This window comes from Cryptomeria japonica, chromosome 5 (assembly GCF_030272615.1).
Source record: "Cryptomeria japonica chromosome 5, Sugi_1.0, whole genome shotgun sequence".
Classification (NCBI taxonomy): domain Eukaryota; kingdom Viridiplantae; phylum Streptophyta; class Pinopsida; order Cupressales; family Cupressaceae; genus Cryptomeria; species Cryptomeria japonica.
In genome coordinates this window covers 663,250,613-663,394,791 of record NC_081409.1, presented here as the reverse complement: position 1 = coordinate 663,394,791, position 144,179 = coordinate 663,250,613, and positions in this window count along the sequence as shown.

Sequence of the window (144,179 nt, the reverse complement as noted above, 5' to 3'; positions counted from 1 at the left end):
AGCGAGCGGTAGATGAACCAGGTGTAAGCTTCTGGGAACCGGTTGCAAAACAACCAAGTACAAGCAACAATGCTCCTACACCAGTAGATGCTATGGTAGATGAAGATGAATATGAGGATGAAGAGGAAAAGAAAGAGGAATCAACTAAGATCATTCCTAGGTATGTAAAGTTGCATCATGATCCAAAGCAAATCATAGGGGATAAGGATGCAAGAATACTTACAAGAAGAAAGGTCAGAGAAAATTCTTGCATGATTTCTGAATTTGAGCCCAAAACATTTAAAGAGGCACACAAAGATGAAGATTGGATTAAGGCTATGGAAGAAGAACTTGACTAGATAGAAAATAATGGTACATGGTCTTTGGTTCCCAAACCTGAGCACAAAAATGTTATTGGCACCAAATGGGTTTTTAGAAACAAGTTGAATGAAGATGGCATAGTGGCAAGAAACAAAGAAAGATTGGTATGTAAGGGATTTGCTCAAGAAGAAGGAGAATACTATGAAGAAACCTTTTCTCCAATAGCTAGATTAGAAGGAGTTCAAATGCTACTTGCATATGTAGCCTTCAAGGGATTCAAAGTGTATCAAATGGATGTAAAATCTACATTCCTGAATGGAATACTTGAAGAAGAAGTGTATATAGAGCAACCAGATGGGTTTTCCCTATCAGAAGATAGTGATATGGTGTGTAGGATATATAAAGCCTTGTATGGATTGAAGCAAGCACCTAGAGCATGGTATGAACATTTACACTCCCATCTTGTGAAGATTGGATTTGAAAGAACAAGTGAAGATAGATATATCTATTTGAAGTTAGAAGGAGATCAGATTCTGATCTGTGAAGTGTTTGTTGATGACATAATTTTTGGTGGAGATGATAAGATGAGCCATACATTTGCAGATGAAATGAAGATGGAATTTGAGATGTCACTAATCGGAGAGATCAAGTTCTTCATTGGACTACATATTAAACAAATGAAAGATGTATCTTTATCACTCAGTCCAAGTATGTCAAAGAGGTTTTGAAGACCTTTGGCATGGAAGACAACAAACTGGTTGGTACATCGATGATGACTAGTTGTAAATTGTCTAAAGAAGATGATTCAGTTTTGGTGAAGGAGAAGGAATACCGGTCAATGATTGGCAAATTGCACTATGTAGTACACAGTAGACTGGGCATTGCACATGCGGTGGGCATTGCTGCATGTTTTTAGAAAAGTCCAAGAGAATCCCATTTTCTAGCAGTCAAGTAGATTCTTAGATATCTGAAGGGAACTATAGATTATGGTTTGTGGTATCCATACAATAATGATTTCAATCTCAAAGTGTTTACCGATGCCAATTGGGATGGTAATGTGGATGATCGAAAGAGCACAATTGGTGGTGCATTCTTTCTTGGTGGTAGAATAGTTTCATGGACGAGCAAGAAGCAGAGTTGTATCTCTCAGTCCACAATAGAAGCAGAATATGTAGCAACATTTATGAACTGTACTCAGACAATTTGGATGAAGCATGTATTAAGTGGTTTCAAATTCCCTGTATCTGAACCAGTGAGTATCTTTTGTGATAACACAAGTGCCATTAATATCTCCAAGAATTTGGTATTGCATGCTAGAACCAAGCACTTCGAGCTCAAGTAACATTTCTTGATGGAGAAAGTTCAGAACAAAGAGGTTGTATTGGAACATGTTTCCAGTAAGGAGCAGTTAGCAGATATATTCACCAAGCCTCTACTGAAGGCTACATTTACATATTTAAGAGGTGAACTAGGGGTGCTACCCCTTCAAGAGGTGAACTAAAGGTATGTGGTCCACATCAGTCAGGTATTGCATTATCAAATATTTTTCAGGATTGATGTGTTGAAGGATGCTACTCCTCAGGGGTAGCAGCATAGAAGCTTGTGCCTCCACTTTGGCATTGTTGTCAAAGGGGGAGAAGATGTGAAGCAGAAAAGATATCTGCAGTATTGAAGACATATAATATGGAAGAAGATGAAGAGATATCTTTGTGTATTGCCATTAATGCGAAAGGGGGAGATTGTTGGCATATGTGTAGAGTTTGATGACATGATGATAGTGTATGTTGTCATTGATGTCAATATGCTGAAGTGTGAACCGGTATGATGAAGTCTGAACCGGTATAAGTGAACTGGTATGATGAAGTGTGAACCGATATGTTGAAGTAAGTAAACTGGCAAGTGAATCAGTATATGAAACTGGCAAGTGAATCAGTATATGCAAAGTTTGTATCGGGGTTTCACTTGATATGACTATAGGCTGGTAGTCTCAGCTTCAGGGTTTCTGGTTGATGCATTCCAAGTCTGTGTGATTCGACCGACGACATCCTGTGATGAGTTAGCATTGAAATGAATCTTAGATCGCATTTCCATGTTATCCTTGTGCACGTGAAGGATTTCCTTGAGGATCCTGCATGAAGAGATTGATTCTATCTACCTCAGGATTGTGCAAAATCTTAGTAAACAATGGAGAGCGCGTGATGGGTTATCAGCTTCTAGAAGTGGTGAAGAACGAACAATGCAGAACATCTTGATATTTGTTCAAGATTTTTTTTGATAACTCAATGATGAACCACTAGTACCAAACCGGTACTAAGAGGGGGGGGTGAATCAGTACAAACACAAATACAGTCCAAAACCAGTTTGACAACAAACGCTCCAAATGACTGGCAAACAGGAATACCTATTCAACACAGACTGCAACCAGTAAAGCCAAGAGTGTCTAAAACAGGCATTGATGGGTTGAACACTTAGCTTTTCATTTAACTCAAAACAACACTACCATTTCGCCCTCATGCATGAACAGGTAAAATATCCTCTAATCGTCACAATAGTTAGTTCAGTATGCTTTATAGACAGGCATAAAACACATAACCATCATATGCTCAACAGGTAATAACAAAGCATCACAAGATAAAAGCATCACACATGACACACATATTTTTCACGTGGAAACCCAACTGGGAAAAACCACAGTGGGGATGAATACGCACAAGCTGCTTTTGAACTCTTTTGAAGTCTGCTCTGTTAGGAGCCTTGTCCGGTTAAAGACATTACAATAGGTTCTGCTAGGAACCGATCTTGTTAGGGATCACCCGGTTAAGGGATGGCTATAATACCCGATTAAGGGTTAAACCTAGCTAGGGTTACCTTGTTAGAGGATTTGTAGAACTCAATAGCTAAAGGATCTCCCAAGCTCTGTAGCTTCTCAGAACTCATTAACCTCGAGTTACCTGGTTAAGGGATTTGAATCAAGCCTGTTAAGACCACCCTATTAGGGGATTTTGCATCAAACCAGTTAAGGCTACCTTGTTAGGGGATTTCACAACTGTTGAAGTGGTTAGAGATCAACAGGAATTACAGTGATCTGATAACAACACACAATGCTAATGCAGATTCGTTTAGGCTCCTCTTCTCCTTCTGCACATTCACTTTGCAGGTATCTCTTCTCTCCTTTGGTCTAGCAAGAATCACATATCACTTCCCTTGGATACACATTCACAACTTTTGCCAATAACCTTAGAAAGAAACACAACATTGACCTTATAGGAAACAGACAGGTCGGTAGAAAAAACCCTAAACCCTAAACCTGTTAGGTTAAGCAATTCAAGTGGTTCAATCCTGACCGTTGAATCATACTACATTAAATGCAATAGTCTTGAATCGATCTCAAGACATTCTCCATCATCCATTTTCCACCGATTTCATGGCGGCTGATAACCCATCATGCGTTATCACTGTTTGACAGACTTCACACATTCCCGAGGTAGATAAGAATGGTCTTCTTCATGCAAGATCCTTCACATGCATAGAGATTATGTGGAAACACAATCTAACCTCCATTATACTGCTAACTCATCACATGAAGATCACCGATTGAGTCACACAGACTTGAGGTGCTCCAACCGGAAATCCTGAAGTGTAAACTACCTACCAACCGATAGTAACACAATGCTTCCATGTGTCGGTTCCCATAACTGCATGTCGGTTCATCTTGAAAAAGTATGCCACTTCACTTTGGCATATAAACCGTTTCATACATATGTCAGCTCCTCTCTCTTTTCACCTATCACATGTGCCGATTCACACCATGTCTCATATTGACATCAATGACAACATACAATATCATTATGTCTTCATGTCGGTTCACATAATGCCAACAATCTCCCCCTTTGGCATTGATGGCAATATACAAAGATATCTTCTCTGCTTCACATCTTCTCCCCATTTGTTGCAGATATCTTTTCGCTTCACTCCTTCTCCCCCTTTGACAACAATGCCAAAGTGGAGGTACAAGCATCTCTGTTCCATCATGCTGCTCCCCCTAAGGAGTAGCATCCTTCAACACATCAATCAACAAAAAATTACCTTGCAATACCTGACTGATGTGGAAGAATTACTTTTAGTTCACCTCTTGAAGGGGTAGTACCCCTAATTTACCTCTTAAATGCACAAATGTAGTCTTTGGGAGAGGCTTGGTGAATATGTCTGCTAACTGCTCCTTACTGGACACATGCTCCAGTGCAATCTCTTTATTTTGAACCTTTTCCCTCAAGAAATGATACTTAAGCTCAAAATGCTTGGTTCTAGAATGTAAAACCGGATTCTTAGATATATTGTTAGGACTTGTGTTATCACAGAATATACTTACCGGTTTAGATACAGTGATTTTGAAGCCTTCCAGTACATACTTCATCCAAATTGTCTAGGTGCAATTCATGAAAGCTGCAATATACTCCACTTCCACTGTAGACTGAGAGATACAACTCTGCTTTTTACTCATCCATGAGACCAGTCTACCATCGGTTGTGCTCTTTTGGTCATCCACATTACCTACCCAATCAACATCTATGAACACTTTTAGATTGAAATCATTGTTATATGGGTACCACAATCCATAGTCAACTATTCCCTTCAGATACCTAAGAATCTGCTTGACTGCAATCAAGTGGGATTCTCTTGGGACTCTTCTAGAACCTTGCTGTAATGCCAACTGCATGTGCAATATCCGGTCTGCTATGCACTACATAATGCAACTTACCAATCATTAATCGGTATTCCTTCTCATCAACCAGTGCGGAATCATCCTCTTTTGTCAATTTGCAACTGGTCACCATCGATGTACCAACCGGTTTGCTATCTTCCATGCCAAAGGTCTTCAGTACCTCTTTGACATATTTGGACTGAGCGATAAAGATTCCATCTTCCATCTGCTGGATCTGTAGTCCAATGAAGAACTTAATCTCCCCTATGAGTGACATCTCAAACTCTTTCTTCATCTCATCAACAAACTCATGACTCATCTTGTCATCTCCTCCAAAGATAATGTCATCAACAAAAACCTCAAATATCAGGATTTGATCTCCTTCAGACTTCAAGTAGATATTGCTATCTTCACTTGTTCTCTCAAATCCAATCTTCATAAGATGGGAATGTAGGCGCTCATACCATGCCCTAGGTGCTTGCTTTAGACCATATAATGCTTTATGTAGCCTGCACACCTTATCACTGTCTTCAGATAGGGAAAACTCATCTAGTTGCTCTATTTATACCTCCTCTTCAAGTACACCATTTAGGAATGCAGATTTTACATCCATTTGATATACTTTGAACCTTTTAAAAGCTGCATATGCAAGAAGCATACAAACTCCTTCCAATCTAGCTACAAGAGCAAAGGTTTCTCCGTAGTCTTCTCCTTCTTGAGCATATCCTTTGCATACCAATCTGGCTTTATTCCTAATCACTGTGCCATCCTCATTCAACTTGTTTCTGAACACCCATTTGGTGCCAATGACATTTTTATGCTCAGGTCTGGGTACCAAGGACCATGTACCATTTTTCTCTATCTGATCAAGTTCTTCTTCCATTGCCTTGATCTAGTCTTCATCTTTATGAGCCTCTTTGAATGATTTAGGCTCAAATTCAGAGATCATACATGAGTTTTCTCTGATCTTTCTTCTTGTAAGGCTTCCTGCATCCTTATCACCTATAATCTACTTAGGATCATGATTCAACTTGACATACTAAGGAATGGTCTTAACTGGTTCTTCTTGATTTTCTTCTTCATCCTCATCTTCATCAGTATCAGCATTCATCGGTTTAAGGACACTATTACTGGTACTTGGTTGGCTAACAGCCGGTTCCAGAAGGTTGCAACCAGTTCATTTACAGCTTGCTTACTGTTGGTTTCCATAGTTTTCTTAGAGGATTCATCAACTCTTACATTGATACTTTCCATAATTCTCTGAGTCATATTGTTGTAGCACTTGAAAGCTTTACTCTTGGTGGAATATCCTAGAAATATTCCCTCATCACATTTAGCTTCAAATTTGCCCTAATATTCACTCCTCTTGATGTAACATGTTATTACTGTTTAAAAAATGGGTTTTCCTTTCCCATAAGTCGACTAAATTTTAAAATTTTGAATTAGACTTGTTGTCAGTTACTTCAGCTCTGTGTTAGGTCTTAGGGGTTTTAGGTTTTTAATTTCAAATTCTCCAATATTTTCGCAAAGTATTGAAAGCCCCAGTTTCTAATTCCTCGTTACTTTATCCACTTAAGTAATGGGTCTCAGGTTCGTAAGAAGTGTCCCCCCTTGTCATTTGCCTAGGCAGTCTTGTGAATTAATCGTAAATTTTATGCCTTATACTTATTTTCCTCCTAATGTTGTCGGACCCATTAAGTTGTGCGCATCTTTTAGGAAAATCTATGGTTTTCGCTATTTCGCTAGGCAAAGTTGCACATGGTTTAAGACCCTCAAAATGGCGAAAAGGAAATGCATTCAAAATAGCGAAAAGGGTCTCACTTAAAAGATGGTCATCTCAGATTTCATCCAATGGCTGGTGCTGTTTCGCAGCCTAAACTTGCGAGTAAAATACCTTTTGCGAAATGGCAAAAAGGTGGTGGGGCCCAACATGTGAAGAATTTTCTAAAGGGTTTCCTTAAAGGATGGTCATCTTCAATTTGATTTGATGGTTCGTGCTGTTTGACAAAATAAAAAAGCTCGATAGTTATCCTCTGCGAAATGGCGAAATGATGTGGCACTCCAAGCAGATAGTCCAGCTGGTCTAAAAGGCGAGTAAGATGATTGCACGTGGCAGAAACCACAATAGTTAGCAAGGCAGGTCCGAGAGTTAAAAGAAGGTGGGTCCCAGAAGTGAGTCATGCCGCGGGATAAAAGGTGTTCTTATAGATATAGGTGGCAAAAATGAGGAGGAACCTAATGTTTTTCTCTCAGCAAATGAAAGACTGACATGTCAGCTTGAAAAATGACTAGATGCCAGGTGTTTGGGGTTGAGTCAGAGGGCCCACATTTGCCAGAGTCAGTTCAGAGTGTAAAGACTGATCAAGTTTCATTTGATCAGACAGCCTGTGTGAATTCGCAAAGGTAAGGTGCTCACGCTTTATGCTTTGCGAAATGGTGAAAAGGTTTTTCGTTTCCAAAGGAAAATAAAACATGAAGCTAAAGGAAGATCAACTTCGTCTTGATCTAACGGCTGGTGTTATTTCGTGCTTGTAAGATGTTTAAAGGATATGCTTCGTGAAATGGCAAAAGTAAAAGAGATTCATCCAGATGTCAGGATAGACAGTGATGTGTATATGGACACTTGTTTTTAGAAGAGATTGAAGGCACCAAGGTGTAACTGGTGGTTATAAAAGAAATATAACACGTGGCTAACTCTGAATTAAACTTAAAGAGTTTCCCAAGGCAAATGGTTGAGTGCCATGTGGTATCTAGTAACCATTGGAAGAGTGGGGTAAGTGAGCCAGTATAAAGGTCTCACTTAAAGGATGGTAATCTTCGATTTGATCTGACGGTTCACATTGTTTCGCAGCCTAAAGTTGAATGCAGATTAAGCTTTGTGAAATAGCGAAGAACTGTTAGCTGTCAGGTTGAGGAGTGGTTAGTGAAAAGGCTGATTGTCCAAGTGAAAGTTAAAGGCCGAGCAGTTTGAGTCCCATCTAACACCTGGCATAGTTTCACAAAGGAAAAATGCTCATGGGATAAAGCCCGCGAAATGGCAAAATGAAATAAGGCCTCATGAAAAGGTAAAAGTGCTAAGCTAGTGTAAAGATTGATCAAGTCTCATTTGATCGGACGGCTGGCGTAATTTCATGTTGCTAAGAAGTTATGCCTTGTGAAATAGTGAAAAGAAAATACACAAGCGTTGTGACCCGTTGGAGCGAAAATTTTGAATTCTTTCATGAATTCAATTCTGAAGGGATGGCCAAAGCATGTGGAATCAATGTCGCAGTTAAGAGCCCAACTGCCATATATGATCTTGTATCAATTAAACTGAGGTATCATTCTAAAGAGTATTTGCAAAGAAGCAGTTGCAGAGCAGATTTCTTTGGTTGCAGAGCTAATTCCTTCGAGTAAAAGCAGGTTTTTCTATACTCTTGTTCGGCCATCATTTTAACTGTGTGTGTTTTAAATTGAGGTTTTGATTTGTCATAGAACAATTAAGTGTGATTGTTAGATTGCTTGCTTAGTTTTTAAAAGATGGCACCTAAGAGGGAATTCTCAGGAAAGGTCAATTACCAAGAGAGGGCCATTTGTGATGATTTCCTTAAATAGTTGACGTTGTCAACTAATGTGGCTTCCAAAATGAAAGAATTGGTGCCAAGAGCTCCTCGCCTGAAAATAGGAGAATGATTATATGATAAGGGTAATTGGTTAAGAGACCCTCAAATAGGGATGTCTGGGTTGGGATTATTCAAGGTTGGATTTGGCATGAGAAACTCTTTAGCCCCTCAGAACAGTATCTGGGAGTTGGACGTTGGAAAGTTGGTGGTCCCTGGGGTTTTCTTTGATGTGGATCTTTTGACCCAGATTGCACATAATTATGACCCAGTTACAAGAAGTGTTAAGGATATCAGCGGGAAGACCCTCATTGAAATTAATGATGAGGAATTCAGGAATGCCTTTGGGTTAAGTGAATACACTAATTTTCTGGAGCCTATTAATTTTAAATCATTAGCTCAAGTGTATAGTTTGCAAAGGAACCACCTTAGGAATGGGCCTCTCAAAGAATTCTTTGTGAAGATAGGCGGGTTGACAGTTGTAGGACCTAACACTGAAGATCCTTTCTCTCTAAATTTGTTTACCCTTAGGGCTAAAGGATTATATTGGTCACTTTGCCAAATCTTAGGGGAGGATGCTGAAGCAAGTATGCCTACTCACTACATGCTGATGGTTGCTCAGATTTTGAATCCTTCTGTGGCAATAACCTTTGATTATGCTTCTTTTATCACTGATGCTATCCATAATGGATTGATAGGGATAAAGAATGGGAAAGTAGATAGGCCTTTTGGGTGGTATTCCCTTCTTATGCATTTGTTTTTATTCAAGGGTGGTGATTATTTTGCAAGTGGGATGGATCTTGTGAAAGAGAAGGATGGAGAAAAGATGCCACTGCAATTATGGAGCACAACTCTATCATGGGACATAGAAGATGCAAGTTTTCTAAGGTTTGATAAATGTTTTGCATCAAAAATTAGGACCCTTATCTATTCAGAGAATCCAAGAGTTCCCAAGTTGCTTTTGGAATTCATTAGGCCACAAGAGTTTGTAGAGAACATAAAAATTGTCCACAATTGGGGTGATATCTACCTATACCCTTTTTCCACAGTTTTTAGAATATATGGTTTCACAGGTACCCCATTTTTGTTACCTTATCAGGTCCATCTTAAAGTGGGAATTGCAAAGATTCTTAGGTAGATTGGTGTTGTGCAGGAAGCAAAATTGATAGGCAGAGGTAAGAGGACAATTTTCCTTACAATTACTATGGCACACCAATTTGTGATAACGCAAGGAGGTTGGAAATGTTTTGAAGATTTCCTTCAGCCATATCATTTGTCAACTGTAGTCTCCCGATGTGCTGACCCCGAAGACTTCTTCAATGGTATGTTTAGGAAGAGGGCAATATGCAAAGCTAAACCCCATCAATTTCAGTTTCCTGAAGACCTCATTAGAAATGAGTTTGATTTGGATGAACAAGAGTTGAGAAAAGAAAAGTGGGTGGCTTATAAAAAAGCCTTTGACTTGGTGCATTAATTGATTTGAGCTATGACCCTTTGTCTAGTTTTCACCCCTTTGCAGAGAAGATGAAGTTTTTGATTCTTAGTTTTGAGGAGGTGATGCAAACATTAAAAGAAAAGAGGGAGGTTGTAATCAAGAATAACCTTGAGAAAGCAAGATTGATTTTGAGTAGGTCTGCATCTACTAGAACAATCCCTCCTGGTGATTATATGTTGCATAAGAAATCTAATTACAGTGTGCTTATGCCTACTACAGGGGAGCCCTCTACCTCTAAAGGAAAGAGAAAGATACATGATGTCATTGACATCCCTGATAGCCCAAAGAAACAAAGAGTGGGAAAAGAGGTACAATCTGAAGAACCTTTGTACTCTCCATCTCAATCTCCTATCCATATAGAAGATGAATAGGCAGGAGCTGAGCAATTGTTGCAGTTAGGCAGTCTAGGAGAAATTGCCTACACATATGATGAAGTAGAGGAGGGAATGCCAGAAGAGCCCCTAGTTGCTGAAATGAATATCACTATCAATGAATTCAAAGGCCAAGAATGGGATCTTGAGATCAAATAAGCCAGTGAAGATTTCTCGGCCGATGACAAATTTATCACATCAGAAGTATTCATGCAATTTGTATGGAAGCAGAGCATTGACAAATACAATGCAAGGTGTGAGAAAAGGAAAGGTGAGTAGCCTCATAAAGATCTAGTTATAGTTGAGGAGGAAATAAAGCAAGAAATGGTGAAAGAATTTAAGACCATCACTCCTCAGCAAGGAAGAGACATGGTGGCTCAGGCTGGGGTACTCATTCTCCCCAAATGGGACATAGCAGATGCTTTAGTCCTAGAAGTAGTAAGAAAGAAGACAAAACCTATGGAGGGAGTCACTTTCAGTAAAGACAATGCTACATTAGTCATGTGGTCTCTAAAAAGAGATGAAAATAAGAAGAAGAAGGACACCTCAGGGTCAAGTTACCTTGGAGGAATGATGGTGAGGAGAGTGCAGACTACTGGGGTAGTGGAAGCTGCTAGCACTGTATTAGAAACTACAAAATTTAGTGTTGCAGTAGTGGAAAGGGAGGCTAAGGAAAAGGCATATCTCTAGGTTAAGCTGGGGACAATTTTAAAAGCCTACACTAGTGCCCAAGAAGAGGCAAGGAACAGAGATAGCATCATTGCTAAATTGCAGAAGCAGCTAGTAGGACAATATCATCAAGGTGAATCTTCAACACTGATGATCTCCTCTTCTCCTTCCAGACCTCCACCCACTAGCCCTATCCTTGAGTTCCCACCATCTCTAGCACCTTCCAGCTCCCAAATGATTGAGATTAATCCCCAAGAATTAGAGAATTTAAAACAGGCTCAAGCCCTGTATGCAAAGAAGTATGAGGAAAGAGTAAAGGCTACTGTTACAAGTTTTGTAGACATGGTGAATGCCTCACTGTTATACAATAATGTAGGTAAAATTTTGGATTTATGGAATGAGCTCAAGGGAGATAAGGCCATTTTGACACCTATTTTTGACAAGTGGAGGCCTAGAGAGCAGGATTTAGAGTTTATTTGTGCATCTTATGATGAAGCAAGGGCCAATCCTATCATCAAATCCACTTGTGGCATCACCAAAGAGTTAGTAAAATTAGCAGAAGGGGTGGATAATGCTGATAGGAAAATTAACTTGTGCAAAAAGGAGTATGTTGATCAGGTTTTTGAGTTGCTCCCAGGAGTTTTTGTTAGCCCAGATCAACTGAAGGACAAACAAGAGTGGCTCAAGGAGTTAGAGGCCAAAATATTAGCCAGAATTAAAGGAATTATTGATTTAGATGATGCTTCCTTCTTTGTTGTGAAAATTCAGGAGATAGAGAAAATTAAATCACATTATGGTTTTCTCAATCAGATGTCAACAAGATCAGAAACTCCTGGAAAAGGTTGACCAAGGCCAAGACTAAAGTGATTAATTTCACGTGGCCAGCTGATGATGTGTATGATGAGTGGACAAAAAAATATGCCACCCATGATCTAGAACAGTTAGAGAGCGCCCCTGAAAAGGTAGAAGAAGTTGTAACCGAACAGCCTGTTGAAGAAGCCGCAGAGGCCGAAAAGGACTTGTAACTGTTTTTGTAAAAGGCTTTGTAACTTTTTTTTGAAAAGAAATGATTGTAACAAACTCTCCTAGGAAATTCCAAAGCTTGGTGCATCCATATTGTTATAAATGGATACTAGGACTAGAGAGAAGGGGATCGCAAAAGAATTGTAAGAAAACGCTGCAAAAATTCATATCTGAGCTTTTCTAAGTGTAATGGAGAAAATTCCAAAGTTTTTATAATACTTTCTTGAAGAAAATATTAATATACAGACCATCAGCTTTGAGTAAAACTTTTTGTCATCTTGAAATGTGTTTGCAATTTGTTTACTATATTCATTCTAAATAATCTAGGGTTATTTTGTTTGAATGGGGTTGCAAGGCAATTTTCAGTAGTTGTGTTCGCTAGCTTTTCCCTTCAGGAGGGAAATTAAAGATGCGGGGATCATTCCTACCAGTAAATTCTTCGTAGGGTACTTTGAATCTTGATGATCATAGTTTAATTTGATATGCATAAATTCTTGTAAGTGTAAAGCACGTATAAGGATTAACAAAAGCCGAGTCAATGGGATGTGTAAAGATATTTTGTTTGGGGAGTATTGTCTGAATTTAGATGACTTTGTGACCTTGGATAAGGCACTGGTATTGATTGAAGTTGTCTATTACATGTTTTGTAGGTCACAATATTGAATATGAGTATAATTTTCATTCCTTTATTTCAGTTAGTTTCAAGGTGATTAGATCCACTTGTTTTCTGGACTGGTTTGCCATGGATTTATTTTCTTTGAAGGTGTGAATTTAGTTCACAAAGGTAAACCTGCCTGGACTCTTAATAAGTCTGAAGTGTAGAAGGTTAGATCAAAACCTTGTCATATGTTGTCCTAAGAATTTCCTTACCTTTGATATCTCTTCTGCACAGAGTTCAATCATTTTATTTTAAGGATGTTGAAGTGAAGAAGATTTTGAAGACAACATAACATTTGCTACCAAATACCTTAAAGTAGCTAACCACAGGTGTCTTACCGGTCCAATACTCATAAGGAGTTTTGTCCTTACCCTTTTTGATGAGTACCTGGTTCATAGTGTAGACTGTAGTGCTCACTGCTTCTCTCCAAAAGGTGTGAGCTACCTTTCCTTGAATCAACATGGTTCTAGCTGCTTCAACCATAGTCTGGTTATTCCTCTCTGCTAGGCCATTCTACTGTGGATTCCAGGGGGCAGACAACTGTCTCTTGATGCCAAATTCTTCACAATACTTGTTGAATTCACTGGAAGTGAATTCCCCTCCTTGATCAGTTCCAAGACACTTGATCCTTTTACCGCTTTCCTTCTCCACTAATGCTCTGAAAGCTTTGAATTTCCCTAAGGCTTCAAACTTGTCTTTCAAGAATGTGACCCACACCATTCTTGAGCAATCATCAATGAGGATCATGAAGTACCTATCACCCTGCACACTCCTAGTTTTCATAGGACCACACAAATTAGTATGTACAAGATCAAGCAAGTTGTCAGCAGTGAAATATTTACCTTTAAAAGTTGAGGAAGACATTTTCCCCAATTGACACTCTCTACACAAGTTATTATCTGGTTTGTTTCACACTGACAACCCTCTAACTGCCTTGATCTTACTAGCCTTTACAATATTATCAAAGTTTACATGATAGAGTCTCCTATGCCATATCCAACTATCATCAAGCTTAGCCATAAGACAGGTACTTACATTTGCATTCAATTGAAATAGGTTACTTTTGGTCTGCATTCCAGTGGCCACCAATTTACCATCTTTTCCTTTGATTCTGCAAACTCCATTCTTGAATTGCAAAGTGAGGCCACTGTCATATAGTTGGGAAATACTTAGAAGGTTGTGTCTGAGACCATCAACCTAGTACACATTGTCAGCACTGCTCTTTCCATTCAGAGAGATGGACCCTTTGCCTTTGACCATGCATGGTGCATCATTGCCAAAGCGAACCACACCACCATCATACACCTCCAAGCATAGAAACTTGCTTCGGTCACCAGTCATATGGTGAGAACAACCACTGTCAATGATCCACTCATTTGAATTATCAAACCGGAAGACAAGAGCCTTCTTGTCTGCCACATCTTCCTTTACAGCAACAAACACAATGTCTTCATTCTCTTCATCTTCTGATTCCTCATCTGTGACACCTTCATCAACTGCGACAAAATAGTTTCTTTGGTTTCCTCCTTTGAATTTCTTGAACCTTTCTGGTTTATCCTTGTTGTCGCTATTAGGATAGTTCATAGCAATATGTCCTATCTGATTATAGGAAAAACATTTCAAAGGTAGCTTACCTTTGTATTTACCAGTTCCTTTTGAAAATTTCCTGGCAAGAAGATCTTCAAATTCCATAAGAAACTCTTCATCATTCATTTCTCTACTCTGATTAGGTTCCCCACTAGTGCTAGCCTCTTTTCCTTTTCTGGATGGTATAGCAGAGGCTTTAAATGCTGATTCTATCTTTTGAACACTGCCATCAAAACTATTCAGCTCATAGGCTGTCAACTTGGATATGATGGAATCCAAGGACACATTAGACTTGTCTATTGATCTCAGCTCTTGAATAGCAGCGACCCTTATTGCATAGACCAACAATAGGGATCTCAGGACTTTACTTACCACAGTGGAATCTTCTATTTTTCCACTTGCACTCTTGATTTCTCCAACAACCATTTTGATTCTTATTCCATACTGTTGAATGGTCTCTCCTTCAACCATCCGCATGTCTTCAAACTTGCCTCTCAGGTTTTCTTCCTTAGGCTGTTTTACATGCTCATCACCACCATAGATATTTTCAAGAGCATCCCATACCTCTTTGGGATTTGCCTTGTCCTGAACATCAATAAACTCAATGTCAGATAGACTATTGATGAGGGCTTCCATGACTTGCCCATTTTCTTGTATCTCTCTCTTTTGGTCATCGGTGAGAGTACCAGTAGGAACAACATATACATTTTCAACATAACTCTAGTGTTGAACACCCATGATTTTGATGAATATCTTCATCCTGTCTTTCCATATACCAAAATTTTCCCTGTTAAACTTTGGACCTTCCCTCTTCATCATTTGAATAGGATCTTTTCCTCAAGCAGTTAAGCTTTCAACATAGAGGACCTGGAGCACTCTGATACCAATTGATAACTCAATGATGAACCACTAGTACCAAACCAGTACTGAGAGGGGGGGGGGGTGAATCAGTACAAACACAAATATAGTCCAAAACCGGTTTGACAGCAAATACTCCAAACGATTAGCAAACAAGAATACCTATTAAACACAGACTATAACCGGTAAAGCCAAGAGTGTCTAAAATAGGCATTGACCGGTTGAACACTTAGCTTTTCATTTAACTCAAAACAACACTACCATTTTGCCCTCATGCATGAACAAGTAAGCTATCCTCTGATCGTCACAATAGTTAGTTTAGTATGCTTTATAGACAGGCATAAAACACAGAACCATCATATGCTCAGCAGGTAATAACAAAGCATCACAAGCTAAAAGCATCACACATGACACACATATTTTTCATGTGGAAACCCAACTGGGAAAAACTGTTGGGAAAAATGGTGTCTCAACCTTGCATTTATGTGAGGTTACTATTTATAGTAAGTTTTCATTTGAGCACGAAATGGTGCGAAACTCTCCCTGAAGCTTCTGGTTGGCTAGATAAGCATTCTGGTAAAGTTGCGTCGCAAGGTCACAGCTAGTTTTGAAGATATTAAAGTTTTCGTCTTGGAGGGGTGCAATAAAATGTTTAAACTTAAATTTGGGGACTTTAGAGGCTCCAAAACGCCTTGAAAAGTGGCCTTAACTGGTGAAGCGGGTTACGAGGTGATAGAGCACTTCGCGAGCTTTCCGGCGCTTCAAACGGTTCGTCAATCGGACACCCGGTTCTCAAGTTATGGCCTCCGGAAGTTTGTACTCCTGAAATAGGAAAAATAATTTGTATCGGATACATAAATGAGCTGTTAAAGGGAGCGACACGTGTTGATGTGTGCTTTAACATGTCATAGAAGGGAGATAAGGTCGGCTACACCTTATTGGGTGGTTTTAGCCTATGGTTTTGTAATACCGTTTGACGGTTTCTTGTATTGTATCTCCTATTTATGAGGTGTGTGAGATAGAGGTTGTGTGTAAAAAGTCCTATGGCTATTGAGTTGCCTCTGAATCTCTGATTAGTGATACTCCTGCGAAGAGCTTGCTCTGCGAGTATTTTGTAATCTGTTTTTGATTGCTGAATAAAATATTGAGCTGCTTTTGGAGGGTGGGGTTTTTCTCCCGAAAGGGTTTTCCGCACGTAAATCATTGTGTTGTGGTATGAATGCTATTATATCTATTTCTATTTTCTATAACTGTTGTAATGATCTGAAAAAGTTTTGCATTACCCTCCTCTCAAGGTTAGTGTAGGAAGTTGTTTCCGCTACTTAACTTCCTTACAAAAACCACAGTGGGGATGAATACCCACAAGCTACTTTTGAACTCTTTTAAAGTCTGCTCTATTAGGAGCCTTGTCCGGTTAAAGACATTACAATAGGTTCTGCTAGGAACCAATCCTATTAGGGATCACCTAGTTAAGGGATGGCTATAATACCCGGTTAGGGTTACCTTATTAGAGGATTTCTAGAACTCAATAGCTAAAAGATCTCCCGAGCTCTATAGCTTCTCAGAACTCATTAACCTCGAGTTACCCAATTAAGGGATTTGAATCAAGCCTGTTAAGACCACCCTGTTAGGGGATTTTGCATCAAGCCAGTTAAGGCTACCCTATTAGGAGATTTCAGAACTGTTGAAGTGGTTAGAGATCAACAAGAATTACAATGATTTGATAACACCACTCAATGCTAATGCAGATCCGTTTAGACTCCTCTTCTCCTTCTGCACATTCACTTTGCAGGTATCTCTTCTCTCCTTTGGTCTGGCAAGAATCACGTATCACTTCCCTTGGATACACATTCACAACTTTTGCCAACAACCTTAGAAAGAAACACAACATTGACCTTATAGGAAACAGACAAGTCGGTAGCAAAAACCCTAAACCCTAAACTTGTTAGATTAAGCAATTCAAGCGGTTCAATCCTGACTGTTGAATCATACTGCATTAAATGCAACAATCTTGAATTGATCTCAAGACATTCTCCATAGTCCATTTTCCACCGATTTCATGGTGGCTGATAACCCATCACGTGTTATCACCATTTGATAGACTTCGCACATTCCTGAGGTAGATAGGAATGGTCTTCTGCATGCAAGATCCTTCATGCGCACATAGCTTACGTGGCAACATGATCTATCCTCCATTATACTGCTAACTCATCACACGAAGATCACCGATTGAGTCACATAGACTTGAGGTGCTCCAACCGGAAATCCTGAAGTGTAAACTACCTACCAACTAGTAGTAACACAATGCTTCCATGTGCCGGTTCCCATAACTGCATGCCGATTCATCTTGAAAAAATATGCCACTTCACTTTGGCATATAAACCGGTTCATACATATGCCAGTTCCTCTCTCTTTTCACCTATCACATATGCCGGTTCACACCATGTCTCATATTGACATCAATGACAACATACAATATCATTATGTCTTCATGTTGGTTCACATAATGCCAACAGTTTTATCCCATGTAATGTGATTAAATGGTTAGGATTGGACTGATTGTATTGATAACCTAGATCCTTAGGGTTTTAGGTTTTGGCCACTGACCTAATTGTTATCTATAAGGTCAATGATGTTTTTCATTTGAAGTTGTTGGCAAATGATTGTATGTGAGGTGATTCTTTCCAGACCGGAGAAGTGAGTAGAGACATGTAGAGTGTGGCTACAGATGTAAAGGAACTGAAGTGGATCTGCCTTGGCATTGAGTGTTGTTATCAGATCAATATATTACCTGTTGACTTCTAACCATTTCTGCAGTTGGAAAATCCCTTTACTGGGTATCTTTAACAAGCATTTTGTAAATCCTTTAACAAGGTGACTCAAAATCATTGAGTTCTTCAAATCCTCTTGCGAGGTAACCTTTAACAGGGTTTTAACCTCTAACTGGGTATTTAGCCATCCCTTAACTGGGTGATCCCTAGTAGGATTAGTTCCTAGCAAAACTTGTTGTAAAGTCTTTAACTAGACTAGGCTCCTAACAGAGCGGACTTCAAAAGAGTTCAAGAACAACTTGTGGGTATTCATCCCCACTGTGGTTTTTCCCAGTTGGGTTTCAATGTGAAACATCAGTGTGTTATGTGTGATGCTTTTTCATGTGATGATTTAGTGTTTTATGTTAAGTGGTAAAGCATGTTGATCTAATGGTCATTGTATTTTGATGTATTACCTGCTTAAGCATATGGATGAAGTTGAAATGAGATATGTTGGCATTTTTGATGTTTGTGTTGTGATTGTCATTGATGGACACACACTTGCATTAAGATCCTCTTTATATGTGTGAGTTAGAGCATAACTGGTATTTGTTCCAACTGATATGCTGTATTATAGTCTTTAGACTATTGATTTTTTGTAGAAAGTGTTTCCTGGTTTGAAGCGGCATGTAAACCCCAAGCGGTTCGTGGATACCAAGTGGTATGAGGGATTAAAGTGGCATAACACATTGTTACCAGTCTTCATTTTTGACAAACCAACAACCGATATTTTGTATGAACCGGTAATACTCTATGATGAGTTACCAACTGGCATTTTGTGATGAGCTACCATCCACCAATTATTTAATGGTGCCGACTCTCTGGCGGAGCTTTTTTTGTCATGTTACCAGATATGTCCAGATGCATTGAACCTAGGAAATTGTAGTATAATCCTATTGGACCGACATGAAATCAGTTTCCTTTATAAGGACATCATGTCTAGGGTTCTAAGGTTGTTGTTGTTATTGTTGTTGAGCTTGATGTTGTTGCTAGGGTTCAAGGTAACTGAGGAGTTAGAGAGAGTGTGAATGTGTAGAAGACTGAAGTAATGCTGTAATGCATTAACATTGAGTTATCAAGGATCTAACCAAGCAATCTGTGCTATTTGCTAGATCACTCACTTGTTGATTACTCAGATCTTCAACAAGTCTGTAGCCCTTAATCGGGTAGGCCCAAAAGACTCTTGTAAATCCTCTAACAAGGTGGTTCACATCTGTGTATCTAAAATCCTCTAGCAGGGTAGTCTTTAATCGGACTTATCTCCTAATAGAGATTGAGATTCCTAACAGGATCTATTCTGGTAAAGAACATTGTAAGACCTTAACCGGTCTGACCTTAACTAGTTTGGTTTCTATTCTGCAGATAGTTACTTGTGAGTTCCATCTCACCGTGGTTTTTTCCCATTTGGGTTTCCATGTCAAAATCTCTTGTGTTATGGTGTTTGTGCTTCTGTGGGTGAATGCATTATTAGCTATTTGGTTTGCATGTTTGTTAATCAGTTTGTTTGCTAAATTGTTTTGCGGGTTTACTGTCAGTCTTGCAAAGTGTTTAAGTGCAAAGATTTTTGGCATACTAATTCACCCCGCCATCTTAGTATTCATCAATTGGTATCAGAGCCTACCTTTCTATAAGTTTAACCACTTGGAAAGAGATATGGGGGAATACACCTTGAGGGAACTTACTCAATGACTCACTCAATCTGAGCAAGCCTATGATGATCTTATGGTGAAATACAAGGCATCTCAAGAAAAAAGGAGAGAACATGCAGAAAAGCTGATGGAGCTATCTGAAAATAGTTCTGCAGATGAAGCTGACATGGAAGCCCTAATTGTAGAAGTAAATAAGTTGAATGAATCAAACTCCAACCTGAGAAAGGAGTTGGAAGGACTGACTATCCAAATGTGTCAAGAGATTGAGAGCCAGAGGAAAGCTGAAGATCTGGTGAAAGAAAGAGATCATGAGATCTCCAAGATGAAACAAGAGATCAGTGCCCTAATTGCTCAACTCCATGCTAGCAAAGTGGAAAAGGACAACATGCAAGGTGAACTGAACAGTGCCATCTCTGAGAATGAAAACCTGATGGAAGCAAATGCTGCTATTTCTAAAGAACTCTCTGAGTCAAAGGAAATACTTGCTAAGTTCAACAAGAGTACTGTCAAGCTTGAGAAAAAGCTTGAATCTACCAAACCGGTCAAGAATACAAATGGACTTGGTTATTTCGGTCATGAGGAAGGTGAGACCTCTCGTACAAATGTTGGAGCATCAAAGAAACAACTGACATCAAAGAATAAAGTTAAGCAAAAGTTTAAACCTGTTTGCTTTAATTTTATTAAAGAAGGCCATACTACAAATGTGTGTAGGAGTAAGGCTTACAACAATTTTCCTTATTTCCTAAATGATAAGCCTAGATCCTATAGATTCAATGGTAACTATTATGCATGTAGCAAGTATGGGCATAGACAATTTGAATGTAGGTCTGTCATGAATGACACTAGAAGATATCCTCAGAGGACCCAAGGAGTTGGTCCTCAACCTTTTGTGAATCGGAATCACAACTGGTTTAATGTCTTCAATCATCAGCCAAGAAGTGGTGGCTATCAAGCAGCAACTGGATGGAGAGGAAATTATTAGATTTGTCATGATCATGGTCACACTACTGCAACATGCAAAAGGAAGAATGGAAACATGAACAATGGACCTTGGAGAGCACCTGGATTGGTCTGCTATCACTGCAACAAATCGGCTCACATTGCCAGATTCTGTAGATCAAGAAAGAACATATCTGATGATATACCGGTCACTCCAAAAGGAAATATCGATGTTCAAATAGTTCAAGCGGATATGAACAAAACCTAGAAGAAGAAACCGGTGGTGTTACAAGAGGAACTAGTTTCTGCACCTAGTGTGGAAATATCAGAACCGACAAACTAAGCCTCAAAAAAGCTTAGGGGGAGCAAACAATGAAATGTCTCCAACCCCCGATTATCAATGGTAAAAGACCTTAACCAATGTGTGATACCTGTCATTTGGCAAAAGATCAGAAATAGTAAAAAGGCAAATTAGGGTTTACGCCCTAATAGAGGACCATTAATGGTGGTAGGTGAGAGATATGTTTAAAAGCATTTCTCAAATAATTTCTCACTATCAGTTTTTGAGCAAAGAACAATTTTACAAAGAGTAGAGCGACGAAAAGGTGATTTGAGCTGAGATCTTGAGAAATTGAGAAACCGCAAAGGAGATTCGAATTCAAACAGTAAACGGTCAAGTGGGGAAGACAAAGCAGTGATTCAACAACCGACGAAGTGTGGAGTGAAGGAGAATCAGAAATCCCTAAATTCTCATGTTTTAAAAGGTATTTCTCGAAGTTGTTAAAGTTTCTATCATGGCTTCCGCATCTCATACCAGTTCTAGTGCATCTATTGAGTCTGAAAGTTTTATTCAATGAAAGTCCAAGTATAATGCCCTATCATAAGTTCCAGCTGGTGTGATAGTAGAAGAGGGAATTTCTGACTACATAGACTACAAGATTGAAGACCTAGGGTCTCTAGCTATCCACTCCCAGTTAGGTTTGTTTTGTGGCAAGGATAATAAAATCAAACCAGAGTATAATATCTTGGAGAAGAAGAAACTCCACAATGCTATCTACTTCCTAGAAGATTTTACAGAGGATCACATAAGGATCATTTTGAGCAGAGTCCACGGTGACAAGATGTACCTGGAGAGGATGCATGATATCACGCTGCAGGCAATTCATGCTATAGATGTATAAAAATGACCATATTCCTAAAAGAATATTTTATGTTCATTTCTCTATTTAATTAAATCCAATTTAATTAAATTATCCACATTCTTCTATTTTATTAAGTAAATTACTCAATTTATTTAAATAAAATTCACTATACCCATTTAATGAATAAATCATTTTATTCAATTAAATCCCCCCTATCCACTTTTAATTAAATTCAAATTTAATTAAATAGTTATCCTAAATTGAATAAATCTAATTTATTTAATTTCTCCAAATTACAACCAAATTGAATTAAATTACTTTATTTCAATTAAATCCTATTATCCCTCCATCCACTTGCAAAATCCCAAACCCCTTTCTAATCCCTTCTAGAATCTTCTAAATCACTTCTAATTAACCTAACCCTTCCTCTAAACTTTGTCACATCCCTAAGCAAAGAGAAGTCACTTCTCAAACCTCAAAGTCTTTGATAACCATTAAAGGCTTTCAACCTTCAACCACTTAATTCCTCAAAGTCTTTGATAACCATTAAAGGCTTCCAACTTTCAACCACTTAATCCCCCAAAGTCTCCAATAACCATTAATGGTTAACTCAAACCCTCTTACATGGTTAAAGAATTTTTTTTAACTCAACCTTCACCCAACCCAAGGGTCTCATCAGGCCTTTAATGCTTTGACCATGATTATCTCTTAATCATTTGCACAAAGGTTTATCCTTTGATTAACTCTTAATCCAGTGGGTAATCTTAATTTAGACTTGACCCTTACCCTCTAGATAACCATGAGGTCTTCTCAGGCATTTAATGTCTCCAACCCCTTCTCTCAACCCAACCCTATGTTGACACTTGTCACCATTTCATTGGTGCCAATTACAAACATGGATCCCCAACTTTCAAACTCAACCCTTGATTAAACCATTCAATCCTGACCATCCATTGCCCTATTTTTGCTATAAATAGAGCTCTCATTCCTCCATAAGAATCATCCTTCAAATTTGTAGTATCACACTTATGCTCAAATACATTTAAGCTCTCGTATATTATTTTATGCTCATCATTTAGCCTCTCTTTAGAATAGAAATTAGTATAAATATGCATGTTTAGAATACTTTCTTTATCATTTAGCTCAATCATAGACTAAATATATCATGTTAGGATAGTATTTATACTAACCTTGTCATCTTATAATCTAGTTTATTGCATTTCTAGAATCATGCATAGTTTAGGATGCATCTCATACTAAAATCTATCAAAGCATCCCTCGTTCTTGCATTTGCCATCCCTAAACCATTTTGCTCAGTGATCTGAGAGCAAAAACATTGGTTTGAGGGACATTGTAAGATAGAGAACCATGGGACCCACCTTGGGAAGCTGAGTTATACTTCATGACTCCATAGCTTGCACCAAGAAGTCCTGTGTGTGTGTGGACTAGTATTTAGCAATATTTTCACATATTGAGTTCTATCAGCCCACTTTTCCCGCATACACATGCAGTCACCAGTTTCTGCAATATAGGGGATGTGCTAGCCCTAAGGATGGTTAGCAAAACTGAAATGTCCAAGCTCACCAGTTCAGTGAGTGACTCACGTGGCATGATAGTCAATTCAATCAAGGATGATTTGGTGAAGTATGCATGTATGGTGATTGGTTATCGGACGTTCTCAGCCAGCAGAATTAACTTTGTATCTACTGTAGTGGTAAATGCCGCTTACTGGATGATAAAGGAGGATGCATCATTTGATCTATGCACTGGTATGCAGAGGCAACTCCTATTGAACCTGAAATCAATCAAACAAGATAATGCACTGAGGTTCAAGTTTTGACAACTATTGGTTGGATTGTTCTTTTACTTTCAAGGATACTTCCTAGGAGTGGGAGACATTTAGTGGTCTGTAGACCAACTGGTTACCAAATAGATAAAGGAAAGTTTGCAAGCAGTGGGAACCGGTTATCCTAAAGTTCCGAACAAATATTTTGATGAGTTCAGATGAAAAATGAGCCAAAGAATGAGAATATCAAGTGACATCATCAAGAAATATGAAGACAATATCTGTTTCACCATCAAGATGGCTCAATGCATAATGGAGGCTGTTGAGCCCAGATAGAAAGAAGTTGAGCCAATGGGCTATGAGGTGATGTATGACATGCTGGAAGGGTATGCCTCTACCCTTATTGCCTCACCTCTTGATCCTAAGGCAAAGAGGACTGGAACCTATCTGGAAAGGGTTACACCGGTCGAGGAACCCTCTACAAAGAAAGGAAAAGAACTTGCAGTAAAGAAGGCAAAGGCAGTGCTTGCAGCATCAGCGTCAGTTACTACTGCAACTCCAAAAGTGACCAAGCAGTCACCAACCAAAAAGAAATCGGAAGCAGCACCGGCTAAAGTCTTCAAGAGGAAAAGGAAGACAAAAAGCAACTCTCTGGACTCAGAGGAAACTATGTCTGAGGAGCAGCCCAAGAAGGCGAGACAAACAAGAAAGAAGACAAAGAATGAACTGACATCATCTAGACTGATAAATATAGATATCTCCTCCTATAAACCTTTGACACATTGTCAAAGAACAATAAAGAATATTAGGAGAAAATTACTACATGATTTAGTGGATTACTATGATGATTTTAGTGAAGAGGAGAAGAAGAAGAAAGATGAAGAGGAGAAGAAGAAAAAGGATGCAGAGGAGAAGAAGAAGAAAGATGAACAGGAGAAGAAGAAGAAAGTTGAAGAGGAGAAAAAGAAGCAAGAAGATGAAAAGAAAAGGAAAGAAGAGGAAGATAAGGAATAGGAAAAAAAGAAGGAAGAGGAAGACAAGGAAGAAAAGAAGAGGAGAGAAGCAGAGAAGAAGAAAGCGGAAGAGGATAAGGTAGGAGAAGTGGAGAAGTGCACATAGATGGAGACTCCAAAGGCAACCAGGAGTCAAGCCAAACTGGCTGATCTCATCAGTCCTATCGATCTCCAGTCTGCAAGTGAATCAGAGCTAATGTAGAGCATCAAGGTAGCTCAAGAGTGCCTTGAAAAAATATGGAGGAAGAAGGAGCAGGATGTTATTCAAGTGGCTATGGACACACTTACCGGTTTGATACCTGGTACTAACCTTTCGAGCACTAAATCATCACTGGCCAAACTTAAGCTCTTATGCACAATTGTGGATGATCAGGTGCAGAGCCTGGAAGAGGCAGCTGAGGCAAATGTTAAGAAAGAGCATCAAAAAGCTCTTAACATTGCTCTAGTGAAGAAGTTTAATGAGCTCTAGTCTGAACTACAAAAAGACCAAAAGGATATAAGGGATTCTTTGGATGAGGGAAATCTACTACTTAGCAAAATTTGTCAACCCCATCTATTCTATGATGATGTGCTAGCTCAAAAGCAAAAGCTTCAAATAGACTTATAGTCCTACATGAGCTCATTGAAGCCACCTTATGATTCCTTTGTAACTTATGGGCAAATCATTCACCAGTTTCACATCCAATCAGCAAAAATGGAGCAAGAGATCAGCACCCATTCTAGAGATTTGCAAGAGCTACAACTGGTTCTACTCCCACGACTGCAAATTCTTTAGAAGTGCTATCTGAACCTGGATGCCTTAACAGTTACATAGGAGATGAGCACAGTTGATGCCATGGAAGAACAGGTCTCCGAGATGCAAATAGAGAAAGAAATTGCCACCTCCCTACTTGAGTCCTGGTCTTTATCAATGAAACAATTTTTCCAGGACTTCAAATCTATTTTTGACAATATTATTCCTTATTGTCATAAACTTTTATTATTTTAAATATCAAATGAAAACAGGGTTGTTTAGCTGTACTTTGTCATTGTTGGCAAAGGGGGAGAAGAATTCTATTTGGACTTTGGGAGAAGTATTGGGAAAAGTATCTGGTATCAAAATTTTGATATATGCTCTGAATATCTCTATATGCAAAATTGTCATACATTGTATTGTTAAAGGGATAGTGTATATGCTTAGGGGGAGCAATTTTGCTAATGGCATGATTTTGTTGTAAAACACTTAGATGTCAAAATTTTATTTTCTTGTGTTGCCATCAATGCCAAAGGGGGAGATTGTTGGCATTTTTGATGTTTATGTTGTGATTGTCATTGATGGACACACACTTGCATTAAGATCCTCTGTATATGTGTGAGTTAGAGCGCAATCAGTATTTGTTCCAACCAGTATGTTGTATTATATTCTTTAGACTATTGATGTTTTGCAGAATGTGTTTCCCGGTCTGAAGCAACATGTCGACCCCAAGTGGTTCATGGATACCAAGCGGTATGAGGGATTAAAGCGACATTACACATTGTTACCAGTCTTCATTTTTGACAAACTGACAACCAATATTTTGTATGAACCGGTAATACTCTGTGATGAGTTACCAACTGACATTTTGTGATGAGTTACCATCCACCGATCATTTAACGGTGCTGACTCTCTGGTGGTGCTTTTTGTGTCATGTTACCAGATATTTCTAGATGCATTGAACCTAGGAAATTGTAGTGTAATCCTATTGGATCGACATGAAATTAGTTTCCTTTATAAGGACATCATGTCTAGGGTTCTAAGGTTGTTGTTGTTATTGTTGTTGAGGTTGATGTTGTTGCTAGGGTTTAAGGTATCTGAGGACTTAGAGAGAGTATGAATGTGTAGAAGACTGAAGTAATGCTGTAATGCATTAAGATCGAGCTATCAAGGATCTAACCAAGCAATCTGTGCTATTTGCTAGATCACTCAATTATTGATTACTCACATCTTCGACAATTCTGTAGCCCTTAACCAGGTAGACCCAAAAGCCTCTTGTAAATCCTCTAACAAGGTGGTTCACATCTATGGATCTAAAATCCTCTAGCAAGGTAGTCTTTAATCGGACTTATCTCCTAACAGAGATTGAGATTTCTAACAGGATCTATTCTGGTAAAGAACATTGTAAGAGCTTAACCAATCTGACCTTAACCGGTCTATTTTCTATTCTGCAGATAGTTACTTGTGAGTTCCATCTCACCGTGGTTTTTTCCCATTTGGGTTTCCATGTCAAAATCTCTTGTGTTATGGTGTTTGTGCTTCTATGGGTGAATGCATTATTAGCTATTTGGTTTGCATGTTTGTTAACTGGTTTGGTTGCTAAATTGTTTTACTGGTTTACTGTCAGTCTTGCAAAGTGTTTAAGTGCAAAGATTTTTGGCATACTAGTTCACCCCCCCTCTTAGTATTCATTAAGATATTAGGTTTTGTGAAGTTTTAAGTGTTACTGGTTTATGTCTTTTATAGTCTTACTATGTTTTACCGGTATTGTCTTGATTTAGGTTGATGATGTTGTTTGTCACTTAGTGTAGTCTTTGCAGTTTAAGTTGTCAGAAATTTTTTTGCTCTACTGATTCATCCCCCCTCTTAGTACATGTTAGTTATTTACCATTCATTATTATTCATCACCATTAAGGTGTTCGACTAGTAGTTTAGCAAAGTGCAGACATGAGAAGCTAACCGGTAAAGTGTAAGATATCGATAGAGTTAGTAAACCAGTAGAAGAGAAAAATTGGTTGAGTGTTTGTTTAGTGATTCTTGAACTGACAAACTGATCCAAGATGGTAGTTGGTCGACATGGATGCCATGTGGAAGTCAAGGTGGTGTACTTGCATGCAGTGATAAATAGAATGTACACCAACGAGGTAGTTGCAAAGTTGGTTGACATTAATGGAAGACCCCGTAAATCATGGGATGTGTTGCTGAGCCATTTCAAAGGTTTGTGGCTTGATGTATGGAGGACAAATGATATCCAACTCAGAATGATTGAGGAGATCGAGGCAATAGAAAGAAACTACAAGACCAATCTTGGTGTTTGACAAAGAGATCAGTTGACAGGGTAAAAAGAAGATTGCCAAAGATAGAAGGCATGATCAAGAAGGAATGGCAATGGCAGGATTGATTAATGTGTTAGAGTTCATCAATCTAGGAAATTAGATCATATAGGATCTGATTGGATTTGGTTTTCCTCAAGGTTGATGGGGAAACCCTAAGCTCCCATATTTTTGAATTGTCTTTTGGCGGGAAAACCAGTTTATAAATAGGGAAGCCAAAATCATTAAAGGTTGTTGCTGAATAGAAGAAGATAGTGCTATTGAGAAGTGATTAAGTGTTACTTCTGCATGTAAGAGAAAATCATTCAAGTACTCAATGAGTATCTGAGAAGAGACTGAGTGTGAGGGAAAACTAGGTTGAAGTGTTGAACCAGTAGCAGTGCAGAACTAGTAGTGTCCATACTGGCAGAGAAGAAGTGAAGGAAGTTGTAGCTAAGGCAGACATATAACTGACAAAGAGCATAAAAGAGAGGAGGAGATCCAGTAGAGTAGAATAGAGGTGAGGTGAACCGATAGAGTTTACTGGCAAGGAAATAGCAGATGACATCAACAGAGAAAGAAGTGTACTGGTGTAGTAGAGAAGGTGTCTCACCGAAATAGTGAGGTATATGAAATAGTTACAAGATTCACTTGTAATAGTATTACTAATTTTGTACTTTTATGTTAGCATTGTGATCACTGAGTTGTAGCTCGGTTCAGGGGTTGTAGCTCCTTTGGGTTGGTGCCCATAAACTAGTAGGATTTGTAGCCTATAAATCTGTCAGGGGTTGGTGCTCCTTGGGTTGGTGCCCTAAAACAAGGGTTGTAGCTCCTTAGGTTGGTGCCCTAAACATTGTAATAGAGTTTTCATTGTGAGGCTGGATTGGAGTAGTAGACTCCAACAACATTTTTCATTGAGGTTTTTCCCATCTTGGGTTTTCCTTGTACATGCTAGTGTTATGTGATGGCCCTTTGTGTGTGATTGTATTTGTGATTAAGTCTCCCCACTAAGCAATAAGTCTACATTGTGTTAGATCCCATAGCCGGTATGCACACATAAGTCTGTTAAAGAGAAAAATTGAGAACCACGGATTCACCCCCCCTCTCAGTGGTGCATTGTGTCTAACACTTATGTGTTCCGGTAATAAAGTTTTAAATTCTTAAGGTTTCAGCAATCTGGTGACAATTGATTCCCCCCCCCTCTCAGTTGTCCTTTAATTATTTAAATTGTCTATAAATTGGTATAAGAGCTTTGGTCCTCTTTGCAGAAGCTTAACCACTTGAGGAAGATCCTATTGCATCTAATAGTTCAAGTTCATCTAGTTCATTTGTAGCTATCTTCTGGAGAGAAATTCATAACCTTGATGGAACAAATTATAGAGTATGGAAGATTTAGATGGAGACTCATCTGAGATGTCTTGGTAAGGAAATCTGGGAGATCACTAAGAATGGTGTAGGCCCTTGTAATCCAACATTTGGCAATCCTCCTCTAGCAAACTTGGATAAGGAGCTTGAGAATGATTGTATAGATAGATAATCCCTTGTGTGTGTTCTTTCTGATCAACAAATAATGAGATTGACTAAAAACTCAATAGAAAAAGCTATATGGGACAAGTAGGAGACTCTAAATGAAGGTGATCCTACTATTAAGATTGCTAAACTTGATGGTTACCAAGTAGGATATGAAAATTTGAAGATGGAAGAAGATGAAAGGATTACTGCATTGGAAAGGGTAAATGAAATTATCATGGGAATTCAATGTTGTTGTGGATCTCTGAGTGAAGATGAAATAGTTTCTAAAGTTCTCAGAGCTTTACCACTGGCTTATAAGATGAAGGCTACTACAATTAATGAATTGAGAATAATGGAAAATACTTCTATCAATAGGGATACCTTGGTTGGAAAATTATCTTCTTTTGATCTTGAAGAATTTGGATCTTCTGGAGTTGTGAAGTCTGAACCTACTTTTCATGCATTTACGTCATCAACTGGCAAGAAAGATTGGAAATCTTTGTATGCAAAATAATTGGAAGATATGAAGAGGGGAGATGAAGAATTTGAGAAACTTGAAGCCCTATTTGTAGAAGAGTACCTAAAGGACCAGTAAGAAGTAAGTATGAAGGAAAATCACCCTTTAAATGGTTTTCATGTAATAAGATAGGTCATTTTGCATCTAGATGTCCTGAAAAGAATTCAAGATTTGAAGAAAGAGCTAGAAGATCTTTTAACCCTAACCTTGAATATAAAAACAAGCATAAGTACAAGAGAAATAGAGACAAAACATGTTACTTTGTTGATGAGGAATGTGTGACTGATTCCGATGATGAATCAACACAAGACTCCGCTAGCAGTTCTAGAAATGGAAAGGAATGGGTGTTCCTGGCTATCAAGGAAGATGATCCAGTACTAGAAGGGAATGTACCTAAAGAAAAGCCCCTTACTGCTAAAATTAAAGATACAAATGAATGGGTAATTGATAGTGGATGTTCACATCATATGATTGGAGATAAAAGGAAGTTTCTATCTTTGCAAAAATTTGATGGCAGTCTGGTTATATTTGGAGATGACAAAGCATGCATGATCAAAGGAAGAGGAACTATATCATTAGATGGTAAGCACAATATTGATAATGTTTATTATTTTGAAGGTTCAAGGCATAATCTTTAGAGTGTAGGATAGTTGGTGGATAAGAGATTTCAATTACAATTCAAGGATGGAAAATGCAAGATTATTAATAGATTTGGATTGGAGATTGCTACCGATACTTAGACAAATTAATGAGAAGGCATGTTTGAATGCACAAATTAATGAGAGTTGGCATTGGCATAAAAGGATATGTCATGTGAATTTCAATTACATGGTAAAGATCAGTTCAACTAAGGCAATTAGAGATATACCTAAGATTGTGAAGCCCTATAATCCGGTATGTAAATAATATCAAATGGGAAAATAGGTTAGAACCTCTTTTAAGAGTATACAAGAAAAATCTAATGATGTTCTTGATCTTATTCATACCGATTTGTGTGGTCCTACGAGAATCAAATGTTTTCAAGATGATAGATATTTTATGCTATTCATTGATGATGATTCTAGAATGATGTGGGTTACTTTTCTAAGGGAGAAATATGACGATTTCGAAATGTTTAAAATATTTAAAGCTGAGGTTGAAACTAAGACATGATTGAAGATTAAGTGCTTAAGGTCATACCATGGTAGAGAATTCACATCTGGTGAGTTTAATAACTTTTATGAGAAGCATGACATAAGGAGACAATTTTTTGCTCCCCAGACACCTCAGCAGAATGGAGTTGTAGAAAGAAAGAACAAAACTAACTTGGATGATGCTAGAACCATGATGATAGAAGTATTAGAATAATTGGTGAACAACTGAGAGGGGGGGTGAACCAGTTGTTAACAAATTATAACTATAGACGTCTAAAAATGGTCAACGCTTGCGGAGTCATATTTTAACATTGGCGCATTGTCTCATTTTAGAGTTTTTGCATTGCATTAACATTTCTCCTATGTTATGCACTTGGTCTTTATCATTTGCGAACATCGAGTCCTTCTTCTGCATTCTTCATTTATCTCGCTTTCGAATTTGGTCTTGTCAATAACAATATTTGTCATGATTTTGGTCGATCTTATCTTGTCGCATCAATGTGCGTATTCATTTGTCATTATTTTGGACATCGTCAATCCTAATTAGGGTTTCATCCTCCTATCAATCTTGTCATCTTGAGATTGATTTGTCATCGATCATTGTCATTTTCAATCTTGTCATCTGGCGATCAATTTGTCATCGATCGTTGTTCTCATTGTCAATTTTGTCATTTTGCGATCGGTTTGTCATCGATCGACGTCTTTCTCAATTGTGTCAATTTGGATCAATTAATCATTGTTCCTCATCAATTGGCACATTCATCAATCAAATCTTTTATCAAGTCAAAATCATGATCAAATTGAATCGATGTCAATTATCCTTCATCAAGACCTAATTGTCATCCTTGCATTTTCTAATTCATCTTTTAGGGTTTCATGATTTTATTCATTTAACCCTGTTTGTCATTTCTCCCTCTAGGTTAAATAATTTATTTATTTATCCTAGGTCTTCGTGTTACAATTAAATGTTTAATTTAATTGGCTAACTAATTATTCCTCTTTTTGTGAATTAATTAATAAATGACAAATTATTAATTGGTTTACCTAATTTCCTCAATTTCTAAATTCCCTCTTTGTGAATTAATTAATAAATGAAAAATTATTAATTAATTCACTAATTTCCTAATTTTTCATCTTTTTCTAATTTCCTAATTCCTATTTTCCTCATTTTCTAATTTCCTAATTCCTATTTTCCAATTTTCTAATTTTCCTAATTTCTAATTCAATTTCCTCCTATTTTTCTCCTAATTTCATGGGAATGACATTTCAATTTGTCATAATTTGTCATAATTGACAATCAATCAATTTTGACATAGAAAGTTGTCATAATTTTGTCATGAATTATCAATCAAACAATTTTGCATAGAAAGTGCAAATTTGTCATAAATTGTCATAATTGACATTCTTGATTTGCAATTTCCATTTGAATCTAATTCATGCTAATTTGATCTTTTCTCCAATTTGTCTATAAATTGGATGATTTTCTTCAATCCCATCTAATCACATTATCGATCTAATAACCACTTTGTTGAATCAATCATGCTTCGAGTATTCTTGAGCAATCATCTTGTCTACTTGTTTTCATATCATGATCATGCACTAGTAGGTGAGATCCACAACAAAGCTATTTGAAGAAGAAAGAAGGACAATGGAGCCACATGAAGGAGATATTCAGATCTGCATTTGGTTTGATTAGCTTTTAATCTTGAATATTTTGCTTTCATGTCTTTATTAGATGTAATTAGGATTGATCATTGCATTTGAGCTTTTGTGATTGAGCTATTACTAATATTGATACTTGCTTTGATGATTTCCGAATTCCTAGCTACATTAATTGGTGAACCCAATGTGATAACAATTCCAGGAGATCCTAATCCATTTCAATTTTGTGCTACTCTAAAGGATACCCCTCAACAGCAAGTCCCCGTCAATAGAGAGGCCAAATAACATAATTATGTGGATCCTAATGAATTGTTAGATGCTGTCAAAGGAAAATTGAAGATACAGGACCAAGGATGCAGAGAATATTCAATGGATAAAACATTCCTCATTGGGAATTTACCAATATCTCCAAAATCATATGGCAAACCGCATTTGTTGCAAAAGGAACCTAAGGTGGTTATTCAATATCAGCCTCCCACTACATTTACAAGATGGGGTGAACTTGACAAAGAAAATTTAGATGATGATGTCATAGATTAGCTTTATAAGGATCCAACTGAGACCCCACTTGTCAGGTTGCCAGTGGAACGATATGGCAAAGGATTTACTATGCTGCAAAAGAAAGGATATGATGGCTGCAGTGGCTTAGGCCTGAACAACAATGGAAGACTAGAACCTGTTATACCCAAGATGTGACCTCCAACTTTAGGGTTAGGTTTTGTACCATTGCAAATTGGGTCCTCATCTACCAAAGTGACCACGTGTGAAAAAGGGCGTGACTCTGATGATGAAATAAGACCTGAGGATACCCAACCCAAAACTGATTCCAATGAATGGGAGTGGAGTTCTTTTTCTTCTAGCTCCTATGCCCTTGACAATATTTTCCTTGACCTTGATAATTTGCCTATGGAAGACAAACATGAAATAACTCCTCTTCCTAAAACATGTCCTAATGCTTGGATAGAGTCATTCTGGGACCCAAGCTCCGAATCTGATACAAGCAGTTCGGATAGTGATACGACAGATGTTTACATCTTTACCATATTAGTCCACTCTCTCCTTAAAACTGATGATGACATGCCCCTCGTCTATCCCCAGCTTATCCAACATGACCAAAAAGAACCACTCACATTGGACTATTTTCAAAATGATGAAGCAATTGCAAAATTCCTTGGACTACGGGAATGCATACCACAAGGTGATCATAAGGAAGGATTTGCTATTGACCTAGATTCCACAACATATTTTGGGGAGTCAACTCCATCTTCCAGTCATCAAAATGAAAAAAGAAAAGAAAGAGTAAAAAATCAAAAGAATAGATCTTTGAGTGAAAATCGTAAGACACTCTCTCATCATGAAAAAGTAAAAATAAAAGACGTACCTGCGGGTGAAAACCTCTCTGAGGTGCGCAAAGGTGGAAGAATGGACATACCCCTATCAAGTCAGGATAAATCAACATTGCTTGTGGAAATGACCAAATAAATCAATTTGGGTACACCTGACAACCCTAAGGTCATTCATTTTGCTGCTTCTCTATCAAAACAGGAAAAGATAGATTTTGTCAATTTCTTTCTTGAGAAGAAGATTAGTTTTGCATGGTCCTATGCAGATATGCCTGGCCTTGATCCAGAATTAGTCCTTCATCACTTGCCATTAAAAGCAGATGCCAAGCCTATCAAAAAGAAACTTAGAAAGATGCATCCCTAGGTGGCTCTTTTGGTCAAGGTAGAACTGAAAAAATTACTAGATGTGGGTTTTATCAGACCCATCGATTATGCAGACTGGATTTCAAATTTGGTACCAGTTAGCAAAGTAATTGGGGGCATCAGAATCTGTACAGATTTTAGGGATCTCAATAAATCATGCCCTAAAGATGATTTTCCATTGCCAAATATCGACATCATAGTTGACATGACTACTTGATATGAGATGCTCTCATTGATGGACGGTTTCTCTGGCTATAACCAAATTCGCATTGCTCCTGAAGACCAACATAAGACTGCATTCACATGTGCTTGGGGTACCTACTATTGGAACGTGATGCCCTTTGGTCTAAAAAATGTAGGCGCAACATATCAAAGAGCGATGACGACAATTTTTCATGATTTCATGCATACTTTGATGGAGGACATGTTGATGACTTATTATGCAAATCTGTCACAAGAGATAATCACTTAGCCATCCTGGGCCCAATCTTTGACCGAATGGAGACCTACAAGCTCAGACTCAATCCAAAGAAGTGTGTCTTTGGTGTCACAGCTGGCAAATTACTAGGGTACACTGTTTCTCATAGAGGCATTGAAGTCGACCCTACCAAGGTTAAAGCAATAATGGATATGCCTCCTCCTGCTAATCTTCGTCAACTACACAGTCTGCAAGGAAAGCTACAGTCAATCCGTCAGTTTATAGCTCAGTTGGCCGACAAATGTCATCCATTCCAGCATCTATTGCATAAAGGTGTCGCTTTTAAATGGACTGAGCAATGTCAATCAACCTTTCAAGCTCTCAAGGACTATTTGCTATCGCCGCCTATTTTAATGCCTCCTATAGAAAGAAAGCCATTTGTATTGTATATTTCTGCAACTGAAATGGCACTAGGAGTTCTCTTGGCCCAACAGGATGAGAATGACAAAGAGCGAGCTATTTATTATATCAGCCGGCCACTAGTAGGCTATGAGCTGAATTATTCAACTATTGAAAGGGCATGCTTAGTAGTGGTATTTGCCACACAGAAGCTTGGACTTTATATGTTAAATCACCAAACATTGTTGGTTGCCAAAAAAGATCCTCTAAAATACTTGCTTAGCAGAGCAGCTTTGACGGGTCGCCTAGCAAAGTGGGTTATGATCCTCAATGAATTTGATATTGAGTATATGGAGCAAAAGGCAATAAAAGGACAAGTCATAGCAGATCAACTTGCAGAGGCTCCTATTTATGATGATCATCCCATGTTGACCGATTTTCTAGATGAATCAGTCTTTTCTCTCACATCTTCTAATGAATGGAAGCTATACTTTGATGGATCCCATACCAAGTTCGGGTCCGGAGCAGGCATCTTGTTTGTCACCCCTCAAGGTGATGCTATTCCCAAGTCCTACAGAATAACTTTTCATTGTACCAATAACATTGCAGAGTATGAAGCACTGGTCACAGGACTCCGAGTTGCGGTCCACTGGAATATCACACATTTACAAGTCTATGGAGATTCTCAATTAGTCATCCAACAAGTGAATGATGACTATGAAACAAAAGATGAAAAGCTTATTCCCTATAAGCATATGGTAGATTTCTTCAAGACAAAATTCATGGCTATCCATTTCAATCAAGTTCCAAGAATGCAAAACAAGTCGGCAGATGCGATGGCTACAATTGCTTCCATGTTGAATATGCCCCACAATATGGACAAATGTGAATTTTTAGTCGAACAATTGTTGGTTCCTTCTTTTGACATTCCAACAGCAGATGTGATGTGCGTTCTTGTTGGTCCCAACTCCCCGTGGTACGATGATGTATATCAATATTTGAAATCCCAAACCTTACCACCGCTAACCAGCGCCGAGCCTTGATCCAACAGACAGCGAAATATGTCATGTCATCATCGCCGACACCCTTTACCGTCATTCCTTTGACCATACCCTCCTCAGGTGTTTGGATTTTGACGAAGCACAAATGACTTTACACGAGGTTCACGATGGTATATGTGGGGGCCATTTCAATGGTCTGAGCTTAGCCAAAAATTTGATTCATGTTGGGTATTATTGGCCCACTCTAGAAAAGGATGTTCATGATTTTGTTAAAAAGTGCTACAAATGCCAGATCCATGGAAATTACATTCATGCACCAGCCCAAGAGCTTCATTTTGTCATATCTCCGTGGCCCTTTTCTCAATGGGGATTGGATCTTATTGGCAAGATTCACCCAACATCTACAAATGGACACAAGTTTATCATTACAACCACAGAGTATTTTACAAAATGGATCGAGGCTATCCCCATGACCTATATCACTAGTGTGCAAATTTCAAAATTCCTATTGAATTATATCATATGCCGCTATGGGGTTCCCCTTTCCATAGTCACAGGTAATGGTCGTCCCTTCAAGAATAAAGATGTCAAGGAACTCTGTGAAAAGTTTCATATCCAACACCGTTTCTCCAGTCCATACTATCCACAAGGTAATGGTCAAGCTGAAGCATCAAATAAAACCATTATCAAGATCCTAAAAAAAGTTGTCAATGACGCTGGTCGAGATTGGCATGTACAATTGAATCCAGCACTATGGGCCTATCGCACTTCTATCCGCACACCTACTGGTGCAACACCTTATTCCTTGGTGTTGGTGCGGAAGCTATTTTACCCTTGGAAGTGGAGATTCCTTCCTTGCGTGTTTCCTTGCAACACCTGATTGATGATGAGATGCACAGAGTCTCTCGGTTGCATCGGCTTGAGATGTTAGATGAGAAACGTCAGACAACCCTGACACATTTGCAAGCATATCAAAACCGTCTCCGTTGCTCTTATAATAAGAAGGTCAAAGGGTGACACTTCGAAGTGGGAGATCTGGTTTTAAAGGCAAACCCCAAGAATGCACAGTCTACTAACATCATCAAAGGTAAGTTTGAACCTAATTAGGTTGGGCCTTTCATAGTGACTGCAACCTATGGCTCGGAGGCATATCAGCTTGCCACTCCAGAAGGTGAACCTTTGTCTGATCCTGTCAATAGCATGCACCTTCGCAAGTACTGGGCATAATTTTCTATCAGCAATTCTTCAAGTATGATCCTGAAAAAATTCAAAAAATCAAAAAGCAAAAAAAAATCAAAAAGCAAAAAAAATACAAAAAAAGTGAAAAAAAAAGCAAAAGAGAAAAAGAGCGAAAACTAAAGAAAACTGATTCGCCCTCTAGTGAAAACCTGGCAAATAGGCGCTCTGGGCAAGTACCATGGTGAAAACCTTGCAAACAGGTGCCATGTGTAAGCGAGATCATCGCTCCGTCATCTGTCATGACTTCTAGCTATGCTTTCTCTCGGTCGATTTATCATGTCTATCTTTGTCTTGACCCAATGTTTTGTTTCAAGCCTGTGATTAGTCAACATCATTGTCCTGCATACTCCGGTCTCTTGTACAATGTCTTTCAAATGTGCATTGGGTGTGTTCCCCTTGTCATGATCAATCACTGGAAATTTTGCATTTCAAATGTCCTTAAAAAATCTCTAAAAAAATTGAAAAATGTCTTGAAAAAAATCTTTAAAAATCGAATAATGTCCTGAAAAAATCTTTAAAAATCGAATAATGTCCTGAAAAAATCTATAAAAATCAAAAAAATGTCTTGAAATAAATCCCTAACAAATCATATAAAGTCCTGAAAAAATGAACACAAAAAAATTGTAAAATCTCAAAATGCAAAACAAAAAAAATAAATATCCCCTTTGTGCATAAGACAGATCACTGAGCATCCCTCCAACGACACACAATCAAACACTGCACCTTACTAAAATCAAGCATTAACAGATGACTTTTTCAATCAAACTAGGCATTCAAATTGATCAAATTGTCTTATCAATCGAACATCAACATCAATATCATTTGACTTTGTCACCACCATCATGGGTCTTATCCAGGGTGTGGTATACTCGAAACCAGACTATGTCCTGTCTTAGACAGGGTACTGCATTCCCTGAAACCAGACAACATGATCATCCTATCAACACTTTCAACTTTTGACAATGAAGATCAAGATGTTTGTTTGATTTGTTGGAATTTGTGCATCTTATCTTTTTATTGATTTATCTTTGGCTTCGGTCATGTTCCTATGTTGCTCGATGATGTCACTGAGTGATTTAGAGTGATCGAGATGGTTCATGGTCCCTTTATTTTTTGTTGTGATTATTGTTTGTCTGCAATGTGTCTGTCTTTTGCAAAAAGGGTTGCATTTTAGCTCTGGCCTTCAATGCCATGATGCTACACATCCGTTTTGCTACATTACTGAAAGCAAGTTTTTCTTCATCTCTAACTGTCCTCTATCTCATTTTCTTCTTACTAACATTTCTTCCGTCAGTTCGAATAGTCAGTTTGGTCTAGTGCTCTGATTTTTCCAAACACATATGTTGCATCCTGCATTCATTGGTTAGTACATTTGCATTACATCAAGCATCATATCAAGCATTTTATCCATTTCATATTATAAATGCATCAAAAACACATAAAAAAATATACATCCATACATGTTCCACAATAATACATCAATAGTGCATAAGTCATCCATAAATGGAAAATAACATAAGTCATAACACATTGCATCCCATCATATCGATGCATATCATATCATCTATCCAAATAATATCGAAGTACAAAATTGGATGGTTTGTCCTAAGTATGGCCCGTAGGCTGACTATATAATATCACACTACATCTGTCTATCCTAAGGAGCACGTTCCTCTATCACTGGGTGCTCCCTCTGTCCTCCTCATCCTTACCATGTCTCATGGATGATGTCCCTCCTGGTCCTGGCTATGGTGGTCTCATAGGTCCACTCACCCCCATGTTGCTCATTGACCTCCGAGAGTGTGCCCTGCTCTCTGTCCTCGATCGTGCCTGATATGAAGCTGCTTTCTGCTCTGGTGGAACTGCACTCTCATATAGTGTCCTCCAATAGTGTATCTCCTCTCCGATCTCTACCAACATCTGTGCCATCTCTCGTGCACTGGCATCCCAAATCGACCCAATATACTTAGTGACTCTATGTTCTTCTCATTGTGCTTGAGCTATTGTTGTATCTTGAGCTGCTGTAAGTCTAGCTATCTCTGCTTTGAACTGATCCTGCTTTGTCCTCAAGATGGCATTCTGTCTCTCTAAAGTCACAATGTGATCATGCTGACTTGCTATGGTAGCCCTGCACATCTCCATCTCCTCTATCCTAGCTGTCTTCGGCTCTATGGGTATATCTTGCAATGCCTCATGCTCGCCTGAATCTGGCTCATCCTCATCATCCCCATCCTCATCTCCATCCTCATCATCCCCCTCATCCTCATCACTTCACTCATCCTCCTCGTCCTCATCATCTCCCTCCTCCTCTCCTGTGAGTGGGAAGTCCTCCTGTCTCCTCAGTACTGGAATATTAGGATCTATCAATGGCACTGGCCGTCATCGTGCAAACCATCTCTCATACTCCTCTGTCATCCCGACGTCCTCCACATCTGATCTCCAATCCCACTGTCTCTACTATAGCTGTGTGAAGTCAGCATATGCTATGTGTGGCTGAATCATACTCCCCCACTGACTCGTCTCTCCATGAGATCGAGCAAAGTGTGCAGTCCTCCTAGGTACATCCTGCCTCTCTCCAAACTGTTGTCTGACTCTCTCCAGCAGGTACATCTCAATCACTCTTTTGTGATTCACTAGTTGCCCGATCAGGTACCTCTCCTGTCTACAATATGGTAGCTCCTCACTATTATCGGACCATCCAAGGCAATCACGATATGGCCTCCATGTGAACTCTCTCAATCTGTCTAGCTCGTGTCGCCAATATAATATGTATCCAAACGGACCTTGTCTCAGTGCTCCCCCATAGCAGTACACATATGGTCAATGTGGTAATACCTATCTCTCTGCAATCGATCAACATATGGCTATGTGCTCAAATGCCCATACCTGTAATAGTGTGACTCCACAGCTCAAAGTCTGCACTCCCTGATATGCTATCTGATGCAATTGAAAATATAGCATAGCCAGTACACATGGTCCCCATGCATACACCATACCCTCTATCGCCATCCACTCTAGCACTCTTCCCCATCCAATAGGGAATCCATGTCCTCATTTGTCCCCTTCTAGTAGGCATGCTATAACCACTGGTATCACCACATATCGTCGATCGTACTCTGATGCCATGGTCTCCCAGCCGATCTCCCTCTCTACGATATCTAGATCATCTGCGTCGCACTCAAATAATTAGCACAACACATCTCTCCTTGTCACTGGGTCATACTCTACCATCTCTCCATGAATCGAAATGTGGAGGATACACCATACATCCTCTAGTGCCACAGTCGCCTCTCCAGTCGCTAGATGGAAAGAGGAGGTCTTTGAATGCCATCGCTCTGCCAATGCAGTAAGCAGTCCTATGTTTACCCTAATCTTGGGCATGAATGTGATATAGTATATCCCAAGTCCTGCTAATGTATCTCTGTCCATGCTCCTGAGTCTATGTCATAACATGAAGTAGTCAGGTCAGTTCTCCCGTGTGATCAATGGATACTGTCAACTCTGCATCACAATTGGGGCACATTTTGTCAGTTTTAGGGTTTGCTCCTATGGGTTGCATTTCCTCATTTCATCCACAAATCAGGGTGTTTCTAAGCTATTCTGACCTATCCTACCCTTATCCCCCCTTTTCGGATCATTTGCATGCTATTTTGACCAAAACTAGGGTTGCCAGATTACACTTGCGCTTGTGTGATGAGTCCTATGCCTGTGTCACATAACCTGCACCTGTGTCCCCCTACACAAGCATAGAAGACATTACACAAGTGCAGGATTAACCCTACACAAGCGCAGAAGTCCCTTTTTGCATCCCTTGTGGGCCCCGTAATGTCCCGCAAGCAAGTCAAATTCATAAAATTGAAAACATGGGTTTTTGAGATACATACCGCTGCTCCCACATCGTCCAGTCATTTGAATGTGCATACACATTCTCCGAGGTGATCTTCCATTGGAATGTTCACCATCTCTCTGCAAGTGTCCTTTTCCAGAGCAACAAATTCTCCTCTTTGGCTCGTGCAAATGAGCAATTTTCCCTCACTTTGTCTCATTTATAGATCTTTGTCAGTGCATAGATGGATGTGCACTCTCTCCATCTCATGTTGGTCATGGTCTTTTGCATCTTCAATTGCTTGTCCTTCATGCATCCGGTCTCCGATTGTCAGTCTGTTTGTTCCTATCATGTTCTATCATTTTTATCGACCAATTGGCCTCTTTTCTGCATGTTTCCGGCCAATTCCTCGAGGGGGCATGCATATGTCATTGTTATTGTCTAGGGCATTTTTCATTATTGTTCTTTGAAACAATGCTTAAAATCACATTGTCTCAAAGAGGGGCAAAATGTAGACGTCTAAAAATGGTCAACGCTTGCGGAGTCATATTTTAACATTGGCGCATTGTCTCATTTTAGAGTTTTTGCGTCGCATGAACATTTCTCCTATGTCACGCACTTGGTCTTTATCATTTGCGAGCATCGAGTCCTTCTTCTGCATTCTTCATTTATCTCGCTTTCGAATTTGGTCTTGTCGATAACAATATTTGTCATGATTTTGGTCGGTCTTATCTTGTCGCATCAATGTGCGTATTCATTTGTCATTATTTTGGACATTGTCAATCCTAATTAGGGTTTTGTCCTCCTATCGATCTTGTCATCTTGAGATCGATTTGTCATCGATCATTGTCATTTTCAATCTTGTCATCTGGCGATCAATTTGTCATCGATCATTGTTCTCTTTGTCAATTTTGTCATTTTGTGATCGGTTTGTCATCAATCGTCGTCTTTCTCAACTGTGTCAGTTTGGATGAATTAATCATTGTTCCTCATCAATTGGCACATTCATCAATCAAATCTTTTATCAAGTCAAAATCATGATCAAATCGAATCGACGTCAATTATCCTTCATCAAGACCTAATTGTCATCCTTGCATTTTCTAATTCATCTTTTAGGGTTTCATGATTTTATTCATTTAACCATGTTTGTCATTTCTCCCTCTAGGTTAAATAATTTATTTATTTATCCTAGGTCTTCGTGTTACAATTAAATGTTTAATTTAATTGGCTAACTAATTATTCCTCTTTTTGTGAATTAATTAATAAATGACAAATTATTAATTGATTTACCTAATTTCTCCTACTTCCTAATTTCCTCAATTTCTAAATTCCCTCTTTGTGAATTAATTAATAAATGAAAAATTATTAATTAATTAACTAATTTCCTAATTTTTCATCTTTTTCTAATTTCCTAATTCCTATTTTCCTCATTTTCTAATTTCCTAATTCCTATTTTCCAATTTTCTAATTTTCCTAATTTCTAATTCAATTTCCTCCTATTTTTCTCCTAATTTCATGGGAATGACATTTTAGTTTGTCATAATTTGTCATAATTGACAATCAATCAATTTTGACATAGAAAGTTGTCATAATTTTGTCATGAATTATCAATCAAACAATTTTGCATAGAAAGTGCAAATTTGTCATAAATTGTCATAATTGACATTCTTGATTTGCAATTTCCATTTGAATCTAATTCATGCTAATTTGATCTTTTCTCCAATTTGTCTATAAATTGGATGATTTTCTTCAATCCCATCTAATCACATTATCGATCTAATAACCACTTTGTCGAATCAATCACGCTTCGAGTATTCTTGAGCAATCATCTTGTCTACTTGTTTTCATATCATGATCATGCACTAGTAGGTGAGATCCACAACAAAGCTATTTGAAGAAGAAAGAAGGACAATGGAGCCACATGAAGGAGATATTCAGATCTGCATTTGGTTTGCTTAGCTTTTAATCTTGAATATTTTGCTTTCATGTCTTTATTGGATGTAATTAGGATTGATCATTGCATTTGAGCTTTTGTGATTGAGCTATTGCTAATATTGATACTTGCTTTGATGATTTTCGAATTCCTAGCTACAATAACATTTAATCCACAATACAACCTTAAACCAGATCACGTACCGGTAAAGCACAAATAGATGTCGGTAGGAACAACTACTAGTAAACAATACAACTAATCAATAAATTAGATAGTCAATGAAAAGAAACCATACCACATAACACCATTATTTGTACATGGAAAAACCAGAAAGGGAAAACCCACAGTGGGAAGCCTACCCATAGTCAGATGATACTTCTGTAGAAAGTATGTGATACAATGAGGGGCCTGCACATGCAGGAAGGCATACTTCCTAGAGCGTACTGCTAATTACAAAAGAGTCTCATTGACTATAGAGAGGTTGCAACCATCTCAAGATAAATGGACAATAATCCAGAATAATGAACTATCAGAGATAGCATCTACCATGCCTGATTACAGTCTTGGTTAAGCTCAATACTAGAGCCCTTTGACCTCTTCCTTACTCCCAATTTGATCACCTATGATTGACCTTATCCTTCGCATGTGATATTATAATATTTGCTCATTAAATTTCATACCTTGTCCACACCACGATCTACAATGAGATCTTATAGTGATTTATACAAACCCTAAGGCCTAAACCAATTAGGTTGGCCACCTAAAAGATATTACAATAAGATCATTACATAAGTCCATATTACAATGATATGCCATGTCAGCTTAAGACAAAAAAAACAATAACAAATCCATAAATTATCCTGAAACATCCTGGTAATGCATGGAGTACATGTTAACATGATACCGGTCCATAACCTAGACAGGCATCGAGCATATTCTAGGTCCACCACGCCAAAGCAATATGTTCAATCAGTTGAAGCATGATCAAAGAACATCTTCAACATCCTGAAATCCATCTAGAAGCTGCACCAACACCACTTATGCATCTTGTAACGATTCCTTCGTGAAATCTCTATTGGTAAAGCCTTAAACCAATGTCGGTAAGGGTTTACAAGAGTGTATGATAGCATCCAATTATGAAGCCAATACAAATTGATGAAAATGTGCTCCAAAAGCATGTATCACATGTAACCAATCAAATTACATAGATCCAAACATATCGGAAGTGTCCAATAGATAGTCTCTTCTTATCGGAAGTGTCCAACAGATAGTCTCTTCTTCCGGTAACACTAGATCTTCTATTGGTAACCAAAACCTGTTTGTCGGTAACAATCCATAACAGCTAGTGCCGGTAACCAACCAGAACAAATATTTTTGGTAACCAACCATGATAGCTAGTGTTTTCATCAATGCCAAAACATCAATGTAACACATAATCAATTCATCCATAATGCCAACAATCTCCCTCTTTGGCATTGATGGAAACACTAGATGTGAAAAACATCTAAGTACCAAGAAATGCCAAACAAGTCTCCCCTTGTGGAAGACAACCAACAATCTCATGAATTCCCTATGTGAATGATATCTCTATAAAGTTTTGAATATATCTCTCCCCCTAATGTATACAACTCTTTTTTTATTTTTTACATCAATATCTCTCCCCCTTTGACATCAATGCCAGATATCTGACAAAAATATCAAAGCAATAATGTAAACCTCTAAATCTCAAAGATGACTACTCCCCTCGAGTAGTAGCACCACTCATTAGTGCCGAAATGAATAATGTCTCTGATAATGCATGCCAGACTGATGAAAATGCATCAATCAAGTCTCAGTCAGAGGGGTAGAAACCCTTAACCTATCTCTCGAATACTCAAATGATTCCTTAGACAATGGTTTAGTGAATATATCTGCAATCTGTTCTTTAGTGTTCACATAAACCAATTTGACTTCCTTTCCTTCTACCTCATCCTTCAGAAAGTTATACTTTATTGATATATGCTTAGTCTTAAAGTGAAATACTGGATTTTTAGACATGTCAATAGCTGCAGAGTTATCACAGTAGATAACTACCGGTTCACCACAATTTACCCTGATATCCTTCAACATTTTCTTCATCCACAAAACTTGAGTGCAATTAGTTGCTGTTGCAACATACTCAACTTCTACAATAGATAAAGAAATGCATGATTGTTTTTGTTGATCCATGAAACTAGTTTCTTTCCAAGAAAGAAAGCTCCACCAAAAGTGCTCTTCCTTTCATCAATATCTCCTGCCCAATCTGAGTCACTATATGCACATAAAGTGAAATCATCATTTTTAGAATACTATAATCCATATTTTGTTGTTCCTTTCAAATATCAGAATATGCTCTTTACTGCACATTCATTATTTTCTTTAGGATTACTTTGATACCTTGAAATAATACTTATTGCATTCATAATATCTGGTCTAGTCTAAGTTAGATATAACAGACCACCAATCATAGACTTATACCTTGTCGGATTTACCGGTGTAGAAGTATCCTTGATAGATATTTTCTCACTTGTCAACATAGGAGTACTTACCCATTTTGGAATTATCCATACCAAACTTCTTCAACAATTCCCTCAGATACTTAGTTTGACAGATAAAAATGCCTTTGTTAGTTTGAGTAATCTACAAACCTAAGAAAAATATCATCTCACCAATCATGGACATTTCAAATTCATTCTTCATATTGTTAGCAAATTCCATGCACAATTTATCTTTTCCTCCAAAAATGATATCATCAAAAAATACTTCAATAATCAGAATATCATCATTAGTAATTTTGTAAAATAAGTCACTATCAACACTGCCTTTAGTAAAACCAAGCTTCAAAAGATATTTATCCAACCTTGCATACCAAACTCTAGGAGCTTGTTTCAAACCATATAAAGCTTTCTTCAATCTGCAAACCATATCTTTATGATCTATTAGTGAAAATCCATCAGGTTGCTCAATGTATACTTTTTCTTCAAGTTCACCTTTCAAAAATGTATATTTAACATCCATTTGATAAACCTTATAGTTCTTATAAGCTGGATAGGCAAGAAATAGTCTAACAGTTTCAATTCTATCTATAGGTGCAAATGTCTCACCATAATCAATTCCTTCCATTTGAGAATATCCTTTACAAACCAATCTAGCCTTGTTTCTTACAACTTGACCATCCTCATTAAATTCATTCCTAAGAACCCATTTAGTTCTATGTCGACTTGAATTTCATCATCATAATACTACCTGCAAATGTTAGTTTCACAAAATAAAAAGGAAATGCTATAGGAAATCCAAACTCAACCAATGAAACTACATGAAATACATATAAAACAAAAACACTATTATTATCTTCATGATTTAAGTCTCATTGTGTCCTAAATCCACTATTCCTGGTTGTAGATGGTGTGCTCTCAGACAAGCACTGATAGCTTCCAAGATGGCATATGAAGAATGGACTGATAACTGATAGTTAACTAATACTATGATATGCAATACTAAATGATTATGCTAAATGAGAAATGCTATTTGCTTCAAGATTAAAACTCATGGATGCATAAGTTTTCACAAATGATTAGCTTGAAAACTCACTTGAAGACTAACTTGAAGACTAACTCTTTCTCAACTCAAACTCCTGATTTTATAGAATTTGAGAGGATAAGATGATATGGCCTAGATCAATGGTCATGATCAAATTTTGAGATTTGGATGGCTATGAGCAAAGGTGAAGGTTGAGAGAAAGGGGGAAGGACAAGACAAGTGTCATTCATCTCACCTTGACTGGGTTGCTAATTGAGAGAATCTAGGGATGGTTGGAGAAGATTTAGGTATAAGAGGACAAGTGCACTCAAGTCCTTCCTAAGATGTAGGGATGTTGGAGAGAATATAGAAGAAGGTTATGAAATATGTGTACGTACACAATATTTCATTAAATTTGGAAGTTGGAGATAAATAATGAATTAATATTTAAGAAATATTAATATCTTTAGCTGCATATTTGATGAGTTGGCAAAGAAAAGATGAAGTAGAGATGGAAGGATGAGTTGGATAAGGGATTAAATAGTTTAGAAATTATTTAATATTGGAGACTATAGGATACAAGAATAATCATTAAATATTAGATATTCAAATGATTGGAGGAAATAATTAAATATTAGATATTCAATTAATTTATTAGAAGAATAATTAAATATTAAATATTTAATTAATTAGGGGAATATAATAGATGAATTAATTAATAGAAAGACACGAAATGAATTAAATAAATTAATCTTTTCAAATTAATTATTTAATAGAAGAATAATTATTAAATAGATATAAAATATTTATTTAATCACTCATAGCCATTTTTATGTGTATACATTTTGCCCCTCTTTGAAATGATGTTGAGACAACATTGTTTCAAAATTAAATCAAGTCTCGATAATGTGCTTGATGAAGATTGAAATTCCTGATTGTGTACCCCCTCAGGAGATTAATTGTGGAATTGTTTAAAAATTTGGATAAGCGATTGATCTCAGAATAATTGAAAAGGTTCGTCAATTAAATTCATTTGTGAAAAATAAATAAAATTGCCCCATTGAAAAATATTAATTACCCTTCCGAATAGTAAATATAAAATTAACCAAAGTTAATTTTAATCTCATTTGCATCCTTCTCAGCTTGTGAAGAAATTGTTTTGGTGAAGTGGAAAAATGGTGATCCTGTTGGAGAACCATCGATTTGAGCACCTTCAATGATATCAACGATCTCTTGAGTATGGGTATCCGGTATGTACCTTATCCTGAGCTTTTTGCAACTTGTCGGATAATTTTTCATGTTTTTTAGCGTGTTTTTGGTTATTTTTAATTTTTTTAATTTTTGGCAATTGTGGTTAGCATTTTTGTTTTCTTTATTAGCGCTTTTGCATGTAAAGTTAGCGCATTTGATAAGTTTAGCGCATTTGCTGATTTTTTTAGCACATGTGTGATTAATGTTAGCGCTTTTTCTTTTAGTGTTTGCTTGTTTGATGTTTAAGACAATGCTTTTGATTGTTTCACGCATATGCTCGAAGGTTTAGCACTTTTGTGAAAAAGGTTCACGCATATGTGTATTTCAACATGTGCATTCAATAGAATAGAGATTTTGTTTCAGATGATTGTGTTTGATGTTGTTCATGTTAAAATTCACTTTGATGATTAGATTTAGGCATTTTGATGTGCAATTGTGATGAATAGGTACGTGATTGTTTGATTTGATAATGTTGATTGATAGGATAAACGATTGATTGATTTGATTTGATTGGATAGATTAGCTCTAAGAAACTGATTTAGTTTCTGATGAAGAGCATAGCAGAGTTTAATTGAACTCGGTGATTGATAGAAAACCATGATTGATAGGTTTAAATTGATTTGATAGCCTGATTTTCTTCATTTTAAAAGATTTACCAATTGTTGACGTTATAGATTAGCGATCTCTTTGATTTGATAGATAGATGATTGATGATCAAATTCTCTTGGTAAATAGGAGAAACTTGATGTTCTCCAGTGTTAGGAGAAATTCCTGGTGATGTGGCACTTAGTGCCAGAGCTTACAGAGGCAGAGGTGAGACATATAGATGTCTGCCGATTACACCACTTGCTATACATGCTTGATATTACCCATAATAGGGGATTGTTGACAACGTTAGCCAAGAGATGGCATAGCGAGCATAACACTTTCTACCTACCCATGGGTGAGATTAGTGTGACACTTGAGTGTGTCTACAGGATTCTCCACATCCCAGTGACCAATCAGTTAGTTCAGTATGATTTTCAGGATCATGGAGGGACAGAGGCATGTAGAGCCGTATTTGATGATGAGAGCATTTTGAGAGGAGAGATATGATGGGAGGATATGATTATGTATTACAAGACTCTCCCTATGATTCTTACAGGTTTGATGGGGGGATTCATCTATCTAGATAGAAGATCTTGAGGTTTTTTTGTTGGGTGGGGTGAGATTCTCTAGAGGATGATGCAGCATCAGACTCGATATGCGTGGGGTGTTTGTATGCTCTCTCATTTGTATCATGATCTTCATCAGGTTGTTTTCGATGACAGTGCTAGTCTGTCGACAAGATGCACACTTTTGCAGATTTGGTGCTGGGAGCACCTTGTTGTTACATGGCCTATTCATCATAGAGTTCATGGTGAGAGGCAACCATATGTTTATCTATATGTAGGTATTCTTACTCAACATAAGATGGGTAAGATGGAGTATTGGCATTGTGTTCTTGATTCACTAGATAGTTTTATTTGGAGACCTTATATCGATTGTGAGCCATGGATGTATGATACACAAACATTACCATTTTATATGTAGAGTAGATATCTCATTAGTTAGACTCCATACATTGTTGAGAGACAGTTGATTAGTTGCATCCTGAGACAATTTGGTATCATTCAGCCTATTCCTACTGGTGTCATGATATATGCACAATGATACAAAGATAGGCGAGATTGGGGACCTTCTTTGTCATTTGAGATAGCACGCACAGAGTTTCTGGCTACTCCTAGGGTGGCTTATGATATGAGATTGCATATTCTAGATCCTAGGGTTACTGCAGATTATGCTCAGTACATACTAGCACACCTGTTTCCTTGAATTACCAATCCAGCAGATCCTCCTCCCAGCTTAGGAGATGAGGATGATGATTTAGATGATCTGATTATTAGGAGATTAAGATGGAGATGAGAGCTTAGAACTGCTCAAGTGGTCGAAGGGGATGGAGATGAGGGAGGAAATGGAGGTGGTGGCGGTAGGAGACCCAGATGGAGAGGAGGTCGATTGAGAGTCTGTGGAGGACCATTTGGACTAGTTGGAAGGATTGGGAGATTGTTACCTATGGGTGGGAGAGAGGTTGGATGGATTGGGAGGGATACTAGCAGGGTAGGGATGAGATCATCGAGAGGGTTTCCCTCTATAGGAGGAGGCAAGATGACTGGACTGGATGTGGGTTGTGAGAGAGGCATTGTTTTTGGTTAGATTTAGCCAAACCCTAGGGTTATTGCAGCTCATGGTGGAGAGGATGAGGATCCAGAGGATCATGTTCCACTCATTAGACGATGGGTTCTAAGAGCTACTCGCACTGAGATTCTAGCAAGTGGATAGGGAGGTGGAGATAACGAGATTGAGGTTCATGTGCCATAGCAAGATGTGCTAGAGCAGGAGACTATGGATAGTCTCAGAGAATATATAGATCAGCTTAGAGCACAGGTATAGACACTCATGACAGAGAGAGACAGAGCTGTTAGGAGACAACAGGATACTCAGGGTCTCCTTGATCACATTCAGTAGGTTGGATCGGGCACTCTCTTAGCTGATATTGTTAGAGCACTAGTTTAGGCTGGGAAGGAGACTTCCCATTGGCAATGATTATATGAGGGTTTAGTTGCAGAGAACCAGATAGCAGGTAGGTATCATACCATTGTGAGGATGGATACTAGCAACGTTGGAGTCATGGGACCTCCTCAAAGGAGTAGTGATCATGTGAGACAGGCATCTGGAGGATCTTCTGGCCCACAGCCACAAAGATGAACAAAGTCAGGTGGTAGTGGTACAAGACAACCTTGACTTGACTTTATATTGATGAGGCACTTGTACTTTTTATTTGATATCATTGTATACTTGGACTTTTATTACTTTTATGATGATCTATATGCAGACATGGACTCTATATGATGATGATCTATATGAATTGATTATATGGATAATGTTATGTTCTTTTCCCTTCACTACGATGATGCTTTATATGATGATGCAATGATAAATGTTTTTGATTTTTGACTTTGATGACCTTGGATGTAAATGAAAATTATTACAAACTTAAATGATGCAAATGCAATGATCTATATGGGAATGCAAATGAATGATTATGTAATATGTTATTCAAATGTTTTTGATGTTTTATATGTAATTCTTATAATGATTATGAATCTAAGTGCAAAGGTGTAACTAAATGATCTTTAATGAAATGATAATGTAAATAATAATGATGAGACACTACATGATTAATGAAATGCACTTAATTGAATTTAAACAAATGCAATGATTAAAATGCAACTAAATGAAATGGATGATGATTTAAAATGATTCAAAAAAATAATGCACCTACAATGATCAAATGTAAATTGTTTTTTGTTTGTCCAAGTATACTCAATCTTTATTCATAACCGTTGATCTGTGAATGAAAGGAAATGCTTATAATGCAACTGATATTGAATGCTTATAATGCAAATGAATAATGAGCTAATGTAATGATCTAACTAAAAATGATACTGCCATTCTTCATATGCTTGTCTTGTAATAGTGCTTGATTTCATCATTGAGATTTAAAATGTTGTAAGAAAATACAAGCAACTTGACATAATGATCCAAGACGACCTGAGTATTTCTTACATGGATTTTGATATAGCAAGGTTATACAAGCAACTTGATATAATGAATCAAGTTGACCCACATATTGCTTGTAGAATAGACAAGGATTGTCCCCTTTCATGCATGACTCAGAACGTCCTCCTTGATCTTTTATCGATCATATCCTTAGAAAAATACATACCGTAGTAAGAGATAAACCACAGACAATAATCAAAGAAAATAATCATGCCTCATCATAGCTTCTCCAGTCATGGACATCCTTGAGTCACATAGAGTACATGATTAGCAATAAAATCAAGAAATAAACACTGAATCTTGCATGTCAGTCACATGCTCTCATGGTCATTAATTGATATAATCATTTTGATGAATGATCTTTGACAATCTTTCATTACTTGCTGGTTGATTCTTTGTTTTCTAAGTTTCATGATTAAGTTGTCATGAAATGCCTTGATCTTCATTGCTTTGTTGCTCCTTATCTATTTCAAAACCCTAGGTGTTTTTGGTTTTTCTAAGTTTTCTGAATGTTTTGGATTTTCAAAGATTCAAAAGTTCATCTTCGCAAAAGGAATTAGGATTTTGCCCCCAATAAAAATAAAACTTTATCGTGGATGTATGAATTGATCAAGATCCAAACCATGGAGGGATACAAATGCAGATCGGTATGATAATACAAATTATGGTATTATGGCATTATAATTTGTTGATCTAATAATGTGCTTTAGCAGGAGAATCAATCAATCATACCAAATTATAGCTTTAGCAGGAGATCGGTATGATAATACCATAATTTGTATTATCATACCGATCTCTTGAGCACATTATTAGATCAACAAATTATGGTATTATCATACTGATCTCCTACTAAAGCTATTTGGGATAAATTGGAAACATTGAATGAAGGAGATACCACTGTCAAAATTGCAAAACTAGAATGTTACCGGGTTAGGTATGAAAATTTGAAAATGGAAGAAGATGAAAGAATTTCTGCTTTTATGGAAAGAGTTAATGAAATTGTTTTAGGAATACAATATTTAGGAGGATCCTTAAGTGAAGATGAAATTGTTTCTAAATTTTTAAGAGCTTTGCCACCAGCTTACAAAATGAAAGTAACTGCTACTAATGAGTTGAGAACAATGCCTAATACATCAGTACCTAGAGATACCTTTGTTGGAAAACTTTCAACATTTGAGCTTGAGGAATTTGGTCTTGTTGCTACAGTTAAGACTGAATTAGCCTTCAGAGCATCATCATTTGCAATATCATCATCATCATCATCTGATAAATTTGATTGGAAAGCACTTTATGCAAAAGAAATTGAAGATATCAGGAGGGAAAATGAAGAAGTGGAAGAACTTGAAGCACTGTTTGCAAGGAAGATGCCTAAAGGTCTAGTTGGAAGTAAGTATGAAGGTAAAGCACCATTTAAATGTTTTAATTGCAATAAAGTTGGTCATATAGCATCTAGATGTCCTGATAGACATACAAGATTGAGAGAGGAAGCTAAAAGATCATATAAGCCTAACCTTGAATATCAGAGATACAGATTTAAGAAGAACTGAGATAAATCATGTTACTATGTTGATGAAGGAGTTACAAATGATTCTGATGAAAAAATGATAGACAATGGATGGGCATTTGTTGCAATAAAAGAAGATCAACTGGAACCTACCGTCCCACCGGTAGAGTTATCCCTAGTAGCTAAAATTGAGGAAAAAGATGAATGGATCGTTGATAGTGGATGTTCACATCATATGACTAGTGATAAAAGTAAATTCTTATCTTTTTTAGGAATATAATGGAGGTCTAGTAAGATTTGGCGATGATAAATCTTGTTTAATCAAAGGAAAAGGCACTATATCTTTGGATGGTAAGCACAATACTGACAATGTTTATTATGTTGAAGGTTTGAAGCATAATCTTTTGAGTGTTGGTCAATTAGTTGAAAAGGGATTTTAGTTACAATTCAAGAATGGAAAATGCAAAATCAGAAACAAAACTGGATTGGAGATAGCAACCGGTAATCAGACTAAAGGTAATATCTTTCATTTGAATAACAGTGATAATACATGTTTGATTGCACATATTGATGAAAGTTGGTTATGGCATAATAGACTCTGTCATGTAAATTTTGATTGTATTGTAAAGATTAGTACAACTAAGGCAGTAAGGGATTTACCCAAGATTGTGAAACTTGATAATTCGGTATGTAAGGAATGTCAAATGGGAAAACAAGTTAGAACAACTTTTAAGAGTATTTATGAGAAATCCAATAATGTTCTTGATTTAATTCATACTAACTTGTGTGGTCTGACAAGAACAAGAATTCTATAGGGAGATAGATATTTTATGCTAATTATTGTTGATTATTCTAGAATGTGTTGGGTTACTTTTCTCATGGAGAAATCAGAGGCTTTTGGAAAATTCAAGTTATATAAGGCAATGGTAGAGATTGAAACCGGTAAGAAAATCAAATGTTTAAGATCTGATCAAGGAGGAGAATTTACATCTAAGGAATTTAATACATTATGTGAAGTGAATGGAATCAAAAGACAACTATCAGCACCTCAGACACCTCAGCGGAATGGAATTGTCCAAAGGAAGAACCAAACTATTCTGGAAGCATCTAGAAGCATGATATTGGAAGCAAATCTACCTCATGTGTACTGGAGAGAAGCAGTAAATACAATGGTTTACACTTTCAACAGAGCTCACATCAAAGGTGAAACTGGTAAGACCCCTTGTGAACTATGGTTTGACAATACTCCTACTCTTAAATACTTCAAAATATTTGGAAGCAAAAGCTATATTTGGAGAGATGAGTATGTTGGTAAATTTGATCCTAGAAGTGATGAAGGAATATTTCTTGGTTATTCATCCAAGAGCAAGGCATATAGATGTTTTAATAAAAGATTGCAGAAGATCATTGAAAGTGATAATGTGAAGATATATGAACACTTTAGAGTAAATTCAAGGTCTATAGATTCTGAACTGACAGTTGAGATGATCATAAATGAACTAATATAGATTGCACTTGTACAGAATGTGGATCCAGTCACACCGGCATCATCAAAGAATTCCACAGTGACTAAAGAACAATAGCATGTGAATAAACCCAGGTATGTAAGACTAAATCACTTAGAAAATCAGATAATTGGGTATAAGTATCAAGGTGTTATGACAAGAGGAAGACTAGAAAATGAAGAGGTATGCTTAATTTCTCAAATTGAACCAACATCTGTTATTGAAGCATGTCAAGATGAACATTGGATAAAAGAAATGGAAGATAAATTAGAACAAATTGAAAAGAGCAATACATGGACATTAGTTCCCCAGCCTAAAGACAAAAATGTAATTGGAACTAAATGGGTATTTAGAAATAAACTTAATGAAGATGGTAGGGTAATCAGGAACAAAGCAAGATTAATTTGTAAAGGATATTCACAGAAAGAGGGAATTGATTATAATGAAACCTTTGCACCGGTAGCTAGAATTGAGGCAGTTAGATTATTTCTTGCATTTGCAGCTCATAAGATCTATAACATATATCAGATGGATGTAAAATGTGCATTTCTGAATGGTGATCTTGAAGACGAAGTTTACATCAAACAACTTGATGGATTTTTATTGACAAATGATAAAGATATGGTTTGCTGATTAAGGAAAGATTTGTATGGATTGAAGCAAGCTCCTAGAGCTTGGTATGCTAGATTGGACAAATATCTTTTGAAGCTTGGTTACACTAAAGGTAATGCTGACAACATCCTATATTACAAAGTGACTAATGATGACATCTTTGTTAGTGAATTTTTTGTTGATGATATCATTTTTGGAGGAGAAGATGGATTGTGTAAGGACATTGCTAACAAGATGCAAGAAGAATTTGAAATGTCTATGATTGGGGAGATAAAATTCTTTTTAGGATTGTAGATTTCACAAACTGATAAAGGTATATTCATATGTCGAACAAAATATTCGAAGGAACTACTAAAGAAATTTGGTATGGAAAACACTAAACCAGTAAGTACTCCTATGACTACAATTGATAAATTGACATTGAAGGATGATTTAGCTCCTGTTAATCCGACAAGATACAAATCTATGATTAGAGGTTTACTGTATTTGACACAAACAAGACCTGATATAATGAATGCAGTATGTATTGTTCCAAGATTTCAGAGTAATCCTAAAGAAAATTAGGATCAACAGTAAAAAGGATTTTCTGTTATCTACAAAGCACAACAAATCTTGGCTTATGGTATCCTAAAGATGAAAAATTAGATTTATGTGCATACACCAATGCAAATTGGGTAGGAGATGTAGATGACAAAAAGAGTACCACTAGAGGTGCATTCTTTCTTGGTAGCAAATTGATTTCATGGATAAGCAAGAAGTAAAGTTGTACATCATTATCAACAGCATAATCAGAATATGTTGCAGAAATAACTAATTGTACTCAAGTATTATGGATTAAAAAAATGTTGAAGGACATAAAGGTAAAATACAAAGAACCAATAATCATTTATTGTGATAATTCAGCAGCAATTGATATATCAAAAAATCTGGTATTTCACTCTAAGACTAAGCATGTTTCTATGAAGTATAATTTTCTGAAAGAGAATGTTGAAGCAAAAGAAGTAAGATTGGTTTATGTGAATACTAAAGAGAAAATTGTAGATATCTTTACAAATCCTTTGCCTAAGGAAACCTTTGAACATCTTAGAGAGCAGCTTGGGGTAATACCCTCACCAACAGAGACTTAGATGATTGAAGATTGGCATCAAAGGGACAGAAACTAATAAAGAAATCTTTTTCTGGCTTTAATGAAGGAGAGCTACTTCTTAGGGGGAGTAGTTGGTTGTATGTTCCAGTATTTCTTCTTAACTGCTTTGGCATTTGATGTCAAAGGGGAAGAGATATCTATGAAAAAACATTATTCATTGGGGGAGAGATATATACCCTTTGTATTTTGGTTTTGATTTCTGGTATTGATCTATTCTGGAGATTGTTGGTTTTTTTTTTTTTTTTTTTGCATTTTGCTTTGGCACTTAGATGTTTTTCCATCTGGTGTTGCCATCAATGCCAAAGGGGGACATTGTTCGTATTATGGATTTGTTGCATTGTTTTTGTCATTGATTCCAACACTTATCCTTTTGGAGATCTACATTGTTGATTTGGCACTATGGTTTATTGGTTTACTATTGAACCGACAGATTATGCTCACTGGTAAGGTCAGTGACTTATGCACAGTCACCGGTATATGCTCACCGACAAGTTATATTGTTCACCGCAACTGATGATGAATTTTTATCATCTAGAGATCACTTGATTATGTCTAAGACATGGTTTGGATACTTGGTTTTTGTGTTTTGGTTATTGGTCTAATCCGGTTGACATATTTGTTGTTACCGGCAAATTGGTCTAGGTTACGGACTGGTATACATTATCTATTCCAGATCAGCATGACACATTATGAAGATGAATTATTGATTGGATATTGTTGTAAATGTATTGAATTGACATGTTGTATCACATCAAGACTTATTTGTAATTGATTTAATTGTAATATTCTTAGTGAGCCGACCTACACATTTGGTCTTAGGTTTTGTATAAGTGTAAGATCTCATTTGTGAGATGAAGTATGGAATAATGGTATGGTATTATAACATGATATGTGTGAATATTGAAGATCATATGACTATATCATAGAGGGAATCAAGTAGACATCATTTGAAGGTTCAAGGAAGGTTTAAAGGTAATTATCAGAGCTTAAACTAGTACTGAATCCATCATTGTAGATGCAATTTGAAGCAGTACATTATTCTAGGATTCAATCATCCTACTGTAGTCATTGCGACTCCCACTTGAGCAGTGTGCTCTAAGTTGTTGGCCTTTCTGCATGTGCAAACCCCATTTGTATACACATACAATCTATAGTAGTATCATCTGATTGTGGGTAAGGTTTCCCACTGTGGTTTTTCCCCTTACAAGGTTTCCACATCAAAAATATCTGTGTTATGTGTTGTGGATGTTGTTTCTCTTTCTATTTCATACATTAAGTTTTGCCAGTATTGATATAAACTGCTAATCTATTAACCGGCATTAATTTTGGTTTATCGGTATTAAGTATTAAGTTGGATTAATTTATAATTGGGTTGAAATTCATTGACAACTAATTCACCCCCCCTCTTAGTTTTCCTTCTGGTTCCTAACAAAAGATTGATAGTTACATATTTTCTACTACCGGTTTGGAGAAATAGATGCAAAAGATGGAATGGATGAGCTCTGAAGTGATAAATGTTATATGATGGAGTGGATAGGTGTGCAAAGAGATCTCATAGATGGAAGGACTCACTTTTAGATAGTGCTTGTTTACCAGGTTTTCACCATCTAAATTTATTGCATTTTTCTTTTCATATTTTTATTTTCACTATTTTATGCGTTTTAGGGATTTTTTTCTTTTCTGATTTTTACTAATTTCTTCAGGACTTTATATGCTTTTTATTGATTTTTTTTTTAGGACTTTATATCTCAAGCATAGAACTTCTTGAGATGAATAGAACTGATAGGTTCATCAAACCAATCACCTTCAGGGGTAGATAACTTGTATGCTCCTGAGCCATATGTTGTTACTATGACAAAAGGTCCTAGCCAATTTGGTTCAAATTTACCCTTCTTTTCTCAGTCTTGCCGATTTCTTGGATTCTCCCTTAGAACTATATCTCCAATCTAAAAAATGTGTGGTTTGAATCTATGATTATAAATTCTTGCCATTCTTTGTTGATATACTTTCAAATGAGCTATTGCATTTTCATGACATTCCTGGATCAGCTCAAGTTCTTGGAGTCTAGAGACTCGTTGTTCTTCCTCTGGTATAAGACCTTTCAAGGAAACTCGTAGAGAAGGTATCTCTACTACTATGGGTAATATGGCTTTTGATCCATAGACTAAGCAATATGGAGTTGCCCCCATTGGTGTATGGATGTTGGTTCTGTATGCCCAAAGAGCATGATTTAGTTGAATGTGCCAGTCTTTTCCAACTTTATTGACCGTTTTCTTCAAGATTTTCAAGATAGTATTGTTTGATGCCTCAACTTGACCGTTTCCTTGTGGATAATATGGAGTAGAAAACCTATGTTGGATATGAAATTTCTCACATAGTTCCTTCACATCTTGATTCTTAAATGGTCATCCATCATCAGTGATAATGGTCATAGGAACTCCATAGCGATAGATTATATAATTCAAGATGAATGGTGATATTTGTTTTTCTATCACTTTTGTCAAAGGTACTACTTCAATCCATCCATTTAGTGAAATATTTAGTAGCAGTCAGAATGAACTTATGTCCATTAGAGGATGAAGGATTTATCTTTCCTACCAAATAAAGGCCCCATTGAGAAAATGACCATGATCTAGCCATAGGATACAATTCTTGTGCTGGTGCGTGAATGAAATTCCCATGGATCTGACATTGTTTGCATTTCTTGGCATATGTGAATGAATCTCTCTCCATAGTAGGCCAATAGTAACCCATATGAAGAAGTTTCTTAGCTAGTGTTAATCCACTTGAGTGTGTGCCACAAATACTTGCATGAACTTTATTAAGAACTTTCTCAGATTCTTCTTGTTCAAGACATCTCAATAAAGTACTATCTAGACTTCGCCTACATAAGGTATCAACAATAATCGTATAGCGAGATGACTGACGAATAAAAAAACTTCTTCTTTTATTGCGGGATAGGTCAGGAGGAAGGATATTTTATTTTAAGTACTGATAGGTTTGGTCGTATAAGGATTGACTGGTTCCTTATATATGGAAAATCATGTAGGAATGCTAGGATTGAATGGTAGGGGTTAAGATATCTTCCATGAGGAATTTGTAACACTATTCATTCTCCTAACTCTGCAAGAGAGATGCTATTGTAGCCATTGCATCTACTTCTTTGTTCTCATTTCTTGGGATTTGAGTAAATGATATTTCTTCAAAGTGTTTTTTAAACTCTTCTACCAGTTGTTTGTAGGGCATGAGCTTGTCATCCTTAGTTTGATGATCGTCAATTATGTAGTTGATGATCAGCTATAAATCACCATAAACATGTAATTCCTTGATATTCCATTCAATAGCCAATTTGAGCCCAATAGTCAATGCTTCATATTTTGCAGTATTGTTTGTGCATGGAAACCGCAGTCTATATGATTTTGGAATTGTGTGTCCCTGAGGTGTGATAAATAAAATTCATGTGCCTAATCCATATTGTGTATAAGAACCATCAAAGTACAATTCCTAAAATGTTGTACTTATTTTTAGAATGTCTCCATCAAGAAATTCAATGTGCAATGGTATTTCATTTTGTAAAGGTGCTTCAACTAATTGATTAGCAATGACCTGTCCTTTGAGATATTTTTGATCAACATACTCTATATCAAATTCTCTTAGTATCATAACCCATTTGGCTAGTCTTCCTGTCAAAGTTGACTTGTTCAACAAATACTTTAGTGGATCTATCTTGTCTATTAGTTTCATAGAATGAGTCAGCATATAATGTCACAGCTTCTGAGTTGCAAATACAACTACTAGACATGTCTTCTCTATTGATGTATAATTCAGTTCATAGTCGACAAGTGTTCTACTGATGTAATACACTGCTCTTTCTTTTCCTTCTTCATCATGTTGAGCTAGGAGAGCACCTAATGATACGTTTGTCACTGAGATATAGAGAAATAATGGTTTCCCTTTGATTGGTGATACCAGTATTGGAGGATTCATGAGATATTCTTTGATTTTCATAAAAGCCTCTTCACATTTCTGATCCCATTTGAATGGACCATTCTTATGTAAAAGATGAGTGAATGAATGACATCTATTTGCTAATTGAGAGACAAATCTTTTGATTGATTGTAATCTTCCTTGTAAAGATCACAATTGACTTATGTTCCTAGGTGACTCCATTTCCATGATGGCTTTGACCTTTTTAGGATCCACTTCAATTCCACTAGCTGATATAATGTACCCAAGAAGTTTTCCAGAGGTTACTCCAAATGCACATTTCTTTGGATTTAATCTCAACTGATATCTTTCCAGCCTATCAAATATCTTGCTTAAGATGTTCAAATATTCTTGTCTTGTATGAGATTTTGCAAGTATATCATCTACATAATCTTCCAGAAATGTATGCATCATATCATGGAAAATTGTTTTCATAGCCCTTTGATAAGTCACTCCTGCATTCTTATGCCCAAATGGCATAACATTCCAGCAATAAGTACCCCATGCACAGGTGAATGTTGTCTTTTCTTGATCTTTGGGGGTGATTCTTATTTGATTGTATCCTGAGAAGCCATCCATTAATGAAAAAATCTCATATCCTGCTGATAAGTCCACAATTATCAATGTTGGGTAGTGGGAAATCATCTTTGGGACATGCTTTGTTCAAATCTCTGAAATTGGTATAGACTCTTATGCTTTTATCTAGCTTTGACACTGGTACAATTCTTGAAACCCATTCCAGATAGGCAAGAAGTCTTATGAAACCCACATCTAATAGTTTCTTTAGCTCAACTTTTACAAGAAGAGCAATGTGTGGATGCATCTTTCTTAGCTTTTGCTTCACTGGTTTTACTTTTAAATCCACATTGAGATGATGCATTATAAGACCTAGATTAAGTCTTGGCATGTCTGCATAGGACCAAGAAAAATTTATTTGTCTTTGTCTAAAGAATTCTATGTATTCTTTCCTCTCTTTATCTGATAATGAGGCAGCAAAATGAAGTATCTTGGGATCCTTTGATGTGCCAATTTTTATTGCTTCTATTGGTTCTATTAGCATAATACCTGCAACATGTTAGTTTCACAAAATATAAAAGAAATGCTACAAGAAATCCAAACTCAACCAATGAAACTATATGAAATACATATAAAATAAAAACAGTATTATTACCTTCATGATTTAAGTCTCATTGTGTCCTAACTCCACTCTTCCTGGTTACAAATGGTGTGCTCTCAGACAAGAACTGATAGCTTCCAAGATGGCATAGGAAGAATGGACTGATAATGATAGTTAGCTGATACTATGATATGCAATGCTAAATGATTATGCTAAATGAGAAATTCTATATGCTTCAAGATTAAAACTCATGGATGCACAAGTTTTCATAAAATATTAGCTTGAAAAATCACTTGATGACTAAATTGAAGACTAACTCTTTCTCAACTCAAACTCCTGATTTAATAGGCTTTGAGAGGATAAGATGATGTGGGCTGGATCAATGGTCATGATCAGATCTGCAAATTTGGATGGCTGTGAGAAAAGGTGAAGGTTGAGAGAAAGGGGGAAGGAGAAGACAAGCGTCACTCATCTCACCTTGACTAGGTTGCTGATTGAGAGAATCTAGGGATGGTTGGAGAAAATTTAGGCATGAGAGGACAAGTGGACTCAATTCCTTCGTAAGATGTAGGGATGTTGGAGAGAATATAGAAGAAGGTTATGAAATATGTGTACGTACATAATATTTCATTAAATTTGGAAGTTGGAGATAAATGATGAATTAATATTTAAAGAATTTAATATCTTTAGCCACATGTTTGATGAGTTGGCAAAGATATGATGAAGTGGAGATGGAAGGATGAGTTGGATAAGGGATTAAATAATTTAGAAATTATTTAATATTTGAGGCTATAGGATAGAAGAATAATCATTAAATATTAGATATTCAAATGATTGGGGAAATAAATAAATATTAGATATTCAATTAATTGATTAGAACAATAATTAAATATTATATATTTAATTAATTAGGGGAATAGGATAGATGAATTAATTAATAAAATATTTCAATTAAATTAATTAATAGAAAGACACGAAATGAATTAAATGAATTAATCTTTTCAAATTAATTATTTAATAGAATAATAATTATTAAATAAATATAAAAATTGCTCATAGCCATTTTTATGTGTATACAAGTTCCAATAACATTCTTATTTTGAGACCGAGGAACTAAAGTCCAAGTTTCATTCTTCTCTATCTGATCTAATTCCTCTTCCATAGCCTTTAACACATGTTTATCCTTACAAGATTCAATAACAGTTGTCAGTACAACTTGAGAAATAAGACATACCTCTTCATTTGCCAGTCTTCTTCTAGTCATAACTCCCTTGTTCCTATCTCCAATGATTTTATCTTTACAATGAGTTAATTTTACATACCTTGGTGTCTTCTGAACTTCAGGTTCACTGCCTTTTTCATCAGTCAAAGTTGAATTTTCTAACTGTGCCAGTGTAACTATCTCAGCTTCCTGTACCAGTTGAGGCATTGTTAGTTCAGTTATGATCATTTCCAGTTCCAGTTCCCAGTCATATGATATGGAATAATTTTTTTGTTGCTCATCCACTTTCACATTAGCACTTTCCATAATTTTCTACAATCTTTTGTTATAACATCTATATGCTTTTCTTTGAATTGAGTAACCAAGAAATATCTCTTCATCACATCTAGGATCAAACTTTCAAATTGAATCATCTTTTTTGATATAGCATTTACTTCCAAATATTCTGAAATACTTAATAGTAGGTGTATGTCCAAACCATAGTTCATAATGGGTCTTACCAGTTTCTCCTTTGATGTGAACTCTATTGAATGTGTAGACCGTTGTACTCACTACTTCTCTCCAGTAGATATGAGGCAATTTGACTTCCATCATCATAGTTCTCGTTGCATCCAAAATGGTTATGTTCTTTCTTTCCACTACTCCATCCCACTGAGGAGTTCTAGGTGTAGATAATTGTCTCCTAATCCATTTGTCTCACAATAGCTGTTAAATTCATGAGAAGTGAACTCACCACCTTGATATGATCTTAGACATTTGAATTTCAATCCAGTTTCAGTTTCAACCTTTTTTTTAAAGATCTTGAATTTATCAAAAGATTCAGACTTCTCCCTTAGAAAAGTCACCCACATAATTCTAGAATAGTCATCAATAATCAGTTTGAAATACCTATCACCTTGAAAGCTTCTAGTCCTTGCAGGACCACATAAGTCAGTCTTAATCAAATCAAGTACATCATTATATTTATTATGTATTATCTTAAAAGAAGTTCTAACTTGATTTCCCAATTGACATTCCTTACATACTGGATTATGAGGCTTCATAATCTTAGGTATATCTCTAATTGCCTTAGTTGAACTGATCTTAACAATACAATCAAAATTAACATGTCACAACCTCTTATTCCATAACCAACTCATCAATATGATTAATCAAACATGTCTTATTACCAGTGTTCAAGTGAAAGATATTACCTCCAATCTGAGTGCCGGTTGCAATCTCCAAACCAGTATTGTTAATGATTTTACATTTTCTATCTTGAAACTGAAGTTTGAAACCCTTGTCCACCAATTGACCAACACTCAAAAGATTATGCTTTAAACCTTCTACATTATAGACATTATTAGTGTTATGCTTGCCATCTAAAGATATAATACCTCTACCTTTTATCATACATGCTTTGTCATCTCCAAATCTGACTTGACCGCCATTTTATTCTTGCACAGATAGAAATTTCCCTTTATCTCCAGTCATATGATGTGAGCATCCACTATCAATTACCCATTCATCCTTATCTTCAAATTTTTCTGCCAGGGCCTTTTCTTCATTCTTGATAGCTAATTCAGGTTCATCTTCCTTTAAAGCATAGAACACCCATTCCTTTCCATTGTCAGATCCACTAGCAGAGTCTTCTATCGGTTCATCCGTAGATTCATGAGTTACTCCTTACTCATCTACTATGTAGCATTGTTTTCTTTTCTTGAATCTATATTTGTTCTAGTTAGGATTAAAAGATTTCTTAACTCTTTTGTCAAACCTTGCATTCCTTTCAAGACATCTAGATGCAAAATGACCAATCTTATTACATGCAAAACATTTAAAAGGTTCTTTTCCTTCATACTTACTTCCTATAGGTCCTTTAGGTACTATTCTAACAAATACGACTTCAAGTTACTCAAGTTCTTCATCTTCTTTCCTCATGTCTTCCAATTATTTTTCATATAGGACTTTCCAATCACTTTTGCTGGTAGATGATAATGATGATGATGATGATAATGATGATGCATGAAAAGAAGGTTCAAACTTTATATCTCCAGAAGATCCAAATTCTTCAAGCTCAAAAGGAGATAATTTCCCAATCAGAATGTCTCTGTAAACTGAAGTGTTTGCCATTGTTCTCAACTCATTAATTGCAGTTTACTTCATCTTTTAAGCTAGTGGAAGGGCTATCAAGACTTTAGAAACTATTTCATCTTCACTCAAAAATCTTCCACAACATTGAATTCCTATAATAATCTCATTTACACTTTCCATAAACACAACAATTCTTTCATTATCTTTCATTTTTAAGTTTTCATATCTTAATCGGTAACCATGAAGTTTAACATTTTTTACAGTAGGATCACCTTCATTTAGAGTTTCCAATTTGTCCCACTTAACCTTTGCTGATGCTTTATCAGTCAATCCCATGATCTATTGATCAGTAAGTTCACACAAGAGGGATTCTCTCACTCTGCAATCATTATCAATATTCTTATCCAAGTCTGTAGGAGCAAGATTGTCAGATACCAGATCATAAGGTGTGTATCCTTTCTCGGTGATCTCCCAAATATCTTTTCCAAGAAATCTAAGATGAGTCTCCATCTGAATCTTCCATATCCCATAATTTTCTCCATCAAGCTTAGGGATTTCTCTTCTGAAAATAGTTGTCGGTGGATTAGAAGTGTTAGCTACCATATGATCTACCTCAAGTGGTTAAGCTTCTGCAAAAGAGGACCAAGGCTCTGATACCAATTGTTAGGATAACCAGTGAACAACTGAGAGGGGGGTGAATCAGTTGTTAACAAATTATAACATTTAATCCACAATACAACCTTAAACCAGATCAAGTACCTGTAAAGCACAAACAGATACCGGTAAACAATACAACTTAACCATTAAACAGATAACCAATGCAAAGAAACCATACTGCATAACACCATGATTTTTATGTGGAAAAATTGGAAAGGGAAAACCATGGTGGGAGGCCTACCCATAGTCAAATGATACTTTTATAGAAAGTATGTGATACAATTAGGGGCCTAGACATGTAGGAAGGCACATTGCCTAGAGTATACTGCTCATTGCAAAAGAGTCTCACTAACTACAAAGAGGCTACAACCATCTCAAGATAAATGGATAACAATCTAGAATAATGAACTTCCAGAGATAAATTCTACCATGCCTGATTATAGTCACGGTTAAGCTCAATACCAAAGGTCTTTGACCTCTTCCTTAATCCCAATTCTATCACCTATGATCGAGTTGATCCTTTGCATATGATATTACAATATTCGCTCATTACATTTCATACCTTGTCCACTCCATGATATACAATGAGATCTTACATTGATTTATACAAACCCTAAGGCCTAAACCAATTAGGTTGGCCACCTAAAAGATATTACAATAAGATCATTACATAAGTCTATATTACAATGATATGCCATGTCAGATTAAGACCAAAACAATAATAAAAAATCCTTAAATTATCTTGAAACATCTTGGTAACATGTGGAGTACACATTAACATGATATCGGTCCATAACCTAGATAGGTACTAGACCTATTCTGGGTCCACCATGCCAAAGAAATGTCTTCAAGCAGTTGAAGCATGATCAAAGAACATCTTCAACATCTTGAAATCCATCTAGAAGTCATACCAACACCACTTATGCATCTTGTCATGATTCCTCAGTGAAAGCTCTATTGGTAAAGCCTTAAACCAATGTTGGTAAGGGTTTACAAGAGTGTATGATAGCATCCAATTATGAACCCAATACCAACTAACCAAAACATGCACTAGAAGCACGTATCACATGTAACCAATCACATTCCATAGATCCAAACATACTGGTAGTGTCCAATAGATATTCTCTTCTACTGATAACACTAGATCTTCTATCGGTATCCATCTATAATAGCTAGTGCCAGTAACCAACCATAACAGCTAGTGTCGGTAATGAACCATGACAACTAGTGTTGTCATCAATGACAAAACATCAATGTAGTACAATCAGGTCATCCATAATGCCAACAAGAAGCTAATCTACCTCATATCTACTGGAGAGAAGCAGTGAGCACAACAATTTATACATTCAATAGAGTTCATATCAGAGGAGAATCTGGTAAGACATCATATGAGCTATGGTTTGGAAATACACCTAGAATTAAGTACTTCATAATCTTTGGTAGTAAATGTTATATCAAGAAAGATGATTTCATTGGGAATTTTGATCCTAGATGTGATGAAGGAATATTTCTTGCTTATTCTAATGAAATAAAAGCATATAGATATTATAATAAAAGATTGTGGAGAATTGTGGAGAGTACTAATGTCAAGGGGGATGAGAAGAATAGAAGTCAAATCAGAACTTATGAGCAAAAACCAATAGTGGAAATGGTTATAACTTAACTAGTAACACCTTTACAAGAACATAATGTTGAACCAGTTACTTCGGTAGTATCAAAAAATTCAATAGTAACTGAAGGTTAGGGAAGAGTAAGAGAGAATTAGAAGACTCCTATGTATGTAAGCTTGAATCATTCAGAAGATCAGATCATTGGGGATAAGAACAAAGGAGTGATAATAAGAAGAAGATTGGGAGTTGATGAGGTATGTTTAATCTCTTAAGTTGAACCAGTATCAGTAACAGAAGCATGTAAAGATAAATGTTGGATGAAAGCTAAGGAAGAAGAATTAGATCAGATAGAAAAGAATAACATATGGATTTTAGTTCCCCGACCTAAAAATAAGAATGTTATTGGAACTAAATGAAGTTGGACAAGTTGTGAGGAATAAAGCTAGATTGGTTTGTAAAGGATCTTCTCATAAGGAAGGAATTGATTATGATGAAACCTTTGTACTAGTAGTTAGGATTGAAGCTGTAAGATTATTTCTTGCCTATATTACACATAAAAACTACACAGTTTATTAGATGGATGTTAAGTGTGCAATTCTAAATGGGGATCTTGATGAAGAAGTTTATATTGAGCAACCTAATGGCTTCTTTCTTTAAGATGATAAAAACATGGTTTCCAGGTTAAAGAAAGCCTTATATGGATTGAAACAAGCACCTAGAGATTGGTATGCAAGGTTGGACAAATATCTTTTAAAATTTGGTTTCACTAAAGGTAATGCTGACGGTAATCTATATTATAAATTCATTGATGATGATACATTGATTATTGAGGTCTTTGTTGATGATATCATTTTTGGAGGTGAGGATAAGTTGTGCATGGAATTTTCTAACAATATGAAGAATGAATTTGAGATGTCTATGATTGGGGAAATGAATTTTTTTTTAGGTTTTTAGATTACTTGGATTGATAAAGGTATTTTCATCTATCAAACTAATTATGCTAGGGAGTTGTTGAAGAAATTCGGACTTGAAAATTCTAAACCGATTGGTACTCCTATGGTTACAAGTGAGAAATTGACAAAGAAATATGAATCAGTATTGGTAAATCCTACAAGATACAAGTCTATGATTCGAGGTCTGCTATATTTGACTCATACTAGACCAGATATAATGAATGCAATTTGCATTGCATCAAGATATCAAAGTGATCCTAGAGAAAATCATGAGAGTGCGGTGAGAAGGATTTTTAGGTACTTACAAGGAACATCTAAATATGGTTTGTGGTATCCCAAAGATGATGAATTTACTTTATGTGCATATATAGATGCAGATTGGGAAGGTGATGTTAATGATTGGAAGAGAACTTCCGATGGAGCTTTCTTTCTTAGAAATAAACTTATTTCATGGATCAACAAGAAATAGTCATGTACTTCCTTATCTACTGTTGAAGCTGAGTATGTTGTTGCTGCTACTAATTGTACACAAGTTCTATGGATGAATAAAATGTTAAAGGACATAAAAGTGCATTGCAATGAACCAATAGTTATCCACTATGATAACTCTGCTGCTATAGACATATCAAAGAATCTAGTATTCGACTCTAATACAAAGCACATATCTATCAAATACAACTTCTTGAAAGAAAAGGTGGAAGAAAATGAAGTTAGATTGGTTTATGTGAACACTAAAGAGTAGATTGCAAACATCTTCACTAAAACTTTACCTAAAGAATCATTTGAGTACCTCAGAGATAGATTAGAGGTTTCTACCCCTCTAGTAGAAACCTGATCGATGCTATTTGGAATCAGTCTGGTATGCATTATCAGAGCTATTATTCATTCTGGAATGATGTGGTGATGCTAGTACTCAGGGGGAGTAGTTAGTCTTGTGATTCAGTGGTTTGTGATTTTTCTTTGATATTTATTTTAGATCTTTGGCATTGATGTCAAAGAGGGAGACATATTCATGTGAAAAACTTAAGGAGTTATATACATTAGAGGGAGAAATTTGCAGAGCTTAACTATGATATCATCTATAGGGAGAGTATGAATCAAAACTTCATTGCTATATTCTTGTGAGGGAGATTTCTTTGAAATTTCTTGGCACTTGGATGTTTTTCACATCTACTATTGCCATCAATTCCAAAGGGGGAGATTTTTGGAAATTTCATGGAATTGATTATGTTGTTTTGTCATTGATGTCAACACTAGCTGCTTTGGTTATTTTCCAGTATTTGGTTGGTAAGATCATGTTGATCTGGTATACTCTGGTATGCTTTGGCTTATGGAATTGGATTAGATATGCTATTCATGCTATTCAGAATATGTTTAGTCAATTGGTATTGATTTGGTGATTGGATGCTATCTTATATGCTGGTAAGCCTAGTTTATCAATTTGGTGAGGGTTTCATCAACAGATCTTTCTTGAAGATATTTTGATATAATGCATAAGTGGTGTTGGTTCAGCTTCTAGAAGGGATTCAGGATGATAATGGTGACTGTGTTCAAGCCTTGACTGATTGGAATAATTGCTTTAGCATGTGTGGACCTAAATTGGGGTCGGTGATATCTAGGTTATGGATCGACTTAATGTAACGTATTATTGGAACATCTCAATGTGTTTCCAAGATGATTTATGGGCTAGATGATATTTGTTTGGCCTCATGCCAACATGTTTTATAATTATGTAACAGGTTTTATTATCTAGGTGGCTGACCTAATTGTTAAAGGTCTAGGGTTTGTATATATATGTGTATTATCTTATTGTAGATCATGGCATGCAAACAAATAATGTAATAATCAATCATGTAGAGGATTTGGTCAATCATAGGTGATCGAGTCAGGTTTATGCAAGAGGTTTAAGGCCTCTGGTATTGAGCTTAACTTGAATTGTACTTAGGCATGGGAGATGCTATTCTTGCAGTTCCTTCTTCCTTCCGGATTGTAGTCTGGATTTCTTATGTAGTCAGTGAGACTCATTTTGTAATGAGCAGTGTGCTCTAGGATGTTGACCTTCTTGCAAGTGTAGGCTCCTCAATTTGTAATCACATACTTACTATAGAAGTATTATTTGACTGTGGGTAGGCTTCCCACCGTGGTTTTTCCCTTTACCGGGTTTTCCATGTACAAATATTGGTGTCATGTGGATGGTAACTATTCTCCAATTATTTCTTGTACTTAATTGGTATATTTGCTATTCCAATAATTGGTATATGTATTCCAGTATTGATCTTATATGTTCTAATAATAAAGTTTTAAATGCTTAAGGTTTTGGTAATCTAGTGACAAATGATTCACCCCCCCCCTCTCAGTTATCCTCTGATTATTTGAACTATCTAACAATATAAACAGGAACGAACCCCTGAGTTACCAGGCTTGGAAGAGGGAAAAAAAATCTAGAGGAGACTATGGAAGGGAGGATTGTTTAGTGTTGCTATGATGAAATTTTTTGTGGCCAATATGAATGCTTTGGTTTCTAGGCTAGAGAGAATTCATAATGAGAAGAATGTTGTTGATCTAGAAAATGAAGTTGGGGCCTCTAGCTCGAAGATGACTCCTCACACTATTAGGAGAACAAGACAAAGCACTAAACTGGTGGAAGAGTCTCTTCCATAGGACCTGCTACACCTTAAGGAAGCTGACAAGGCCATGTTTTTTTCTTGAGAAGGAGGCCTCCCAGGCCTTAGACATCTTTAAGTAGGTGGACTATGTTTTCTATTATTGCCAACATCTCACTAGCCTTTTGTTGGTCTTTCTATGGCTACTAGATTGTATTTCTTATGGATTGCAGCCAATTTTATTTCTTAGACCTAGTTTCTTTTATGATACTTTATTGCTTTATCTTTATTACTATGTTGTAAGGGATTTTGGGTCCCCATAAAACCTATTTTTTCTTAATAAAAATATATGATATTCTTATCTCTTAGGATAGTAGATGAACTCTTTCTTCCATGGATTGGAGATAACATATGCATGAATCTACCATTTGAAATGTTACACTCATATGCATCTTGACTCCTCTTAGACCTATTTCTACATTCATTTTCTCTATTCCCATAGCCTTTGCAAGAGAATAATGATTAGAGAGAGGGGGATTGCAACTTACAAATTGATTTTACCAAAAGGGTGAATATCTTGTTGACCAATCTACATTATATATTCTTCCTTTGTTTCTAATCTTGGGTTGTCCATTTGAAATAGTTCTATAGGTCAATTTCTTATGGTTCTCTATCATGTGAGTATCATATTCTGGTCTTCTTCTTTTAGGATCTCTCTTAGATTTCTTTTTAGTGTTCTTTTCTTTAATGAATCCATCTCCATTCAGCTTACCTTTTCCTTTTCGATTAACATTAACTTTCCTTGTAGGAAAAACACATGTCTTCTGACAATTAGTATCAGTGTCTAAAACTAATTTCTTTCTTGGAGAAACTCTGACTTTGAATGTTTCCTGTTAACCACTTTCACTTGAAGACACAAAGTTTATGTCCTTCTTTTAAGTCTCATCACTAGTAGAGAATTGTCCCATCTCAAATCCCAAGCTTGAAAAGTCCTTTGATTGTTTCTACTTCTTCAACATGTTATATAATGTATTGGTGCTTCTCTCGTATTTTTTTCCTAGCTAAAGATCTTTCTTACATTCTTCTACTTGATTTTTCAAGTTCACAACCTCTACCACTAACTCATTACATCTTCTTTCCCTTGCATCATGGTTAGATTTAATCACTTCATACATCCTATTGGAATTTTCCAATTGTATTTTCAGATTTGTAATATTTTGCACTGATGCTTCAAGACATTTATTTACTTAGTTTTGTTCCTTTGTAGAAGCATTCTTCAACTTTTTATTTTCCTTTCTCAATTTCTTGATCTCTTCAAGTGCATATACAAGTTCACCTTCAAGGTTTACCTTAGCCTCAACTTCTCTTTCATCATCACTATCACAAATATTCAAATTTTCAGATTGAACTCTACTCTCATTACTTGAGGTTCGTCTTTCATCTATATCCTCTTGTGTCATGTATAGATGAGTTTCTTGTACATATTTATTGCAGTCACTCAATAATATCTTTTTTTTATCTACACATTTGCCTGATTCTTTATTCTTTTTTCTTCCACAATATAATCCAATAGTAATAATCTCTTCTCCATAAACTTTCTTTAGCCTATCCCATATGTCCTTTGTAGACCTATACATATTGACCTTCAAAAACACTGTTATAGACAAACCACTAAGAATAGTCTTCACTACTTCAACATTTCTCTCATATTTCCTTCTTTCCTCAGGGCTAGTGGGAGGAGTAGTAGGAACCCTATATCCATTCTTAAGTGACATGCATACATCATAACCTAGGGAAGAAAAAAAAGTTTCCATTCTTAGACTCAAAAAGATAAAGTTGGTACCATTGAACCTTGGTACATTAGTAGAGGTTGACTCACACATCACCACTGTGTTCACACACCAAAATCTACCCAAGATAAAGAAAACTTATCTAACTGGGAACCTATGGCTCTGATAGAAATTGAAGGAATGTAATGGGTTACTAAGAGGTTGGAGAGGTGAATCAGTGAATTTTTTTTTAAAATCCAATTATGTAAACACTAATTATGCAAAGAGATTGAAAGCACATGTGCACACAAAGAAAAATCACACAACATAAAGTATATGAGGAAAACCCACCATGGGAAAAACCTTGGTGAGAAAAGCTGATAGAGTCTACTGCTCTAATCCACCCTCACAATGAAAATATATAATTACACATTTATGGGAACCAACCCAAAAGAGCACCAATCCCTGAATTTTATGAGCACTTACTCAAATGAGCACCTAACCCTTCTTTGAGAATCCACTTAGAGAATTACAATAAATTAAAGAGTTAAATGATTACAATGAAACACCTTGTTACAAATGAGTTTTGTAACCCTTAACACATGGATCTTATTGTTGGAAAGAGACACTATATCGGTAGATATTTGTGCATGAGAAATGTGTTTGGGTTGTCATTAATGGTAAGTCAAATCAAATATCATATTCGATATATGTACAACTAATCTACCAGAAGTTTGGGAAGTTTTCATATTCATTTATGCTTAAGTGTGGAAGGTGGAATATAAAGTATGGATACATTTTATAGATCTCCATTTTGGTTGTATAATTTTGGTTGTGGTGAATGAGTTAGATTTTTAGATGTTCAACATAGCTTGATTCACAATTCTAGCCTCTGGTATTGACTCTCATGCAAGATTGAAGATCCGATAGCTAGTAATTCAGGAAGAATAGAGCTATTTTTGTGTAATGTATTATGTTGAATATTTGAGATGATTTTGGAGATTCTTTTTCAGTTTGAGGTGACTGAGTCAACATGTGTGAAGCTTGCTATCACTTTATTTGGGTCTGCATATGGATTGGTAATCAGATTTAGCCGACTTATGGTTACATGTTTCATGTTGCATGTTATGCAGTTTTTGGAAGCCGACATGGGAATTAATTTATTTTGTTGATGCGAATATATAAGACCAATTCATTTGAGAATTTTGATGTGTTTTGTGTTAAGATGTGAGTGTGTGGAATATTGTATGAGTGATTGTGTGAAGTTTAGTGCTTTGGTATATGACAAAGTAGCAAAATAGAGTACATAAATAGAATAGTGGTAGAAGACCAATTGTGCTTAACCGGAACTGCTTTTTGGCATATGTAGATACTAATATCTAGTTCAGACATTTTGGTTCTTATTTTTAATTACTTATAAGGCAGTGAGACTTTCTCTAGGTTGTATCCCTATATGTAATTAAACAGTGAGCTCTATGTAGTGTGCCTAAATGCATGTGCATTCCCTTTTTATAATATTATTATACCCTTGATTGCAGTATTATAATATCATGGGTTCCAATCTCACTGTGGTTTTTCCCTTTTTGGTTTTCCACCTAAAAATTATGGTGTTATAGTTTTATTTTTGTTTACATTCAATTTCTACACTTTACTTTCATTCATTTGTATCTAGTGGTTAAAGAATCTATTCAAGAAAGTTGTTAATTCCAAAACACTAATTCACGCTCCCTCTCAGTGTTCATTGATTCCAACAATTGGTATAAGATATTATTTCCTCTAAGGAAATCTAATAGCTTGAGGAAGATCTGAAAGATTCAATCAATGAACTCTAGTTTGCAGAGACAACATATTGTAGCACTTGAAGACCTAGATGCAGCAAGGAAAGAAGCAAGTGATCTGAGAAGAAATCTGAGTGATGCTAAAAATTTAATTGATTCATTGAAAGGCCAGGTAAACACATCTAGAGAAGAGAAAGGATTTTATGTACAAACTTAAGGAGAAAGAAGATAAATGCATTGATAATCAAGACAAGACAGATGAATGTGAAAAAATTGCTAGAGATAATACAGTCCTGAAGAATGAATTGAAATCCATTATGATGAAGCTGAAAAGAGTGATTGAAGACAAGAGGAATAGTGAAGAAAGTCTCACTCAGTCATTGAAGGATAGATCTGATGAATGTTGCAAATTGAATCATGAAAATGACCTATTGAAGCTTGAATTGATACAGTCCCAGAATAATGAGCAAGAACTTGAAAGATGGATCATAATTATGAGAGATGAACTTACCACTACTAATGAGTATGAAGAAAAGTTCAATGCTAGCTTAGCTGGGTTGGAAGAAATACTACAAAGTTAGAAGAATAAAGGTGATATGGGAGGACTTAGATTTGAGAAAGGAGAAAGCTCTAGATCTGTTTCAAAGAAATCATCAAAAGAACAAGGGATCTCCGATAAGATAGCCCAATGCTTATAAATTCAATGGTAAATGTTTTGTTTGTAGTATATTTAGTCATATGGAAAGTAAATACAAAAATAGAGCTAGTCAAAATACTACATCATTCTTTGGTCAATGTTTCAATTGTAATAAATATGGTCATAAGTTAGTTGAGTGCAGAAGTATGGTAAATAGGAGAAATATAAGATGCTATGCTTGTGGAAGATGTGGACATATTTCTAACCAATGCAGATGAAAGGGAAATCAAGGGAATTTCATGCCTAATCAGAGAAACAATATTCTTTGCTATGCTTGCAACAAATCCGATCATATTACAAAATACTGTAGAAGCAAGAATGTGAGCAAGAATGCTCTGGCAGACAAGAACAAAGCAAATAATAAGGGAAAAAAAAAGGTTGAAGATATCAAATAACATCACAAGAAGATGTGGGTTTAGAAGGAAGATTCAAATGTAGCAAATGGATCTGCACCTGATTCCAATGCTAGATTTGTTGGAATCAAGGATCATTGAGAGGGGGGTGAATCTGTGATCTACTGGTAATCAAATTTTTTGACTTAAACTCAAACCACCAGAAGCATATGGAAGATAGTAAAATGTAGAAACACAAGATAATCATCCAAAAATAATAACACCAAAGTTTTAACATGGAAACCCAAATCGAAAACAACCGTGGTGGGATTTATAATATTATTCCACTATGGCCAGTAGAAAAACAACATTACAAAAAGGGGAATTCACTTGCATTTAGACATACTGCCTATATCTCACTGCTCAATTAAAAAGGGCTACAACTCAAAGGAAGGCTAACTTCTTTCCACTTGATTATGAAGTTGTTACATCAAGTAGTGAACTGGTAAATAACATCTAACTATGCCAAAAATCAGTTCTGGTCAAGTGCCAAATGATCTACTACAACTATTTTGCTTATCTTCTATGTTCTGCTCTATAATTGCTCATCATATCAACCAAGATCAAAATGCACATGTGAAACTATGCTCAATCACTTAAAAGTGATCTAACACATCACATCACACACTTTTTACATCATCCAAATCATTATATATATATATATATATATATATATATATATATATATATATATATATATATATATATATATATATATATATATATATATATATATATATATATATATATATATATATATATATATATATATATATATATATATATATATATATATATATATATATATATATATGGATCAACAAGATTAATCTCCCATGGGTTAGCTTCCAAAAGTTTCATAACATGCAACATAAAATGTGTAGCTACAAGTTAGCTTCAATCTTTTCAAGAAATTTGTATCATACCCAAAAAGCATTATGACATGCTTCCTATAGGACTCACATAACTCCCAAACATGATTCCAACCACTAGAATTATCTTAAACAATCTGGACACACATTACATCATCAAACATGAAGAATACTCTTCTTTGCTGCTCTACTGGATATCAAATCTTCAAACAAGTGACATAGTCAATATTGGTGGGTAGATTTGCATGATAATGTTCTTTTGATACTTAACCAATCAACCTTGATAACAAAAACCAAAATTTGCTTCACTGAAAAAGAAAAGTACTCTCAAACCTATATGTTGATCTTCATCGGGCAAACTAATCACATAAGACATACTCCAGATTACTAGTTAACCAAAACTTCATACTAGATCAAATCAATAGGCTGAGTTGCCATCAATGACAACTCCTAAGTACATGCAATCATCAAATACTACCAATCTTCATCAGAGCATCACTAGAACATCAAATTCCATTAATCTCCCCCTTTGGCATTGATGACAACACTACTGAAAAATGATAAGTATCCAAAAATTGTGCTAATGCCAAGAATCTAAATTCTGACTCCCCCTAAACTGATTACTCCATTTCTCACTACTCTCTCTCTCTCCCCCTTTGACATCAATGGAAAAGGGTGGGGATCCACCAAAACATATGTACAAAATAAATAATGAATGGATGTGCTTATTTACATAAACTTAAAGATGTATGAGTATGTCACCTTTAAGGACTTCAAATACTCATTCCATCCTCTCAGGAAACATTCAAAGAAATTTATTAAAGCAATGTACATAAATGCATGAATCTCAAGACTGGAAAGGTTAGATGGAATAGGTTTGGATAAGGCACTTACTACATCTTGTTGTTCTCCCAACAAGGTATCCATCCATGGAGTTATCAAACTCCTTAGTTCACCAACTCTACTCAAAATTTTGTCCTTGTCTTGATTCAAACCCTTTATTTTACTAGTGTAATCTAAAATTTGTTCTTCAAGGATACTTGGGAAAACTGATTGAGGAGTGAAATATTGTCCTATATTGGCTAAATTACCCTCAATTTCTCTTATTTGTCAGTCAATGTTTGCAGTGAATTTGGGCAAAAATAGACATGATTTGAAGATTTTTCTAACCTCATCCAAGACCTCTTCTACACTCTTCATTGCACTTTTCAGGATTCCTCAATCTCTCTCCACATCTTTTAAATTCTTCTACACTCTCATCTCATTAAACCTATTCTTTACATTTTAATATATAGACTTCTCTAATGATCAAAATTGTTATTAATAGTATTTAACAAGTTCTTAAGCTTTCTGTATGGAGAAGCACGAAAATCCTAATCAAAATTGGGTAATAACTTATCTTTTGTTTGAGGTTTCAATAGATCTTCACTTGCCTTAATTTGAGCTTTGGTGGCAAGTCTCAATGCTTGAAGAGGAGAAAGAGTGCTTAAGTCCACCAGACCATGGGAAAAGTCATCCTCAATAATAATATGCTTACCTTTTCCAGAGATATTAGATGTAGTCATGAATACGCAATGTTCCCATGAAGGTTCATCACTCTTCTCCTTCTCTACCTCTAACCTTTCATCCTTTTCACCTTTGGAAATATCCTCTACTATCATTTTTACAATTACCTCAATCTCAGGAGGGTCTTGAGAAGCTTCATTGGAGAAATTTTTAGTGGGTACATCTTTTACTACTTCTTGCTCAACCTACTCAATAGATGGCTAATCCATCTAACCACTGCAGACCTTTGCATGTAATTCTGGAATGGAAGTGTCTTTAGGAATGTCTTCTTCTAGGTGGGTGCTAACTTGAGGTTGATTTACCTCATATTTATTCTCAAGCAAAAGTTCTTTCATAATCTACTTAGTCTCATTTGCAACTTCATCAATTTTACCAAGCATTATTCAGTTGACCCTTTTCTTACTTTTGAAATTTTCTTTGGCCAACTTTAGTAATTTTTTTATTTCTTCTCTAGAAATATCCAAACAAGAATTAACCAAAACATACTCTTTCATTTCCCCATCTCTCTAGCAAGCAGTATTTCTTTGAATATCCAAAATATCTTACAATACTTATGGTAACTCAGATGAAAATTCAATTAAGGCTCTACTAAAGTTATTCGTCTAATGAACAACTACTTCCTCTAATTCTCTCCTCTCATTGCCATCCCCATTTTCATAATTTTAAGAGAGATTATTTAGGTTACCATCCTTAATTATTTCATCCTTTATTTCTTCTAGAGACTTAGGAGGAATAATCTTAACATTACCAAATTTCAGGGCTTCATCAATCTTATATGTTTTCTTTTTTCTCCCTCTAGACCTTCTGGATTGCTCGCCTTGGATATTTGACTTCTTTGAAGGTGGAGCACCATTGGATGGCTTTCAGACTACATGAGAATTGGTTGTAGCCTTTTTAACCTCTCAGACTTCTTCATCCAACTTAGTCTCTTCCTCTACAACATGCTTCCTAGAAGGCTTCTCCTTTTTCCTTTTATCCATTCCACCGGTAGATACTGGTGGTTTGGCCTTTGGTGGAGGTATCGATTTCTTCAAACTGGAGACAAGTGCCAACTTACTAGGCTGAGGCTATCTAGTAGATGAGGATTCCATTTTAAATTATGGCTTAATCACATCCTCTTCTCTTAGAATGTTCTGAACTCTAGCCCTCTCCACGATTTCCTTCTGGATCATCTTCAACAGGTTTGAAAGGACGTTTCTTGAAAATAGGTTTGGTTCTATCCTTAATTTTAACAGCCAATGGGGTAGCAATTCTAGATATCGATGCCATTTGAATCTAGGGTTTAAAATTGATAGCTCTGTGAAATAGATAAATACCTTAATTCACAACCGAGTGGAAGAATTTACCTTCATATCATTGTAAACTTGGTTTAGATCACCAAATCACTTCTAGTCTTTGTATTGCTCTATTATTTTAGTCACAATGTGAAAAATCAACTTTTGGAGTGTCCTTTTTACCTCTAAAATCCTAATTTTACATTGTAATAAATGATTCAACTGGTTACCATGATATTCATGAAATCACTTATCGAAGCCTCAAATCTTCATCCAATCTTCCATATAATAGCTACATACACGATTTAAACTTTTTGCAACCTTCTAGAACCAGTTACACATCTTCGAAGAGGGGGTTCTATGAATCTGTGTGAAAAATCCCCCTAAGACCAAAAAGCCCTATTTATTGGATGAGGTTCCATCACCGGATGGAGGTGTGGATCCATTTTGTTTATTGGAATCTTCTTTCTTAACCCACATCTTCTTATGTTGATCTCTAATTTCTTCTAGTTTTTCTTTTTCTTTCTCATCTGATTTGCCTTTATTTACTGGGACATTATTCTTGCTTCTATAGTATTTTGCAATGTTAGCAATCTTGTTGCATGTACAAAAAACAACATTTCTCTAGATAGGTCTTAAATTCATCTGATTTGGTCTCATCCTACATTGGTTAGAGATATGTCCAAACATCCCACATGCATAACATCTCTTGTTCTAAAATTTTTTTATTACTGTTCTACACATATTTGACTTGTGACCAAATTTATTGCATATGAAACACTGACTGGTAAAGGTAGGACAATCATTACATTAATGTTGGTCCATAACCTAGATCAACCGGGACCAAGTATAGGTCCACACGCTTCAACAATGATCTCCAAATGCCAAGTCTTAAACATGATTACCAACAACATCCTGAAACTCTATCAGAAGTTGCACCAACACCAATTATGCAATGCATCTAAGATCTCTACCAAAAGATCTACTGGTGAAACCCTTACTAGAATTGGAAACCAATCTTCTATGTAAGCAAGATAGCATCCAATCACTAGACCAAAACCAACTAACCAAATATGAGTATAGGCATTATGAACAAGCCAGTTCTATCACTAGATTATACCAGAGTTAACCAGATCATGCTGGATCCAAGTTAACCAAAAATCACTCAACCTACCAAGACCAGAAGGGTGCCAATAAAGCATCCAAACAACTAGTGTCAACATCAATTTGATAAAACATCAATGCAACACATAATCAATTCCACCAAATGGCCAACAATCTCCCCCTTTAGCATTGATGACAACACTAGATGTGAAAAACATCTAAGTACCAAGAAATTCCAAACAAGTCTCCCCCTGTGGAAGGCAGCCAACAATATCCTGCATATAGCTCTGAATATAAATTTCTCCCCCCTTGTGAATAATATCTCTGTAAAGTTTTGACTTACTTTTTAGCATCACTATATCTCCTCTTCTTCTTTATTTTGTCTTTTTCACATCAATATCTCTCCACCTTTGACATCAATACTAGAAATCTGATAGAAATATCAAAACAAAAGTCTCTGAATCTCAAAGTTGACTACTCCGCCTGAGCAGTAGCATCCCACATCAATGCCAGAATGAATAGTGTTTCTAATAATGCATACTAGACTAATGCCAAACCACATCAATCAAGTCTTTGTCAGAGGGGCAGAAACCCCCAATCCGTCTCTCAGGTACTCAAAAATTCCTTGGATAAAGGTTTAGTGAGGATATCTGCAATCTATATTTTAGTGTTCACATAAACCAATTTAACTTCATTTGCTTCCACCTTCTCCTTCAAAAAGTTATACTTGATAGATATGTGCTTTATCTTAGAGTCAAATATTGGATTCTTTGATACATCAATAGAAATAGAGTTATCATAATGAATAACTACCGGTGCATCACAATCCACCTTTATATCCTTCAACATTTGCTTCATCCATAAAAGTTGTGTACAATTAGTAGCAGCAACAACATACTCAACTTTAGCCATAGATAATGAAGTACATGGCTGTTTCTTGCTGATCCATGAAACCAACTTCTTTCCAAGAATGAAATCTCCACCAGAAGTACTTTTTTGGTCATCGACATCTCTAGCCCACTCAGCAAATATATATGCAAATAAAGTGAAGTTATCCTCCTTAGGATACCACAAACCATACTCAGATGTATCTTTCAAGTATCTAAAAATCCTTTTCACCACCATCTCATGATTTTCTCTAGGATCACTTTGAAATATTAAAATAATACAAAAAACATTCATAATGTCAAGTCTAGTTTGAGTTAAATAAATTAGACCTCCAATCATAGATTTGTATCTTGTGGGATTTATCAATGCAGAAACATGTTTCCTTGTCAATTTTTCACTTGTAACCATAGGTGTACTTACCGGTTTAGAATCTCCCATACCAAATTTCTTCAACAATTCCTTGGCATATTTAGTTTGACATAGAAAAATACCTTTGTCAGTCTAAGTAATCTGCAAACCTAAGAAAAAATTCATCTCACCAATCATAGACATCTTAAATTCTTTCTCCATGTTCTTAGAAAATTCTATGCATAATTTAACTTTGCCTCCAAAAATAATGTCATCAACAAATACTTCAACAATCAGTATATCATCATCAGTGATTTTATAATATAAATTGTTGTTAGCACTGCCCTTACTAAAACTAAGCTTCAGAAGATATTTATCCATCCTTGCATACCAAGCTCTAGGTGCTTGTTCCAATCCATATAAATCTTTCCTTAACCTACAAACCATATCAGTATCATCTGATAGTGAAAAACCATCAGGTTGCTCAATATAAACTTCATCATCAAGATCCCATTCAAGAATGCACATTTAGCATCCATCTGATAAACCTTGTAGTTTTTATAAGAAGCATAGGCTAAAAATAATCTTACAACTTCAATCCTAGCTACAGGTGCAAAAGTTTCTCCATAATCAATTCCTTCCTTCTAAGAATATCCTTACAAACCAATCTAGCCTTATTCCTTGTAACTTTACCATCCTCATTCAATTTATTCCTAAAAACCCATTTATTTCTAATAACATTTTTATTTTTAGGTCGGGGAACCAAATTCCATGTGTTATTTTTCTCAATTTGATCTAATTCTTCTTCCATAGCTTTTAACCAAAATTCATCTTTACATGCCTCAATTACTAATACCGGTTCAACTTGTGAAATTATACATACCTCATTAGTTGCTAGTCTTCTTCTTATCATCACTCCATTGCTCTTATCCCCAATGATTTGATCTTCAAAATGATTCAATCTCACATACCTAGGAGTCTTCTAACTCTCTATTCCTCTTCCCTGTTCTTCAATTACTGTAGAATTTTCTGATGTTGTCGAAGTAACTGGTTCAACTCTATGTTTTGATAAAGGTTCTACCGATTCAAATATAATCATTTCCACTATCGTTTTCTTCTCATAAATTCTGATTTGACTTTTGCTCAGCTCATCTACTTTGACATTAGCACTCTCCACTATTTTCTGTAATCTCTTGTTATAACATCTATATTCTTTGCTTTCATTAGAATAACCAAGAAATATGCCTTCATCACTTCTAGGAACAAATTTCTCTATAGCATCATGTCTCCTGATATAACATTTACAACCAAAGATTCTGAAATAATTAACTATAGGTGTATTGCCAAACCATAATTCATAAGGTGCCTTACCAATTTCTCCTTTGATATGTACTCTGTTAAATGTATAAACCTATGTACTAACTACTTCTCTCCAATATATATTAGGTAGATTTTCTTCCATCATCATTGTTCTAGCAGCATCCAAGATATTTCTATTTTTCCTTTTCATAACTCCATTTTGCTGAGGTGTTCGGGGAGCAGAAAATTGTCTTATGATACCATGCTTATCACAAAAGTTATTAAACCCAGTGGATGTGAATTCTCCACCATGATCTGATCTCAAACATTTAATCTTCAATCCTATCTTAGTTTCCACTTTAGTGTTAAATATTTTAATTTTTTCAAATGCTTCGGATTTTTCTCTCAAAAAAGTAACCAACATCATCCTAGAATAATCATCAATGATTAGCATGAAATATCTATCACCATGAATTTTTTTAACTCTATTAGGGCCACACAAATCACTATGAATAAGATCAAGAAACATCATTTGATTTATCTTGTATACTCCTAAAAGAGGTTCTAACTTGTTTACCCATTTGATATTCTTTACATACCAGATTATGGGGCTTCATAATCTTAGGTATATCTCTAACATCCTTAGTTGAACTGATCTTCATAATGCAATCAAAATTTACATGACACAACCTTTTATGCCATAACCAACTTTCATCAATCTGTGTAATCAAACATGTCTTCTCACCGGAGTTGAAATGAAATATGTTACCTTTTGTCTACGTACTGGTTTTAATCTCCAAGCTAGATCTATTAATGATTTTGCATTTTCCATCCTTGAACTATAATTGAAATCCCTTATCTACCAATTGTCTTACACTCAAAAGATTATGCTTCAAACCTTCAACATAAATATTGTCAGTATTGTTCTTACCATCCAATGATATAGTTCCTTTTCCTTTAATCATACTTGCCTTGTCATCTCCAAATCTAACTAATCCACCATCAATTTATTGCAAAGACAAAAACTTGCCTTTATCTCCAGTCATATGATGTGAACAACCACTATCAATTACCCATTCATTCTTATCCTCAATTTTATCAGCAAGTGCCTTCTCCTCAGGGACATTCAGTGTCGGGTCATCTTCCTTGATAGCCAAGAATACCCATTCTTTCCCATTGCCGGATCCACTAACAGAGTCTTCTACCGGTTCATGATCTGAATCAGAAATTCCTTCCTCATTTTCTATGTAGCATAGTTTGTTTTTCTTGAATCTAATTTTTTTTATTAGGTTTAAATGATCTCTTAACTCTTTCTTCAAATCTTAAATTCCTCTCAGGACATCTAGATGCAAAATGGCCAATCTTATTACATGCAAAAAATTTAAAAGGTATTTTTCCTTCATACTTACTTCCTACTAGTCCTTTCGGTACTCTTCTAGCAAATAGTGCCTCAAGTTTCTCAAACCCTTCATCTTCACTCTTCATATCTTCTAATTCTTTTGCATATAAAACTCTCCAATCTTGCTTACCAGTTGTAGATGTAGATGCATGAAAAGAAGGTTCAGTTTTCACAGCTCCAGAAGGTCCAAATTCCTCAAGCTCAAAAGCAGATAGTTTCCCAACCAAAGTATCTTTGTTGATAGATGTATTAGCCATTGTTCTCAACTCATTAATAGTAGTAGCCTTCATTTTGTAAGCCAGTGGTAGGGCTCTCAAAACTTCAGAAACAATCTCATCTTCACTCAGAGTTCCACCACAACATTGAATTCCCATAACAATATCATTTACTTTTTCCATGAGTGCAGTAATACTTTCATCTTCTTCCATTTTGATATTTTTTATATCTCATTTAGTAACCATCAAGTTTAGCAATCTTCACTATATGGTAACCTTCATTAAGGGTTTTTAATTTATTCCATATAGCCTTTCCAGATGATTTCAATCCCATAATTTGTTGATCTGAAAGTGCACACAAGAGGGTTTATCTTGCTCTACAATCATTCTTAAGATCCTTGTCCAGGTTTTCCGGAGGAGGATTTCCAGATCCCAGATTAAAGGGTGTGACACCATTTTGTGTGATCTCCCAAGTCTCCTTGCCAAGACATCTCAGATGAGTCTCCATCTAAATCTTCCATACCGTATAATTTTTTCCTTCAAGCCTCGGTATATCCCTTCGAAGAATATCTCCAAAAGAACTAGATGAACTTAAATTGTTAGTCTCCATAGGATCTTCCTCAAGTGGTTAAGATTTCTGTATAGAGGACCAAAGTTCTGACACCAATTGTTAGACAATTCAGATAACCGAAAGACAACTGAAAGGGGGGGGTGAGTCAGTTGTCACAGATTACCGAAAGAATTATCAATTAAAAACAACAGTACCTGAAGAGAAGTTAATCCAATTAAGCATAAACAATAATCATATAATAAAATCCATCCACACAGCACCAAGATTTGTATGTGGACAACCCAGTAAAGGGAAAAACCATGATGGGAAGCCTACCCACAATTAGATAATAATTCTACAGTAAGTATGTGAATTTACAATAAAGGGGCCTGCACTTGCAGGAATGCCAACAACCTAGAGCACATTTCTCATCATAAAAGGAGTCTTAGTGACTACATATAAATCTAGACTACAATCTAGAGAAGTGTTGAACTGCAAAAGATAACATCTCCTATGCTTGAGTATAGTTTCGGTTAACCTCAATACCAGAGGACTAAATCCTCTTACAAACCCAATTCAATCTCCATTGATTGACCAACTCCTCTATCTGAATGATATTACAATATTCGCATATTACATTCCTTGGCCATGACCTCTTACAATAACCATGATAATCTATAATGAGATCTTACATCTTATTTATACAAACCCTCGACCATAAACAATCAGGTCGGCTACCAGACAATAAACCATTATATCATTACAAACCATGTCAGCCTTAGACTAAAAAGACATCCCAGAAATACAACAATAATTCATGCACACATTACATTAATGTTGGTCCATAACCTAGATCAATCGGGATCAAGTATAGGTCCACATGCTTCAGCAATGATCTCCAAATGCCAAGTCTCAAACATGATCACCAATAGCATCCTGAAACTCTATTAGAAGTTGCACCATCACCAATTATGAAATGCATCAAAGATATCCACCAAAAGATCCACCAGGGAAACCCTCACCGGAACTAGAAACCAATCTTCTGTGTAAGGATAGCATCCAATCACCAAACCAAAACCAACTGACCAAATATGAGTATAGGCATTATGAACAAGCCAATTCCATCACCAGATTATACTAGAGTTAACCAGATCATGTCAGATCCAAGTTAACCAAAAACCACTCAACCTACTGGGACCAAAAGGGTGTCAGTAAAGCATCCAAACAACTAGTGTTGACATCAATGACAAAACATTATTGCAACACATAATCAATTCCACCAAATGGCCAACAGTCTTTTCCATGTCTCTAACTATCTAGCATCTCATCAAGCCTTACTAAGATAGCATTGAATTTTTCTTTGTATTCATTAGTAGTAACAAATTCACCCCTTAGGGCAACAATTTGTCTTTCAAGTTCTTGTCCATGATTTCTTGATTGTGTCAACTCAAGTTTTTTCTGATCATTCTCATAAGTAAGTCTGAAGCATATTTTTCTTTCATTGATTGAGTCATACTTTCTTCATTCTTCTTTCACTCTTCAATCTCGTAGGTCAACTTCATGAAAATGGATTGCATCTCATTCTTCAATGCAATATTGTCTCTAGCAAGATTATCACATTCATCAACCTTGTCCTAATTTTCCATGCTTTGATCTTCTTTCTCCTTCTTTTCCATGAGTTATTTCCTCTTATCTCTTGATGTGTTGACTTGATCTTTCAAATCATTAATGAAGTCTTCATCTGCACTCAAGTTTCTCTTTAAAGAACTTATTTCATTTCTTACTATATCAAGATCCTCAAGTGCAACCCAAAGTTGTCTCTGAAAACCGAAAACCACTGATTCAATCTCCTAGACCTTCCTCAAGTAGTTAGGCTTTCTTGGAGGAACTAGGCTCTAATACCAGTTGTTGGAATCAAGGATCAATGAGAAGGGGAGGTGAATCTATGATCTAATAGTAATTGAATTTTTTGACTTAAATTGAAACCATCAGAAGCATATGCAAGAAAGTAAAATGCAAAAACACAAGATAATCAACTAGAAAATCATAACCCCAGAATTTTAATATGGAAATCCAAATGGGAAAAACCATGTTGGGATTTGAACCCATAATATTATTCCACTATGGTGAGTAGAAAAAAAATATTATATAAGGGGAATTCACTTGCATTTAGGCATACTATCTAGAGCTCACTTCTCAAGTACAAAGGTCTACAACCCGAAGGAAGGCTCACTGCCTTACAACTAATTATGAACTAGTTACAATAAGTAGTGAATGTTGGCATTGTGTTGTCATTGATGTCAACCTGTATAGATGGACAACGGGTATGGGAGAATTATTGACATGAATTCATAAATGTCAACTAAGTATTCCAGATCACCAATAAAGAAGAAGAATGTCATTCAAAGGAATGACCATTGGAGTCACAGTTGAGTCACCGATACACAAGATAGTGTCTGACTAGTGTGGAAGATATGGATAGGAGACTGATATGATATAACAACCAGTACATGATGACATCTGTGAGTGGGAAAGATATTGAGTTGTTGTTTGTGATCAAGAGGAAGAAAGTTACCTAAATTACATCAACATAGGAGTAAAAGTATGTACAGGTCACTGGTATGCTATGTGGATGCAGAATATAAGGACTCCCACTAGATGGAGATGCAGTCACCATGTGAAGATATGACTGACAATGAGTGTGCCCCAAAATGGATCATATGTACCTATTTGAAGGTTTTCTACAAAAATAGGGAAGCCACATGAGTGTATGGAAGGATGCGAATGACAAGGATCCACTGTCATCGGAAAGTGGTGCTTATCTCCTATTATGCACAATGTGTATCATAGTTTTGTGAGATAAGGAAGAAGAGGAAAAGGCAGGTGACTGAAGGCTCACACTAGATCTACCAATGAAACAAAAGGATGCCTTGGGTGCATGAGATTAGGGATATGTATAGAATTAGCCAAGTAGAGAATGATGAGTTGCTGATACAAAGATTGAAGGATATGTTTGTCACTTTGAAAAAGATGTTGATAGCATAATTGGTCCAGTGGTGAAGAAAGGTGTTACCACAGATGTAGATAGATGAAGTGTGATGGGTTTGTCACTTTGACAAACTGGTTGAGATGTATTCTGGGCTGATGAAGAAGAAGGCAAGGCTAAGCAGCTAGAGATAGAGGACAATATCTGGATTGAAGATGGAGTCAGTTGAAGGTTGATGATATGGTTTCATCAAGGTGTTTACTAGTAAGTATTCCCACCAGTAATGTTGACAAAGTGCATATGTAGAAGGCTTCGATTTGATGAAGGTGATCATGAGGTAGCTTGGCATATGTGCTAACCGGTTTTGGTGCTTCACTAGAAGAGAAGCAGAGTGCAAGGTTGAAGGCAGGCTGGTTAGGGTATAATCGATAGGGTCCGTGAACTGATTGATGAACCCATTTGTGTGGTTGGTCGGTGATCTTGTCTGGACCGACATAGAAGACCAAGCTAAGGTGAATTTTGACAAAGATGCCATGTGGAGTCAAGGTGGTAGACATACATGTAGTGGTAGATGGAGTGTTATACCGACAAAGTTGTTACAGAGTTGGTCGACATTAATTTTAGACCCTGTAAATCATGAGAAGTGTTGCAAAGATGTTGCAAAGGTGTGCAGTTCAAGGAAGGTTGAACTAAGGTGATCAATGCAAAGTATCCAGGTGCAGGATGAGGTTGGTGATGAAATCTGTGAACCATTAATGGTGATTGATCTTGTATCTCACCGACTGAATGCCTGTGTTTGCTAAACATAACAAATATGTTTTGGAAGGCATGTTAATGACAGTGATGTGCTGATAATTTTCTTGGAGCTCAAATCAGAGATCTGATTGGATTCGATGTGCCCCGTGATCAGTGGAAGAAACCCTAAAGGCACCAAGTTCAAACTCACATCTTGACGGGAAAATCTGCCTATAAGAATGTGAACCAAAGATATTATTGAGGCTGCAAAAAAGAGAGTGTTACTACTACAAAAGAGAGAAAATCAGTCAAGTGCTCATTGAGAGTTAGAGGAGATACTAAGTGTGAGATAGAATCAGGTTGAACTGTTCAACTAGTAGGAGCAAGGCAATCGATAGTCGACCATTGAGTCTGATAGAGGAAGAAACTTGTGGTGACCAAATCAGTAGAGAAGAGCCATAGCGGATTGCAGAGAAGGGAAGATGAGGATCGACATGTATCAGATGGTAGATATCTAATAGAGTTACCAAGACCAGTGGTGGAGAGTAGAAAATCAGTTGAGGGAAGAGGCAACCAGCAGAGAGAACCGATAGAGAAAAAGAACTAGTAGAGAAGGAGAGAAGGCTGAACTAATAAGGTTGCAACAAGAGATAAGGTTGCAATAGTGAGAGGGTGAGGTAGAGAACTGATAGTGAATTGGACAAGAGATCCAACAAAGAGATTTACAGAAGTGTTACAAAATCCATTTGTAGCAAGGTTATTAGCTTGTAAATTATTATGTTTTGTATTCGCTAAATTGTAGCTCAGTGCAGGGGTTGTAGATCTTTGCGTTGGTGCCCTAAATCAAGGGTTGTAGCTCCTTGGGTTGGTGCCCTAAAACAGGGGTTGGTTCTCCTTGGGTTGGTTCCCTAAAATGAGGGACTGGTGCTTCTTGGGTTGGTTCCCTAAACATTATAATCAAAGATTGATTGTGAGGCTGGATTGGAGTAGCAGTCTCCAATAGCACTTCTCACCGAGGTTTTTCCCAGCTTGGTTTTTCCTCGTATATGTTGGTGTTATGTGATGTCCCTATATGTGTGATTGCATTTGTGTTGGTCTCCCCTCTAACTGGTAAGTCTGCATTGAGTTAGATCTGATAAATGGTATGCACACATAGGATAGTTAAAGGGAAAATATTGAGAACCACTGATTCACCCCCATCTCATTGGTGCATTGTGTCTAACATATTACAAAAGGGGAATGCACTTGCATTCAGGCATACTACCTAGAGCTCACTACTCAAGTACAAAGGTCTAGAACCCAAAGGAAGGTTCATTGCCTTACAATTGATTATGAACTAGTTACAACAAGTAGTGAAATGGTAAATAGCATCTAACTATGCCAAAAATTAGTTCTGGTTAAGTGCAGAATGATCCGCTGCAATTGATGTCCTTATCTTCTTTAGTCTTTTCTACAACTTCTCACTGGATCAACCAAGATCAAAATGCAGACATGAAACTGTGCTCAATCACTCCAAAATGATTTAACACATCACATCACATAATTTTTGCATCATCCAAATTGGTCTTATATATATTTGGATCAACAAGATTAATCTTCCTCAGGCCAGCTTCCAAAAATTGCATAACATGCAACATAAAGCATGTAGCTGTAAGTCGGCTTCAATATTTTCAAAAACATTGTAATAGACCCAAAAAACATTATCATATGCTTCCTATAGGTCTCACATAACTCCCAAACATGATTCCAACCATCATAATTACCTTAAACAATCCGCACACATTGCATCATAAAACATGAAGAATACTCTACTTTGTGGCTCTACCAGATAACAGATCTTCAAACATGAAAAAATCAATACCAAAGGGTATATTTGCATGATAAGAGGCTTATGATACTTAACCAATCATCTGTGATCACAAAAACCAAAACCAGCTTCACCAAAAAAGAAAAGTGCTCTCAAACCAGTAAATTGAGCTTCACCGGGCAAACTGATCACAAAAGACATACTCTGGAGTACCGGTTAACCAAAACTTCATACTAGATCAAATCAACAGGCTAAGTTGCCATCAATGACAACTCCTAAGAATCTACAATTATCATAGACTACTAATCTTCACTGAAGCATCACTGGAACATCAAATGTCTTTAGGATCTTCATCCAGTATCTAAGGCATTTGGCCTTTGGGGGAAGCTTTTAATGTATATCCTTAAAAATTCCTCTCTAAGATCTGTAACTGGTTGTGGATGTTTGTATATGTGTGTAAATGGTTGTGTAGATGATGTTGAGAGATATTCAGAAGATTTCATGCTGATTTGATGCTCTAGTATAATGTTCATGAGTTGTAGGTCATCCACAAGAACTTTAGGGTTGGGCATTTATTGCACCTTAAAGTTAGGTATTAGAAAGATAAAAAGGCATTTTGACATTCTTTTTTTTACATTGCAAGAAAAGCGAAAGAGAAGAAGAGTGTGTCAAAGAAGTTTGTGCAGAAAAAACTAAGCTTGTGAAGATTCAACAAATATTTCTTGCATCTAGTTGAATTCAAAAAGGTATTCTCTGAGTTCAAAGCTATCTGTTCATAACCTAGATAGCAATAATGGCATCTTCTGGCTCTGGTATGACAACTCCACTTGTTGATATAATTGATAGGGCAAGGTCTCAATTCAAGAAGCACCCATACAAATCAGTGGAAGATGATTTGAATGGTGCATTCTTATTTGTTTTGTATGGGGTATTGCATGTCAAGGATATTAGGGAGTACATTCACTACAATATTAGAGAGCTTGGATATGTGGAAATTATATCTCTATACACCAAGCACATGATTGACAATATGGGTAATCTCAAACATGAATTCAAACCTTTGCAAGATAAAGGTTTCATTCAGCTCACAAACTTTCCAATTTTTGATGAACTTGAATGGGTTAGGTATATTTTGAGAAGAGTAGATGATGAATGTATATGGCTAGACAAACCATACAAGATTACTAAGACTGCTATCCAGGCGGTAACATGTTTGAATGCTACCGGTGAAGTCCTCAGTTTGAGAAATATGAAGAACACAATTGTAACTGAGGTAACTAGTTCACAACATGACAATAAGTGATGTTGACTATGATGTGATATTTGTGTCCATGGTGATTGCCTACAAGATATATCAATCTAGTAGAGCTAATTTAGTCTTTGATACTCCTATATATGCAACATATCAAATCCTAAAGGGGAACAAGTTGTATGACTTGTGTGGAGTACTATTGAGTAAATTGAAGAATAATTTGAAGAAGATTCAACAAGATAAGAAGCATGTCTTTAAGTTTGGCACTTTGATTGTATGTTTTCCACTCTATTTCATGAATGTGATCCCCAGTGTAGGCAAAATATAGTTGGCATATGATAAACTGGTGATAGTAAAAATTAAAGAAGATTTACAAGGATAGGGTGATGGACAAGAACATAAATCTATTTAGTGGGGCTATTTCAAATCATTCCAAAGCATGATGTAGAGTAGAGAGAGGATTCCAAAAGAGTTTTTTGAGAAGTATGAGGACACCATATACTTCATGGTGGAGATTGATCAATGTAAAATGGAAGTTATTGAGCCTAGAATAGTATGGATCATGCCCATGGAGAATGAAGTTGATGCTAATACTCTTGATATGTATGCTCAACATCTATTGAGTAAGCTAGTGGATGAGAATAAATAGAGATTTGGTACTTATAAGGAGAAAAGTATAAGCTTGCATTTTCCATTTACTAAACTCGGTATGGAGAAGAGAGTTAGGAAATAATTAGTACAACTCATTGAAAACATGGGTATAACAAAGGAAGTTGTCTATAGGGCCAAAGAGAAGAATATCTTGAAGGAGGATATGGTCCCACCAAAGAAGACTAAACCTACCTCTACTACTTTGAAGCCCAGGCAATCTAAGTCAACACCTTCCTCTGGTGCACAGAAGCTTGTACCTCCACCCAAAATTCAAACCAAATCAACCAGTAGAGAAAAGAATAGGAAGAAAGGGAAGTTGGAGAGAGTCTATGTGGCAACCACTGTTGAGGAAGAAACAATGTCCGATGAAGAAGTGTGGGAAGTAAAGAAGACTGCTACCTCTTCCAGGGTATTTTGGAAGCCACCATTCGATGAAAGACGAAGAAGAAAGAAGAAAAAAGTTGGAGCTGAGCAATCTGACATACCTCTCCCAAGCAAAAAGCCTAAGTATAATCTTGATGAAGCTCTGAAGTCAGATAAAATAGAAGGTACTTATACTGTTGTGCTCCCAATGTCATTAAGTGAAATAGTTGATGAATTAGGGAAGGAAATTTGAAGAATATATTTTTATATTATGAGAATTGTGATGAAAATGACCAAAGAGCATTAAAGGAAGCCATTTTACAGTATATGAATGTATATAGCCAAGCCCTGATATAATTATCATCTATGATTCCAAAGGGTTTGTATGAAATTTTGGAAGCTACATTGGAGGATTAAGTGCATGTATATAATGATACTTTTGTTGGTATTTTGGATATATTGATATGGTTTTGTCATTGATTTCAACACCTACCATCACTTGTCAACACTTATCAGCACTTGGACATCTTTGGTTATATTCACCGACAAGTTAGAGACTTATGCACAGTCACCGGTATTTGGTTCACTGATAGATTATATTGTTCACCGATGCTTGGAATGACTTGGAGACTACTTGGTTATGTCAAAGACATTATTTAATCACTTGGTTTTTGCGATTTGGTTATTGGTTTATTCGGGTTTGCATATTTGTTGTTACTGGCAAATTGGTCCAGGATATACACCGACAGGCATATCTATTCTAGATCAACATGACATGTTATGGAGATGATTTATTATTATTGTAAATGCATTGAGTTGATGTCATGCATCGCATAATGATTTATTTGTAATTGATTTTATTGTAATATCTTTTAGTGAGCCGACCTATTCAATTGGTCTTAGGTTATGGTATAAATGTAAGATCTCATTTATGAGATTGATATGTGATTGGAAAAAGAATTGTAATAAGGTGTATGCAAAAATAAGTAGAGCTATACATGCATAAATCATTTGAAGGTTGAAGGAAGGTTTTTGTGAAGGCAATCAGAACTAAACTGGAACTAAATCCAGCATATGAAGATGATATTTTAAGTAGTACATTATCATTGGATTTAACCATCCAATTGTAGTCAGCGTGACTCTCATTTTGTGATTGAGCACTGAGCTCTAGGCAGTTGGCCTTTCTGCATGTGCAAAATCTATATTGTACACACATACTATCTGCAGTAGTATCATTTGATTGTGGGTAAGGATTCCCACCACATACAAATATTTGTGTTATGTGTTGTGGATGGTGTTGTCTTTTTGTTTCATGCATTAATCTTTACCGATACTATAATTAACTGATAAAACTATCTACCGACATAAAGTTTGGTTTACCGAAATTAAGCATTAAGTTTTGGTTGAGTTAATTTTGGTTGAATTTATTGGACAACTAATTCACCCCCCACCCCCCCCCCCCCCTCTTAGTTGTCTCTGGGACCTAACAATTGGTATCAGAGCCTAGTCTTTTTTTTGCAGAAGTTTAACAGCTGGAGGAGATCCAATGTCTTCTAACTATTTCAAGAAGGATAGTCCAAAACTTGATGGAACTAACTATGGCATATGGAAGATCAGGATGGAGACACATTTTAATTGCATTGGAAAGGACATATGGGATGTTACAAAGAATGGTTATACTGCTCCAACTCAAGGTCAACCTAATCCACCTAACTTAGCTAAAGATGAGGAAACTGATTGCAAAGCAAGAGAAGCACTTTTGAGTGCATTGTCAGATCAGCAAGTCATGAGATTATTAGACAGATCTACTGCTAAAGTTATTTGGGACAAATTGGAAATATTGAATGAAGGAGATTCCACAGTTAAAATTGCAAAACTTGAATACTTATGGGTTAGGTATGAAAGTCTGAAAATGGAAGAAGATGAAAGAATTTCTTCTTTTATGGACAGAGTAAATGAAATTGTTTTGGGTATACAATGTTGTGGAGGAACCTTAAGTGAAGATGAGATTGTTTCTAAAGTTTTAAGAGCTTTGCCACCGGCATATAAAATGAAAGTTACTGCTATAAATGAATTGAGAATAATGCCTAATGCATCACTATCTAGAGACACCTTGGTTGGAAAACTTTCAACTTTTGAACTTGAGGAATTTGGTCCTATTACTACTATTAAGACAAATCTAGCTTTCAAGGCATCATCATCAACTACATCATCATCATAATCATCTGAGAAATCTAATTGGAAAACCTTCTATGCAAGAGAACTTGAAGAAAGCGAGAGAGAAAATGAAGAACTTGAAGTACTTGAAGCACTATTTGCAAGGAAAATGTCTAAAGGTCCAATTAGAAGTAAGTATAAAGGTAAAGCACCCTTTAAATGTTTTAACTGTAATAAGATTGGTCATATGGCTTCTAGATGTCCTGATAGACATGCAAGATTAAGAGAAGAAGCTAAGAGAACATATAAGCCTAACCCTGATTATCAGAAATACAAATTGAAGAAGAATAGAGATAAATCTTGTTATTATGCTGATGAAGGAGTTACTGATGATTCTGATGAGGATCCAGCAGACAATGGATGGGCTTTTGTTGCTATAACAGAAAATCAATCGGCACCTACTGTTCAACTGGTAGAGTAGACTGTGGTAGTTAAAGTTTAAGATAAGGATGAATGGATTATTGATTAAGGATGTTCACATCAAATGACTGGTAATCAGAGTAAATTCTTAACCTTTCAGGATTACAATGGAGGTCTAGTGAGATTTGGAGATGATAAAGCTTGTATGATCAAAGGAAAAGGAACTATATCTTTTGATGGTAAGCACAATACTGATAATGTTTACTATATTGAAGGTTTGAAGCATAATCTTTTGAGTGTTGGTCAATTAGTTGAGAAAGGATTTCAGTTACAATTCAAGAATGGTAAATGCAAAATCTTAAGCATAACTAGTTTGGAAATTGGCACTGGTAATCAAACTAGAGGTAATATCTTTCATTTGAACAACAATGAGAAAACATGTTTGATTGCACATATTGATGAAAGTTGGTTATGGCATAAGAGACTTTGTCATGTAAATTTTGATTGCATTGTGAAATCAGTACAACTAAGGGAGTAAGAGATTTACCTAAGATTGTTAAACCTCACAATCCGGTATGTAAGGAATGTCAATTTGGAAAGCAAGTTAGAGCAACTTTCAAGAGTATTTCAGAGAAATATAACAATTTTTTTGAATTAATTCATACTGATTTATGTGGGCTAGCAATCTAACTAGAAGTATACAAGGAGATAGGTATTTTATGCTAATCATTGATGACTATTCGAGAATGTGTTGGGTTACTTTTCTCAGGGAAAAATCTGAAGCATTTGGGAAATTCAAACTATTCAAGGTGATGGTAGAAAATGAAATCGGCAATAAAATCAAATGTTTGAGATTAGATCAAGGAGGTGAATTCACATCTAAGGAATTCAATACATTCTATGAAGTGAATGGGATTAGAAGACAGTTATCAGCAGCCCGGACACCCCAACAAAATGGAGTTGTGGAAAGGAAAATTAGAACTATCTTGGATGCAGCTAGAAGTATGATATCAGAAGAAAATCTACCTCATATATACTAGAGAGAAGCGGTCAATACACAAGTTTATACATTCAACAATGTTCACATCAGAGGCGAAACCGGTAAGACCCCTCATGAACTATGGTTTGGTAATACTCCTACTCTTAAATATCTTAGAGTATTTGGAAGTAAATGCTATATTAGAAGAGATGAGTATATTGAAAAATTTGATCCTAGAAGTGATGAATAAATATTTCTTGGTTATTCATCTAAGAGCAAGGCATACAAATGTTTTAACAAAAGATTGCAGAAAATTGTTGAGAGTGCAAATGTAAAGATTGATGAACAGTTTAGAGGAAATTCAAGGTACACAGACTCTGAACTGGCAATAGAGATAATCACAAATGAACCTATTGTGAATACACCAGTATGAAATGGTGATCCAATTACACTGACATCATCTGGAGATTCAACAGTCACTGAAGAACAACAACAAGTAAAAACACCCCGGTATGTAAGATTGAATCATTCCGAAGATCAGATAATTGGAAACAAATTTCAAGGAGTTATGACTAGAGGAAGATTGGCAAATGAAGAGGTATGTCTGATTTCTTAAATTGAATCTACATAAATTAATGAGGCATGTGAAGATAAATATTGGATTAAAGCTATGGAAGATGAATTGGAATAAATTGAAAGGAATAACACTTGGTCATTAGTCCCCCGGCCTAAAGACAAAAATGTTATTGGAACTAAATGGGTTATCAGAAATAAACTTAATGAAGATGGTAAGGTAATTAGAAACAAAGCAAGATTAGTGTGTAAGGGATATTCATAGAAAGAAGGAATTGATTACAATGAAACCTTTGCACTGGTAGCTAGAATTGAGGGAGTCAGATTTTTATTGGCTTTTGTAGCACACAAGAACTATAAAGTATATCAAATGGATGTTAAATGTGCATTTCTGAATGGAGATCTTGAAGAATAAGTTTATATTGAACAACCTAATGGATTTTCTTTGGTAGATAAAAAAGACATGGCTTGCAGGTTAAGGAAAGTTTTATATGGATTAAAACAAGCTCCTAGAGCTTGGTATGCTAGATTGGACAAATATCTTTTAAAGCTTGGATACACTAAAAGTAATGCTGACTATAATCTGTACTACAAAGTGACTAATGATGACATCTTGGTTATTGAAGTTTTTGTTGATGATATAATCTTTGGAGGAGAAGATGGGTTGTGTAAAGACTTTTCTAACAAAATGCAGCAAGAATTTGAAATGTCTATGATTGGAGAGATAAAATTCTTTTTAGGATTACAGATTTCATAGATTGATAAAGGTATATTCCTATGTAAATCTAAGTACATGAAGGAATTAGTAAATAAATTTGGCATGGAAAACAGTAAACCGGTAAGTACACCTATGACTACAACTGATAAATTATCTTTGAAGGATGAATCAACACCTGTTAGTCCGACTAGATACAAGTCTATGATAGGAGGTTTACTGTATTTGACACAAACAAGACCTAATATTATGAATGCAATATGTATTGTCTCAAGATTTCAGAGTAATCCTAAAGAAAATCATGAATCAGAGTGAAAAGAATTTTCCAGTACCTACAAGGCACTACAAATCTTGGTTTATGGTATCCTAGAGATGAAAATTTTGACTTATGTGCATACATAGATGCTAATTGGGTAGGAGATGTGGATGATAGAAAAAGAACCACCGGTGGAGTATTTTTTCTTGGTAGTAGACTAATTTCATGGTTGAGCAAGAAACAGAGTTGTACAAGTCTATCAACAACAAAATCAGAATATGTTGCTGCAACAACTAATCGTACATAGGTACTATGGATCAAACAAATGTTGAAGGACATAAAGGTAAAATGCAAGGAACCTGTAACTATTTACTATGATAATATGACAACAATTGATATATCAAAGAACCCAGTATTTCACTCTAAGACTAAACATGTTTCTATCAAATTCAATTTCTTAAAAGAGAATATTGAAGCAAAAGAAGTGAAATTGGTTTCTGTCAATACTAAAGAGAAGATTGCAGATATTTTTAAAAAGCCTTTTCCTAAGAAAAATTTTGAATATCTCAGAGAGAAACTTGGAGTCCTACCCCCACCGGTAGAGACTTAGACAGTTGATGTTTGTCATCAACTGATAGAATTAACAGAGAAATCTTTTATTCCAGCTTTGATGAGGAGAGTTACTTCTCAAGGGGAGTAGTTGGTATAATAAGCTAGTATTTTGTATTTGAAACTGGTTTTTGTAATGCTTTGACATTTGATGTCAAAGGGGGAGAGATATTATAGAAAAAACATTTGAAAAACATTTTGGGGAGAGATATCTTTTGGGAGAAATTATTCATACGGAAGAGAAATTATGTATTTTAATTTCTGGTTAATGATCTCCTTGGGAGATTGTTGGTTTTTGGTTTTTGGCATTTCTATTTTTGACACTTTGACACTTTGATGGTTTTTCCATCTTGTGTTGCCATCAATGCCAAAGGGGGAGATTGTTGGTATTTTGGATATGTTGATATGGTTTTGTCATTGATGTCAACACTTTGTTAGGTCTCAGAGACAACTGAGAAGGGGGGGGGGGGTGGGGGGTGAATCAGTTGTCCAATAAATTCAACCAAAATTAACCTAACCAGAACTTAATTCATAATACTGGTAGACCAAACTTTATGTTGGTAGACAGTCTTAACAGTTAATTGCAGTACCGGTAAAGATTAATGCATGAAATAGAAAGACAATAACATCCACAACACATAACATAAATATTTGTACGTGGAAACCCTGTAAGGGAAAAAACCATGGTGGGAAGCCTTACCCACAATCAAATGATACTACTACAGATAGTATGTGTGTACAATATGGATTCTGCACATGCAGAAAGGCCAGCTGCCTAGAGCTCACTGCTCAATCACAAAATGAGAGCCACACTGACTACAATTGGATGGTTAGATCCAATGATAATGTACTACACAAAATAGCATCTTCATATGCCAGATTCAGTACCAGTTTAGTTATGATTTCCTTCACAAAATCCTTCCTTCAACCTTCAAATGATGTCTGCATGTATAGCTCTTCTTATTTTTGCATATACCTTATTACAATCCTTTTTTGCTAGTACATATTAATCTCACAAATGATATCTTACATTTATACCATAACATAAGACTAATTTGAATAGGTCCGCTCACTAAAAGATATTACAATAAAATCAATTACAAATAAATCAATATCTGATGCATGATGTCGGCTCAATGCATTTACAATAATAATAAATCATCTCCATAATGTGTTGTGCTGATTTGGAATAGATATACCTACCGGTGCATAACCTGGACCTATTTGCCAGTAATAGCAAATATGCAAACCCGAATAAGCAAATAAGAAAATCGCCAAAACCAAGTGATCAAATAATGTCTTCAACATAACCAAGTAGTCTCTAAGTCATTCCAAGTGTCGATGAACAATATAATCTGTCGGTGAACCAAATATCGATGATTGTGTATAAGTCTTTGACTTGTCGGTGAACATAACCAAAGATCTCCAAGTGTTGATAAGTGTTCACAAGTGATGACAGATGTTGACATCAATGACAAAACCATATCAATATATCCAAAATTCCAACAATCTCCCCCTTTGGCATTGATGGCAACACAAGATGGAAAAACCATCAAAGTGCCAAAACAGAAATGCCAAAAACAAAAAACCAACAATCTCCCAAAGAGATCATTAACCAGAAATCAAAATACATAATATCTCTCCCCAAGATAAAAAGATAATGTATTTTTCCATATCAATCTCTCTCCCTTTAACATCAAATGCCAAAGCAATACAAAACCAAATACAAAATACCAGCTTATTATACCAACTACTCCCCCTAAGAAGTAGCTCTCCTCATCAAAGCTGGAAAAAGATTTCTCTATTAATTCTGTCGGTTGATGACAAACATCAACTATCTAAGTCTCTACCGGTGGGTGTAGGACTCCAAGTTTCTCTCTGAGATACTCAAATGTTTCCTTAGGTAAAGGCTTTGTAAAAATATCTGCAATTTGCTCTTTAGTATTCACATAAATCAATTTCACTTCTTTTGCTTCAACATTTTCCTTTAGAAAATTGAATTTGATAGAAACATGTTTAGTCTTAGAGTGAAATTCCTTACATAAATCAGTATGAATTAAATCAAGAACATTGTTAGACTTCATCGGAATACTCTTGAAAGTTGCTCTGACTTGCTTTCCTAATTGATATTCCTTACATACCAGATTGTGAGGTTTAACAATCTTAGGTAAATCTCTAACTACCTTAGTTGTACTGATTTTCACAATGCAATCCAAATTTACATGACAAAGTCTCTTATGCCATAACCAACTTTCATAAATATGTGCAATCAAACATGCTTTCTCATTGTTGTTCAAATAAAAGATATTAGCTTTAGTTTGATTACTGGTTGCAATTTCCAAACCAGTTTTGTTTAAGATTTTGCATTTACCATTCTTGAATTGTAATTGAAATCCTTTCTCAACTAATTGATCAACACTCAAAAGATTATGCTTCAAACCTTCAACATAGTAAACATTATCAGTATTATTCTTACCATCAAAAGATATAGTGCCTTTTTCTTTGATCAAACAAGCTTTATCATCTCCAAATCTTACTAGACCTCCATTGTATTCCTGAAAGGTTAAGAATGTACTCTTATCACTAGTCATATGATGTGAACATCCTGAATCAATAATCCATTCATCCTTATCATCAACTTTAGCTGCCAGGGCCTGCTCTACCGGTTGAACAGTAGGTTCCGGTTGATCTTCTGCTATAGCAACAAAAGCCCATCCATTGTCTGTCGGATCCTCATCAGAATCATCAGTAACTCCTTCATCATCATAATAAAAATATTTGTCTCTATTCTTCTTAAACTTGTATTTCTGATAGTCAGGGTTAAGCTTGTATGTTCTTTTAGCTTCTTCTCTTAATATTGCATGCCTATCAGGACATCTAGAAGCCATATGACCAATCTTATTATAGTTAAAACATTTAAAAGGTGCTTTACCTTCATACTTACTTCTAATTGGACCTTTAGGCATTTTCCTTGCAAATAGTGCTTCAAGTTCTTCAAGTTCTCTTGCATAGAAGGCTTTCCAATCAAATTTATTAGATAATGATGATGATGTTGCACTTGATGATGATTCCCTTAAAGCTAGATCTATCTTGATAGTAGTAATAGGACCAAATTCCTCAAGCTCAAAATCTGAAAGTTTTTCAACCAAAGTGTCTCTAGATACTGATGCATTAGGCATTGTTCTCATTTCATTTATAGTAGTAACTTTCATTTTACATGCCAGTGGAAAAGCTCTTAAAACTTTAGAAACAATCTCATCTTCACTTAAGGTTCCTCCACAATATTGTATACCCAAAACAATTTCATTTACTCTTTCCATAAAAGTAGAAATTCTTTCTTCTTCTTCCATTTTTCAGACTTTTATACCTGACTCGAAAGAATTCAAGTTTTGCAATTTTGACTATGCAATCTCCTTCATTCAATGTTTCCAGTTTGTCCCAAATAGCTTTAGCAGTAGATCCATCTAATAATCCCATGACTTTCTGATCTGACAATGCGCTCAAAAGTGCTTCTCTTGCTTTGCAATCATTTTTCTCATATTTAGCCAAGGTAGGTGGATTAGGTTGACCTTGAGTAGGAGCAGTATAACCATTCTTTATAACATCCCATATGTCCTTTTCAATGCAATTCAAAGGTTTCTCCATCCTGATCTTCCATATGCCATAGTTAGTTCCATCAAGTTTTAGATTGTCCTTCCTGAAATAGTTAGAAGACATTGGATCTCCTCAAGTTGTTAAACTTCTGCAAAAAGAGTACTTCGCTCTGATACCAATTGTTAGGTCCTAGAGACAACTGAGACGGGGGAGGTGAATCAGTTGTCCAATAAATTAAACCAAAACTAACTTAACCAAAACTTAATGCTTAATGCCAGTAAACCAAACTTTATGTCGGTAGATAGTTTTATCAGTTAATTGTTGTATCGGTAAAGATTAATGCATGAAACAAAAAGACAACACCATCCACAACACATAACACAAATATTTGTACGTGGAAACCCTGTAAGGGGAAAAACCACAGTGGGAAGCCTTACCCACAATCAAATGATACTACTGCAGATGGTATGTGTGTACAATATGGATTCTGCACATGCAGAAAGGCCAGCTGCCTAGAGTTCACTGCTCAATCACAAAATGAGAGTCACACTGACTACAATTGGATGGTTAAATCCAATGATAATGTACTACTTAAAATAGCATCTTCATATGATGGATTCAGTATCGGTTTCATTCTGATTGCCTTCACAAAAAACTTCCTTCAACCTTCAAATGATGTTTGCGTGTATAGCTCTTCTTATTTTCACATATACCTTATTACAATTCTTTTTCCAATCACATATCAATCTCGTAAATGAGATCTTACATTTATACCATAACCTAAGACCAATTGAATAGGTCCGCTCACTAAAAGATATTATAATAAAATTAATTTTAAATAAATCAATATCTGATCCATTATGTCGGCTCAATGTGTTTACAATAATAATAAATAATCTCCATAATGTGTCATGCTGATCTAGAATAGATATACCTGCTGGTGCATATCCTAGACCTATTTGCCAGTATCAACAAATATTCAAACCCGAATAAGAAAATAACCAAATCATCAAAACCAAGAGATCGAATAATGTCTTCGACATAACCAAGTAGTCTCCAAGTCATTCCAAGTGCCAGTGAACAATATTCTACCAGTGAACCAAATACCGGTGACTGTGTATGTCTCTGACTTGCCGGTGAACATAACCAAAGATCTCCAAGTGTTGATAAGTGTTGAAAATTGATGACAAGTGCTGACATCAATGAAAAAACCGTATCAACATATCCAAAATGCCAACACACTTATTAGCATTTGGAGATCTTTGGTTATGTTCACCGGCAAGTCAGAGACTTATGCACAGTCACCGGTATTTGGTTCACCAATAGATTATATTGTTCAGCGGCACTTGGAATGACTTGGAGACTAGTTGGTTATGTCAAAGACATTAGTTAATCTCTTGTTTTTTGCGATTTGGTTATTGGTTTATTCAGGTTTGTATTTTTGCTATTACTGGAAAATAGGTCCAGGATATACATCGACATTCATATCTATTCTGGATTAGCACGACACATTATGGAGATGATTTTATTATTATTGTAAATGCATTGAGCCGACATCATGCATCGCATAATGATTTATTTGTAATTGATTTTATTGTAATATCTTTTTGTGAGCCGACCTATTCAATTGGTCTTAGGTTATGGTATAAATGTAAGATCTCATTTATGAGATTGATATTCGATTGGAAAAAGAATTATAATAAGGTATATGCAAAAATAAGCAGAGGTATACATGTAGACATCACTTTAAGGTTGAAGGTTTTTGGGAAGGCAATCAAAACTAAATCGGTACTGAATCTAGCATATGAAGATGCTATTTTAAGTAGTACATTATCATTGGATTTAACCATCCAATTGTAGTCAGTGTGACTCTCATTTTGTGATTGAGCAGTGAGATCTAGGCAGTTGGCCTTTCTGCATGTGCAGAATCCATATTGTACACACATACTATCTATAGTAGTATCATTTGATTGTGGGTAAGGCCTCCCACCGTGGGTTTTCCCCTTACAGGGTTTCTGTTAGAGTATTCGGGTATTTACTTGATAAATTAAATATTATTTGTTTAATTATTTAAGTTCCCTTTATCTATTTTACACTTAAGCTAACTTTAGGTGCATATAATTAATTATTATGTGCAAACCTAGGTTTTCCCTTTTAGGGTTTCTTGACCTATTAAAGGTTGAGTTCTTTCTTTTCATTGTATGAAGATGGATTATTATTGACAATACATTTTGGAGATTATTGAGCTCTCATCTTTTGGAGCATATTTTTCCTGTGTATTCTTTCCTTCTGTGATTTGCTTCATTGCTTCTCCTTGTAACAGGTTTTTTAGCTTGCAGAGATTATTTGGGCTCCTGTGGTGTTGTATTTTCTCAACTCCTATATGGTATTAGAGCCTCTGATCTGCAGCTACCTATTCTTGTTTTGAGATTTTTGGCTTTGGAAGCAAATATGAGGTTTAAGGAATTTTTTATGTACCTAGGGTTTGAACTTTTTTCTGAGCACTTTGGGCCTAAACAGACCTCACCATCATGCTCAGAAGGCCCGAAAACCCCTATGGTCATATAAAATTCAACCTATTTTGGTTCCTGAGCCTCTAGGTGAATTTTTTTCTCAGATCCAGGCCGTACGACCTTGGCACGCAAATCGAAATTTTTTTTTGAAAAAAATAACTATTTTTGTCTATTTACGGCATGTAGGCTGAAATTTGCTTTTAAAAAATTTATTGAAAAAAAAACAAGTAAAAAATAGGGTTTTTTTTGAGAAAAAAATAAATTTGGGGAAAATTTTTTTTTTGGGGGGGGATCCCATGGTATGCAGGGTATCGTGGCCCCCCTGGCTCCACAGACCCTATAGGACCTTAGGTCCCACACCCCTTTCCAGCTTCCCTGCACTTTTCGGTGCCGGGCCCCTTCCAGCCTCCTTCCGGCGACACTCGCCGCCGCCTGCGGCCCCCTGCTCCCTGGCTGCCGCCTGTCGGCCTCCGCTGGCCCCACGGTCACCGCCTGCAACTTCCGGTGCTCAGCCTGGCCTCCCTGCCATCAGCTTCTAGCATCACTGGCCCTAGTCCTTGCCACCTCCACCTGTGGCCCACCGCCACTGGCTGCCCCAGCGGCCCCCACTCCGCGCCCACCGCTGCACCCTGCGACTTCCACCGCCCAGCCCGACCTCCCCGCCATCGGCTTCCACCACTATCGACCCTAGCCCTTGCCACCTTCTCCTGTGGCCCACCATCGCCTATAGCCCCCGACCATCTAGCTGCCGCCTATGGCCCCCAGCTCCCCATCCCTGCCACTCAGCTCCCCGGCCCATCGCCCACGCTTGGCCGCCGCCCCGCTTCCTCAGTCGTCGCTCCGCCTGGCCCCCTAGCGCCGTCCGCAACCTCCCTGTGCTGCCCGTCCACTGAGCTTAGCCACTAGCCACTGGATCTCAGCCTGGAGCTCCATCGGAGCGCTGTTCCCTGGCCACCGGATCACCCAGTGGCCACCAAACCCCTTTTTTGGCTTTTTCATAGGGGGATTTGGTTTTTTGGCCCTATCTTGGACATACAGAGTCATTTTTTTGAAAATGAATAGGCATCGAAAAGCTGATTCCGAGGCCGACCTCATGGTGTTGGTAATTTTTTCCAATTTTTCTATTCGATTATGTTTTTTTAAGTCAAAGTGAGGTCTCTTTTTTGCACTTTGGGAGACATAGAATGAGCATTCGACCTCCATCTTTCGAAAACTTTATATTTTTAGAAAGCTTGTGTTGTGTACTTTCGAGAAATATGAGTTTGTTTTTTCAGATTCTGCTCCATGCATATTTTATTTAGTTTTTTTCTTTTCATCACTCTGGTGGATATCGTGGTTGTTTTAGGTCTTGGGATCTCTTTTCTGAGTAGGGTGTCTCTATTTTAGTTCACATTTCTTTTTCCAGTCTTCTTATCAATGTAACTTGTATTTATGAAAACGCACTGAGATAAAGTGCCATCATGCATTGTTTACTTGGAATCTTGCATATCTTGTGTCTTGTTGTACATGCACTATTGATCAAGTGCCATGAGGGGGTTGATGTTTGCCTGTTGTTTGCCATCTTCCTTTGTCAAGTGAGTGTTCCTTCCACAACATTCACCTCATGATGATGTGTCTAAGCACCTTTGATGTTCCTAGTTCTTCGTCATGTAGTTGTTTTTGGATATCCTTTTCAGTGTTCCTGTCCCTCTCCCACTTCCACATTATGGGGAGGTTTATCCTGTTGGTTCTACTGCTTTCGTGGTTTGATTGATCAGCTCTTTAGGCTTTGGTTTCTCATGCCATCTGTATCTTCGATTTTAGTTGTTTTTGCCTTGTTTGCCTCCTGATTCGAGTAGTGTCATTTGAGGGCACTCATGCAGATTACAGTCTTCTCTACCTGGTCATGTTCTATTTCAGTGGAGGTTCTTCAGATCAGCAGTTATTCTTTGACAGAGTTTGCGGGTTCTTCATGCTTCAGTGGTATTCTTTTCCATCTCTTTTTGGAGTAGAGTTTTGTTCCCACGTGTTTTTCTCAATTTCTCTAGTTCATAGAGATTTCATTGTATTTGGGTACCTGATCAGGCCTTGTTGCCGGGACCCATCTTTATTGCTTTCAGTAGCTATTCTAGGTTTTAGCTTCTCCCTAAGTCTAGCTTAAGGGGGGGTGTTAGAGTATTCGAGTATTTACTTGATTAATTAAACATTATTTGTTTAATTATTTAAGTCCCCTTTATCTCTTTTACACTTAAGCTAACTTTAGGTGCATATAATTAATTATTATGTGCAAACCTAGGTTTTCCCTTTTAGGGTTTCTTGACCTATTAAAGGTTGAGTTCTTTCTTTTCATTGTATGAAGAAGGTTATTGACAATACATTTTGGAGATTATTGAGCTCTCATCTTTTGGAGCATATTTTTCCTATGTATTCTTTCCTTCTGTGATTTGCTTCATTGCTTCTCCTTGGAATAGGTTTTTCAGCTTGCAAAGATTATTTGGGCTCCTGTGGTGTTGTATTTTCTCAACTCCTATAGTTTCCACGTACAAATATTTGTGTTATGTGTTGTGGATTGTGTTGTCTTTCTATTTCATGCATTAATATTTACCGGTACTGCAATTAACTGATAAAACTATCTATCGGCATAAAGTTTGGTTTACCGACATTAAGCATTAAGTTTTTGTTAAATTAATTTTGGTTGAATTTATTGGACAACTGATTCACTCCCCCCCCCCCTCTTAGTTGTCTCTGGGACCTAACAACCTCTACTCCAGATATGGAGATAAATGATCAGGATGCAGTTGGAGATGATACTAATACTCAAAATGCTAATGACTACAGTGAAGCTGATAAGGATCCTTTGGTGATAAATGGTGAATCTCATATGGTAGTTGAGGAGGTTGGAGATGAAAAAGGAAAAGATGTAGAGAAATGTGAAGAAACAAAGAAGGTGGATAAGGATAAGAATTGAGATAAGATTAATCAAGTTCCAATGGAAAGAGACACTATGGACAAAGGGAAACATATTATCTTAGACACAGATCTTACCACAGGACCTATTAATCTTAACTCTCTAGCTCTAGTATAAGTACCAAAGCTTGCAACACTTGCACAGGCCAAGGCAAGTGAGGACATATTAAAATATCATAATGAAAAGAAATATTTGATATCCATGGTGATAGATGTGTTGGAGAAGATGTTGCCCTATTTTAAGCAAGACATGATAAATTCACACTCTGTGAAGTTGAGGAATATGTTGAAAGCAGATGATTCTTATTTTGTATCCTTAGAGAAAGCGGTTGATGCAAAAAAAATTCAGTCAATTTAATTCTATGCAGTTGAGAACAATTTTGAAAATGGTTGAAGGTGATAGGGCTAGTTTGACTACCGATCTAAAGGCTATTCAGGATGCATTGGACGTGGGTGGTAAGATATATAAGTCATGTCTTATTTTGCCTAAGTTCAAAATAGAAATTGATAAGAAAATAAGGAATGTGAAGGGAATTTGGCTAGTATTTCTCAGTCTTTTGCCCCTCAATTAGTTTTTGCAAGAAACTATGAAGCTCATGTGATGGTTCTACTAGAAAAAATAAAGAGCCTTAATCAAGAAAAAGATAGAATATTTGGTAGAGTGGGAGAACTCCAGAATTTGATAACTCCCCAGTTGGACACCTTGCTGAGTAGTCAACATGATGCAATGAATGCTCTGAATAAGAGTGTTATGATAGATTGTAGATGATAAAAAATGCTTGCTTATTTGTTTAGTGCTTTGATCAACATTTTGGAGAATTTGATTAAGGGTTGGGATGGTCACTTTCTGTCCCTGAAGACCATTTTTGTAGATATCTTTAAATTCATGTAAGCTATGGAGTATACCCTTGTACATAAATTTTGGTGGATATATATCTTTGGCATTGTTGTCAAAGGGAGAGAGTGAGGTATGAAAAATAATGTACATTCTCAAGGGGAACCTATTGATTTGGAGCTTATTTAGTTGTTGATTGTTGTAGTTTTGAAATTTTGCATTTTTAAAATTTTGAAGTGTTGCAGTGATAGTGTCATTTTTTACAAGTGTTGCCATCAATGCCAAAAGGGGAGATTGTTGGCAAGAGACACTATACCGGTAGAGATTTGTGCATGAGAATTTTTTTGGGGTTGTCATTGATGGCAATTGAGATCAGATATCATATTTGGTATGTAGAACTGATCTACCAGAAGTTTGGGAAGTTTTGATATTCATTTATGCTTAAGTCTGGAAGGTGAAATACAAAGTATGGATACATTGTGGGTGATGTCCTCGATATAATTAAATAGTAAATCTAATTACTTTATTGTAAGGCACCAAATTTAATAAACAAATCTTTTGGGCCCTTTTATTTAATTAGTTTAGGCAAGTATTGGTTGGTCGTGTCGGCCTATTTGTAACCCTTCGGGAAGTTCTCGGAGCCCATATATATGGCCATGTTAGTCATTGTTGTAGGTATGTGAATTTTGATATTTTGTTCTCTCCTATGCAAATTCCTGTTGGAGTTTAGGTATCCGCCATTTCGGAGGTGAAAGACCATCCCTATTTGGTATTTGCAGTTTCGGTGAGATTCACCCCTCACCCTATTTTGTTTATTTTTACTCATTCTGGATTTGGCAAATCTTGAATCTCATCCTTGTTTATCACTCCAGTTGCATATTTGTTAATCTGATACATTCAAAATTTATTGCTTACGGAAGATCAACCCTTCACCGCACATTCACTGGAGCTTACCTCCCACTGTACACCATTCTTCCACCGTACACCCATTGTGTACTGCTACCATACATCCACCGTACGCCTTACCTCTCACTGTATGCCCATTGTACACCTACATTATGCACACCATATGCCTACTGTATGTCCACAGTATGCCTTACCTCCCACCGTACACCATTCCTCCACCGTACGCCCACTGTATGCCTACCATACGTTCACCGTATGCCTTACCTCCACCATACGCCATTCCTCCACCATATGCCTTACCTCCCATTGTACACCATACCTCCATCATACACCATTCCTCCACCGTACCTCCACCATATGCCTTACCTCCCATCGTACCCCATACCTCCATCGTACGCCTTACCTCCCATCATACACCCATGGTATGCCTTACCTCCCATCGTACATCATTCCTCCACTGTACGCCCTCAAATTCACCATATAGTCACACCCACATGCTCTCCATATTGTCGTACATTGGCAAGGGAACATTATAGTGGTATCAGAGCTTGTGATCTTGCCAGCCTATCATATAGTGGATGCAAGTGTACACCCAAAGGAGGTACTATTTGGCTGATCGAATGGGGCAACCACAGGATCTTACAAGAGAAGTCATGGCACTATTAAGGGAGATAACCAAAAGCCAAGCTCAGCTCAATGATAGCCTAACCAGAGGAGAACAATGACAACAAATCATGGAGGAAACCTTACGACTTGGGAAAAATGAATGGAGAACACAATGGACAAGGTGATGATTTGGTGATGGGAAGGTCAAACGTCCAATGCTCAAATTCACGACTGTTGATGCTGAATTTTCTCAGAAATCAAAAGTGCCACATGGGGAACAAGAGCCCACCTTTCAAGAGATGCAAGCACAATTGAACAAAGATTGGAGGGATGCAAATCTCAACGGGGACATAACCTTCAAGGATTATGTGGACCTTCGGATGAAATACTCGGGTGGCAGAAGTCGGGGCCATTATGGACACTATAACCATGACATCAAGTGGAAGGTTGGCAAGATCAACCTGTCATCCTTTCATGGGGCTGAAGCGACCTTGGCACGAGCCTAGGTTCAAAAAGTAGATACTTCCAGCTCAACCCAATGCCTAAAGATGAATCTATCAAGTTTGTAGCATTCCACTTGGAAGGGGTCACGCATGAATGGTGGCATCATGGAATGGTCACTCTTGGCCATGACCAGATAACCTCCTATGCCGAATTCATAGAGAAGCTCATAGATCGATTTGACGGGAAGGATCTAGAACTCAATTTCAAGGAGTTGGCGCAACTAAAGCAGTTGGGATCTGTGAACAGTTACATCACATAATTCTAGAGACTATCTATGTTGGTAACTGACATCTCAGAGCGGAGATTGGTGGTCTTGTTCATGGATGGATTGATGGAACCACTGAAAGGTTGGGTAAAAGGGTTCAACCCCAGCACGCTTATGGAGGCAATAAAAAAGGCTCATAACATGGCAACATTCTCCTCTTCCATAAATTTTGCACATACCAAACCACCTTTCATTTTGAGGGAGAAGGATAATAAACCCTTTTTGAAGGGGTCATCGCTCGATGAAGCCACAAGACAGGAACTTAGAAGGAAGAAGCTTTGTTTCACCTATAGGGAACCATGGGAACCAGGACACCGATGTTTGGGAAAAGGAAAGATTCACTATATTGAAGTAATGTCCGATGGAGAAGAGGAGCATGAGGAAAGCAAAACCCCAAGGGAAGAATCTGCCGAAGAAACCAGTCTCACGGAGAGAATCTCCACATTGGTACAGAGGGGTGGCGTCATTGCCACACTGGAAGGTACCCCAAGGTGCAATATATTTACAGTACGTGGTGCACTCCAAAGGCAACAAGTTCTTGTTATGCTCGACAGTGGGGCCTCGCTCAACTTCATAAACTCATCACTCATCACCTGAAGGGGTTTGTGTACAAAGGAGCATGAAGGGTTCGATGTCAAGGTGGCAGGAGGCAACCTCCTATCATGCACTCATTTGGTTCTGCAACTGAGCATTACCATGGGAAATTACACGGTGATCGATGATTTCTTTATTGTAGATCTGGATGACACGAATGTCATATTGGGCACTCAATGGATGGAAACCCTCGACTAGTACATGCAGAGCTTCAAAAGTGTAGAGCCCCTCCCCGATCAAGCTCTGGTTAACTTATAGTTGACCATGGTTGACCTTATTTATAAATGCTATAATTCAATAGGATGGGCTATGTTAGACGTATAGATTGGTGAGAAAAGTAATTGAACCAAGTTACAAAATATTTTCACCTTACGGTGCACATTTTGATGTGTTATAGATTTGAAATCCTATATAATCCACTTACTGGATAATCTTGATCTGAAGTATGTCAGCTATATCTAAATTTGTAGGACTTTATTATGATGTTAGAAATTATGATGCATGCCTTATGAATGGTTGGAATTTATGAGGATTATGATAACTGCTTTATATGGATTGCATTGGTTTTATGGTAAATTGATTTGTATGATGTCAATTGTATGCAAAGTGATTGATTGGTATTCTTATTTATGTGTTTAATATTATATGAGGTTATTTGGGAATTACTAATGTGTAACTGAGATGCGTAGGAAAAATTATCCATGTGACCATGGAAACATTATGGAGAATCAAGCCTAGACCTATGTACATTCGTAAAACCAGGGGCTGTCTATTTGGAGAGACAACACCCCATATGTACCGTATTTTATTCATAAATGTAAACGTTTGCATGTGTGTTAAAATTGTATTTATTTATTTGTGTAAATCCTACAAGAGACAATTGCCATGTGGAGTTATTTTGTAGTGTCACTTGACACATATGTTGTATGTTGTATTAGCGTTGTCATGTCACCTTTTGAGAGATTTACTTTTTACCAATGTTAAATTTCCCAATTATCCTTCAAGGTTCCAAGAAATCTAGGATAGTGAGCCATTAGGAGGGTCAACTTAGAGTTTACCCGTAGGTTAACTTTAGGTGGACTTTCTAAGGGTTAAATTAACTCCTAGAGTCAGTTTTAGAGCATTTTTATTAGGCCTCATGGGGTACCTATGGGTGAAGGCCAAATTTGGCCATGTGTCTTTCCCTTAGGGCTTGTTTAACCACCCAAAAAAGTGGTTTTCCCAAGATGGACGAATTCCCTCTATAGGAGTGCCATCCTTGGTTAGACAACCTTCTTGATAGGTGTAATTCCTTTTCTCCATTTCATTCCTCTTCTAGAGGTGCCTTGGTTAGGGAGTGTGTAAGACCTAGGGAAGACCAACTAATGGGAGTCCCTCACTCTATCCAAGAGGTTGGAAGGAGTTAGAGAAGCCTTCTTAGGAAAGAGATTGAAGCTTAGTGACGTAATCACCCACTCTCTATCTTTGGAGATTTTGAACAATTTTTGAAGGAAAACCAGTTTGAGAATAGGAAAGAAATTTGGCTAAGTGTTGTAGAAAAGTCTCATGGATTGGGTTGCTCTTCTCCAATTTTTCCCTAGAATACCCTTGGAAGATTCAAGGTAGGTGCATTATCTTGCTTATATGTTAAAATATGTTTGTAGCATGCTTGAATGAAAGTATTGTAGTTGTTTCCTTACATTGTATTTGTGAAGGTTTTATGTGAATCCTTTTTTATTTTCTATTTATGCATTTTTGTTGTGTTTGGGAGTATCCAAGACTATCTTACACTTGGGAGGGAAAAATGGTCTTGGGGGTGGATGGAGTTTGACAGCATTAGAGTGAGAGGCTCTCATTGTGAGAGTGATCTCAAGGGTTTGTCTAGGTGACCCTTGCTACATAGTTTGTTTATGCATACGGGGGTCATAAGGGGAGCAAATATGGCATGTTTTCCTTTTGGGGGTCATAAGGATATGGGGGATAAGATGAGTTTTGTTGTGTTTTCTTGGATTCCATGAGTTGGCTATGAGTTACTATCTAACAGATCTCCTCTAGGGTACTTGGTTCACTTCCACCCTAGTAAAAAATCACATTATGTGATGAAGTTTCAGCTTGGGAAGGGAATGTGTTTGTTGTGTTTTGGTTTTCCCCTTGCTTGTTTGTGTTGATTGAGTGTAACCTGTCTAGGACTTGGTTCTCCAAACTCAAGGGTGACATCTAGTAAGCCTAGGCTGGGAGGTGAGTACCCCATGGTCACAACCCTAAATTTTAAATGCAGGCTGCTTGGAAAGAAAAGCTAGAAGTTGCATCTTAGTTGTAGAAAGAAAGAAATAATTCTATAATTATTGCAATTATTTTGGAAGGACAAAAAAGTGTTATTTAAGTTAAGTCCTCATCTATTAGGGATGAGAGACTAGTTGGGAATTTCACCCATTTGTAAAAGTGACATATTGTACTCAGATTTTCTTATAAACAATGCTTTTTTTTAAAGTTGAAATTGCAATTCATGGATAAATGTATAATAGAGGAATAAATTTTTTTGCATTCTTTTTGTAAGTTTTCTAAGTGTTTTCTGGAATATAATATGCTATTGGCATTTATTTAATTCAGCCATTTATTTATAAAAAAAAATGCAGGAAGTATAAAGGTAGTAATAGGGAGTAGTAAAGCAGAAATGTTAGTAAAATAAAAATTTATTACTTAGTCCCAGTTATTTATTCATTCCTAATACAAAATATGGTTAGATAGATTCAATAGTCTATCTCTAAAGTTATTGCAAATGATTTCTAGGCTTATGGAGTTGTTGTTCTAACTTTTAGATTATGTCATTTTTCCTCTTTAGTATTGCAGAAAATGAACCTAGATGTAATAATGTTTATTGAAGAAATGAACTATATGAAATAATTAAGAAAATGAACCTAGATGTAATAATGTTTATTGAAGAAATTAACTATATGAAATAATTAACATGCTGTGTATTTTATATACTGTCATTACTCCTAATGTTGCATATTAAAATAAATCATACCTAAGAAATGAAACATATAACCATTGAAATGTTGCCATTATTTTATCAATTCATGCAAGCTTTAAAACAAAAAAAACACACACACACACAGAGATATATATATTGCTGCTAAAAAAAAAGAGTAGTGCATGCTAATGCATAAATTTATTTAAACAAATAGAGAATCCTAACCCTAAGAACTGGATATGCTTTTATATATATATATATATATATATATATATATATATATATATATATCGAAAAGAAAAGAGAATGCACATAAATGAAAAAACATTAGTATGTGTTTAAAAGAAAACTGATTGTATATATATATTTTGAATATATAAAAAAAAAAAGCAAAAAGGGGTGAGGCATTCCCGCCAAGGCCGAACCACTGTGTGTAAACACAGTGGACGACTTGCGGGCCGAGCCATTGTGTTTACACATAGTGGGCAGTGCAAGAGGTGCCACCACTATGTCTACACATAGTGGATGGCCTGGCCGCCATTGTGCTTACACACACTGGACGACACTGATCGCCACTATGTGTACGCATAGTGGATGGTACCGGCCGCCACTATGTGTGCACACAGTGGATGGTGCCGCCGCCACTATGTGTACACATAGTGGCATCTGAGGGAGCCCTTCCTTTGGTCTCCGCCTTTTCATTCGACCGCTGCCATGCCCTGGTTTGGCCTGGACACACACAGTATACACACACACATGAAATAAAATAAAATAAAACAAGCCCTAACCCATTTCAGGTTAGGGCAAAATAAAATAAAGAAAAGAAAGAAAACCCTAGATAGGGTTATAAAAACTTATTATTATAAATAAAAAAAAGGAGGGGGAATTTGAGTTCTCTTTTAAAATTTGAAATGGGTTAATCCCATTTGTTTAGATTATTTCTATTTATTTATTTGGGTTGGTCTTTAATAATTTATAATCATATTATTCCATATTATAGGTAAATATAGTGAAAATTTTATTAAAGGAAACAATTTAAATAGTAGGTTGATTTAAATTAAGTTTAAAAAGTATTTTGAATGTCAATATTTATTAAATTTGGGGATTAATTTTTTTTGAGAAATAATTTACTTCTTTTTGAGTAAATTTATTAAAGAAGTTTATTAATGGAAATTCTATAAGGTTGAATGATTAAATTTAAACCTAGAGGTAATTTAAATGTTGAGTATTAAATATTTAATATCTAATGTTTGGAGGAATAATATATAGTACATCTTGATTTAAGTTATATAAGTACTTTTTGGAAATTCTAAAGTTATATGAAGGGTATTTGTATGAATATTATTGATTTAAGTGAAAGGGTATTGTTGTGGAATAATATATTTGTCAAATAAGTTAATGGGCTAGATCTTTTGAATTTATTTATCCCTAGTGAAACTTTTTATTTAATAATTTAATTATTAAAATAACGTTTGGCACTCCAATTTTATTTGCTCAATTAATTAATATTATTACGTTAAAATCATATTAATACTTAAATTAATAGATGCAATATTTAATTAAGTTATTAAGGAAGAATCTAATAAGAATGATGGAGGAAACTTGTTATTAGTTGAATAATTGATATTGTATCAAGAAATTATAATAATGTCCGTTTAGTAGAAGTTGATCTAATTAAGTATAATAAAACATAGCTGAAATGAAAGGGACATTCAAGTGAATTTATTAGTATCCTGATAAAATGAATTTGTTTCACTGGATTATAAGAGTTATCATATTGGTTACGTAATTAATATTCCAATACTATCATCTAGGAGTTTTATCAAAATTTTAGGCTTCTAGTTAAACTTTAATTCATCGCTCACTTTAGAAACCCATTTTTTTTTAATATCAACAAAGGTTTCATTGGAACAACTTGTTAAGTTGTCACAACTAATTAAGCTTAGGTTGCATATAATTAAGTGTTCAAAAAAAAAAAAATGTGTGTGTTTTTTCCCAAAAGTTTGTGTTGGCATTTTTGATGTTTATGTTGTGATTGTCATTGATGGACACACACTTGTACTAAGGACCCCTTTATATGTATGAGCTAGAGCTCAATGGGTATTTGTTCCAACCGGTATGTTGTATTCTACTCTTTAGACTAATGATTTTGCAAAATGTGTTTCCCAGTCTGAAGCGGCATAACGACCCAAAGCGGTTCGTGGATCTCAACCGGTACAAGGGAGCAAAGCGACATAACACATTCTTACCAGTCTTCATTTTTACCAAACTGGCAATCGGTATTTTGTATGAACCAGTAATACTCTGTGATGAGTTGCCAACCGACATTTTGTGATGAGTTACCAACCCACCGATTGATTGATGGTGCCGACACACTGACAGTGCTTTTTGTGTCATGTTACTGAGTATGTCTAGATTCATTGAACCTAAGAAATTGTAATGTAATCCTATTGGACCGACATGAAATCAGATTCCTTGAAAAGGACATCATGTCTAGGGTTTTGAGTTGTTGTTGCTATTGATGAAAGGGTTTATGTTGTGGCTAGGGTTTAAGGTGATTGTGGAGTTGTTATAAGAGCGATCTTATCTGAGAAGATTGAGTTGTAAACAAAAAGAGATAGAGAAGACTGAAGTAATGCTAAAGTGCGTTAGCAGTGAACTATAATGGATCTAATCAAGTAGTCTGTGCTATAAGATAGATCAAACACTTGTTGATTACTCACATCTTTGACAAGTCTGTAGCCCTTAACCAGGTAGGCCTCAAAGCCTTTGTAAAATCCTCTAACAAGGTGGTTCACTTGTATGAATCTAAAATCCTCTAACAAGGTAGTCTTTAATTGGACTTGTCTCCTAACAAAGATTGAGATTCCTAAAATCTGTTCTAGTGAAGAACATTGTAGGACCTTAACTAATCTGACCTTAACCGGTCTAGTTTTTGCTCTGTAGATAGTGACTTGTGAGTTCCATCTCACCATGGTTTTTCCCAGTTGGGTTTCCATGTCAAATATCTTGTGTTATGTTTGTATTTATTTTGTGGGTGAATACTTTATTCGCATTTTGGTTTGCATGTGTGATAACTGGTCTGTTTGTTAGACTATTTTACTAGTTTATCTTCAGACTGTGTAAGTGTTTAAGTACTGAGATTTTTGGCATACTAATTCACCCCCCCCTCTTAGTATTCATCAATTGGTATCGGAGCCTACCTTTCTATAATTTTAACCACTTGGAAAGAGATATGGGGGAATACACTTTGAGGGAACTTACTCAATGGCTCACTAAGTCTGAGAAAGCCTATGATGATCTTATGGTCAAATATAAGGCATCTCAAGCAAAAAGGAGAGAACATGCAGAAAAGTTGATGGAGCTATCTGAAAGTAGTTCTGAAGATGAAGCTAATATGGAAGCCATGATTGCAGAAGTGAATAAGCTGAATGACTCAAACTCCAATCTGAGAAAGGAGTTGGAAGGATTGACTATCTGGTTTAGTCAAGAGCTTGAGAACCGTAGGAAAGCTGAAGATCGGATAAAGGATAGAGATCATGAGATCTCCAAGTTGAAACAAGAGATTAGTGCATTGACTGCTTGCCTTCATGAGAGTAGGATGGAAAAGGAAGACATGCAAAGTGAATTGAACATAGCCATCTCTGAAAATGCAAGTCTAATGGAGACAAATATTGCTATTTCCAAAGAACTCTCTGAGTCAAAGGAAATACTTGCTAAGTTTGGCAAAAGTACTGTCAAGCTAGAGAAAAAGCTTGAGTCATCTAGACTGGCAAAGAATACCAATGGTCTTGGTTTCTCTGGACATGAGGAAGGAGAATCCTCAGGAACAAATGTTGAAGCATCAAAGAAGCAACCAACACTTAAAGGAAAAGGTAAGCAAAAATTCAAACATGTTTGCTTTAACTGTCTTAAAGAAGGACACACTGCCAATGTATGTAGAAGCAAAGCCTACAATAATTTTCCATATTTTATCAACAATGTACCTAGATCCAATAAGTTCAATGGTAATTGTTATGCATGCAACAAGTTTGGGCAGAGAGCATCTGAATGCAGGTCTGTCATGAACAATACCAGAAGATATCCTTAGAGGACCCAAGGAGCTAGTTCAGAATCTTTTGTAAACTGGAACCCCAATCGGTTCAATGCCTACAAATATCAGTCAAGCAACAACGGTTATCAAGCGGCAATCGGTTGGAGAGAAAATTGTTGGATTTGTCATGGACATGGACACACTGTGGCTACATGCAGAAGGAAGAATGGAAATATGAACAATGGACCTTGGAGAGCACCTGGATTGGTTTGCTATCATTGCAACAAACCGAGTCACATTGCAAGATTCTGCAGAAGCAGAAAGAGTATATCTGATGATATACCGATCACTCAGAAAGGAGAAGTTGATGTTGAAAAAGTTCAAGCGGACATGAACAAAACCTGGAGGAAGAAACCAACAATGTTGGAAGAGGAACCGGTTTCTGCACCTAGTGTGGAAATATCAGAACTGGTAAACTAAGCTCCAAAGAGGCTTAGGGGGAGAAAACGATGAAATAATTGTGAACCTCTAGTTACACCGGTAAAAGACCTTAACCGGTATGTGATATCTGTCGCTCGGCAGAAGACCAAAAATGGTAAAAGAGGCAAATTAGGGTTTTTGCCCTAATGGAGGAGCATTAATGGTGGTAGGTGAGAGACATGTATAAAAGCATATTTCAAATCATTTCTCACTATCTATTTTCGAAGCAAAGAAAAGTTTTCAAGTGTAGAGCGAAGAAAAGGCGATTTGAGCCAAGATTTCAAGAAATTGATAAATCTTGAAGGAGATTCAAATCCAGTTTGCAAGCGGTCATGGAGAACTCAAAGCAGTGATTTGGCAACCAATGAAGAGTGAAGTGAAGCAGAATCAAGAAGCCCTAAATTCACGTTGTAAAGGTATTTTTTGTGTTCTTGAAAATACTCAACAATGGCTTCCGGATCTCATACCAGTTCTAGTACATCCATTGAGTCGAAAATTTTTATTCAGAGGAAGTCCAAATATAATGCCTTATCACAAGTTTCGGCTGGACTCATAGTTGAAGAAGGAATTTTTGATTATATTGATTGCAAAATAGAAGACCTAGCGTCTTTAGCTATTCACACCCAGTTAGGTTTATTTTGCGGCAAGGACAAAAAGATCAAACCGGAGTTTAGTATCTTAGAGAAGAAGAAACTCCATAATGCGGTAAACTTTCTAGAAGATTTTACGGAGCATCACATCAGGATCATTTTGAGCAGAGTCCACGGTGACAAGATGTACATGGAGAGGATGCATGATATCATGCCTCAGGCAATTCATGCAGTGACCAGTTTTTGCAACACAGGGGAAGTGCCAGCCCTAAGAATGGTAAGCAAAACTGAAATGGCCAAGCTCACCGGTTCAACAAGTGACTCACAGGGTATGACAGTTAATCCTACAAAGGATGATCTGGTGAAATATGCTTGCATGGTGATAGGCTACAGAACATTTTCAGCCAGCAGGATTAATTCTGTATCTACTGTAGCGGTAAATGCTGCTTACCAGATGATTAAAGAGGATGCATCTTTTGACTTATGCACCGGCATGCAGAGGCAACTCCTGTTGAATCTAAAGACAATAAAATAGGACAATGCACTGAGGTTTAAGTTTGGACAACTACTGATAGGGTTGTTCTTCTATTTCCAAGGCTACTTTCCTAGAGTAGGAGATGTCCAGTGGTCTCCTGACCAACCAGTAACCAAGCAGATTAAGGAAAGCATACAAGCCATTGGAACCGGTTACCCTGAAGTACTGAAAAAATATTTTGATGAGTTCAGAAGAAAGATGAGTCAAAGGGTAAGAATCTCAGGTGATATAGTAAAGAAATATGAAGATGACATCTGTTTCACCATTCAGGTGGACAAATGCTTAATGGAGGCTATTGAGCCTAGAATGGAGGAAGTGGAGCCAATGGGCTATGAAGTTATGTATGATATGCTAGATTGCCTCACCTCTTGATCCAAAGGCTAAAAGGACCAGAACCTACTTGGAGAGGATTGCACCGGCTGAAGAACCATCAGTTAAGAAAGGAAAAGAACTGGCAATGAAGAAAGCCAAAGCAGTGCCTGTAGCATCGGCACCGGCTACCACTGCAACCCCAAGAGTGACCAAGCAGTCACCAGCAAAGAAGCAACTAGAGGTAACATTGGCAAAAGTATTTGAAAGGAAAAGGAAGACGAAGACAAATGAACTGGACTCTGAAGAAACCAAGTTTGATGAAAAGCCAAAGAAGGCTAGACAGACAAAGAAAATGAAGAAGAATGAACTGACAGCATCCGCACTGGTAAATATTGACATCTCCTCATACAAACCTTTGACACATTTTCAAAGGATAGTTAAGAATATTAGGAGAAAATTGCTTCATGATTTAGTAGATTATTATGATGATTTTAGTGATGAGGAAAAGGAAGAAGTATTACAGGAAATCATCATTTATTTGTGTAAAAATGACCAGTCGCCATCAGAGATTAAATCTCAGACACTAAATTCTTTATTTAAAGCACTAGATAATAAATGGCACATTGCCATTGAAAAGGAACAGGAGATTAGGGAGAAAGTCTTTGCACAGTACTTTCCCAACCTCTCAAATTCAGAATTGTTTAATGTGTTGGACCAAAATAAAGGTCTCTTCTTCACAAGGAGAAGAAGACTTTGGTTGTTGGAGGGGAGAATTGATGATTTTGAAAAAGATACTCATCAGCATATGGATTATGCTATCAACTCTCACAAAGAAAAAATGGCCAACCTCCAAGCGGAAAAAGGACCGGCTATATCCAAACCGGATGAAGTTTTTGATGAGGAAGGAAACCTGGTTGAAGAACCAATCGACACTATCGATGTCGATGCCCTGGATGTAGAAGATGTCACTTAGGACATACCTTTTGAGGGAACAGAACATGGGCAACAAGCTGAACAGGGTGGTGAGCAGGCCAAGGACACACAGGAAGCCACTCAAGAATAGGAAGAGAAGAAGAAGAGGGATGAAGATGAGAAAAGGAGAAAAGAGGAAGAGAAAAGAAAAGAGGAAGAGGAGAAATGAAAAGATGAAGAGGAGAAGAAGCAAGAAGAGGAAAGGAAGAAGAAAGAAGAAGAGGAAAGGAAGAAGAAAGAAGAAGAGGACAAGGAAGAAAAGAGGAAGAAAGAAGAGGAAGAAAAGAAGAAGGAAGAGGAAGAAAAGAGGAAGAAAGAAGAGGAAGACAAGAAGAAGATGGAAGAGGAAGAAAAGAAAAAGAGGGAAGAGAAAGAGAAAAAAGAGAAGGAGAGGAAAGAAGAAGACAGGAAAAAGGAAGAAGAAGAAGACAGGGAACAAGAACAAAAGAAAGAAGCAGAGAAAAGGAAGAAGGTAGACGTAGACAAGGCAGCAAAAGCAATGGAGAGCACTCAGATGGAGACTCCAAAGGCAACCGGGAGTCAAGCCAAACTGGCTGATATCTCCAATCCTATCGATCTCCAATCTGCAAGTGATTCAAAGATTATGCAAAGCTTCAAGGTTGCTCAAGAGTGCCTTGAGCTCATTTGTAGGAAAAAGGAACAAGACATAATTCAGGCAGCTGTAGACACCCTTACTGGTTTAATCCCCAGTACTAATCTTCCTGACACTGAATCATCACTAGCACAACTCAAACTACTATGTACTGTAGTGGATGATTAGGTGCAGAGCTTGGAAGAAGCAGCTGAGGCCAATGTCAAGAAAGAGCACCAAAAGGATTTTAACATTGCTCTAGTGAAAAAGATGAATGAGCTTTGGTCTGAACTGCTGAAAGACCAAAAGGACATAAGGAATGCCTTAGATGAGGGAAACTTGCTACTAAGCAAAATCTGTCAACCTCATCTGTTTTGCGATGATGTGCTAGCCAAGAAGCAAAAGCTTTAAACGGACTTACAGTCCTACTTGGGCACATTTAAGACACCTTATGATTCCTTTGACAACATATGGGCCAACCGTTCACCGGTTCTAGATCCAGTCAGCTAAAATAGGGCAAGAGATCAATACACGATCTAAAGATTTGCAGGAGCTACAACTAGTTTTACTTCCTCATCTGCAAATTCTTCAAAAGTGTTATCTGAACTTGGATGCCTTGACAGTCATGCAGGAGCTGAGCATAGTTCATGCCATGGAGGAATAGGTATACTAGATGCAAACAGAGAAAGAAGTGGCCACCTCCTTACTTGAGTCCTGGTCTCTATCCATGAAACAATTTTTGCAGGACTATAAATCGGTTTTTGACAAGTATTATTCATTTTTGTCATAAACTTTTATTTATATCAAATGGAAATAGGGTTGTTTAGTGATTCTTTGTCATTGTTGGCAAAGGGGGAGAAGTATCTATTTTTGGTTTAAAATTTTTTATCTTCTGATACAGGGGGAGAATAACTCTATCTATTTTGAAGACAAATAGGGAGAAGCATCTGTTTTTGAAATTTTTATATATGTTTTGATATATTCTATATGCTCTGATGTCTCAATGATTATGCTCTATATGCAAAATTGCTATACACTGTCTTGATTAAGGGATACTATATATGCTTACGGGGAGCAATTTTGTTAATGGCAAGTTTTTGTTGTAAAACACTTAGATGTCAAAATTTTATTTTCCTAAGTGTTGCCATCAATGCCAAAGGGGGAGATTGTTGGCATTTTTGATGTTTATGTTGTGCTTGTCATTGATGGACACACACTTGTACTAAGGAACCCTTCATATGTATGAGCTAGAGCTCAACCGGTATGTTGTATTCTAGTCTTTAGACTAATGATTTTGTAGAATGTGTTTCCCGGTCTGAAGCGGCATGACGACCCCAAGTGGTCCATGGATCTCAACCAGTACAAGGGAGCAAAGTGGCATAACACATTCTTACCAGTCTTCATTTTTGCCAAACCTATAACCGGTATTTTGTATGAACTGGTAATACTCTATGATGAGTTACCAACCGACATTTTGTGATGAATTACCAACCCACCAATTGATTGATGGTGCCGACACACTGACAATACTTTTTATGTCATGTTACTGAGTATGTCTAGATTCATTGAACCTAGGAAATCATAATGTAATCCTATTGGACTGACATGAAATCAGATTCCTTTAAAAGGACATCATGTCTAGGGTTTTGAGTTGTTGTTGTTGTTGCTGAAAGGGTTTAAGGTGATTATGGAGTTGTTATAAGAGCGATCTTATCTAAGAAGATTGAGTTGTAAATAGAAAGAGATAGAGAAGACTGAAGTAATGTTGAAGTGCATTAGCAGTGAACTATACTAGATCTAATCAGGCAGTCTGTGCTATAAGATAGATCAAACACTAGTTGATTACTCACATCTTTGACAAGTCTGTAGCCCTTAACCAGGTAGGCCTCAAAGCCTTTGTAAAATCCTCTAACAAGGTGGTTCACTTGTGTGAATCTGAAATCCTCTAACAAGGCAGTCTTTAATCAAACTTGTCTCCTAACAGAGATTGAGATTCCTAATAGGATCTATTCTGGTGAAGAATATTGTAAGACCTTAATCGGTCTGACCTTAACCGGTCTAGTTTCTGCTCTGCGGATAGTGACTTGTGAGATCCATCTCACCGTGGTTTTTCCCAATTGGGTTTCCACATCAAATATCTTGTGTTATGGTTGTATTGCTTTTGTGGGTGAATGTTTTATTTGCATTTTGGTTTGCATGTGTGATAACCAGTCTGTTTGTTAGACTGTTTTACCGGTTTATCTTTAGACTATGTAAGTGTTTAAAACTTAGATTTTTGGCATACTAATTCACTCCCCCTCTTAGTATTCATCAGTTTGGGCATGACAAAAAGGATGGAGTTCTCATTTGAGGTGGATGGTAAGAAAGTGGTTCTCAGGGGAATGTCGAATGGCTGCCTGAGGGAGATTTCCACCAAAAGGATGGAAGCCATCTTCAGACATGATGAAGTAGTCTAGGCAGCACATTGCTTGATCTCAACAAAACCTATGAAAGAGAAACCGACTTACTACTAGGATGAGGGACTTTAGTCGGTTCTAGAGGAGCATAGTTTGGTCTTCACTAATATTCCACCTAGTATACCCCCACACTGAGGGTTTGAGCACACCATTGAGTTGGAGGAAGGAGAAAAACCCGTTATCACCACACCCTATTGCCACCCGAAGAAGTTCAAAGATGAGATAGAGAAAACAATCTAGGAACTCCTCGATAAAGGATGGATCCAGCCTAGTTCTAGCCCCTTTGCATCCTCGGTGGTATTGGTGAAGAAGAAGGACAGAACTCTCAGAATGTGTGTTGACTATTGTGCACTAAACAAGAAGACTATCAAGAATAGGTACCCCATACCTAGGATCAATGAGCTAGTGGATGAACTACATGGCACAATCTATCTCTCCAAAATTGATCTCTACTCTGGCTATCATCAGATCCATATGAGGGAGAAAGATGGGGAAAAGACAACCTTTCACTACCATTAAGGACACTATGAGTTCTTGGTCATGCTGTTTGGATTAACCAATGCTCTGGCCACTTTTCAGTCCTGCATGAACCACATCTTCAACAAGAAACTACGTAAGTTCCTACTGGTATTCTTTGATGACATAATCATCTACAACAAGACTTGGGAGGAACACGCGGGGCATTTGGATGAAGTATTGGGGGTTATGGAATCATAATCACTATACGCCAAAAGATCCAAATGTGAATTTGGAATGACCAAGGTCCTATACTTGGGTCATGTCATCAATGCCCAGCGGGTACAAGTTCACCAAGAGAAGATTTAGGCCATTTTTGATTGGCCTCCGCCCAAGACTCTCTCAGAGTTGCATGGATTTTTTGGTTTGTACAATTATTATAGAAGGTTTGTAAAAGGATTCTCATAGCTAGGGGTACCACTGATAGATTTGCCAAAGAAAGGATCCTTCCATTGGAATGCACAAGCGCAACAAACCTTCGACAAATTACAAGAAGTTATGAGTACGTTTCTAGTTCTGGCACTACCAGACTTCACTCGCCCTTTCATCCTAGAGTGCGATGCCTCAGGGGGAGGCATTGGACCGGTATTGATGCAAGACCATCACCCCATTGCGTTCGAGAGTCAGAAGCTCTTGCGAGTTGAGCAGTTGTATTCCATCTATGACAAGGAGATGCTCACCATCCTACACGCACTAACGAAGTTTTGACAGTACCTTGTTGAGGCAAAGTTTGTTGTGCGGATAGACCACAACAGCTTGCGATACTTCTTGGAGTAGAGGGATCTAAATGAACAACAACAAAAATGGGTGAGAAAAGTCCAGGCGTTTGATTTCGACTTTGAATATGTGAAGGGGAAGAATAACATGGTCGCTAATGCCCTGTCAAGAAGGCCTTCCATATGTTCTTTATCTTAGATTTCAGCGGACTAGAAGGAATACCTGTTGGTTGAATACTCCAAGAAAACTTTCGCCTGTGAACTGATGGATGGTCAAGTACAAGATGACCGTTACAAGGTGGTTGATGAAATCATTTATTACAAGGAAAAAATTTATTTGGTACTCGAATCCAAGATGAAGGAAACGATTCTGAAGGAATTGCACTATTCATCCTTGTCTGGACACTCGGGATACTTAAAAACCTACAGATAGATCCGTGAAAGGTTTTCCTGGAAGGAGCTTAAGAATGATGTCCTATAGTATGTGTGGGAATGCTCCACCTATTAGTAGAACAAATTTGAGCATAACCTACCAGCTAGATTGCTACAACCTCTGCCAATTCCTGACCAAAAATGGGATAGCATCTCAATGGACTTCATTACTGGACTCCCTAGAGTGCATAGAAAAGATTGCATTTTTGTCATAGTTGACCAATTGACCAAATATGCACATTTTTTTGCCATCCCCATAGGATATGAAGCAGTTGAAGTAGCCGATTTGTTCTTCCGTGAGGTGTTCCGTCTACATGGTTTACCGCAAAACATAGTCAGTGACAGGGATAGCCGTTTTCTGAGTACCTTCTGGATGGAGTTATTTTGATTGGCAGGAACTGAGTTGTCATCCAACACGAGCTACCATCTATAGATAGATGGATAGATCGAGATTGTGAATAAATGGCTGGAGGGTTATCTCAGGAACTACGTCTCATCTCAATAGAAGGCTTGGGTTTGCTGGTTACATTTGGGTGAACACTGTTACAACACCACTTTTCACATGTCAATAGGCATGCCACCTTTGAAAGCACTATACGGTTATGAACCTTCTTCATTTGTTGACCTGACATTGGGAGACAATTGTGCATCGATGGCCAAAGATTGGCTTTAGGAGAGTTTAGACATCCTGACATCTCTCAAAGACAACTTGCAGAGGGCTCAGAACCTACAAAAGATGTATGCTAACCGACATCAGATTGAGCGAAATTTTGAGGTTGGTGATTTGGTTTACCTCTGACTTCAACTGCACAGACAATCCTCCTTGAAGACAAGTGGTAAGGAGAAGCTGACGCCGCATTTCTATGGACCCTACAGGGTGGTTCGGAGAGTAGGTGAAGTGGCCTATGAGTTGGAGCTTCCTGAGGGGAGTTGGATTCACAATGTTTTCCACGTATCATGTCTGAAGAAGGTCGTTGGGTAGTGCATCACAGTGTCCAAGGATCTGCCACCCATTGACGAATAAGGGAAACTAATTCTGGAGCCGATGAAGATCATCGATGTCAGAGAAAAGAGGTTGAGAACACGCATAGTCAAGGAGTTCCTTGTATGCTGGAAGAATCTACCCATCGAGGATGCCACCTGGGAAGGTGAGAAAATTTTGGGGCATCCAAGTCTACAATTGCTTGAGGGCAAGCAATTTTTGGCCAGGGAGGACTGCGATGTCCCTGATATAATTAAATAATAAATCTAATTACTTTATTGTAAGGCCCCAAATTTAATAAACAAATCTTTCAGGCCCTTTTATTTAATCAGTTTAGGCAAGTCTTGGTTGGTCGTGTCAGCCCATTTTTAACCCTTCGGGAAGTTTCCCGGAGTCCATATATATGACCATAAAAGTCATTATTGTACTTGTTCTAGATTTGGCAAATCTTGAATCTCATCCTTGTTTATCACTCCAGTTGCATATTTGTTAATCCGATACATTCAAAATTTATTGCTTATGGAAGATCAACCCTTCACCGCACATTCACTGGATCTTACCTCCCACCGTACACCATTCCTCCACCATACGCTCACTATACGCCTACCGTACGCACATCGTACACCTACAGTATGCCTACCGTATGTCCATCGTACACCTTACCTCCCACTGTACGCCATTCCTCCACCATACGCCCACTGTATGCCTACCGTATGCCTTACCTCCCACTGTATACTATTCCTCCACCGTAAGCCCACCATATGCCTTACCTCCTACTGTATGCCCACCATACATGATACCTCCCACCATACGCCATACCTCCACCGTATGCCATTCCTCCATCGTACGCCCACCGTACACCTTAGCTCCCACCGTATGCCATACCTCCAACATACGCCATTCCTCCATCATATGCCTTACCTCCCATGGTACACCCACCATATGTCCACTATATGCCTTACCTCCCACCATATGTTATCCCTCCACTATACGCCCTCACCTTCACTGTACGGTCACACCCACACGCTCTCCATATTGTCGTACATTGGCAAGGGAACATTACATTGTGCAGATCTCCATTTTGGTTATGGTGAAAGAGTTATATGGTTAGATGTTTGAGGTAGCTTGATTCACAATTCTAGCCTCTGGTATTGACTCTCATACAAGATTGAAGATCTGGTAACTTGTAATTCAAGAAGAACATAGCTATTTTGGTGTAACATGTTATGTGGAACATTTGGGATGATTTCGGAGATTGTTTTTGAGTTCGAGGTGATTGAGCGGACATATGTGAATATTTTTATCAATTATTTTGGGCTCGCATATGGATTGGCAAGAGGAATTGAGTTGGCTTATGGATACACGCTTCATGTTGTGTGTTATGCAGTTTTTTGAAGCCGACATGGGAATTAATTTATTTTATTGATGCAGATATATAAGATCGATTCAATTGAGCATTTTTATGTGTATTGTATTAAGATGTGAGTATGTAGAAGATTGTATGAGTATTTGTGTGAAGTTTAGTGCTCTAGTATATGACAAAACAACATAATAGAGAAAAGAGACATAACAGTGATAGAAGACCAATTGTGCTTAACGAAAACTTATTTTTGGCATATGCAGATGCTACTATCTAGTTCAGACATTTTTGTTCTTATTTGTAATCACTTGTAAGGTAGTGAGCCTTCCTCTGGATTGTAGCCTTGTTTGTAATTGAGTAATGAGCTCTAAGCAGTGTGCTTGAATGCATGTGCATTCCCCTCTTAATATATTATTATACTCCTGATCATAGTATTATAATATTGTGGGTTCCAATCCCACTATGGTTTTTCCCTTTCAGGGTTTCCACATAAAAATTTTGGTGTTATGGTTTTTCATTTGTTTACATTCAGTTTTTGCACTTTACTTTCATTCATTTGTATCCAGTAGTTATTTAAGAAAGTTGTTAAGTGCAGATTGTTGATTCACCCCCCTCTCACTGTTTATTGATTTTGACACTTATGCACTCTTTGTTGCTCTGATTTTATGTTGAATCTCCAATATACTTTCTCTACCATTTGTTCTCTAATATTCACTTCAATATTCTTCTCTATCTTTTACCTTTTCTCTCTTATTCCTTGTTCTATAAATTCTCCACAAGAACTTCATTCTTGTTGCATAGACCTTATCTCTATCTACAGTTTATACTGCTTTTATGCACTTATGTATTTTGTATACACGCCCTCTTTGAAAGCCTAGTATTCTCTAATAAACATTACACACCTTTTCAATTTTGTTTCTTTCTCTAGAACATACTTTTCCTTTTGGTATTTTGTAGCTTCTCACTTTTTCTCACTCTCTTAACACACACTTCTTGCCATGCAGAACTACCCTTTTCACTCTCTCTGCCAACTCTACTAGTCAAACTACTCTAAATCATATTAGAAATATATTCATTGAGTCATGTCTATTACTCTCGTAATTTTCCCTCCAAGAATATTTTTAAAAATTGATCTTCTCAGCCTCTGAGAAATCACGTCTATAGGTAGATAGGAACAAAGTGGTATGAAGAACTCAAGCGGTTCGAGGATCCTAAAGTGGTACAAAGGAACAAAGTGGTTGTTAACGTTTTCCTAGTCTTCATTTTGACAAACCGCTAATTAGTATAATGTATGAACCGGTAATCGGTAATAAACCGATATTACTCCGTGATGAGTTACCAACCGGTATTTTTGTGATGAGTTATCATCCACCGACACTTTGGCGGTGATTTTGTGTCATGTTACCAAATGTGTCTAGATGCATTGAACCTAGGAACTTGCAATGTAATCCTATTGGACCAACATGAAATCAGATTCATTTTTAAGGACATCATGTCTAGGGTTTTAGGAGTTGATAGGGTTTTAGAAGTACATGAGGTTTTTGTATGTGTGATCATAGAAGAGATAGATTTGTGTGAAGAAATAGAGTGTGGAGATATTGAAGACTAAAGTAATACTGAAATGCATTAACAATGAGCTATCAAGGATCTAACCAAGCAAACTGTGCTATTTTTTAGATCACTCACTTGTTGATTACTCACATCTTCGACAATTCTAAAACCCTTAACCGGGTAGGCCCAGAAAAGCCTTTATAAATCCTCTAACAAGGTGGTTCACAACTGTGAATCTAAAATCCTCTCACAAGGTAGTCTTTAATCAGACTTATCTCCTAACAGAGATCTAGATTCCTAACAGGATCTATTCTGGTGAAGAACATTGTATGACCTTAATCGGTCTTACCTTAACCGATCTAGTTTCTATTCTGCAAATAGTTACTTGTGAGTTTTTTCTCATCATGGTTTTTCCCATTTGGATTTCCAAGTCAAAACATCTTGTGTTATGGTGATTGTGCTCTTGTGGGTGAATGCCTTATTTTTTGTTTAGTTTGCATTTGTCTTAACTGGTTTGTTAGCAATTCTATTAGACTGGTTGACTGCTAAACTATTTAAGTGTTTAAGTGTAGTATTTTTTGGTATACTAATTCACCCCCCCTTAGTATTCATCATTCTTAACCTAGTCTGATGAGAAAGACAACTACCTCATTTAAGATCCACCATCTCTTCAAGTATTTATTTTGCATGTCTGATTCACCTTTCTACCAGCCTAGATGCTACATGTCTTCAAATCTATCATCGAAGTCACCCAGTCAACGTCACTCAACTTCCATATAGACCTTTGTATCTATCGGGCTACCATCATGTTGACAAAGAAATCTCAAATAGTCAAAACCTACGAGAAGGATTTTATCAGCAAGAGGTTTAACGATCATAACAACCTAAAACCCTATGTCTATAGTTTAGACAAGTCTATAAGAAAGATTTTGAGTTCTGGCGAAAGGCTTTACCACATCAAAAGAAGAACTCTATCAACAAGACATGGTTGGGGTCATATCAAATAAGGACCATATCACTATGTCTACAAGGTTCTGCATGGGGAGGAAATCATCTTACTGAAGCATCATGTTACACCAAAATCCAAGACTATGTCGGTAAGACACAAAACCAATCATGCCACAGAGAACATATTTTGGTTTAGCACAAAGGGTGTTCACATTCTGGATAGTCATATCGAAATGTAGGGTCTCATCGATAGAAGATGTGCCCCACAAGAACTACCATGATGGACCAATCAACAATCACCAACAAGATCCCAATGAACACATGGTGGAGTGGGCCCAGGAATCCAATAGAGCTCATTGTATTAAGTGACAATCAGATCATGTTAGATAAATGATCGAGATTAATGTGTAGTTGTGTAGTTAGCTAAACTTGTTCGAGGTAGTTAACTTTATAGCTCTGCAAGTCGCTAAGACCAAGAAGTGTCACACAAAAAATGGTATTTCGGTATGGCTGAAGGACACAACCAAAGGAGAAAATAGTCTAGTAGAAGGGAAAACTCTTGCTAATTATCATTTTGGCATAACACCCCCACAAGCCCCACGCAAATAGGTCATTGTTTGACAAGACCATTAGTCTATTTCCATGTGGAATCTCAAACAGAGGTAAGTTTGTGAGTTTACTATCGGAGATCAAAGATTGGCCAAAAGTCAGAACTGAGAAGAAAATGGCTTCAATTTTTTAGTTAGACGTGATCACATAAAATAAGACACAATATGCTTGGTTGGGTCCACATTGCAGATCAAAGGATCAGGAGAAACACAAACTTAGGTAAAAAAGTGATACACTCCAACTTTTTAATCAGATGCGATAGGCCAATAAGAGCCTTCTCTAGGCCCCACACAAAACCATAAGCTATGATGGACAAATTAGTGGGAATAAACTTGAAAATAATGGACACAAACCAAATGGGTCTAGTAGTGGTCCAACATCAGGGACTTATGTACCACCACACCAACAAGGGCCCCACACAAATAAACAATAACGCACATTGACATATGCATGATTTCGAGATGGGAAACAATGGACATGTGGGAAAGGTGGACTTGGCCATCCAACACCACTCATGTTCGGTGGTTAAGAATTGTTGAATGACAAATTTGGTGTCACAACAAAAAAAATTCATCACTATATCTCCCACTTGTTGGGAAGAGGGAATATAAATCATACCAAAAATCCATCTCTTATTGAAAATAAACCATATCATCCAGACATTGACTCTATCACACTAAAAAAGGAAAGTTATTAGTGTAATAACCAAATGTTGCTGAGATGGAAAGTAGGTCCTAGAAATAGACCAAATTATACCAAAACACAGGGATGTCAATGAGACAAAAGGAGGGTCTTGCCAAAAATTGTAGAAACGAGCGATTTTCAATATTTTTCAATCTGCAACACACATAGATGAGATCCAATGGACAAAACACATTTAGATACCACTATAGAACATGAAGCCACATAATTTAAACCCATGCAATAGATAAAATCAACTCTTTTGTGTATACCAGTTCTTCTACATCCTACAGTTGCTTGACCTGGTTGATATCAATGACAACATCATGCCAATATGAAGATTGGGAAAATGTGGTTGAATTTTGTTTGTTTGAAACAATACCAAGATTGAAAATGTTAGTACTGTGCTTCTAGAATCCCTATTTGAGATTGTTAAAGAAAAATTGACTGAGAAACCTAGTGATGCTAAGGATTCAGAAGAAAAAGGTGATGATATGCAAATTTTTATGGAGAAGTGCAATGATACATAGAGAGTGTTGTCTGTATGCATATATGAAATGAGAGGATGTATCAATAGTGCTATCAAAATTTACGGGTAATGTCCTTCATGGCCAACAACTATATTAAAGTAGAAGATAGAGATTGATGCTATTGAAGATGAATTGAGCTACTTGGGTAAGTCATTTAATTTTTTGAGTGACAAGGATGTAGAGTAGAGGAAAAAGATAAACTCGCTTCAGGCTGAATAATTTTTTTTGCAAAGGCAAAGAAAATATTTTGTGAGTGTTTTCTAGAAAGTGAAAGAGATAGTTGAGGCAAAATTGGAGCATTTCTCAGCATTGCTTGATAGTGCAATTGAGTATGAGACGAATCCATCTTCTTCAGACAACTTTTCTCATGCTATCAATTTTTTGATAGAATGCACAAGTTTATCAGTGAGAATTAAATTGGCTATTCATTCTTGGTAAGTTCTTCTATAATTGAAGGAAAAGTATAAACTAATATTTCAGAAGAAGAGCAGTTGAAAATTATTTTTGGTTGGTACACAATTTTTACATTCTTTTTGCAATTTCATTTTCTTTCTTTCTTTTCTTTTTCATCAAAGGCATCCTTTGTCCTTGATGTCAAAGGAGGAGAAAGGAAAATGGAGAAAGGTATTGGAATAAGATAATTAAGGAGATATATGAGTTAGGGGGAGTTGTATGCGGATGTGTTTTTTTAAGATGTTTTTCCATCAATGACAAAGGGGGAGATTGTTAGACTTGTATATATACTATCATTGTTGTCATTGATGTCAAATTTGGTTATCCGATTTGACTGAATGGTGTATGATGTTGGTGTTGTATTTTTAGTATTGATGGAAGAAAGGTATGATATATGATCTATTGGAGTTATTTTTGGAAGATCCTCATCTCTGGAATCTTGAGTTGTTCTTATTTTGTTAATATTTTGTCTCAATATTAGTTGTATGTTTTGGCATTTATCATGCCATTTATATTAGTTGTATCTATCATATTTTGTGTTTCAACATTTGAAGTATGTTTGGTATTTGTATCCTGGAGTTTGGAGTTGTGCTTAGATTTTTGTGCTAATGGGTCCATATTTATGATTTGGCTGACCCCTATTCTATTTCGATAATTGAGGTGTATGCATTAGTAAATAAAATGTGTGAAGGAAGCATGTAGAGATCTTGCAGAGGTTGAATTTTGTTATCATTCTTTTTGGTTAAGGCCCTATTGGATAATGTGTTGATCCAAGAAGGATATTTCTTATGCTTGGGTGACATATTATCCCAATGTATAAGCTTTCTGGTATGTATACATATATATTTATATTCATCTAGTAGGTGTGTGGTGTGTGTGTAAGATGTGAGTACATGAGTGAGAAGGTATGCAAAATAATAGATATGGATGCAGTGTGTGGATAGTGAAGCAGTTGAAGCAGACTCAGAGTGTAGACAACATTGTAGCAATCCTTTATCAAATCTATTGTAAATGATTGGTTCGAGAGAGTAGTGCAATAATCCATCATCAGATCTATTGTAGATGTTTGTAGATAGCAGTATAGAGATCCTTTATTGGATCTACTATAATATTTGTGAGTTGTGATTTGAGCCTAACCTGGAATTGATTTTATGTATTTGGAGATGCAACTTTCCTTCGTTCATTTATATCTATTGTAGTGAGCATTCCGGTAGTAAGACGCTTTTGTATTTTGGCAATGAGCCACCCCATTTTATAAACAATATATAACTAGTTATATTATCTTGAGAGCTAAATCTCTCCATGGTTTTTTGCATTTGTATTTTCCATATATAAATTATAGTGTTCCTTTTGTGCTTGTGTTTCTTGTTTATTACACATTTGTTATTTCATGTTAATAAATAATTAATATATCAGCAAAAGGTTCAAAATTTGAAGAATGTTTTAGAATTTGCGAGAATATCGATTCACTTCCCCTCTTAATATTCTAGTCCACTCAACTAATCTAATAATTGGTATCAGAGTTTTGGTCATTTTCTTGAAAGATTAATCTCTTGAGGGAGATACTTTTTTGTTCAATCATGGCACTGATGAGTATGACTAAATAATTTCAATTGGATAAGGAATTGCAGACAACCCTTAAAGATCTGGAAATTGTTGAATCTATGAATAAGGAATTGAAAGAGAATGTGAAGGAAGTGAATGAATGTGTGTAGAACTTGAGAGAGAAAATCCATAAATTTAAATTGAGGCATGTGGAAGTTAATAATCAGTTGAAGCAAGCGAATGAGACTATTAAAGATCTAATGCAAAAAATTGAAGTTAATAATTAGTTGAAGTAGGCGAATGAGACTATCAAAGTTTCGATGCAAAAAATTGAGGAGAAGTACTATATAGAGGAAATCCTAAAGGAATCAATCAAGTTGAAGACTGAATAATGTGATACATTAGAGAAAGAAGTGAAGAAGTTTAATGCAAAGAATAAAAAATTGATCAACATGAAGAAAGCTCATTTAGACAAGACTGGACTTGGATTTCAGCCCAGTGAAAGTTGAAATCAAAATGACAAAGAGAAAAGAAAAGAGGTTAAGGTGGAAGAAAAAAAGAAATTAGAAGATCCAAGAAAGACCCAGAATCAGAGGGCTAATGTAAGGAGGCTACCGGTTCATCAACTAAATGTACAAAGGTACCCATGATTTAATGGCTATTGTTTTTAAAGCAATAAATTTGGTCATAAGGCTATAAACTATAGAAGCATTGAGCATTACAATTGCAAGAGGTTTGGTCATAAAGATAACTACTATTAGAATCATAATCCGGTTGGAGAAAATAAGGTGAATAATAACTTTCATGGATATTGTCATAAATTAAATGGTTATGGTCACATAGCCAATCAATGTAGATCTAGAACATATTAAATAAATTCAATGCAGAAGAATATCAGTTGTTATAAGTGCAAGCAATCAAGACATATGCTAATCAATGGAGAAGACTATGGAGAAGAGTGTAGTGTATGCTAATGGATCAAAGAAAAATGAATTCTTGGTTTGGAGAAAGAAGGAAGTGAATAATTGAAGTGAGCCTAGTGTATCAGAATCTAGTGCAAGCACTTCTTCCTCTAGTAATTAAGCATATTGTTTTAACTCAGGGGGAATTATTGAAGGAAAAGCCTTTGTTTCCCTCCTTCTGAGTGGATCATGTTGTCGGTCCAACATGATTGTGTGAAAGAGGCTATCTGGTAACTAGATGTTTTTGTGGTGACAACATTGACAAGACACTTTTTGGCGCAAAACCCTAAAGGCAGTTTCTGGCAAGATAAGTATTGATGTTTGAGATCATTTTTTTCCTTTATCATGTTATTAGTGCTTGAGGAGATTACGAATAATTGAAGAGTAGTAGAGAAGAAGAGTAGAGAAAATAATAATGGAAGACAAGATGATTGTCAAATAATTCAGCATTGTAGTAAACCTTTAGTAGATCTGCTACAAGTGATTGGTTCAGCAAAGTAGTGCAATAATCCATCACCAGATGTGTTGCAAGATTTTGTGGATAACGATCCAAAGATCCTTTACCAAATCTACTATAAGATTTGTGAGTTGTGATCTGAGCTTAAGCTAGAACTGATTTCATGCATTTGGAGATGAAACTTTCCTTAGTTCATTTATATCTATAACAATGAGCATTCTAGCAGTAAGCTGCTTTTGTGTTTTGGCAGTGAGCCACCCAATTTTGTAAATGCCATATAGCAAGTTATACTATCTTGAGAGCTAATACTCTTCATGGTTACTCCCATTTGGTTTTTCCATTCATAAAGTTGGGTGTTCCTTTTGTGGTTGTGTTTCTTGTTTATTATGCATTTGTTATTTCATGTTTTAGAGCTTAATTAATATATTAGCAATGATGGAATCAAGGAACACTGAGAGGGGGGATGAATTAGTGTTCCAGGATCTTTAACTTTATTGAATTGATAATATAACCACATAGCACATATGAATAAAGGAAAGATGTATAAACACAAAGAAAGTACTCATAACACTACAACGCCAATATTTTTACATGGAAACTCGGTTAAGGGAAAAAAAATGGTGGGATTGAGACCCATAATATTTTCTTATTTTTTATTTTTAAAATAATTCTTGGTAAACTTTTTAATGTGACCGACAATGCTGGCATGACACGCCCTCCGGCTCCACATGAAACGCTTTTGACCCGGAGCTATGAACCTGCGAGCATAATGACCCAACGAAGACACAATGCCTGCGAGCACAATGGTGCAATAGGGGTTTGAACCTTGGTGGTTGCTTCACCAATGAAGTGTTTTAACCATGACACTACATGTCCAAAGACATATTAAGACCCATTATATTAATATACCTTATTAGAAGTATAATAATATTACAATGGGAATGCACATGCATTCAAGCACACTTCCTAAAGCTCACTACTAAAATACAAGAAGGGATACAACCCTAAGGAAGGCTCACTACCTTACAAATTTACTACAATAGATAATTGAAGTGGTTGAACTAACAAACAACATCTACAAATACCTAAAAATAGTTCTAGTTAAGCTCATATATCAAACTGTACAGTTTGCAACACACTCTACTTTGATATATTGTTCTATTGCAATCTGGAGCATCAATCTTCTAGCTGTGCACGAGGAAATGCACACACTTGATTACCAAATCTCACTGCATAACTAATAATATAGAAAATCACCATATCAATCTCTCTTATATATCAACAACATGAAATTAGATCTTCTACATGTCAGCCCAAAAAGGCATGACACACAAATCAAACAAGTAATACCAAGTTAGCTCAATCTAAACTCCAATCCACATGTGGAACATAACAATGTTGGCTAAGAAATGGTATGGACAAAATAAACTCCTCAAACACACAACATCAACAATAATTACACCTTGATCATCCACAACACACTGCAATCACTATAAATGTCACATAATGTGAAACACACCACTGGATCAAGAAAATGACCAATATTGTGCACAACAATCCATCTAGACCAATAATAAAGATAGAAAATGAAATAGAAACATCCACAAGTAATGTGAATCATCAAAGAAATAACCACAACATCACCACTTAACTATAATATTTATCATCATTATATCGAACCTCAAGAACATCAACTCAACTAACAAACTAAAAGATTCACTTGTGGATTTCCAAATCATGAAGCACCTAAATTGAGGACATATCTAATCATCCTAAACACTCTACAAAAAAACACAAACCAAAATATATAAATTTCAAAGAAATGTGGAGCACAAACCTAAATATCAAATAACACAAACAACTGAATAACAACCATAATACCAGATCACACAACTTGATCAAAACATCATGCAAACAACTAAAACTTTTTCTGAATCAAATAGATATAAGTATCTCTAAACACATTAAACCATAACAACTCATCTGCAACACACTTACCAAACCAACTCAGTTAATTTGACTGCAACACTGGAATACATAGAAGAATATGTTGACATCAATGACAAAACATCATTCCTACAAACTTTTCAACAATATCTAGCAACCAAAAGGTTTAGAAATTGAAGAATGTTTTAGAATCTAGGGGAATATTGATTCACTTTCCCTCCTAGTATTCTAGTCCATTCAACCAATCCCCAACAAGATTTTCTCTCATAATCTCATCAAGGATATAAAGGTATGCTTATATACTATATATATTTGCAACTAATTTTCCTATACTTTTCTTTCTAATTTTACAACCTTTGTCATTGAATGTGAGGGTGTGTCCTTGATTTTTATGTTGGTCTTCCCATTGTGAAGACTAAGAGTATATTTATAATTATTTGTCCTATATCATTATCTACAAATATGATAGTATTTCAGATAGAGAGTAATGTGTTGTCATTGATGTCAACTCATGAACTACACTCATATAAGCTAACCAAAGATACACTTTTATGACTAGTGAAGTTTAGTGCAGATATGGTATCTACATGTTATCTTTATGGTATAGTATAACCTAGCACAAAAACAAATGACAATGATTTAACATTTTTGTACATTGTCACTAATGCCAAATCTGTGGTGATGTTCAGAGATTCTTTTTAGTAGCAAAGTGATGGTGGAAACATGAAGTTCCACTTGTACATAGTTGCACCTTATTGTTTAAAGTTCGTGTGCATAATGAATGTATATCAAATTTAGTCAATCATTGGTACCTAAATTATGATGCAAAGATAGATACACATGTTTGGGTATTATTTCAATCTATCCATAGTGATATCTTTGATGATATGATGAAAGAACAAGGATCCGGTCAACTACAGAGAGGGGGGTGAATTGGTAGATAGAAAAATCGATAAAACTTCACCAATCTCATAAATAACCTCTCAAGTAAACTTAGAACTATCAATGCAATATCTCTGTCAGAATAAAACTGTTGACTATTTCAATAGATAATGGTAAACAACTTGAAACTCACAAACATCCAAATACTTTTACTAACATAAGTAAAAACTCATTTCATATTGTTATCGATTACCATGACTTATCAAAGCGAAATAAGTAGTTAAGCAATTAAACCATAGAAACATAACCACAAAAACATTCACCACTTGACACAATATTTTTGACGTGGAAAATCAAATGGGAAAAACCACTATGAGATGAGACTCACAAGATAACTATCTAAACTCTTCTCAAGTTTCCCCTATTAGGAGCCAAGTCTGTTAAAGCTTTTACAAAAAAGTCTTGTTAAGAACAGATCTTGTTAGCGACCACCCGATTAAGGGATTGACTATAATGCCTTGTTAGAAGCAATACTCTGTGAGGAATAACCTTTGTAAATGATTTAGAATCCAAGCTAATGGATCACCTAGTTAGAGGATTTGAATAACACAAAGCTTTTTAGAGCTTACCTAGTTAGGGGATTTAACTGCTATAATTGTTAGAAAACAACAGGAGTTTGCTGATCTATTTGAATAGCACTTCACTTGCTTGTTTAGATCATTTTCATGCTCCTATCTTCCTTTACTCAAACTACAGATACATCATCCGGTTCAGCAACCACACACTCAATTCAACTTTGCCAACACTTAAACTAAAACAACTCATTGACCTTATAAACAAATCAATTAGGTCAGTAACACAACAAAAACCTAATTCTCATAGAGATTACAAACAAGTCGGTTCAAGTATAACCGTTGGATTACATATAAATCTCTACACATCATTTAAGAAACCCTTGACCACTCCTTGATCACTGCTTCATCAAACTCAGTAACTCATCACATTCTTTGCATTACATGCAATATACTTTCTCATTCTCTAGGCAAAAATATTAACTCAACACACTGAAAACTCTTTGAAACTATCTTCATATAATGTGCATACGTGTCATAATCATTACTGCTCATTATCAAATCATAAACCAATATAACCAATTCACTAAACTTAATTGATTAGCGTTTATCAAAACAACATGTAGGGTTTAGCGGTTCAACTCTCCAATACTTAGCAATATTGGTTCACTCAACAAACTTACCTACCGGTAATAGTTTCTTTTCACTTAGCTCTTCCTACCAGTTACAAAACATCATTACCAGTTAATTGACATCAATGACAATATAACAAATCATTAATACAATCTTCATGCAAATGCCAACAATCTGCCCCCTTTGGCATTGATGGCAATACAAATATCAATACCATTGATTGTTGTGATTGTGAATAGGAATCCTAGTTTACATTTTACCATGTAACTTGTCACTAGTTCTTCTCCCCATAATCACATAGTTCTTCTCCCCCTTTGACAACAATGCCAAATTGAAAGTAAAACATGCAAAGTAAAACTTCACTATTCAGGATCAACAACCTGCAACTTGATGCTCCTCCTATGGAATAACTCCACTCCTTCATCAATCCTATTGTAAAATTCTGCAAGTGGCTCTAGGAGTGATGTAATCTACATCATGCTTAATTTACCTCATGAAGGGGTACAACCCCTAGCTGACTTCTAAGATACTCAAAAGTAGTCTTAGGTAGAGGTTTAGTAAAGATATCTACAAGTTTCTCCTTGGTAGAAACATGCTCCAAGATCACATCTTTACTTTGCACTTTTTCCCTTAAGAAATAATACTTCAATTCAATGTGCTTGGTTCATGCATGCAAGATAGGGTTCTTTGAAATATTTATGGCACCAATATTATCACATAAGATCTTTATAGGTTCTGTAAACTTCATCTTGAAACCTTCCAAAATGTGTCTCATCCAAATAGCATGGGTACAATTCATATAACCAACAACGTACTCAGCTTCAACAGTAGACTATGAAATACAACTCTGCTTTTTTCTACTCCATGGAACAAGTCTTCCTCCAAGAAATAATGCTCCATCGGTTGTACTTTTTTGGTCATCAACATTACCCACCGAATCTACATCTTTGTACACCTTCAATTCAAAGTTTTTTCATATGGATACCATAATCCATAGTCAATAATACCTTTCAAATATCTAAAAATCCTCTTGGTTTGTATCAAATGTATTTCCTTTGGATTCTTCTGAAATCTAGAAACTAGACCAACTTCATCAGCTATATTTGGTCTGCTATGAACAACATATTGCAATATTCCAATCATTGACTTGTACTCCTTCTCATCAACAGATGTGGCCTCATCTTCCTTAGACAATTTACAACCTGTAACCATTGGTGTCCCAACTGATTTACAGTCACTCATACCAAATGTCTTTAATACCTCCTTCACATACTTAGACTGTGTGATGAAATTATCACTCTTCATTTGTTGTATTTGCAAACCTATGAAATTTTTTATCTCTCCAATAGATATTTCAAACTCATTGTTCATTTCATTTTCAAAGTCATTTCTCATGTCATCATTTCCTCCAAATATGATATCATCTACAAAACTTTCAATAACTTGTATCTTATCTCCTTCATATTTGAGATATATGTTACTATCCTCACTAGTTCTCTGAAAACCTATCTTCATCAGGTGTGAATGAAGCCTTTCATACCATGCTCTTGGTGCTTGCTTTAATCCATATAGTGCTTCATGCAACTTACATGCCATGTCCTTTTCATCAGTTAAATGTCTTTAATACCATCTGGTTGCTCAATGTATACTTCTTCTTCTAGTATTCCATTAAAAAATGTTGACTTCACATCCATCTGATATACTTTGAATCCTTTATGAGATACCAAAGCTAGTAAGGTTCTGACACCTTCCAATCTAGCCACTGGTGCAAAATTTTCTCCATAATATTCTCCTTCCTCTTGTGCATAGCCTTTGCAAACCAATCTAGCTTTGTTGCGAACTACAACATCGTCTTCATTCAGCTTGTTCCTGAAAAACTCACTTAGTACAAAACACATTTTTATTTACTGGTTGAGGTAATAGGGTCCATGTGTTGTTCTTCTCAATTTTTTCAAGTTCCTCCTCCATAGCTTGAATCCAATGATCATCATCAAATGCTTCCTTTGCAGTTCTAGGCTCAATAGTGGAGATCATGCAAGAATTTTCTCTAATTCTTTTTCTGGTTAGCACTCCAGCATCCTTCTCTCCAATAATTTGTTGAGGATTGTGATTGAGTCTCACATACCTCAGAATAACATGATCATTACCTTTAGGTTCATTTTCTTCATTATCATCCTCTTCTTCTGAATCTACCTATTCCGGTTGAACTGGTACATTAGTATTTTCTTTACCGGTTTCAAATTTCACAGGTTTTGGTTCCAAAAACAAAATGCAAGGATCTTCGTCCTTTTTCTCCATAGTGGTTTCCCCTGAGAATTCAAGATACTCATCCACTCGAACATCAACACTCTCAATAATTCTCTATGTTCGGTTGTTATAAAATTTGTAGGCCTTACTCTTGGTGGAATAACCAAGAAATATACCTTCACCACTTTTAGCGTCAAACTTGCTAATATAGTCACCTCTCTTAATAAAACATTTGCTTCCAAATATCTTCAAATAAATAACATTAGGTGATCTACCATACCAATATTCATAAGGAGTCTTGTCCTTACCTCTTTTTACCAAAATCATGTTCATTGTGTAGATAGGTGTGCTGACAACTTCTCTCCAGAAAGTCTTTGCTACACCTCCTTGTATCAACATCATCCTAGCAGCTTCAACAACTGATCGATTATTTCTCTCTGCAATACCATTCTATTGTGGTGTCCTTAGTGTAGACAACTACCATTTGATACCATTCTCTTCACAATATCTAGTGAATTCTTTAGAAGTGAATTCTCCGCCTTGATCATTCCTCAGACACTTTATCTTCTTTCCACTCTCCTTTTCAGCTAAGGCCCTGAATACCTTGAAATTACTAAATGCCTCTGTTTTATCTTTCAAGAATGTGACCCACATCATCCTTGAGCAATCATCAGTGAAGATCATGAAATATCTATCACCTTGAATACTTTTAGTCCTTATTTGTCGACATAGGTCTGTATGAACCAAATCTAACAGATGCTCCACTGAAAAAGATTTTCTCTTGAAAGTTGAGGATGTCATCTTTCCCAATTGACATTCCTTACATAGAGCATTGACCGGTTTGTCCAATTGAGGCAAACCTCTCACTGACTTGGACTTACTCAATTTAATAATGTTATCAAAATTTATATGACAAAATCTCCTATGCCAAAGCCAACTATCATCTATTTTAGCAATTAAATAGGTGCTGACTTTAGGATTCAGGTGAAACAAGTTACCTTTATTCTGCTTGCTAGTTGCAATCAGTTCACCTTTGCTCCCATAGATTTTGCACATACCATTTTTAAACTCCAATGGGTATCCTCTATCATTGAGTTGGGCAACACTTAAAAGATTGTGTTTTAGACCTTCAACCTAATAGACATCATCTGCACTACTCTTTCCATTAGGAGAAATAGTTCCCTTTCCTTTAATCATGCAGGGCGAGTCATTACCAAATCTTACAGCTCCTCCATCAAATTCCTTCAAAGAAAGAAATTTTCTTTGGTCACCGGTCATGTGATGTGAACAACTATCAATGATCCAATCATCATAATTATCCATGTGAGAAACTAAAGCTTTCTCATCATATTTCTCCTCTTTAATGGCTACAAACACAATGTCTTCATTATCATCACCATTAGATTCCTCATCATTGATACCACCATCAACTGCAATAAGACAATCTCTTTTTTCATTTTCCCTTGTACTTCTTGAACTTGTCTCGCTTGTACTCATTATCACCATTAGGACAATTAGCAGGTATGTGTCCAATCTTGTTGCATGCAAAACATTTCAAAGGTAATTTACCTCTATATTTTCCAATACCTCTAGGCAACCGCTTGGCCAATAATTATTCAAGCTCAACTAAACTATCTTCATCATCAATTTCTCTGTTAGATCTAGATTCATGACAGTGACTAACATCTCTACTTTTCCTCATAGATGGGTTAGAAACAAAAGCTCTAAATGTTGATTCAAATTTCTGACCACTACCATCATAACCATTTAATTCAAAAGAGGTAAGATTACCAATGATGGAGTCAAGGGTTACCTTAGTTTTGTCAATAGATTTCAGCTCCTGAATGGCTGCAACTCAGATAACATAGACCGGTAGCATGGTTCTCAACACCTTACTAATCACTATGGCATCATCCATATTACCACCTACACTCTTGATCTCACCAACTATCTCTTTTATCCTCTAACCATACTATTGGATATTCTCTCCTTCAGCCATCTGCATGTCATAAAACTTCCCTCTTAGACTCTCTTCTTTGGAAATCTTCACATGTTCATCACCACTATAAATCTCTTCAAGTTTCTTCCATACTTCATATGTAGTCTCCAGACCATGGACATCAACATATTCTGCATCAAACAAAGAATTGATAATAGCCTCTAGTGCTTGATTTTTTTCTTGTTTCTCTTTCTTCTAATCATCAGTCATAATCCCTCTTGGTGCAACATATTGAGTATTAACATGTTCCCAGTATTGATTTTTAAGACTCTTGATATAAATTTTTATTCTATCACTCCATATTCTATAGTTCTCTCTATTAAATTTCAGACCTTCCTTCTTCATCATGATCTACAAGATCTTTACCTCAACTTGTTACGCTTAGACCTTAGAGGACCTAAGATG